This window comes from Cervus canadensis, chromosome 29 (genome assembly GCF_019320065.1).
Source record: "Cervus canadensis isolate Bull #8, Minnesota chromosome 29, ASM1932006v1, whole genome shotgun sequence".
Lineage (NCBI taxonomy): Eukaryota > Metazoa > Chordata > Mammalia > Artiodactyla > Cervidae > Cervus > Cervus canadensis.
This window is the reverse complement of record NC_057414.1, coordinates 1,663,209-1,807,387: the sequence shown is the minus strand read 5'-3', so window position 1 is coordinate 1,807,387 and position 144,179 is coordinate 1,663,209. Positions and strand designations below refer to the sequence as shown.

At 42.4% G+C, this 144,179-nt stretch overlaps 1 protein-coding gene and 1 long non-coding RNA gene across 2 annotated transcripts in view; both read right to left on the bottom strand.

Moving 5' to 3' along the window:
• Nucleotides 1–28,466: 28,466 nt before the first annotated feature.
• Nucleotides 28,467–89,727, bottom strand: RAB38 (RAB38, member RAS oncogene family). Its single transcript, XM_043452317.1, has 3 exons — nucleotides 89,210–89,727; nucleotides 65,592–65,872; nucleotides 28,467–29,356 (listed from the first exon to the last, which is right to left on the bottom strand). Exons 1-3 carry the CDS (start codon nucleotides 89,409–89,411, stop codon nucleotides 29,204–29,206), a joined length of 636 nt encoding a protein of 211 aa, XP_043308252.1. The 5' UTR covers nucleotides 89,412–89,727; the 3' UTR covers nucleotides 28,467–29,203.
• A 49,312-nt stretch (nucleotides 89,728–139,039) lies between these two features.
• LOC122431184 overlaps nucleotides 139,040–144,179 on the bottom strand; it is a 9,367-nt gene continuing 4,227 nt past the window's right edge. Inside the window, exons 2-3 of the long non-coding RNA XR_006266460.1 lie at nucleotides 139,414–139,505; nucleotides 139,040–139,145 (exon numbers count right to left, since the gene is read on the bottom strand). This is a non-coding gene — a long non-coding RNA (uncharacterized LOC122431184). The remainder of the gene's footprint in view (nucleotides 139,146–139,413; nucleotides 139,506–144,179) is intronic.

The following is a 144,179-nucleotide window of genomic DNA, read 5'->3' as shown; positions in this document are numbered from 1 at the left end:
CTGTTATTAATTCAAAAATAAATATGACAGTCTGTGCCGTATACAGAAGGCCCAAGCTGGGTGACCGCAGGTGGAAAGAGCAGCTAAGAGTTCAAGAGGAAAGATTGCTAAGGCCTGGTCTGCACCCTCAGAGGGGACCACTGTATAATGAAGAACCTGAGGATACGCATTAGAAATGCAGGAGAGTGGCTTCTTGTCCGAGCTGTGAGACCTTAGGAAAGACTGTTTTCTCTAGCCTTCAGTTTCATTCTGTGTAGAACAGGAGAGTGGCCCAAATATCTATGTCTGAGATTCCTTCCAGTTCTGAGATTTAAAGCAAGCTGAGCCAGTCAGACAACCTTCAGAAACCTCCAGATTAAGCATAGGAGAGTCTATTCATGGCTTTCCTAAAGATGTTATAAAATCAGGTTTCTTGAGGTATAACTTAAATAAAACACATTTCATCCATTTTAAGTGTAATGTTTCATACTTCTTGACAAATATACATATAGTTATGTAACTGCGACTGCAGTCGAGATATAGAACATCTCCCAACAACCCCAGAAGTCTTTGTAGGCAATGTCAGCCTCCGGTAACCACTGATCTGATTCATGTCAGTGTGGTTTCACATTTTCTTAAATATCATATAAATGGAATCATTACAGTGTGGAGTCCTTTGTGCCTGGATCCCTCCCTTCAACATAATGATTTTCAAATATATTCATGTTGATGCATTTATCAACATGTCAGGAAGCATTTAACAGAAGGCTTCCTGTGTGCTGTTTTGGATCTGTCAGGAATCCTCTGGTCCTTATTAACTCCTGAATACTCAGGAATTAAGAGGAGAGGCATGCCTTTCCCTTCCCCAGGGCTGAGGAATCCAGGCATTTCTCTTTACGGTGATAAGTACCCTCTTCCTTTTTATGAACCATATGGTAAAAAGTGATTGTTTGCAACTCTCTCTTTGATAGGGATCATCTTATGTTTTCTAAGTCTGGAATTTTAATCTTTATCTTTGCTGAGAATAACCACCTTGTAAGACAGTATATATGCCCACGCCCTGTTGATTAAAACACCTTTGCTCGGTCAGAGCTTGGGTCCCCGTGTCTGTCTTTCCTTCTCTCTCTCTTTCTGGCTAATTCCTTGGAGCGCGGAGGCCCGCTGAGCTCACTTTCTTGCCCGGGCTTCTAAGACCCTCTCGAGAAGGCGCCCTGTGCCTTCACCCACTCGAGAGGGTGCCTGGTGCCTACGTGCAGCAGCGCGGGCCCTAAGAACAGGGCTTTATTGGCTCTCCGCGTAAACCAGGGGATATCAGCCTCTTTCTCTCTCTTGCTTCTTATCGTCGACTCTTTCCTTCTTTCACTCTCTCATCGTTGACTCTGGGCCACCAGGTTCTGGTCCATTAAAGGACCAACATCAACAGTCCACTCATTTTGTACATTGCTGAGTAGTATTTCATTCTGTTAACGTACTATGCTTTGCTTATCACTTTGTCAGTAGACAGATAATTGTGTTCCCAATCCTTAATGGAGTTATCATGCATAAAGTGACTCTGGCCATTAATGCACAATTTTTTTAACCTAGACATGTTGTTTTCAATTGAGGTAAATACACTCCAGTACTCTTGCCTGGAAAATCCCATGGACGGAGGAACCTGGTAGGCTGCAGTCCATGGGGTCGCAAAGAGTCGGACACGACTGAGCAACTTCACTTCACTTCACCCTGATGCAAGATATCTGGTTCACATAACAGCTGTAATTTTTGCTTTATGAAAAATCTACTAAACTGCTTTCCAAACTAGCTGTACCATCTGGCATCTCAACCAGCACCAAAGGAGAGTTTCTGTTGCTGCATAGCCTCTCCAGCACGTTCATGGGGTTTTAATTAGCATTTTCTTAATTGCTACTGATGGTCACTATCTGTTCATGTCCTTACATGCCATGTGAAACCTTTGGTGAGATAAATGACTGTTAAAATCCTTTTGTTCAGTTTTCTAATTTTTAATTGGAATTTGTACTGAGATCTTTATAGATTCACATAGAGCTGTAAGAGATCATGTAGAGTGATCCCTTGTACAAGAGTAACTTGCAAAGCTAAAGTGAATATTACAACCAGCATATTGACATTGATATATCCACCAATATTTCCAGATTTCCCATGTTTTAGTGTGTGTGTGTGTGTGTGTGTGTGTGTGTGTGTGTGCATTTGTGTGAAATTCTATACAGTCCCATCACTGGTGTAGGTTTGTGTGTCTGTCACTCATGTTAAGGTACTCAACAGCTCCAACACCACAAGGATCTCTCCCGATGCCCTTTCATAATCCTGCCTGCCTCTCCCACCTCCTCCTTTCCCATGCCTGTACTTGGCAATCCCTAATCTGTCCTCCATTTCTAAAATAACTTTCTAAAAGCTATATGATTGGAATCACATCATGGGTAACCTTTTGTGATTGACTTTTTCACCTCGCATGTTCCCTGAAGATTCATGCAAGCTGTTGTGTGTTTCAACGGTTTGCTCTTTTTTATTGCTGAATAGTTTTCCACAGTATGGCTAACCCACAGATTGGTTAAATGCTCACCTAAATGGCATCTGGCTTGATTCTAGATTTTGACTATTGCAAATACGGCTGCTGTGAACATTCATGTATTTAGGAGCACAGGGAGAAGAATCCCACTCCACTCTCCCATCAGGAGACACCAGGTGACCTTGCCTGATGAAATCCTTCCACCTCCACCGGCAGCATCATCAAGGTTTCTGTCATCTATGTACAGCACTACATCTTATGGAATGGTTGCTTTTAATTGTCTATTGTAGCAAAGACATTTTTTAAAATCACAAACTCGCCCTGCTTCCTCTCCACTCTTGCTTCACAGCCTTGGCAAAAAATTACCTTGAAACAGAACATGGTCTAAAAGTAAAAGCTAAAACTCTAAGTAAACATAGAAAAGCATCTTTATGAACTTGGGTTATGCAAACATTACTTAGGCTACAAAACACATGAAACATAAAAGAAAAAATTATAAATTGGTCTTCAAATAAAATGAAAACTTTTACTCTTCCCCAAACACTGAAAACAAGGTGAAAAGGCAAGCTCTGTATTAGGTGAAAATATTTGCAATTCATAAAAGTGATAAAAGACTTATGTTCAGAGTATTTCAAGCATTCTTACGACTCCAAAGTCAGAATACAATTAAATATTGGGCCAAGTTAGGGCTGGCAAGAGGAAGAAGTAAAAACAAATACTTACAGCAAGGACCCAATCCAGGAGGTCTCTTACCCTTGGCCCAGTGCTGTCCTTCCCTGCTCAGGGATAACATCTCTGTTTTGAAAGGGACAGGCAAGCATTGGAACTTGAGCTTGTTCCACTAATCCCACTGATGTATCCAAGTGACATATGGGCACCCCGGGGTCCATTTTCTCCCATATTCAGCTGTCTCCTGGGCTGGTGCTCTCTGCAACCCCCTAACCCAGAGGGAGGTGGGGAATATGGAGAGGTACTTACAAAGTGCTCCCTTTCCTAATCCATTAACTCCTTTCTTCTCTTCTTCCAACATTTCCCTGCAACAGCATCCCCTTAAGCCACAAGAGGGAGGTGGCCTCTGATGGCATGGAGTCTGGTTATGCAATGAGTACCAGCCCTAGGGGTCATCCTCACTGGGGGCTTAGGCTCTCAAGCTAAATCCAAGTGCTGGCATAGTCTTTTCAACAACTGATGCTTGAACAACTGAAATCCATATGCAATAGAATGAAGCTGGATGGCATCCTCATATAATACGCAAAAATTAACAAAATATATTATAGATCTAGACATAAGAGCTAAAAGTATAAACACTGTGGAAAAAATATAGGAATAAATCGTCAGGACCCTGCATTAGGCAAAGCCTTGTTAGTTATGAGATCAATCACACAGGAGAGAAAAGAAACAATGAACAAATCAGATATCATCAAAAGAAAAACCTTTTATACTTCAAAGGATGCCATCAAGAAAGTGAACAGATAACCCATAGGAGAAAATGTTTATAAATCTGATATGAGATTTTTATATAGAATTATATAAAGAACTCTTTTACAATTAAATAATAAAAGGACGGTGGCTCAGATGGTAAAGAATCTTCCTGCAATGTGGGAGACCTGTGTTTGATCCTGGGTCGGGAAGATCTCCTGGAGAAGGGAATAGCAACCCACTCCAGTATTTTTGCCTGGAGAATTCCATGGACAGAAGAGCCTGGTGGGCTACAGTACATGGGGTACAGAAGAGTCAGAAACGACTGAGCGACCAACACTTTCAATAAAAAACAAGGGGCCAAGTGAACATGGGCAGACAATCTGAATATTTATTTAAGGAAGATATACAAATTGCCAATAAAAAACATGAAAAGATACTTTTTATCCTTAGAAATCAGTTAAATGCAGACCAAAACCACAACAAGTTACCACTTCACACCCTCTAGGGAGCTATAATCAAAAAAGGGAGACAATAATAATTGTTGATAAGGATTTTGAGAAATTGGAAGCCTCCTGTATTCCTGGTGGAAATGTAAAGTGATACAGCCATGTTGGAAGAGAATTTGGCAGTACCTCAAAAAGTTAAACATAAAGTCAATGTATGAGCCAGAAATTCCACTCCTAGGGTATATATCCAAGAGAACTGGAAACATATGTCCACAGAAAAACTTGTACACAAAGTGAAGAAGCCAGTCGTGAAAGACTGCATATTCTATGATTCAATTTATTAAAAAATAAATGTCTAGAATAGGCAAATCCAAGAGATAGAAGGATTTTCCCATTGGCTCAGTAGTAAATTATTCCCTGAATCCCTCGGTTGGGAAGATTCCCTGCAGAAAGAAAATGGCAGCCCACTCCAATGTTCTTGCCTGGGAAATCCCATGGAGCAGGAGCCTGGTGGGCTACAGTCCTTGAGGTTGCAAAAGAGTCAGACACAACCTGAGCGACTCAACAACAATGGAGATAGAAAGTAGATTAGTGATTGCTAGCGAATGGGGAGGGAGTATCAGTTGAGAGTAACTGCTCATGGTTATGGGGTTTCTCTCAAGGTATAATGACAATGTTTTAAAGCTGATTGTAGTCATTGTCAAAAGACTTTGTGGATATACTGAAAAACATTTAAAGATATGATTTAAAAAATGTCAGCTGCAACCTTATACACTCACAGCCATTGTTCTTGCTGATTTAGACCCTTGCCAACTCTTACTTGGATTATTATAACAGCATCCTAATTTTTTTTCCACCTCCAGGGCTGATTTCAACCCATCCTCCAAACAACTATCAGAAGTTTTGCAAAATCTAGACCTGATGGTCACTCCTTTGTTTAAAACCAACGGTGACTCCAACCGTTTACAACATGAGGCATCCTTAGCATGGCTTCAGCTTGTGTTTCAGACCCAACTCAACAGCTTCTGTTAATATACTATTTACAGAGTAAGTAAGTGCCCTGCCGGTTAACTCTTCCCTCACAACTCACTTCATTTTTGTACACTTTCTGTCTCTGCCAGATGCCCTATCCACTTTATCTGTCTTGAAAGATGTATTTATCCTTCAAAGGACTCCCAGATACCTTATCTGAGACGGTTTCTCCAACTCCAACTCTCTGCACTCTTTCATTACTGTTGCCACGGCTGGTTGATCACACAGAACACAGCCTTAATGATCTGTTTTCTGGCTCTTCCACTGGTTAGGAGCCTGGGGAAGCAGACTCTTTCTTTCATACATGTTTGCATCTCCACTCCCTGAGACAGTATAGACTGGGTGTGTGAGTGAATGAATGAAGAGCCAGCTTGAGTGTTTATCCAACACTCTCCCCCATTCCTGGAGAGACACCAACTTCCAAAAACTACTCTCTTCCTTTGTATTTAAAGATTTTATCCTGTGACTCACCATGACTTTCTAATTCCACCTGTGTGGTAATACTTTTTGTGATTTAAATAGACACACGGGTAAATTTTCTAATAGCATGGACTTCATCTTCTTTAGGGGCTTCCCCGGGGGCTCAGTGGTTAAGAATCTGCTTGTAATGCAGGAGATGCAGGTTCAATCGCTGGGTCAGGAAGTTCCCCTGGAGAAGGAAATCGCAATCCGCTCCAGTATTCTTGCCTGGAAAATCCTATGGACAGAGGAGCCTGGCAGGCTACAGTCCACGGGGTTGCAAAAAGCCAGATAGGACGGAGTGCACACACAGGCGGGCATACCTTTAATACTTCTTCTTACTGTGCCTCAACTCCTCATGTCTTCCCTTTCCCCCTTACCCACTGAAACTCCACTGCTAATTACTGTATGAACTCTCACATGCACTCTGATTTCCATTGTCCCTCTTTTCCTAAGTTTACTTTTGCATTAAATTACAATGCAGGTTGGATCCAAGTCACTTCCTACTCTCACTGAACCTGCGTGGGATGTGCGTCTGGGAAAAAGAAGCACAACAATATGAGCTGACTGACCTCATTTTAAACTCACAACCATCAGCTTCAAATGAGTTCTTTGTGCTGGCAGGCTATTATATTTTTTTAAGCAAGTCATCCTCCTCCCTTCTTTGATTATTTCACACCTTTTCATTTCTTCTCAAACCTTCCTTCACTGCCACCCTGATTGAAGCCAGCATCATCCCTCCCTTGGATTATCACCACAGTGATCTCCTATCTGGTCTCTCTGCTATTGCCTCTGATTCTATAACCTCTTCTCCATTCAGACCTCAGAGAGCTCTTCTTAAGACCTAACTAGATCATGCCACTCCTCTTCTCAATATTGTCTAATCACTCCCTATCTTATTCCAATCAAAAGTCAAGGTAAAAAGCACTGTATCACCTTCTCCCTTCCCACTTCTTTCTTATCTCCTATGCTACTCTTATCCTTTTGCTCAATATCTTCAATTCACACTGGCCTTTTTGAGGGTTTTTTTTTTGACACTCCAAATATGTACAAATTTCAGTGCTTCTGCATTTCCTATTCTTTCCATCTGGAATTTTCTTCTCTCAGACATTTTCATGGTTTAGTTTTGCTTTGAAACTCTGCTTAAGTCTCTGCTCAATGGTTGCTGCATCATAGAAGACTTCTTTGACTATTTTATGCAAACAGGACCCCAAGAAAACATTCTTTCTCCCTTTTATGTGTCCTTATTTTTCTCTGTGAAACTCATTAACATTGAACATCCCATATATTTATTTGCACATTGTTCACTATTAACCATTAGGGTACAACCTCTAGAGAACAAAAGAAAAAAAATGATCCACAGCAACTCAAAACTGCTGGCAACATGTTGAATAAATAAATTGTGCTTGAAGAAAGAATTCTATTACAATAACAATAATGAAATAAAGAAAGAAAGTGAGGATAAAGTGAAGGAAGGAAGCAAGATTTTCTTTTAAATCTGTTTTTTTTTTTAAATAGGTTCTGTACAGAGAATAAATTATCTTATTTAGGGTAACATTCTGTAAATAACTTGATTGATACCACATTTTAAAAGAACTGCCATATGACCCAGCAATCCCACTGCTGGGCATACACACCAAGGAAACCAGATCTGAAAGAGACACATGTACCCCAGTGTTCATGCAGCACTGTTTATAATAGCCAGGACATGGAAGCAACCTAGATGTCCATCAGCAGACGAATGGATAAGAAAGCTGTGGTACATATACACAATGGAATATTACTCAGCCATTAAAAAGAATTCATTTGAATCAGTTATAATGAGATGGATGAAACAGGAGCCTATTATACAGAGTGAAGTAAGCCGGAAAGAAAAACACCAATACAGTATACTAACGCATATATATGGAATTTAGAAAGATGGTAACGATAACCCTATATGCAAGACAGCAAAAGAGACACAGATGTATAGAAAAGACTTTTGGACTCTGTGGGAGAAGGCGAGGGTGGGATGTTCAGAGAGAACAGCATTGAAACATGTATATTATCAATTGTGAAACAGATCGCCAGTCCAGGTTCGATGCATGATACAGGGTGCTTGGGGCTGGTGCACAGGGATGACCCAGAGGGATGGGATGAGTAGGGAGGTGGGAGGGGGTTTCTGGATGGGGAACACATGTAAATCCATGGCTGATTCATATCAATGTATGGCAAAAACCACTACAATATTGTAAAGTAATTAGCCTCCAACTAACATAAATAAATGAAAAAAAAAAAAAGAAAAAATATTTTTAAAGAAAAGAAAACATGTATACATAGAAAATAGTTTAGAAATATATATATCCTAAAATATCACCAGAGTGTATCTTTCAGCAGTATGAATGTGGTGAAAATGGTTTTTTATTTCGCTTGTTGGAGAGGGGTCTATTCTTTTGTCTGTTATTCTGTCTTTTTAAAAGAAAAAGCCGAATTTATACCTGTGAAAAATTTTAAACAGAAAAAATTCTTAAGAATAAAATACAAGAAAGAAAAAGGAAATCGGGATCCCCGTATTATAGAAATTCATTGTCTACACAGAAACCTCAAATCCTGGACAATCTAAGTCAAGATGGACTTGGTTTTACACATAAAGCAGACTTTTCTTTCCATCCCTTTTCCCATGGGCTCCCAGTTTGCCCTTCAATACCCTCCATGAAGTGGCTGTCATTCTGGAGGGGTCAGAGTGTTTCCGGTCCAGTTCGAGCGCACAGCTTCTGCAGACTCAATCAGACAGCGCACCTTCAACACCTCTCTGGCTGTGAGCTGGGAACGGAAGAAACACACCACTCCATCTGTGCCCCAGAGAGTTTGTCAGCTTTGGGGGGGAAAACACTGAGTCTGAATTTGCAAAGAAAAGCAATCTTTTATTGTGAGTAACGTATGTGCCTTGTTCTGCGGGAACACAGGGAGACGAGTGACCAGGGGTGGAGATGCAGCCCTCCGCAGGCGCAGCCGGGATGCGCTGGGGCTGCTGCGACCTCGCAGGGCTGCGGGCGGTAGGGCAGCCTCGGCTCTGTCTCTCAAAGGGTGTGGCGGGGAGGTGATGAACACACCAGGACCGAATGTGTTAAATCCTACACACGGCATCGGAGTTCCTTCATGCTTTCATCCCTCTGTTGGCTCTGCATTCTCATAGCCAACCTCCATGTCCAAACTAAGAGAAGCCTGGGTAGTTAGAAAAGGACTGATGAGGTTTCTGAAGGTGGAGGGTAAGTTCTGATTATGTTTCTGAATAGCTGATATCTTAATTATATTCAAATATCAGAGCCTCAGTTTTCTTATCAGTAAAATAAGTGGTTGTCATACGATTCAGCAATTCCACTTCCTAGAATACAGCCTAAGGAAATGAAACACTAACTGGAAAAACTATCTGCACTTTCATTTCAATAGCAACATTATTCATAATAGCCAAGACATGGACACAGTCTAAGTGTCCACTGATGGATGAATGAATGAAGAAGTTGTGGCATATATGTATATATGTGTGTGTGTGTGTATATATATATAATATATATTATTACTATATAATAATAATTATTGGAGGAAGGAAGTCAAAAGTACAAACTTCCAGATATAAGACAAACAAGTACTAGAGATACAATGTACAGTGTAGATGACTATAGTTAATACTGTAATGTGATGTAAAGGAAAGCTGTTAAGAGGGTAGATCCTAACTTTTCTCATCACAGGGCAAGTTTTTCTCTTTTATTGTATCTATATAAGATGCTGGATGTTAATTAAACTCTTGTGGTCATCATTTCACAACATATTAAATCAAACTGTTATGCTGTACCCCTTAAACTTATTCAACGATATATGTCAATTCAGTGATATATGTCAATGTCTCAATAAGACTGGCAAAAAAACAAACAAGCAAAAATATTTTAAATATGTTAAAACATTATTAAGCCTTCTAAATGATAATACGTAAGATTGTTAACTTTAAGATGTTAAGATGCTGGTATTTTGAATACTATTGTGCTGAAATTGATTCTGTTGTTATTTATGTAAATAGAAGAATAATGAATTATTTATGTAAAAAAAGAAATATTTGTTTGTGGACATTGACTACAGTAAAGATCCAAAACACATTGAACAAACACAGTGTCACTTTATCAATACTCCACTGCTCAGGACTCTTTTGCAAAGTCAGCCCCCCTACATAGCCATCAACTTGCCTTTCTTTCGCTGTATCAAGGAGAACAGCTAAGCACCTTTGGCATTTGCCCAGAGCCCGCTCTGAGCCAGTACAGACCAGCAATGTTAGAGATGCAGACAATACACATTACTCTATAATATACGTTTTTTATGTATGTATTTTTTAAATATATAGGTATCACATATACTCATATTTGCAGGGCCTGCCTGACTTCTTATCAGAAATTTGGTATAAACCAGGCAGAAGCACAATGAAAGATGCTTCAGCAGCTAGAGAGAGCAGGATGGAATAAAGAGGCTGTTGTGAAGGAGATAGGGCAGTGTACCAGAAAGACACCCCTCGAGTCAGAACTGGATTTGAACCCATTTTTACTTTTGTGTGACCTTACGCAATGTATCACCCTCTCTAAGCCTTGTTTCCTGTATTTGTCAAACATAAATTTAAATCTACATTGCAAATTTGTGATGACAATTAAGTAAACTAATGTGAGTGGAATGGCCTGTACCCAATAGACACTCAGTGGCAGGAAATATTACTAGAGAAATGGTGGAGATGTAATTTTTAGCCATTATTCTGTATCTTACCTTGTTGCATGACCTCATGTATGTCTCTGACCTCCCTGAACTTCAATTTCATTTGTAAAATTAATGGCTTGGGTAAAACCCTAAAGACATCGCCACTCTATGTTTTTAAAGCAACTTAGCTTTGGGGGAAGATATAGAAAGAAAGTTATAGTTTGTGCTTTTGCTAATGTCTTATAAAAGCACCTCTGGGATGCAACGGAAGAGTCAAACCCAACGCCAGTGCTATTAGCGTATATTTCAGCTGACCTCAGTAGGCTGCTCCTATTAGAAGTCTGATTTAACAGTTAATGACTAAGGACATCTTATGCATTATATTTATTCCTGACATCCCCATAATGTCCTAAAGAGAAGAACAGACCCTTACATTGTGTATAAACAGTCCATCTTCAATTTGTGTCTTCTTAACAGGCATGAAACTTAAAAAAAAAAATGTAATAAAATAGATTCTTTGTTGAGACGCTAGTTCTATCCTGAATATTTTCGTTGTTTTTGTTTTTAACTGAGCATAGAATGGAACAATAGAAATGAAAATCCTTCCCTACTTGTTTGTTTCAAATAAAGCTCTTTAATCATTTTTATTTGTTTTAATGATTATTAAAAGCCAAATAGAATTATAGCTGATCTAAAAAATCAAATGCAATCTCAGTAGAATAAGAAATTTGTCTATGTAATTTTCTCCTATGCAAACTGATTATGTGTAATATATTAAAAGGCTATAAAATGAAAAATAGACTGGGATTAAAACAAAATCTGGTTTGTTATTAACTATTCAGTGACTTTTACGCTCCAGAGTTCAAGGAAACCCTCTTCCTTGTTATATCATTTTGCTTTTCAGTTTTCACAGAATTCACTCCCTCCTCTTGAGTCTCTCAAGTGGTTGTGTGTGTGTGTGTGTGTGTAACATTTCAGAAATCACATGAAGGGATAGAGAACTTCAAATTGACACAGGAAATTCTGTTTAAATCATATTAACATTCCATTGCCTTCAGTGGGAATTGTCTAAGGAGAGGAAATAAGCCAAAGTGCAAGCATAGCTAAATTAAAACACAGTACAGGGGCCCATGGGCATGTACACACACACACATACACACACACACCCCTCACAAACTCGGAGCTGCCAGCTAGGAGGTTAACCAACGGGATCACGTGGAAAGGTATGCCAGGTGAGTCTCCCCCAGCATTTGCAGTGCTTGACATCCTCTTAGAATAGGAGTGTTGGGCTCTAATCTCTCTAAATCTAAATACATGTTTGCCACAGGAGACCCTTGAACATAGTATCCAGTTATGACTTTTGCCTCATGACCACTTGAATTTTAATTCGTATCAGAATAATAATAGCTAACATGTCCTTAGTTTAAGATTTCAGACACTCTGCTTCAAGTCTGTGTATGCTCAGTTGCTTAGTAATGTCCAACTCTTTGCAACCCTAGGGACTGTAGCCCTCCAGGCTCCTCTGTCCATGAGGATATTCCAAGCAAGAATACTAGAATGGGGTTGCCATGCCCTCCTCCAGGGGATCTTCTCAACCCAGAGATGGAACCCAGGTCTCCCACATTGCGGGAAGATTCTTTACCATCTGAGCCACCACGGAAGCCCCTGCTTCAAGTAAATCCTCTCCTTTAATCCAGTCAGAAACTCCGTGATTAGGAATTTTATTCTTGCTGTTTTATTAGAAAGTATTTAATCCTGGCAATTTAATCCTGATGGCCTCCCTTAACAATAAATCACACACGCCCCCTCCTCCTCACACACAGACACAAATAAAAGAACTTACCCCATCCTCTATCCCAAATCCTCAAGAATGAGGATAGCATAGTCTCACAGATGTCGCAAACTCTGAATTAAGGGCAAAGTAAATTGAGAAGCATTTGCGGAATGACTGTTTTCTAGGAGGCTAACGTTCTTCTGAGGTTTCTGTGGTGGCTCAGTAAAGAATCTGCCTGCCAATTCAGGAGACTCAGGTTCAGTCCTTGAGTTGGAAAGATCCCCTGGAAAAGGAAATGGCAACCCACTCCTGTATTCTTGCCTGGGAAATCCCATGGACAGAGGAGACTGGCGGGCTACATTCCAAGGGGTTGCAAAAAGGTTGGACATGACTTAGCAACTAAATACAACACAAGCATTCTTTTGAGGGAACAAAAGAAATGAAAGGGGATGGTGAGATGATGCATAACCTGGAAAAAAAACCAAGAGATAAAAAAAAAACAAACCAAGAGATAGCATAAGAAAATACTTTAAAATGGCATGTTAAAATTATAATGCATATCCCACTAACCCGTGATGTTTCATATTTTATGTCCCACTAATCTATCAAAGAACCTGGTTCCCTTTTTAATCAAAATAGAAGACTGAATATACTGAGGGGAAAACTGTCATGTCTGTATATACCCTGTTTTTAGAATTCTAGTTTATGCCAAGTGAATGTATGAACAACCTCAGTAGTTTCAGTTCAGTTCAGTTCAGTCGCTCAGTCGTGTCCAGTTCTTTGAGACCCCATGGACTGCAGTACACCAGGCCTCCCTGTCCATCACCAACTCCCAGAGTCTACCCAAACTCATGTCCATTGGGTCGGTGATGCCATCCAACCCTCTCATCCTCTGTCGTCCCCTTCTCCTCCTGCCCTCAATCTTTCCCAGCATCAGGGCCTTTTCCAATGAGTCAGCTCTTCGCATCAGGTGGCCAAAGTACTGGAGTTTCAGCTTCAGCATCAGTTCTTCCAATGAATATTCAGGACTGATTTCCTTTAGGATGGAATGGTTGGATCTCCTTGCAGTCCAAGGGACTCTCAAGAGTCTTCTCCAACACCACAGTTCAAAAGCATCGTTGGCACTCAGCTTTCTTTATAGTCCAACTCTTACACCCATAACATGACTACTGGAAAAACCATAGCCTTGACTAGATGGACCTTTGTTGACAAAGTAATGTCTCTCCTTTTCAATATGCTATCTAGGTTGGTCATAACTTTCCTTCCAAGGAGTAAGCTTCTTATAATTTCATGGCTGCAATCACCATCTGCAGTGATTTTGGAGCCCCCACAATAAAGTCAGCCACTGTTTCCACTGTCTCCCCATCTATTTGCCATGAAGTGATGGGACTGGATGCCATGATCTTAGTTTTCTGAATGTTGAGCTTTAAGCCAACTCTTTCACTCTCCTCTTTCACTTTCATCAAGAGGCTCTTGAGTTCTTCACTTTCTGCCATTAGTTTGGGGAAGTATATTCTATGGCCATGGATTTAGAACAAACTAAAATAATTCAGCAGTCCAAATTGTAATGGCACTTTTAGTAGCATAGATGTGCTATAATACTGACTATAAAACACAATGACAACTTATTAATTTTAGTAATATTATGGGCAAGCAGGTTTTGCAAGAGCCTGCAGGTTTCAGCTATTAAGTAGACAAAATACTTCTTAGTAAACCCTGTTTTCTCTTAAATTTATTTTTATTTACTGCCATAATACTTTGACTGTTAGAGAGCAAACTGATCTTTCTCAAGGGTATTGCAGGAGAGGGGGAGAGAAGAGACTCACATTTGAATTTAATCTGATCTCCAATGGAAAGTGACATTGCTGTAATCTGACATCATGTTTTTAGTGTCAGCAAAGCCTTCTCTTCTATTCATGTATTTACTACCCTTCCCCCAAACACATTGGAAGACCTTCTGCAGGGGATCTGCTATGCTTGTGAGTATAAATAGGAGCTATAATCACATCTTATTGTGCTCTTTGGATATTTCAAAATATCACTGACGAGAGTAGAAATTGGTACACACTTTCCAAAAGCAATTATAAGATTGCTTTAAAATTTTGCTTAACTTTTGATTCAGCAATTTCACTACTAGGAATTTATTCTAAGGAATTGATCATGGGTATGCATGAAAATTTGTCTTTGTAGCACTATTTAAAGACATCAATCAGTTCAGTCACTCAGCCCTGTCCAACTCTTTGTGACCCCCATGGACTGCAGCACGTCGGGCTTCCCTGTCTATCACCAACTCCTGGAGTTTGCTTAAACTCATGTCCATCTAGCCAGTGATGTCATCCAAGCATCTCATCCTCTGTCGTCCCCTTCTACTCCCGCCTTCAATCTTTCGCGTCATCAGGGTCCTTTTCAATGAGTCAGTTCTTCGCATCAGGTGGCCAAAGTATTGGATCTTCAGCTTCAACATCAGTTCTTTCAATGAATATTCAGGGTTGATTTCTTTTAGGATGGACTTGTTGGATCTCCTTGCAGTCTGAGGGACTCTCAAGAGTCTTCTCCAACACCACAGTTCAAAAGCATCAATTCTTTAGTGTGCAGCTTTCTTTATGGTCCAACTCTCACATCCATACATGACCACTGGAAAAGCCATAGCTTTGACTAGACAGACCTTTGTTGGCAAAGTAATGTCTCTGCTTTGTACTGTGCTGTCTCCATTGGTCATAGCTTTTCTTTCAAGGAGCAAGCAACTTTTAATTTCACAACTGCAGTCACCATATGCAGTGATTTTGGGGCCCAAGAAAGTAAAGTCTGTGACTGTTTCCATTGTTTCCACATCTATTTGCCATGAAGTGATGGACCAGATGCCATGATCTTAGTTTTTTGAATGTTGAGTTTTAAGCCAGGCTTTTCACTCTCTTCTTTGACTTTCATCAAGAGACTCTTGAGTTCCTCTTCACTTTCTGCCGTAAGGGTGGTGTCACTTTCATATCTGAGGTTATTAATATTTCTCCTGGCAAGCTTGTGCAAACTGAATATGAATATTCAGTTCAGTTCAGTCACTCAGTCGTATCCAACTCTTTGTGACCCCATGGACTGCAGCCCGCCAGGCCTCCCTGTCCATCACCAACTCCCAGACTCATGTCCATTGAGTTGGTGATGGACACAGACATTCAGACAATAGCAGGTGGCAACTAGCAGTCTCTGCCACAGAGATGTTAAGTAGATTCTTCAAGGGCACGTGAATATTGAGTCATAAGGCTGGAATCTGAATGTAGGTAATATCATTTCAGTGAGAAGGGGAAGAAGGAGAAGGGGACAACAGAGGATGAGTTGGTTGGATGGCATCACTGACTCAGTGGACATGAATTTGAGCAAACTCTGGGACATAATGAAGGACAGGGAAGCCTGGCATGCTGCAATTCATTGGATCGCAAGAGTCAAACATGACTGAGTGACCGAACAACAAATATCATTTCGGAACGAAAGCACTCAAACTTCATGCTCTTGAACTTCAAGTGTACCAGTTAAGCCAAATGGGTGTGATGATGCTCCTTAGGTAGGCACCTGATGAGCATTTAGGGCACTATTTCTCCACCTTCCTGAGCTCATGACTGCTCAATCATGTTACATTATCCCTCTCTTCTCTTTCCTTCTTTTAGTCTCACAAACACACATCAGATTCTGATACGTCCTTCTCCCAGTACCCTCTCTACCTTCTAGGTATCACTCCCATCTTCCAGTCCTTACCATTGCAAGTCTATGAGGATTTTTAAATCTTCTGAGATGCCTATCATAAAAATATTAGATATTTTATTTTTCCAAATATAAAACTATTAGATGAAGTATTTTTCCCATTATCACCATCTTTTTGAGGTTTCAATGCTTTACCCATTCTCTCTTCTACCCTTGATGATGACTGATTTAGAGAATCTAATATTTACTGAATATCTAAGTATGTATTGAATACTAAACAGCAGGATCTAAGTTGTATTGATCGTGCTGTTTAGTGCTGTATATAATATTTCTTTAAATCTCATCACATTATTATCAGATAAATATCATTATCTTATATGATACATAAGTTCATTAAGACTCTGAGAGGCGTAGCAACTTACACAAGGTTACCGCTAATAAGACAGAGCAAGCATTTGTCATCTCATTTGGCAGAGACAAGCCAAATGTTCACTCTCCATTGTTTTTTTCTCTAGTTCATTCCCAGCTGCTCTTACAGATAGATGGCGTCTTCTAAGTTACAGTCAGTCCACTGTAGGCAAATGTGATATAACAATGTACAGGATTGGCTTGAAAGCATGGTCCTCAGCCTCCTATGTTTTCTTCTTCCCATTTGCAGAAACAAAAGACGTCCAGGAGATGGAGCTCCAGAAGGGAAGAAGTTGAACTAGCTGAATTTCTGCTTATAGAAGAGTAACCTTGTAGAGTCTCTTGATCATGATTTCAATGTCATGATCATTATTATTGTGAAATTGACTTTTTAGAGTTCTTTGGTCTCACAGTTATCATGACTGACCCTAATTAATACACTGTGCCCATTATCAATATATTGCCTTGGTCCTCCAAATCCACCCTGTTTCCCAAGTTTTTTGATTCTAGATCTGGATGTTGTAAACATTTCCCCTTTTCACAGGCAGCACAGTATATGACTTTGTCAGTGGAGGGTGCTAGAGGAATACTGGAGGAAGAATGGGATTCTGTGCCTGGAATCAGCGCTTTTATTCTTGCTTGTATGGTGCACTGTCAGAGGGCAACTTCCTTACCAGCAGACAGGGGTGTTTTTTTTTTGTTTGTTTGTTTGCCAGAAAGCATTGGCAGTGATGGAGAGCAGGTAGTAGATGCCCTCTGTGAGTTTCAGTGGTACCCCAGCAGACAAGTTCCCGGGGATCCGATTCTTGTTCACCAGCTCGGGCATGAGGCACCTCAGTGAACATAACCATCCTATAGGTCTCAGCAGTACCTTCTCCATCAAGGTCTGGATCACAGCCAGAGTCAAGAGGCGGGGAGTGGGGAGAAGGCCAAGTGTTTTCCTTCTTTGGATGCTCTTCCTAAGCCACAGAAGTGATAGCTTTACCCTGCCCCTTTGACTTCAGTATTCTGGTGGGTTCTTTTAAATTTTTTTTTAATTAACCTCTTTCACTAATAATTCCTTATATTAGATATTCTTTGTTCAGTTACTGTATTAGTCGCTCAGTCATGTCTGACTCTTTTCAACCTCATGGATTATAGCTTCTGTCCATGGAATTCTCATCTCTTTGCTGAACGTTAACTGATACATTCACAAAATAAATATACAACTTAAAAATTGGTGCCATCTAAACTATGGTGGTATGAAAATATGGTCACATCAGCCAGTCTTAAGCTTGACAGTTGGCTCTGTCACTTGCTAGCTGTGTGACTTGGGGAGAGTTTTTAAATATGTCTAACCTCTAAAGTTGGGTTGACTCTCATTTGTAAAATTGGGTTAATAATGATGATCTTGTGGCATTATTATGAAGATAAAGTAGCATATATACACTAGTGGGCACAATGTAGTTACTAAATAAGCAGCATTTTAAATAATAATTTACTATGGTAGCTTTTTTACTTATTTATTTTTGGGGGGCTCCAAAATCACTGCACATGGTGACTGCAGCCATGAAATTGAAAGATGCTTGCTCCTTGGAAGAAAAGTTATGACCAACCTGGATAGCATATTAAAAAGCAGAGACATTACTTTACCAACAAAGGTCTGTCTAGTCAAAGCTATGGTTTTGCCAGTACTCATATATGGATGTGAGAGTTGGACTATAAAGAAAGCTGAGCACTGAAGAATTGATGCTTTTGAACTGTGGTGTTGGAGAAGACTCTTGAGAGTCCCTTGGACGGCAAGGAGATCCAACCAGTCAGTCCTGAAGGAAATCAGTCTTGATTATGTACTGGAAGAACTGATGCTGAAGCTGAAACTCCAATACTTTGGCCACCTGATATGAAGAACCAACTCATTTCAAAAGTTCCTGACGCTGGAAAAGATTGAAGGTGGGAGGAGAAGGGGACGACAGAGGATGAGATAGTTGGATGGCATCACCGACTCAATGGGCATGAATTTGAGTAGGCTCTGGGATGGACAGGGTGTTGGTGATGGACAGGGAATCCTGGCGTGCTGCAGTCCATGGGGTCGCAAAGAGGCAGACATGACTGAGCGACTGGACTGGTGGTAGTTTTTCAGTTCCTGTGATTTAGCATTAATTTATTTGTCATAGTCAAGTGATTGTGTTCCCCCATAAACTCCCTGTGGTTCTTTGTGTGCTATGTCCAAACAAAGCATTTCTGAATGTAACTTAATCTTTGTCCTCTCATTTTTTTCCTTTGCTAAAGGGGATAACTGAATATCACTTTTATTGAAGTTAACCAGAATTTGAGTCATTTATCAAATTCCTTCTCATGCTTCTTTGGGGAGGGTCCATGATCCCACACTATTTTGCACTTTCACAACATTTTTATTTTCCATGTTTTTTGGACTCCTCTCAGTGATCTCTTTCTCTGTCTCTCTGTAAAATAGAGATTCCCAGAACTTATTTTATGGAATTTCAGTAATAACTGTCTCCTGATTCTTGATTTGCAAACACCATCTGGTTAAAGCATTTTTTAATTTAATGTTTTATTGAAGTGAACATAGTTGATTTACAGTGTTTCAGGTATACAGCAAAGTGATTCAGTTATGTGTATACATACATAATAAATATATAATATATATTCATTCTTAGGTTATATATCTCATTCATTTTAGGTTATTTCAAGATATTGAATATGGTTCACTGTGTTATATAGTAAGTCCTTGTTAGTGTCCTTGTTAGTACCATGTATCTGTTAATCCCAAATTCCAATTTAAATTAGAATTTTTTAAAAAGCATTTTTATATTACTTTCAAAATATTAATTTAAATACTACAAGTGGTATATTATGCCCATTAGAACTTCATCTACAGTAATTTCACAATGGCATCTATTCCCAAAAAGCATTTGTATGCTTTATTTTTAATCTATAAGCCCCTTGTCACTATTTACCTATTTACTTTGGGGATACTGACTATTTAGTTACTATTAACATAAAACATTGTTCTTCCATCAGTCATGACTCTACCTATTTCCCTACTAGTAGAATATTTGAAGTAAAGCCTCCAATGCTTATAAAAATCTCCTATTTAAGTGAGAGCTATTATTTTAAGAAAACTTTAGACACCTGGAGGAATCCTCATCTAATTTTGCTGGGAATGTAAATTGATGCAGCTAGTATGGAAAACAGTAAGGAGATTCCTCAAAAAATTAAGAGTAGAACTGCTATGTGATTCTGGGTATTTATCCAGAGAATGTGAGAACACTAATTTAAAAAGTTATCTTCTCCCCTCTGCTCATCATTGCATTATTTACTGTGACTAAGATATAGAAACTGCCTAAGTGCCCATCAATGGGTGAATGAATAAAGATGTGGTATGCATATATATATGTATAAAATATAATACAAATCATCCACAAAAAAGAAGAAATCTTGCCGTTTGCAACAGTATGGATAGACCTTGAGGTTATTGCACTAAGCGAAATAAATCAGGTGGAGAAATAAGAATACAGTATGAGTTCACTCATTTGTGAAACTTAAAATAATTAAAGAAACACAACAAACACATAGATACAGAGAACAGAATAGTGATTATCAGAGGAGAAGGGGGATAGCGGGATGGCGTGGGTAAGGGGATCAGCTGTTTGATGACAAATGGAATCTAAACTTTTGGTAATGAACATGGTATAGTGTTGGAGAAGGCAATGGCAGCCCACTCCAGTACTCTTGCCTGGAAAATCCTGTGTATGGAGGAGCCTGGTGGGCTGCAGTCCATGGGGTCGCTAGGGGTCGGACAAGACTGAGCGACTTCACTTTCACTTTTCACTTTCATGCATTGGAGAAGGAAATGGCAACCCACTCCAGTGTTCTTGCCTGGAGAATCCCAGGGACGGGGGAGCCTGGTGGGCTGCCGTCTGTGGGGTCGCATGGAGTCGGACACGACTGAAGCGATTTAGCAGCAGCAGCAGCATGCTATAGTGTAGAAGTAAAACTATAATGCTATATTCATAAAACTTATATAATGTCATAAACCAATAAAATTAGTTAAAAAAAAAAACATGGACCAGTACACAAATACGTGCGTACAAAACCAGTTTTAATTGTGTGGTTGTATTTTCAGCAGAGTCTGAGTTTCAAGTGGCAAAAGAGCAATTCAAAATGTCTGAAACAGATGAACAAAGAAACCAAAGAGGATTTTACTGCTTCGTGTGAACTGGCAAGTTAAAGTTTAAATCAGGGGTCATACACAGCTGGACCAAGTGCTATCACTTCTGCCTGCCCTCCTCTCTCAAGCTGGCCTCCACATCTCTCTGCGTATTGGAATGAAAGAAAGTGTGAGTCGCTCAGTCGGGTCCGACTCTTGTGGCCCCATGATCTGTAGCCCGCCAGGCTCCTCTGTCCACGGGATTCTCCAGGCAAGAACACTAGAATACTGAAGTGGGTATCCATGCCCTTCTCCAGGGCATCTTCCCGACCCAGAGATTGAACCCATGTCTCCTGCACTGCAGGTGGATTCTCTACCATCTGAGCCACTGAGGCTCATCCAACTGTCATCTGTCACATGTCACATGGCGTGAGAAAATGACGGCAATTTCCTGTGGCCCCCTTTCCTAAAGCACTGATGGGAAGTGGCGGGAGGCACAGCAGAGGACTCTGCGGGTCGGTTGGATCACAGGCTCATCTCTAGATCTGCCACTTTAGCCAGGAGGGATGAGGGCCTTTGCTTTGGAGGACATAAAGGAAGATGTGTTGACTGGAAATCCTGCCAGAATCACGTAATATATGTGGATATTATTTTTTATCATTCTCTTTTCTTATCCATAAAGTGTGAAATCACTCTCCCCCAATAAGGTGGTAGTGATGATGAAATGACATTATGTTTGAAAGTTACAGTATAGAACTGAGCAATAGATAATAACTATTAATAATTATTATAATAGTGAAATAAAAATGAGGACTCTTTATGTAATGGAAACAGAAACCGTCTTCATTTCTTGATCTGTAATGGTATCTTCTGCCTGTCCCATTACTCTCCCCAAGGAAAGAGCAAATTTAAAGAGCAGGGACCCATGACTTTTATTCCTCATGTTTCCATGACAACAGCTATCACAGAAAAAGGAAAGAAACTAGCATATATTAAGCACTCTGCATTTTAGTAGAGACCTTAACATGTGATCTACTTAAATGCACAGCAACTTCCTCAAGCAGTCATATAATGGTTCAATGAATGCAAATTGATTGATGTTACACATCTGGCATAAGGTAGCTTCTTAAAAGTTCAGTTGAGGATGAAACATACACATTGTATTGTATTAGAAGTAATAGCAACTCTTTGATATTTCACATTAAAATAAAACTTTCATCAGGTTTCTCTAAGCTCTTTTGAAACAAAATTTTGTCCTAATAGAAAGCATAATCTGGGCCAGCTGGAGTTATGAATTTCAGAATTTTATGTCTACCATTACAGTCTCAGTGAGCATATCACACTTGCATGCCATGTGCTCATTCGTATCTGACTCTTTGCTCCTCCTCTGTCCGTGGAATTTCCCAGGCAATAATACTAGAGTGGGTTGCCATTTTCTCCTCCAGGGGATCTTCCTGGCCCAGGGGTAGAACCAGCATTTCCTGTGTCTCCTGAATTGCAGGTGGATTCTTTACCCACTGAGCCACTGGGGAAGTAGGTATATACTAAAGCCTGTGCCTGAATATTAACATTCCGAGAAGCTATCAGTCAGTTAGTTCAGTCACTCAGTCGTGTCTGACTCTTTGCGACCCCTGGACTGCAGCACGCCAGGCTTCCCTGTGCATCACCAATGCTCGGAGTTTACTCAAACTCATGTCTGTTGAGTCAGTGATGCCATCCAACCATCTCATCCTCTGTCGTCCCCTTTTTCTCCTGCCTTCACTTTTTCCCAGCATCAGGGTCTTTTCAAATGAGTCAGTTCTTCACATCAGGTGGCCAAAGTATTGGAGCTTCAGCTTCAGCATCAGTCCTTCCAATGAATATTCAGGACTGATTTCCTTTAGGATGGGTTGGTTGGATCTCCTTGCAGTCTGAGGGACTCTCAAGAGTCTTCTCCAACACCACAGTTTAAAAGCATCAATTCTTCGGTGCTCAGCTTTCTTTATAGTCCAACTCTTACATCCATACATGACCACTGGAAAAACCATAACCTTGACCAGATGGACCTTTGTTGGCAAAGTAATGTCTCTGTTTTTTTAATATGCTGTCTAGGTTTGTCGTAACATTTCTTCCAAGGAGTAAACGTCTTTTAATTTGAGAAACTATCAGATTGAACAAAATAAGTGGGTTTGTTGAAACGGAAAATTTCACTTGTCAATGCAGTGAAATACTGTTCGTTTGCTCCTCAGAGGCATTTGCCTTCGTCTTTGACAGTTACTGTGACCAGTCCGTCAGCACTTCAGACCTGTTTATTGGGATTTCTCGTGCTCTCTTCTCTTACAGTACTGGGGAGTTGTGTGGTGCTTGGGGATCCCAGAAAGCCAAGAATATTTTCAGACAGAAAAAACTGAGAGGCATCCAAGTTTAAACCCACGTATAATGCTAGTTCCAACATCTGAACGTGAGTCATGGATGGAGAAGTGATGAAAAAATAGGTAGATGACAATAGTGGTATAAAGGATTCCTGGGATTTCTTCCTGCAGAAAAACACCAGGACTACGCTCCGTGGTGCCACTAATATATTGCAGTGGGGGAAACAATAATCTCATACTGCTTTCTCCCATGGTCCTAATTTTTTTCTTGTCACAGTTTTATTCCTGTGTATGTGCACACTACACGTTTCGCCCATTTAAAGTATGCTGGAATTAGGCTGCTGGTTCGGAGTCCTTGCGTTGCCAGTTGGTTTCTGTGTGAGTTTTGGCAAATTGTTCAACATCTGTGTACTTCAATTTCTTCATATATAAAATGAGGAGATGAATACTTTTGTGTAGCGTTGCTATGGGAATTGAATGGCATAATAAAGTTGCACATCAGTGATTGTCCTATAGTATGTGTTCTATAAATAACAGTTGACACAGCACTATAATGCAGTATATGAGTGTTTGATGATAGCATCAATCAAGAGCGGTGCAAATTGTAAGAAAATTGGCCTCATTTACAGAGACAGACAGGCTTCCCGGGTGGCGCTAGTGGTAAAGAACCCACCTGCCAATGCAGGAGACATAAAAGACCCAGGTTCAATCCTTGGGTAGGGAATGACAGGAGGGCATGGCAACCCACTCCAGTATTCACGCCTGAAGAATCCCTTGGACAGAGGAGCCTGGTGGGCTATGGTCCATTGGGTCACAAAGTGTTGGACACAACTGACTCGACTTAACATGCACCCACAGAGATAGACGAGACTAAAAGGTTGTGTTACAGTGCTCATCTTTAAGGAATGGGCAGGATTTCCAGGCAAAGAAAGGAAAAGAATATTGCAGGCAGCAGGAAAGCTAACTGAACAAAGCAGTCTAAAGTGGCTAGATTCCAGTGTCCCAGGAAGAATGTATGTAGGCACATATATTCTGTTTCCTTAAATACATTTGGAGCTGCAGCCTCTGTATTTAGAAACAAATCATGTTTTCAGAAGAGATATCTTGGTTTGGACATCTGACTTCTTTCTTGATTCATGGTGAATTATTTACATGTTTGTGTCTCCTAGGTGATCATAACACTTTAAGATCTGAGACCACGACTTAGTTATTCACATGTCCACAACAGTATCCTGCCAAGTGTGGGAATACAGTTACTGTTCAATGAATATTCGTCAAGGGAGAGAAGGAATCCATGAATATTCATTTTGCAAACAGTATACGTAACAATTTTCTGTGATGAATGAGGGTTATTATACTTGGTTCTGCTCTTACCATACATATCTTAGACATCACATTTCAGTGCATGTTTAGCTGCAAAAGCGGTGGACTAGCGATTGCATGGTAATAAGGACTATTGTCTCGATGTTCAGACATGTTAAGAGCCACCAGCAACTGTAACTCAATCAAACATGAAAATCTCTGAACTGGGAGGTGATCTTTGGGAGCACTGATAGAAGAGCAGTGAGACTGGGAAGGAAAGGAAAAAAAGGGGTGTGATAATGCTCAGGTTGCCCCTGAGTAAAACTTGACTCAGCTACCCTGAGGGTCTCTGAGTGAATACAGCGAGGCTCAGGTGCATCCCGCCTGAGAGGTGAGGAAGCTGAAGTACTTATCTACCCGTTTACATTAGTCTCAGATGAGGCTGCTCCTGAAGGCATTAACTCTGTAGCACTAGCATCTGTCCAGCGTGCGAGACAAATATGCTTCATGCACCTAAAAGAACATGTTAAGGTAGAATCGCGGGGGATGTCAGGGGATTGCAATGGATTGTTCACTTCCTCTGCTATTGCTGTTGTTGTTATTCTGCCGCTCAGTCCTGTCTGACTCTCTGCGACCCCATGGACTGCAGCACACAGGCTTCCCTGTCCTTCATCACCTCCCGGAGTTTGCTCAAACTCAAGTCCTTTGGATCCATGAGGCCATTCAGTCATCTCATCCTCTGTCGCCCCCTTCACCTCCTGCCCTCAGTCTTTCCTCTGCTATGGTCTACCATAGCCCCACTGCACGCATTACCCAGATTCACTCATGTTGCAGGTCAAGTTCATTCTGTCTTCTCACTGATTTTTTTTTTTTTTTTAAGATCACTTGTTATAGTTCCAAAAGAGAGACCAAGAAAGAGAGAACTTAAAACAGGAGGCCTGTAGTCTCCTGCTGTGGCTAATCTTGAAGCCATAACTGATATTCATCATTTCCCTCCTTTATTACTTCCACGCCCTAGACCAGGCTGCTTCTCGTCTGGGTTCATCATGTGGTACAGTAACTCAGTCTTCGAGCCCTTAGAGGATGAGTCCCTGGTTGCTTGTCCTCATCAAGATGTTGTAGCGGCAATTGCCCTCTCGTTTCTCACCAGGGACACATCAAGACGCAGGCCAGTGAGTCCCATGATTTCCAGACATACTCCTTCCTGCTCCATTATTTAGCAACAACTCTACGGCCTCGTCCCGATCAGGATGAATTACCCTTGTCCACACAGTAACTGCCTTCTCTGACTGCTGGCCCCGGGGCATAAGAGCCAAGAATGATCAGGCTGCAGCCGAAGTTGTAGATTTACTGTGTCCCCTGGTAGAAGTATCAAGAGTTCTAACCCAGCAGAACCTGAAGTTATAAAAAGGGGAAGGACACTTTTCCTTTTCTTTTTCAATTTATTATTTTATTGGAGCATAGTTGATTTCCAATGTTGTGTTAATTTCTGCTATACAGCACCGTGATTCAGTTATAAACATATATATATATTATTTTTCATATTCTTTTCCATTATGGCTAATCACAGGATATTGAATATAGTTCCCTGGGCTACACAGTAGGACAGGAAGCCCACTTTCTTAGGTGGATTATTTAAAGGGATAGTGGAAGGCTTTGTGCTCCCTTTGATGCTAGCTATCTAGGACTCAGCACTACATATACCATATCACTTAGTAGTAACCACATTTTGAACCATGCAGGGTATCATTCCTAGCAAACCACAAGAGCACATTTACAGTCTCAAGTCTGGTCTATGGGGAACAGGCACCACTGCCCCTCTCTCTGAAGTTGGCATCCCTCTTTAGGGGATTGTTGGTTTTTTGGGACTTCCCTGGTGGCTCAGTGGTAAAGAACCCACCTGCAGTGCAGGAGATGTGGGTTCGATCCCTGGGTGGGGGAGATCCCCTGGAGAAGGAAATGGCAACCCACTCCAGTCTTCTTGCTGGGAAATCCTATGGACAAAGGAGCCTGGCGGGCTACAGTCCATGGGGTCACAAAAGAATTGGGCGTGACTTTAGTGACTAAACAACCCTATTGTTCTAGTGAAGCGAATGTCGTCTTGGCTCTCCCAGGGAACATAATCAGCTGGTAGTTTCTTTGACATTACAAAATAAACACATTATAACATGCCCACCTCTCTGAGACCTTGGAACTCTTCTCCAATGCTTTGCCAAGGTGGTTCTGGCATAACCACATCATTTATTTTAGGCCAACCTCGTTTCCAAGCTTTTAAGGGCTATTCCAGTAGCACATCGGGACCAGCTCCAAGTGTACTTGCCAGAATGTTAAAAATTAACTCACATAAGAGTGCTCTCCAACAAAGAGATTGTTATGCGACCTTAAGTTCTGTCCTCTCTGATCCAGTGTCTCAAGACCAGTTCCTCAGAATATCCTCCTGATTCCTAGTAGCAATCATGAGCCAGGTTCAATAGTTCATTTCATTAATAATCCGTCTCATCTTGAAACATGGATCATACTTTCCCACTCAAGTCATACTGAGATTTGATCCTAAGTATTTGTCTAGAAGCAATGAAGGGAGATGGGAGCAGAGCTTGAGAAGGGAAACATCACCTTATAAAACGTCCTGCTGAGGTGGGGTTTTAACGTGGTCACCAGCCATTCTCCACAGGAAGGGGTAAGGGCCTCTTTATCTGGAGCAGAATTTCAGAAGACTCTCTGGGTTCAAGACTCTTAAGAGCATCTACCCGAATGTTTCCTCCCATGCTTCGTGTCTCTTTCCCTACAAAGACCCTGATTTTAGTGGAAAAGCCTTGCTAGCCCTGTGAACTTGGCCTCCTTTGTATTTTTCCTTCTCCTAAAATCACGTCTTAGGCCTGATTTTCAGCACAGTCTATCCTGTAGCTGAAGGAAGTGAGGGTCACTTTGATTGCTGGTTGGAAGTCTTTAAACTTTTACACCAAATCTCGAGTCAAGTGTTGACTGACACAAGCCTGTAATTTTTTTTTCCCTATAGAGTTTCATGAAAGTTAATGAACTCTGCTATTGCATGTCTTTCCAACACAAGAGCAGTGTAAGATTTTACTTCTGACTGTATTCTATTTCAATCCACCTGATGAGAGTCTTAGTAATTATGGTACTATAGCTGGCCAGGGATTGGCTCCCCCATATTATCCACCAGTAAGGGGGTCCTTGCTACCACCTAGGTAGTGAGTCATTCAATTCAAAAGCTGGTGTCAAGCCCCAGCTTCCTAAATCACTTCTGTCCCAAGTAACTTGGGCAGGTTTTGGTTTCTACCATAAGACCCTGAAACAAGGATTTGAGTGAAAGTAGCTTATCTAGAAAGTGACCCAGGAAGCCCTTATAGAAGAGTGAGGCGGTGAGGAAAGGAGAAAATGAAGCTCATAAGTATGAAAGCCAGTAAGGGTGAAATGAAGACCATAAAGGATGAGGCATGTGGGAAGGTCTCCCCTATGGGAACCAAGGGCTATTAACCCCACTGGGGGTGTCTAAGAGACTGCAGAGGGCATGCTCAGAACTGGTCTTCCTGAAAGAAAAAGAACCTAAGGTATTTATCCCCCAATCTCTGCTGTCATTGGTTGAGGGATGCTCTGGAGATATTAACTCACTGGCCTGCCTGCCTCATGGGTCAAGAGTTCCAGGGACCAGAGAATGCCCTTAGGGAAAGGATCACAAACACGAATAATAGGAAGCGATGTGGTTGGTATTTATGGAGACAATGAATGCCAAGATAATATGGGTAGGACACCCAAAAAAACATCTGTTACCAAGTTCCGATCTATTATCAACATCAATGAAAACTAATGCCCTTCAAAAGCAGTGGCTACCTGCAGCATACCTGCACCACAGCCAGCGTGTAAAGCAAGATATCAACATGCATGTTTTAGTTGTTTCTCTGTGTGTTGGCTGGTTTGGCAGCTTTCCTGACCAGAATATATGAAAATACATTCCTCTGCTTAACCAGAAATTGTGTAGATACACTGCTTATACTCCTGGCCTACATGCCGATATGAACTGTAGGTACAGATGAGATGCATGACTCATCTCAGTTTTAACAGTATCCTTCATTTAACTGCGTCTCTCACATCTCTTTTTTGAAATCAAATTTTAGAAATGGGTCGAGAGAACAATGGACACCTGGTCCAAAAAAAAAAAAAGTTCAGAATACTAAGAAACTTGAAGCACTTGCAGAAATAAGGAAACAGCATCTTTTCATGTTTTATTTTTCACTTGTGAAAATATGTATAATATATATTACACATACAGAAGAGTCCCACAGCTTGGGTCAGAGAAAGCTAACAGAAAGGCACATACCAGGGGAGGTCTTTTCATAAAGTTTTCAGTGAAACCAACATTCAGGGCACGGCAATTGACAATAAAAGCAAGAAAAGCACAGGAAGCCTGTATCCATGACTCTGAAGAGCTAAATCAGAGACAACTCCAGGTCTGTTGAGAATGGAGGTCATCTCTGGAGAAAGGACGGCTTCTACTTAATAGGCCTGTCAGAGCAGCAGAGGATGTACTGACGTCTGGACAAAGACTCCAGGGGCAAAGTGAAAGCCAGCGCTTAACTTGACAGCTACTCTGTTCTTGTCCCCTTTCTCTTTCAGACCTGAGGCCCTGGCTGACCCAAAGATGCAAATAATAGGGCCAACTCTGTTTGTGCAGAATTACAGTCAGCTACAAGACAGAATGTTGTAACAGACTAAATATTTTAAAAGCTTGTAAACACTGTGCTGATGCTGTGGGGGGAAAAAAAACATAAAAAGGAACATTTGCTATTTCTCTTGGAGGAAAGAAAGACACAGGCATAGGTCTTTGGCTTGCCCCAGCTGTATCCCCATCCTGACATTTATCCAAGATGGTAGGATTTGAGACGCAATTCATGAGATGATTGGATTCCTCCCACCATATTCCAGCACAGGAGCCCACTAGGATTTGGAGCAGCTGGAGCAGCTGACAACCTTGGTCGATGTGAGATGTGGCTTCACGATGTCAGGCTGAATGGACTCCATCAAGTCACACTCATTGGCAAGTATATGTTTCACCAGGCATCTGGAGGCTTCATCGATGTTGATATTTTCCTAAGGGGAGAAAACAGCTTTTAGTATTCAGTATTCTAGAATAACGTTAGAGCAGAGATTTAAACGAGACAAAGGGCAGTATTTAAATCTCTCTTTCTAAACCCTATCCCATGCATCCTCTTTCTATTCCCCTCGCTCTTGTTTATTCCTTCTAAGAACTTACACTTTAGTCTTTTATAAAAGTAAGTATATGGATTTGTTCTGTAAATATTCATTAGCATGTTTTCGATCATTCAAGCTCAACCCTCAGTTCCCTTGCTATGAAAGCTTACGGTAACTTTTTGAGTTCCACAAACAACAAAACCCTCCCATTTAACAGAGCCTTAATAAAAATTCCTCTGAGGGTTTCTAAATCTCAAACAAGGTGAAGTTCTGGTTGTTTTTTTTGTTTGTTTGTGATGTTGTTGTTACTGGTTTTTATACCAGAATTCATTCACACCCCCAAATCAGTGGCTTAAAGCAACAAAGTCATAAGTGTCACTCATCCTACATGCATCACAGGATACCTGGCTTTTCAGCCATCAACCTAGGCCAAGAGAAGTTCTATCTCTGTGCTTGTCATGCTTGCAGAAGCAGGGAGGAAAGAACATGGTGAATCGCGCATTGGCTCTTATTGCTTCTGGAGACAAGTGAAAGGGAGACACAGCATTTATCCTCCCATTTCATTGTCCCATGAAAGTCATGTGATCACGCCTAACTTCAGAGTGGCCGGAGCATTGCAGTCCTGCCATTGGACTGGAAGGCGGAGAGCCAGAATTCATGTCTCTGGGCTTCCCTTTCCTCATCTATGTGACAGTCTTGATGATAAAGCACGTGCTGTGTGCTTAGTCACAAATATCAAATGTCGGATATCATATCCGTTCACAGGTAAGACAACTTAAATTTAGAGAGATTAAGAGACTCTGCCCAGAGCCAAGATCATACAGCACAAGGGTTTGAGGGCCAGAATTCACAACCAGATGTTGCTGACATCAAAGCCTGGCTCTTACCAAGTGTTATTCCTTTTCAAGTTTTCAAAATCAAGAGCAATAACACAAGTTCTTACTACAATGTTAGGACCAGTGGGTGCAAAATAAATCTTAGATCCTTTCTCTTTCATAAAGCAAGTTTTAAGCATTAAAAAGGGCCCTCCTGGATAAGCAATATAAGTTAGATTTGACAGTAGTATTTTTTAAACCTCCACTCCTACATTAACTTGCCAGTAAAATAGAGTTCTTTCATTTTAATGTGTAAATTGGCAAAATCTACTAATGAAGAGAGTGAAGTGTGGACAAATGATGAAAATCCATCATCCTCATGAGAAAAACAACTAAAACTTAAGCCCAATTAGTGGCAGCCTTGTAGAAAAAGACAAGATGATGCCAGTGAAATGGTGACCTTTAACACATTAGCTGGTGTCAGGACTAGGATGTGAGATTACAGAGGATGGGGCTGTCAACTAAGGAAATCATTCAGAGCCAAGGAGTGACTGTGCCTACTTTTATTTATTTATTTATTTTTTCAGGTTTTATTTTTTTCATTTATTAGTTGGAGGCTAATTACAATATTGTAGTGGGTTTTTTCATACATTGACATGAATCAGCCATGGATTTACATGTATTCCCCATCCCGATCCCCCCTCCCACCTCCCTCTCTACCCAATCCCTCTGAGTCGGAACAGGGTAGCAGTTCATGATGACTCACAGTCATTCAATCTATGTTCTTTAGATTCCTCCTAAGTAAGAGGCATACAAAGACAACAGTAAAGTCTGTCCTTGTAAGAACTTACACTAGCAAGGTAAATAGCAGAGGTATAATAAGGTTGAAAAGGGCATCTGGGACCAGACTACTATGAGCCTTGAATGAGAACTTGGCCAGACAGAGCCACTGAGATTACTTTTCAAGTGAAGTGTCGAAAAACACAATCCAATACAAATCCATTACTAGACAAAACTATATAGACCCATGGGTGGTGGTGGTTAGTCATCCAGTCATGTCCAACTCTTGCAGCCCTATTAACTGTAGCCCACCGGGCTTCTGTGTCCATGGCATTCTCCAGGCAAGAATAACAAAGTGGGTTGCCATTTCCTTTTCCAGAGTATCTTCCTGACCAAGAGATCGAACCTGAGTCTCCTGAATTGACAGGTGGATTCTTTACCACTAAGCGAACAGGGAAGCCCTGGACCCTTAGTACTCTTTTTAATTCCTTAATTTATCAGCGAGCACTTGGGAAATACTTACTATGTGTATCATGGTTGCCATGGCATGTCTATTTCAGATTGGAACCTCTCAGAGGAATCCAGGAAGCACTATAATGACCACATGCATTCTACAAACAAGCACAGTATATAGTACTCAGAGCACAAGCCTGAAGCCAACCTCTTATCTCAGCTCCCACTTTCTGGTGGTGTGACCTTGGGAAAACTGGTCACCACTCCTCACCTTAGTTTCCTCATCTGTAAAGGGAATCTACTTTACAGATGATAGTAAGTTAATACATGCTAATACTTACAACATGCAAGACACTTAGAACAGAGAAGAGGATATAGCATACATTTAATAAATGTTATCTACATCTCAGCTCAGTCACTCAGTCATGTCCAACTCTTTACAACCCCATGGACTGCAGCACACCAGGCTTCCCTGTCCATCACAAACTCCAGAGCTTACTCAGACTCATGTCCATTGAGTCAGTGATGGACTTCAGTTTGGCATCAGTCCTTCCAATGAATATTCAGGACTGATTTCCTTTAGAAATGACTAGTACGATCTCCCTGCAGTCCAAGGGACTCTCAAGAGTCTTCTCCAACACCACAGTTCAAAAGCATTGATTCTTTGGCACTCAGCTTTCTTCATAGTCCAACTCTCACATCCATACTTGACTACTGGCTTTGATGAGTCAGACCTCTGTTGGCAAAGTAATGTCTCTGCTTTTTAATATGCTGTCTAGGTTGGTCATAGCTTTTCTTCTAAGAAGCAGTTCAGTTCAGTTGCTCAGTCGTGTCTGACTCTTTGCGATGCCATGGACTGCAGCATGCCAGGCTTCCTTGTCCATCACCAACTCCCAGAGCCTACTCAAATTCATGTCCATCAGGTCAGTGATGCCATCCAACCATCTCATTCTCTGTCGCCCCCTTCTCCTCCTGCCTTCAATTTTTCCCAGCATCAGGGTCTTTTCAAATGAGTCGGTTCTTTGCATCAGGTGGCTGAAATATTGGAGTTTCAGCTTCAGCATCAGTCCTTCCAATGAATATTCAGGACTGATTTCATTTAGGATTGACTGGTTGGATCTCCTTGCAGTCCAAGGGACTCTCAAGAGTCTTCTCCAACACCACAGTTCCAAAGGATCAATTCTTCAGCACCCAGCTTTCTTTATAGTCCAAATCTCACATCCATACATGACTATTGGAAAAACCATAGCTTTGAGTAGATGGACCTTTGTTGGCAAAGTAATGTTTCTGCTTTTCAATATGTTATCTTGGTTAGTCATAACTTTTCTTCCAAGGAGCAAGCATCTTTTAAATTCATGGCTGCAGTCATCATCTGCAGTGATTGTGGTACCAAAAAAAAAAATAAAGTCTGTCACTGTTTCCACTGTTTCCCCATCTATTTGCCATGAAGTGATGGGACTGGATGCCATGATCTTAGTTTTCTGAATGTTGAGTTTTAAACCAACTTTTTCACTGTCCTCTTTCACTTTCATTAAGAGGCTCTTTAATTCCTCTTGACTTTCTGCCATAAGGGTGATGTCATCTGCATATCTGAGGACTGATATTTCTCCCAGAAATCTTGATTCCAGCTTGTGCTTCATCCAGCCCAGCATTTCTCATGATGTACTCTGCATATAAGTTAAACAGGCAGGGTGACAATATACAGTCTTGACATACTCCTTTCCCAATGTGGAACTAGTCTGTTGTTCCATGTCTAGTCCTAACTATTGCTTCTTGACCTGCATACATATTTCTCAGGAGGCAGATAAGTTGGTCTGATATTCCCATCTCTTGAAGAATTTTCCACAGTTTGTTGTGGTCCACACAGTCAAAGGCTTTGGCATAATTGATAAAGCAGAAGTAGATGTTTTTCTGGAATTCTCTTGCTTTTTCGATGATCCAGTGGATGTTGGCAATTTGATCTCTGGTTCCTCTGCCTTTTCTAAAACCAGCTTGAACATCTGGAAGTTCATGGTTCACATACTGTTGAAGCATGGCTTGGAGACTTTTGAGCATTACTTTGCTAGCATGTGAGATAAGTTCAATTGTGTGATAGTTTGGGTAGTCTGAACATCCTTTGGCATTGCCCTTCTCTGGGATTGGAATGAAAACTGACCTTTTCTACTTCTGTGGCCACTGCTGAGTTTTCGAAATTTGTTGGCATATTGAGTGCAGCACTTTCACAGCATCAACTTTTAGGATTTGAAATAGTTCAACTGGAATTCCATCACCTCCACTGGCTTTATTTGTAGTGATGCTTCCTAAGGCCCACTTGACTTCTCTTTGCAGTATGTCTGGCTCTAGGTGGGTGATCACACCGTCGTGGTTATCTGGGTCATGAAAATCTTTTTTGTATAGTTCTGTGTATTCTTGCAACCTCCTCATAATATCTTCTGCTTCTGTTAGGTCCATCCCATTTCTGTCCTTTATTGAGCCCATCTTTGCATGAAATGTTCCCTTGGTATCTCAAATTTTTTGACGAGATCTCTAGTCTTTCCTGTTCTATTGTTTTCCTTCATTTCTTGGCATTGATCACTGAGGAAGGCTTCCTTATCTCTCCTTGCTATTCTTTGGGACTCTGCATTCAAATGGGTGAAAGTAAAATTGCTCAGTCATGTCCAACTCTTTGCGACCCCATAAACTATACAGTCCATGGAATTCTCCAGGCCAGGATACTGAAGTGGGTAGCCTTTCCCTTCTCCAGGGGATCTTTCCAACCCAGGGATCGAACCCAGGTCTCCCGCATTGCAGGCAAATTCACAAGGGTATATCTTTCCTTTTCTCCTTTGCCTTTAGCTTCTCTTCTTTTCTCAGCTATTTATCTACATATTCTCCTCATTTAATCATCAGGAAAGCATGATAATGTGTATGTTCTATTCCTTTACTTTGTAGCCGAGGAAACTGTGATTAAGAAGGGGTAGGTGGCTGGCCCAGAGCCAGATGTCAGTCTAAGGAGAATAGTAAAGACTAATATTTGCCATGATCTTTACAATATACTAACTGCAAAAAGGCAAGATGTATAGGATTTAGGGCACAGCCTTTTCTCAAGTCCCCCTAAGTATTTTCCCCAAACAAATAAAGGAGCACAGTATAAACAGGGCATGCATTTCCAGCCTTAAAAGGGCAAGAAGTTGTAGTCAGGTCTCAGGCAAGTCTGCTCTGCACTGGCCATCCTTCTGTCTTTCTGAACACTCTAAAAGTCACAGCCAAAGTCTAAACTAGCAGAAGGGAGAGCAAAACAGAACTAACCTCCCTCCCCCTTTTCTGTGAAACATGGGCATCAATAATCAAACCCTGCCTGATAAAACTAAGGGTTTGGACCTTTGGGGCAATTATATTGCGATATAACTGACTGTGCTTCTTGGCAGCCAAGAAGACACAGCCAGGCCCACATTTACTAGGTGGTTGTTAAGAAGCAACTGTTGGTTTAAGTGCAAAATACTACCTGGGAATTTTTATTGACATTTATTCCAGAGAGTTTTAACAATACTTCCTGGAGCATCTTTCGCGGTAAAGGTAACTTATCCATACTATGACTTCCAAGACACATACCCTGAGAGTGAATCTGGCTGTGGTTTCCTTACGTGTTTGCAGTATGACAAAGTGGTCTATCGTGCTGACTACTTTAGGCTGACGTGTGCTCATCTTCACATCTCTGCTCAGCATCTTTTCATTTATACCAATAAGCATGCCCCGAGAAGTAGGCTTAAAATGCCCAACAAAGCATTTTAGTAAAAATAAATGGTAGTAACTACCATGGTATTATTGAATGTCTACTCCATGCTGGGCATATAGCAGGTGCTTTACTCATGGACACATTGTTCACATTCAATCCTCACAAAAATCTGTTAAAGAACTAATAGCCATATTTTAAAGGTAAGGAAACTTTAGCCTTTACCAAGGTTAAGTAACTTAACTAGAACAGAGTAAGAGCTTGGTCAATCTGTCATTCCAACCAAATAGGCCTAATTCCACTTTCTATCATGCTCCCATATATGACATGACCATATCTCCAAGATTTGAACAGATATTAAAGTAGTTTTATTTCTAAAGCAGAAGTACATAATCCTGGCTGCATATTCATTCAGCGAGTTCAAGAAAATTTGTTGCCAGGGCCTTCCTTCCAGATATTGGTCTGGGATGAGGCCCAGCATGGGTATTTTTTTTTTGTTTTTAAGATTTTCCACTTCTTTGAAATTGCCTTCAGATTTGAGACACACTCATATCATTAAGAGACACATATCATATCATTAAGAATGTCTTTAAAGATGCTCCTTTCATTTCAATCATGAACTCTCTGGAAATAACATTTAGTGCAGCGATTTTAAGCTGCAGTGATTTTGATCTTCCCAGAGAGAAAGGCATATAAATCTAACTATCTGAGGTCTTGGGTACGTGTCAGTTTTTTTAATTAGCTCTTTAGAACATCTGTCTGGTGGCAAATTATTTAATCTCTGACCCCCTGGTGCCAGAGAGCAAAAACATCCTAGCAGAAAGCCTTCACTTCTGCCTCGTTAGAAGCTGGCAGAGAATTCATCCTCCTCTAATCTTTCCAAATACATCACCCTCCAACAAAACACCAAGTGTACCAGGCGCTCTGAGGTTAGGGTACTAAATTCCCCAGCTCCGTGAAATTTTAATTAGAGCAGATGGCCCACCAGATAATAACGCCAGTGCAAGAAGTCTTACGCAGAACAAGTGCTTTGAAAATACTTTCTCTAAGGAGATCCAGCGCTTGTTTATGGAGCACATAAGTGCCAAACCTTCTGGAGCTCCCACTGACTGTAGGTCCAGTCTAATGTGGGGCAAGCACAGTGGACACCTCTATTTCTGTCTGTACAGCGCATTTTCTTCCCTCACCCCCACATCACTCCTCCTTCCTTTGGGCAACGACTTCCTCCCACTGGCAGTCATGAGCTTCTCCTGAGACTCCTCTAAACTGAGCCCTACATCTCAGACCTTGTTCTCAGAAGCTGGAATTTCATGTAATCTTCACAACAAAGCCGAGATGGGGGGTATTGACCTTACTTGATAGAACAGGAAAGTGAAGTTCAGAGTGGCTAAAATGACATTGTCAAGGTCTCAGAGACAGTAAGGGGCAAAATCTGGCTTCCAATCCGATCCTCAAAGGTTCTATATCGTCTCTTCTTCTCCTCATTGAAGTCTTATAGTTCCTGGCCAACAGTTTGTAAGGGCCCAAGCGAGGGTCTACCTCAATCCAGGGCCCATGGTTTTGCATTTTGCCACATGTTCTTCATGAAAGGAAGACAGATCTGAAAGTTACCAGACTTTAGTCTATCTAATGGGCACTGGGAAGGGTGGGTGGAGACATATTGTCACTGATTTCAACACAGGAGAGAGTCCCATTGTCAGCAGGGACATGTGGGGGAGGAAGAGAAAGTTCACAGATAAGATCAGCTCCAAAGACGGTGTCCCTCTGACAATAACTCTCCTATCCCCACCGTCACCCAAGTTCAGCCCCTGTCCTTCACACACGAGATGTCAAAGTCCATCTCACACCCTCTTTCTCCCCACTTTCCTACAGTCCCAGGGCCTCCTCCCTTATAGCCCTTTCTCCTTATCTCCCTCCCATCCCTCTCCCAGCACCTAGAGCCCCACTCCAGCCATGGCACATCTCCAAGCTTACAGAGAAATACCCAGTGTTAAAGAGAAAGGGAAATTAGACATCACTAATTCAGCCTGACTTTGATGCATTAGGAAATTAAGGCAACAGAGGAGGGAAGTGACTTGGCTGGCATCACACAGGCTACCTCTTAGTTCTCCAAGCAGTGCCACTGGTAAAAAATCCACCTGCCAATGCAAGAGACTTAAGAGACACAGGTTTGATCCCTGGATTGGGAAGATTTCCTGGAAATGGCACCCCACTCCTGTATTCTTATCTGGAAAATTCCCTGGGCTGAGGAGCCTGGTGGGCCAGCTACAGTCCATTGGGTTGCAAAGAGTTGGACAGGATTGAGAGACCAAGCTCTTAGCTTGACAATAGTAAAGAATTTGCCTGCCATGCAGGAAACACGCGTTCAATCCCTAGGGCAGGAAGATGCCCTGGAGAAGGAAATGACAACCCACTCCGGTATTCTTGCCTGGAGAATCCCATGGACAGAGGAGCCTGGCAGGCCACAGTCCATGGACTCACAAAGAGTCAGACATTTCTACCATGATTAAAGTTTTCCACCCTGACATCTCTATGTGCCAAGTCAGAGAACTGAAACTAGAACATTGTTGTGCGGGGAAGTAATGGAAAGAGAATGAGGCTTGGAGTCAAACTTGGCAACTTGGTTGCCATTTATTGCAGGGCCAGGGAAAGTCCAAATCATGAGCCTCCCTTGCTTAGTGTGAAAAATGCGGCCAACGACAACTGCAGTTCATAAGGTACTGTTAGGATTAAATGATGGAAAAGGCAATGGCAACCCACTCCCGTACTCTTGCCTGGAAAATCCCATGGACAGAGGAGCCTGGCAGGCTGCAGTCCATGGGGTCGCTAAGAGTCAGACATGACTGAAGTGACTTAGCAGCAGCAGCAGCAGCAGGATTAAATGATACACACACAGATGAAGCACCCAGACATCACATACATGCCCTCGGATGAATACATGTTCCATTTTTGTATCTGCCTCTCTTCACCTTCTCCCTTTAAGTCATTCTCCAGTGATCACTTTTCATAAGAAGTTGCCTCTAACTCCCCTAGGCTGAGATAGTACCCCTCTCTTTGGGCACCTATCGTGAGTCACTATGATGGCTGGTTTGTCTATATTTTCACCACACAGGAGGCTCCTGGGGGCTTACCGCTATAGCCTAATGTGCCCACAAGTAGTAGGCACCTGGAGGATATTGGGTAAGTGAATGAACGAATGAATTCATGGACCAATCAAGGGGGCCCTCAGAAGAGCAACAAGTTCAGGTTTCAACCTGGAAATAATTTCAGATGTGAGTTATTTCTGCAGGGGGTAAAAAGGAAAACATATGTATAACAGAACTTACTTCACAAGTCAAACTGCCTGTTCTTACCTTGCGTTCCAGCTACGATTTGACATGATTATTTTTAGGTAAAATGAAGGAAGACTGACTGAACTGCTAAAGGCTTTGTAGTAGAGTGGACCTATGTCAGAGTACTGACTTTTCTCTCTTAAAAATAACTCTTCATATCTCGTTGCTTCAAAAACTGTTTCAGGTGACCTATGCTATTTAATAAGTAGGTGAACTTAGACAACTACTTAATTTTTCTGGACCTTACCTACAATTTAGAGAGAATAACACCCACTTGACAGAATTAGCATGATTAGAAATATCTTATTTGGGGCAAAAGTAGAAGGTGGGTAACATTATGTATTTTAATGACTCTATATTATACACAATTATTTTAATATTATCTTCTCCTCTTAAGAACTTTTATGAAACTGAATGGAAGGTCAATTCTAGCTTAAAAATTTATTTAGTTTATCTTTCTTTAAATATGCTCCTTTTGTCCAGCCCTTAACTCACTTTTTATTAGAGAGTTTGAAATCCTTGATTTTTCATCAAGTATTGTTAGAATGAAATGTTCAGAGTTGAGAAAACTGAAAAATTGTAAAGTTGAGAATTTTGTTGTGTTTGCAGGCCAAGCTGAGGACTTAAACCCAGGACATTGCTGGGTTTAAACTCTTGACAGCTCTGATAGCTCCGAAGACAAAAGGGAGGAGCCTGGATACATAGGAGGTTTTGCAACAATAATCAGGTAGTCAGAACATCAAAAAAGTACTGTTAACTAAGGAAAACCAGATATCTCAAGTGGAGGAATTTAGCGTTTTTCTATGTATGGGAAAATGCAAGGGTCTGGGCTCAGTGAAATTATTCCTTTGATATGCACATCAGCTGTCTAGGGCCAATATCCTGGGCTTTTTCACTCTGAGTCTCCTCAAGGGAGGCTGCAGCAGCTGACTGCTAAATGGAGGGCATCTTATTTCTACCTTGATATCCCTCAGGGCTCACGGTGCAGGTGGCTGTAATGTGGCAGTTTGATGGCTGCAACATCCTTTGTTTAAAAAAATGTTCTTTTATAGAAAACATAAAGAAACAAGTGAAAACATACAGAAACAAGTGTATGCATGCTAAGTCGCTTCAGTCACGTCCGACTCTTTGTGACCCTACGGACTGTAGCCCGCCAGGCTCCTTTGTCCATGAGATTCTCCAGGCAAGAATACAGGAGTGGGTTGCCATGCCTTCCTCCAGGAGGGCACGGAGGAGCTTTTAAACATCCTCTGTTTAGAATAATACTCTCCTGGGAGAAAACATACAGAGAAAAGAACTATGAGTAAAAGTGAATGAGTAAAAACTGAATCCATCTATCCATCACCTTTTTATATCAGGAAAGTCATGATACTAGCTAGCTACCAGAACTGTGGCCCCAACCCTAGAATCTATGTCTACTCTTTGCCACTAATCCCTGATGTTTAACTCCTAAATTCCTCAGTCAGATATCAAGTCATTCTTAGCCTGGGCAACCACGCTGAGGCAGTACTTTGCATGTGCTATATAACTTTTTCTCTTCTTGATGTGGAATTACATTATCCTTTTCTTCCTTCTACACACTTGTAATAGGGAAAAAAAAAAAAAAAAAGTGATACATCAATTTGAAGTTCCTATCACGCAATATTGAAAGATCATGTAACTAAATGAAATAACTCATTTTCCAGCAAATAATCATTGAGCATTCTCCAGGGACCGGGCACTATTCATCAAAGTCTTTACACTCTGTGCTTTCTTACACTACAGAGTCAGCCAGGCCGTGACTGTCTCGTTAGCCCAGGCCTCTTCCGCCCCTGCTTTGAGATGAGGACGGTGATATGCTCCTTTCTCACCCTCCGACTCTGGCATTTAGACCTGAGTCAGCCCTGTGTAATCGCCTCTCTCCTCTGATCACAGGCCTTCGTTTTCTTCCCAAGGCAAGCGTCCTCCATGTTCCTGGCAGATTGTCTCCTGACCACTCTCATTAAAGTGCAGTGATGGTCATGCCTCAACCCCATTCCCAGCTCAAAAACTCTGGGTTGGCTCCCATCGCCTGCTCAGAGTCAGCGCAGACCTTGACAGTGAGAGCCAGCCAGCTCGGCCACCACTCGACTGCTGTCTCCTCGCCTCTGGTTCTCCTCACTTGGCTAAGTTCCAGCTGAGCTAAGCCATAGGCCATTCGCTCCGTGTGTTTTGCTTGGATTATTCTTACTCCATCTCTATCTGCCAAACACAATTCATTTGGAAGAATATAGCTGCTGCTGTCTACTTGATTCACAAGGATTCCATTGGGTTCTGCTTTGAATTTTTGGATGAAATTCAAGTACGCTACCCAGTTTTAGAATCTTTTAGTTATTTTCGATGTTTATTACTTGTGCATGTATTTACTGAAGAGGAACAGTGCGGTAGACAGACTCACGGTATACTAGTTATGTCAATGCTAGCTGGATAACCTCAGAGCAGTCACCATAAGCTCACTCTCCTCATTCTGAGCCTCAATTACTTTACCTATAATCTGTGATTAAAATAATGCCAATTTCGCAAGGTTGTTGTGACTATGTATAAGATGAGATGAGATGTTTGAAAGAACTCAGGAATAGTTTAGGCATGCAAGAGCCCCTGAGAAGAAAATACAAGGCTTTGGAAACAATCCAACATGGCATAGTAAGTTTTATATGAGAATGTTTGAAGGGGCAAACATACTTCTTTGTCAGAGGAAGATATCTTAAAGCAGGCTCTGCAGTTTTGTAAGGTGGTACAGGCAGGAAAAAAGCATCTATGGTTAAATAATTTTAGGCATGTTAAGTTAAAAATAATTCAAAATATTTATCACAGTATTCCTCAGGCAGATTCAGGTTGGGAGGGGAGGCTTGGAAAGAAGCAAGCTGTTCCGTTTCCCTCCTCCTATCTCCAAGCAGAGAATGAGTGTGCAGGATTTTGTGAACTTATCTGATCACAGAACACTGATCTCAAGCTCTGTCTCACAGGGCTGGTGTTCCTCTTTGCACAGTTTGGCAACTTTTGATTGAGAGCAGTGATAGAATAAATGGGAGTGGCTGTGGCCGGCTGCTGTAGGGCTGGGTAGATAGAGACACTTATTAACTGATTTTGTGTTATACTGGTGGCTTTTTTTTAACCCTTTCCTAGGTAGTGTTACCTCTATTTTTGCCTTTTTCCATTTTTCTGAGCCTCACCTGAAAAGAAGTACATGCTTTTGTTTGTCTGTTTTTATTTGACTGGGCCAGTTCTTAGTTGCAACACTCCAGTATCTTTAAATGTGGCACACAAACTCTTAGCTGCAGCAAGCAGGATCTAGTTCCCTGACCGGGAATTGAACTCAGGCCCCTTGCATTGGAGTGTGGAGTCTTAGCCAGTGGACCACTATGGAAATTCTGATGTGTTTTCTTTTGTTTGTTTGTTTTTTGCTTTTTGTTTTAACATGACTTTAACAGAGGAGGGTGACTTCACACTCGTAAAAAATTGTAAGCCATGGGCCTGGTTTGGAATGACAAAGTCCTCAGATTATTCCCTCTGGTAAGTCTTCTCTGACCAACACCTCACCCCACCCTGAGCAAGGTAGGGCTGGGTAGTTCTCTTAGGTGCATCCATAGCAGTTCCCTATTGCAATTCTAATCATGCACAATTGCACTGACTTCTAGAAATTTACCTTCTCACCAGATAGTAAAATTCTTAAGAGAGAAAGTGGCCCTTTATGCACTTGGGAGTGTTACCAGCACCTAACAGAGGGCCTGTTGGCACGTATGTGCTCAACAAGTATCTTAAGAATGGACTGGCCAGGGAAAGGGAAAGAAAAATGGACTGATACCAATTAAAAATCACAAAAAATACTGTGAGCTGCTCTATGTTGAAATCTATTATAGTAAAGTTCCCCTTAAACTCAGGATAGCTTTAGACAAGAGAATTAAGGGCCCAGGGTCCTCACCTTGATGCTGCTACAAATTAGCTCTGTCATTATAAACAGATCAAGCCTCCTCTCTGATGTCAGTTTCATCAGGCACAGGAGGAGGGTATTTATACTCTGCCCTTTTTATGGCAACCCACTCCAGTACCCTTGCCTGAAAAATCCCATGGGCGGAGGAGCCTGGTAGGCTACAGTCCATGGGGTCGTCAAGAGTCAGACACGACTGAGCAACTTCACTTTCCTTTTCTTCTCTTTTTTCCGAAAGGACTGAAGATGACTCTTGAGACCATCTCCAGCGCTTGACTGGTGTAGTTAAACTCATGCGAGTCCTAAGAATAATGTTCCCTTAATGGGAAAGATTTCTCAAATTGAAACTCTGAGACGTTCATTTACCCAGTCATTACCAGCATGAGTGTGCTCCATTTACATGATTAGCCAGAAGTTTTTGGTTGCAAAAATCAGAAAGTCACTGAATTGCCTAGGTCCTCTGGAGGCTAGCTCCCAGGGGAAACAGAATTGCTGAAAGAATCGGTCCACACCAAGACCCTTAGAAAATGACCTTATGCTCTCAAACACTGTCAGGCTGGCTTCTTTTTCTCTGTCCAGCTGTTTTTTTTCCCATATAAAGAGGGAGAGAGATTGGAGTTCCCTGGAGGTCCTGTGATTAAGAACCCGTCTTCAATGCAGATACAGGGGAAAGGGTGTGATCCCTTGTCAGGAACCACAGCCCACAAGCCTTAGGGCAATTAACCTCCCCCTAACCCTTCCCAGCGGGAGAAGCCTGCATACCTTAACAAAGACCCAGCACCGCCACCAAAAAAAAAAAAGAGGGAGACAGCTGCCCGCAGCCTCTGGGTTTCTATCCATGTAGCTTTGCCACTAAAGAGAAAGAGCCTCCTTCCCTCAAACTCAGTTGGAGGAATCTTGGGGGAGAACACTGATGAGTTTGGCTTCAGTCTCGTGTTCACACTTGAGACTAAAGCACCTCTGAGTCCAGGAGAGAAGGGGTCCTAGGAGTGACCCTGATTTAGGTCATGTGGACACTTCGGGCTAATGACTGTTATTTCAGAGACGGAATACATAGGAGATGGAAACCTACATGTGGACAACCTGTAGGGAGAGCTGAAAGGGAATGCCTGGGGTAAAAGCGCAAAACACGACTGAAGAGACTTAGCATGCATGCATGCATTGGAGAAGGAAATGGCGACCCGCTCCAGTGTTCTTGCTTGGAGAATCCCAGGGATGGAGCAGCCTGGTGGGCTGCCGTCTGTGGGGTCACACAGAGTCGGACATGACTGAAGCGACGCAGCAGCAGCAGCAGCATAGACAATGGAATATTACTCAGCCATAAAAAGGAAGACATTTGAGTCAGTTCTGATGAAGTGGATGAACCTAGAACCTATTATACAGAGTGAAGTAAGTCAGAAAGAGAAAGATAATCATTGTAGTCTAATGCATATATACAGAATCTAGAAAAATGGTACTGAAGTATTTATTTAAGAAAGAAGAAAGTGAAGTCACTCAGTCGTGTCTGACTCTTTGTGACCCCGTGGACTATAGCCCATCAGGCTCTTCTGTCCATGGGATTCTCCAGGCAAGAATTCTGGAGCGGGTTACCATTTCCTTCTCCAGGGGATCTTCCCAACCCAGGGATCAAACCCGGGTCTCCCGCATTGGAGGCAGATGCTTTAACGTCTGAGCCACCAGGGAAGCCAGAAGTATTTATTTACAGGGCAGGAATGGAGAAACAGACTTAGAGAACAGACTTATGGACATGGGGAGAGGGGAGGAGAGGGTGAGATGTATGGAAAGAGTAACATGGAAACCTACATCACCATGTGTAAAATAGATGCCAATGGGAATTTGCTGTGTGTCTCAGGAAACTCAAACAGGGGCTCTGTATCAACCTAGAGGGGTGGGGTGGGGAGGGAGATGGGAGGGAGGGTCAAAAGGGAGGGAGTATATGTATACCTATGGCTGATTCATGATGAGGTTTGACAGAAAACAGCAAAATTCTGTAAAGCATTTATCCTTTAATAAAAAATAAATAATTTTTTTTTAAAAAAGCACAAAACTGGCCACAAAAGAATCACTGCAAAAGTCAGGAAACCTTCAGTGGTATTTATTAATACTATATTGTCTTATGGACATTTGCAATCATCTATAGCAATGCAGATATATGCATCGATTTTTTAAACAGATACAAGCAATGTACAATTTGTAAAAGAAATAGAAAATTATTTTTCCACAAAGTTGTCCATTGTCAGATACATATTTAGTGGCATCTGATAACTTCAAAATAGGCAGAATAAGTGGGAAATTGAGGCTCCCATATTGGACATACAAAAAGAGAAAAACAAAGTTGAAGCATAAATGACCTGACAAGAAGTACCTCTTCAGAAAGGCATAAGTAGTTACTGAGTAATTTTTTCTGGAACCAAAAAAAAAAGAGAAAGAGAACAAAAGAGGCTACTTGGAGCTTAAAACAACCTCAGTTCTGATTTTCTGTTTCTTTTTCTAATAGAAATCTACTTAATTAAATAGATTCAAAAGGACAATAACTTTTCCATATACAGGATGCTTCTGCTTCAAATGTAAACTTTAAATTATTGACTTTTTCCCTGAGAACCACTTAAGATGTATTACATGCTTTCTTACATCTTAAAATATTGTTCAGAAAACAATTTAACTTTTTTTTTACTGATCCTGGGTACCTTCTTTTTTTCTTCCTCCTCCTGCTGGTATTGTACATATGTAACTATAAGTCTGTAGCTAAGTAGCCAATTCTATGGATTGACACTTTATGGATAAATATTACTTAAAGAGATAGGATGGAATTCTTTTTAATATATACAAATTTCTGACTAGAAAGGAGACAGACCAAATCTTAACACTGAAATCTATTGGTACTTTGATTACAAATCATTTTAATCTTCTATTTTATAACTCTAGCTGTTTTCTAAGTTCTTCAAAAGGGGATATATTTTTAAATACTCACATCCAAAGGTGTAGCACAAAGAAAATAAGAGTGATTAATTTTGAACCATGAATAGTGTAGGAAGGCCTAATATCTTTATTCCACCCCTGAATCCCATACAGCGGGGAGGAAAGAGTACATCTATAAATATTTCATGAACTTTAAAATAGAAAAAGATGAGAATGAACAGAAAATTATGTAGGTTTTCCTCACAGATGGAAAACTATCCATAGGATTGAGTCTAGAAAAAAATAAGATCAGGATGCTGAGAAACATGAATTCCAAGTATATGATCACAGGTGACCCAGTGAAGAAGAGAAAGGAGAGAGGTCTCTAAAAGGACCAGCTGACTGCAGGAATATCTCAGGGAAGATCAGGTTTAAAAATACCACCTACGAAAGATAGAAGGGAAGTGAACTCAGAACAGATCCAAGGGTGGTCTGAACTCATCCAAACGGGGTCAGGAAGCTCAAACTGAGTCTAAGAACACGCCTGGAGGAAGTGCTAAAGGCAGAAAAAGACAGTATTGGGGTTTATTCAGAGCAAAGTAGTATCACAAAGGGGCAGGCTAAGGCTTGAAGAATATGGCATGAGGCAAATAGATGACACAGAGAAGGCAGAGCTAACACACAAAAAAATTAATTTTGTTTTTTTTTCTGTAATAAAGATTTCGGATTGAATGATCAGAAGACTGCCTTCTGCATTATGTTTAGTATAACACCCACCATAATGTCCTAAGGACGAGGTGGCTGTAGGTTGGAGGCAAAGTGAACTGGGTAAATTTAATTGTCTCAAATGGTGCCTGAGGACTACTAATTATTTAATTACACTAAACAAGAATAGTTTTTCAGGTAATGACACAAAGCTCAAACCTCTGATCTCATAAAGAATTAACCTCATTTTTTTATTAGAAGTTTTGAAGAAGTCATAAAAGACATACTTAGCAATTTTTTTTTTTTTAGATACAAAGGTAAAAAGCATACTGACATGATGATGAGATTGGGATTTTAGAGTGTTCTCATAGAAATACGAAAACGTCTATCCATTGTTGGTAAGTATAAATTAGCTTAACATTTTGGAAAGTAGGTATGAAATTATGTAATAAGATCCATAAAAAGTCCATTTCCTTTGACTCAATAATTCTACTAAATTCTACTTTGCTGACAAAGGTCCATATAGTCAAAAGTTATGGTTTTTCCCATACTCATGTACAGATGTGAGAGTTGTACCATAAAAACAGCTGAGCACCGAAGAATTGATGCTCTTGAACTGTGGTGCTGGAGAAGACTCTTGAGAGTCCCTTGGACTGCAAGGAGATCCAACCAGTCCATCCTAAAAGAAATCAACCTTGAATATTTATTGTAAGGACTGATGCTGAAGCTGGAGCTCCAATACTGTGCCCATCTAATGCAAACAGCTGACTCATTGGAAAAGATCCAGATGCTGGGAAAGATTGAGGGCAGGAGGAGAAGGGGACGACAGAGGGTGAGATGGTTGGATGACATCACCGACACAACAGACTTGAGTTTGAGTAGGCTCCAGGAGATGGTGATGGACAGGGAGGCCTGGCGTGCTGCAGTTCATGGGTCACAAAGAGTTGTACATGACTTAGTGACTGAACAAGACTAAAAGTCTAATAAAATAATCTTAAATGTATAAAATATTTTACATAAAAAGTACTGATCATGACATTATTTATAATAGTGAAAGCTACCCAAATGTAGGGTTTTTCCAATAGTCATGTACAGATGTAATAGTTATAATGTAAAGAAAGCTGAGCACCAAAGAACTGATGAGGATTAATTATGAGCTATTACAGTGTATCCTTATGGTGGAACATTATTCAGTTATTAAATTATATTTGCAAAGAGTTTATCACAAAAAAGTTCATAATTTAAGTTGCATATAATACGATGTAGTTTAACAAATATGATAATGTTAACAGTGATTAATCCTGTGTGGGAGCTTTTTTGTGAGGTTATTTTCATTATTAGCTTCCACTTTTCCTAAACTAGACAAGATTTGTTTTCTCCATTTGGCATTTCCATTCATGCCCTGGCTATTGTATTTATGCAATATGCAACATCTCCTCTTCCTTTCTGATAGAATCCTAATTACAAGTAGATAGAAAAACTTGATTTCCCTGGTTTCCTTGTGCTAAGGGTAGTTGTGGGTAATGACATATAAGCAGAAGTCAACTGGGTGAAGCTTCCAGTAGAACTTGTTTTTTTAACATCAAAAAAGATGGAGAGGGCACTCAGTTTTACATGCCGTTTGCTCTTAAATTTTCCAGAAAACTTGTGTCTGCCTGGAAACCACTATGACAGGCAGAAAATCGAAGAGAATCATGAGAGTTCTACCTCCTGGGACACAAGACCACTGAGTGTAGACTGGACCTGTAAATATGGTGGAATAGTCAGCCCCTTGGTTATGTTGCTTTATATAAGCCTCTGTCACAGCCAACTGGAAAGAGATTCTTCTGCCGTATTGTGAGAAGGCTGTGGCTAGGAACTCCAGTCAGTCTCTAGAACCTAAGAGCAACCACGGCCAACTGCCAACTGTCATTGATTTTAGAGTCTCTTCCAAAGGTAGAAGGACATGACCCTAAGGGAAACTGACATTTGACTTTGATAAGCAAAGTAGTAGATTAAAAATGAAACTGGAATCATAGATTGAAGCCTCAGAATAAGATCTAGTAGACATTAATATAAAATATTACCAGGTGTGTGTGTTAGTCACTTAGTCACGTCCGAGGCTTTGTGACCCCGTGGACTGTAGCTGGCCAGACTCCTCTGTCCATGGGATTCTCCAGGACTGGATTGCCATTTCCTTCTCCAGGGCATCTTCCTTACCCAGGTATTGAGCCCGGGTCTCCTGCATTGCAGGCAGATTCTTTACCATCTGAGCTATAGGGAAGTCCTATGGCTAGAATGCTACACTTTGGTTCAAATTATCAATAGCTTAAATGCATAAGACCTTATTTGACAGTCTATTATTTTCAGAAAAAAAGGGCAGGGATGTTTAGATGACCGTGAGTGCAACATGTGTCGACTGTTTGATCCAGCTGTTAAAAGAAATTAGCACAGGACGATACTATCTAAAATAGAAATGTGACTTAGGCAAGGTAAGTTAAAGTTTCATTATCCTATGCTTCTACGTCTGATATGTTGATAACAGATCTGGTCACTACATTAATAAAGGGAAAAAGGCATATGGACAGATTAGAGAATATCCAGGTAGGAAAAGCAGAATGGTAAGGGTTCTTAAAGCCATTTCACATCGACTATAGGCAGGAGTTTAACAAAGAGAAGTCTTACAAAAGAGTGAAAAAATCTTTTTGTGCTGGGTATTTGTAGCCAGCCAAATACATAAATAGATGCTGGAAGCATTCTAAATTTTAACAATACAAATGTTAAATATCATTATTTTGAACTTTCTTGGCAAATAACAAAAGCAGACTTTTGATCTACATAATGAACGTAATTTACAAGGTTTCTGAATATTTTGGCCCTTTCAAGACCTGAAACAAATTTGAATAAGTACTCTTAAAGTTAGATTTAAATATCTCCAGCCAGCCAAAAACCTAGCAGAAGGCATGCTTCAATCATATCCTAGACACCTCTGACCTATGTTATTAGAACTACTGGCAGCTTAAAAGAAAGTGCATGGTTGTTGGCAGAGAGGGAGACCATCGCTTAGTCATCTTACTTGTCTGCTTTGATTTTCAGACCCACTACCTAGCAGAGACACAGTGAATAAGTCTAATTTTTGGTGATTTAGAAAGAGCGGGAGAGCACCAATGCTGTGCAATCTGCTTTGTGTTTTGTTTTTCTCTCGTCCAACATCTTCCCACTGCAGTACTAAGAGGAGCCGCACAGAAAAGAAGATGAAAGCCCAGGCTACCTAAATGTGATCTTATTAGGACTGTGCCCTGAGAAATCCACTGTTTTCCAATCTTAGCTCTTCTGCGAAACACACAGTTCCTCTACCCCTTCCTCTCTCTGCGGCCTCATTTTCTTGTCAAAATGTTGGGAGTACCCAGAGATCAGCCCTTGGCCCTCTTATCTGCAGCCTAGATGTTCCTCTTGAACTCCAGAATCATACACAACTGCCTACTTGACAGGTGCTCTTAGATGTCTCCTAGATTTTCACACACACAAAACCGATTCCTTATAGGTCTCCCTACGGCCCATCCACACCTCAGGACCTCCGGCTCAGACAGTGGCAGCTAGACTTCTCCAGCTGCTCAGAACAAAAACTGGGGAGCCATCCCCAAATGTCCTCTTTCTCTCATAGCCTTCATCCAACTCATCAGTTAATCCTGTCTGCTCTATATTAAGAAATGCATGTAGGCCCTTGCTTGGTGATCTGGTGGTTAAGACTTCAGAGCTCCACTGCAGGGGGGCATGGGTTTGATCCCTGGTTAGGGAACTAAGTTCCTGCACATGTGGCCAAAAAGTTAAAAATAAAATATATTTTTTAAAGCATGTAGAGTTTGACTATTCTTCAGAATTTTTCTTCCCTAGATACGCAATAGAGTCCTAGCTGACTTCCTGCTTCCAACCTTTCCTACTATAATCCAAGCTCAACGTAACCACCAGAACAATGGTCTAAATCAAAATCATAGCACTGATCAAAGCAGATGTCTTCTCATCTCACTCAGAGCAAAACCCAAAGTTGTCACAAAGCTTTAAAGACTGGCCACATCACCTCTTACCTCATTTCTGTCAGCCTAGCAAAGCCCAGTTACCGGGTCCTGCCGTAGTGGCTCTACCCATGCTAAACCCTCTTCCATGACCATTCCCCTCCCAGAAATCTAAACGATTCAATGCTGGCCTTCTTCTAAAAATGCCTAGTGAAATCTTCCCTAGTCACCTGTCTAAAACTGCTTTCCTCTCTGAATCCCCATGCATACATGTGACTCCAGGCTCCTTTTCTGTACAAAGGAACCCCCTAGCACTTAGCTCTACCAGACAAACTTATTTATCTTTTATCTTTTAATTACACTGCAATGCAGGCTCTCAGAAGACAAGGATTTGATCTGTTTTGCCCAGGCCTAATCCTACAGCCTAAAACAGTGTCCATCACGTGGAGGAGAGGTACTCAGATTCTCTAAAGAATGAATAAAGGAAACTACAAAATGAGTTAGATGACAAGATGACTTTGAAGTACTCTCCAAATCTAATTTTTCCTGGGTTTCCATGCAATGGTAGAAGACACAATGATGTGATAATGGGGGTCTGAGTATGGGTTTCTATTACCGTGGTAACACAAGACCCCTTGAGACTTTGATAATTTAAATTTACTGCCCATGTCTGGCCTTCTTTACAAAAATCTGAAACATGGAACTATACTTATAACCACAGGAAACAATGATACTTCTCTTTCCCAAGAAACCCTTCCTTTTCAAAGGGACTCACCAGGGAGACCTGCCACGTGAGCCTGCTGATGCAGCACATAAAACCGGGATTTTATACAATGTTTCAGAAACATACTATGCAAGCGCTGCTAGGCACCCACTGCGGCCACCCCTCTCTTTCATTTCGGGAGAGAACATGAAAGCTAAATGACTTGCCTCACGATTCACAAAGATCATGCTTACATTAGAGAATTCAAAGTGACCCAAGAATTAGAAAAGGTCTCAATAGAATTTCCTTCCCTTGAAGCAACCTGTGACAGGCAAATTTATTCTCAAAAGATGGCTCCACTTCATTTAGTTCAAGGACGTGGATTTACAGCTCTCGATCTTTCTGTCCATGGCTTTGCTATATTATTCCAGGAACAATCTCATCCCTTGAGATCACCCTTGGACACCCCAGGCTAACCTCATCTTTGAACAGCACTCTGCACGTTAGGTCAGTGAGCAGGCTGACTAAGAAGCAGCCGCTGTTGCTTCCCGCTTCTGTCTAATGGACTATTGATCTCCCCCTCCATCCCCTGTCCCAGCAGGTTCTCCCAAGAAATCAATACCTCACTAGTCAGCGAAGCAGAGATGGAACAAGGCCGTGGGAGGGCAACGCTGCCGCTCACGGATCTAAGGGTCCTTCAAGGATGGCAAAGGACCACAAAACGGGAACAGGCCAAATCAACACAAAAAAGCAGGGAACACATGGAGGAAGAATGCAGACATGTCTCCGCCACAAACCCGCTCGTGAAACAAGGAAGCAACCCCTTCCAGAGGTTTCTGACAATGGTTTAGAGAGAGGAGACAGAGCCTTGCCCACGCTTCTAAGAGTAGAAAGGTGGGAAGGAAGGCACCAGGTAGATCCAGAATCAACCAGACCAAGTTTAAATCCTAGCTCTGATGCTCCTTTGGGCGAGAGTCTTAAATCCTGCTGGACTTTAGTTTCCACGTGTCTCTATTATTCTTTAGCTTTTTATTTTCTCCCAGAGTGTAGCTGATTAATAATGTTGTGACAGTTTCGAGTGTATAGCAGTGATTCAGTTATACGTGTATACATGCATCTACTCTTTCTTAAATTCTTTACCCACTTAGCTTGTTACATAGTATCGAGCAGAGTTCCCTGAGCTATATAGTAAGATCTTGTTGGTTATCCATTTTTTATTATAAAAGTTTATTTTTAATCCGGAAGAGTAGAAATAGGAAGTTTTAAACCCTTCCCAAAGCCTGCCATTTGTAGAAGTTTAATGTGCAGTATAACTTTCCAGATTTTCTAAGTATATATAGATTTCTATTTTTACATAGGGAACATACTAATTTTGAAACTCCTTTTTTTTTTACTTGACAATATATTGAGGATATAGCAGTGTGCACATGTAAACCCCAAACTCCCTAGCCACCCCTCCCCTGCCCTGCTTCTCCTCTGGCAAGCATAAGTTCATTCTCTAAGTCTATGAGTACATTTTGTAAATAAGTTCATCGGTATCATTTCTTTTTAGATTCTGCATATAGGGGATGTCATACTACTATTTTTAATAGTAAGTCTCCATGGTATTGTACTGACAATTTTCTGATAGCTGATAAAGCTAGGTAACTGCAGTAGTGACACATTCTTACTTAGATATTTGAGGATAAAGATAATATTTGTTTTTCTCTGTCTTGACTTACTTAGCATGATGATGTCTAGGTCTATCTGTGTTGCTGCAAATGGCATTATTTCATTATTTTTATGACTAATATTTCATTGTGTATATAAATACCACATCTTCTTTATCCATTCATCTGTCAATGGACACTTTAGGTTGCTTCCATGTCTTGGCTATTGTAAATAGTGCAACAATGTAAATCAAGTATATTTCAACAGCAAATTTTTTTTTTAAAGATGAGAAACTCTCCTTGCTTTTTAAAACACCCAGGGATTCCTAAAATCGGTTTCCTTATGCCCCTCTGCACAGACCTGTTAAAAAGATGCTCCTCCCAGCAGTCTCCTTGGATCTTCCTTTGGGGACTCTCTTATCCTTGCTGCTGCTGCTAAGTCGCTTCAGTCGTGTCCGACTCTGTGCGACCCCATAGACGGCAGCCCACCAGGCTCCCCCGTCCCTGGGATTCTCCAGGCAAGAACACTGGGGTGGGTTGCCATTTCTTTCTCCAATGCATGAAAGTGAAAAGTGAAAGTGAAGTCACTCAGTCGTGTCCGACTCTGTGCGACCCCGTGGACTGCAGCCTACCAGGCTCCCCCGTCCATGGGATTCTCCAGGCAAGAGCACTGGAGTGGGCTGCCATTGCCTTCTCCCTTATCCTTGCTAACTCAGAACAAATACCAAGTAAGCTGCCTCATTCTCAGGCAGCGGTAACACCTTCTCCTTCAAGCGCTCTCACAGCCCCGCAGAGTCCACTGGTATTTCTGGAACTTCCTACTATATTGTAATTATTCATGAGTTTTCTTCCAGGAGATTGAGAACGTCTTAATGGGAAGAAACTGTGCCCTTCATCATCAGGGCCTCAGTGTTTAGTGCTTGATATACAACAGGTCTTCAAGGAATATATCAGGAATGAATGAAGGAGTGCAAGGGCAAGTATAAAACAGCATGTGCATATCAAAATCACCAAAGGACTGTTTTCCAAAAACACACATCCTCTGCCCCTCCGGGTATTTCTGAGATTAGGGCCAAGGCACCTGCAGTGTATTTCAACAAGCTCCTCGGGTGTTCCTAATGTACGACTCTATTCAGGAATCACATCACTGGAGAGAGTTCTAGCCTAGATCTGAAGTCTAGGCCTCATTTCTTCAATGAAAATTGCTAAAAATCCTCTCTGCAACTCTGTTTATTAGTTAAAAAATAAAAGACAAATACAATTGTGTGTGTGGCTCAAATGACAATAGCTGAAACCAGTGAGAGGTACATGAGAATTTCAATGAGGACGAAACTTCTCGATGCTGGTTCTGGGGTATGAAGGAGGAATATGCTGGCTAATAAAATCCACAGGCTGATGGTAGATTCTTGGGCAACGCTAGTGGAATCACCAAGTGAAAAACTCTACAGTTGCTAGTTTGGGCCCAAGGCACTGGGGGGGACGGCCTCCCTCGACTTCGGTTTTCGCCTCTATCCCCTCTTCACGCTGTGGGGCCCTGCAATCTCCCTGCCATACAAAGTGTCCAGGGAACTTTCTGGATGAAAGGAGTTACATAATGTGGTATGCTCCTGGGAAATACAGCAGCAAATTAATTTTTCTGCTTCTTCTTCACAGTGCTCTATGGACAGAAATACCCCCACAACAGGCTGGAGAAAGAATAATACAGAAAAAAAAAAAAAAAAGAATCTTCTGAATAAGTGCTTGAAAAGCACTGCAGCAAAAAAAATTCTGTTCCAGCCAATAAACACTGACCAAGTGATCAGTGTTCACTTGGATGGGTAACTAGGAGGATTTCACAGTGCAGCGTGGGAGACAGGTCCATAGAGAAAGAAGTTCAACATAATGGTAAGAGATAGGAGAGACTATCTGAGAGTCAGTAGCAGATGATGCTTGAGCTGAGTCCTGCAGGAAGAGTGGAGGACAGGTCAGTTAACTGTAGGAAGCATGTTCCAGGAAGAAGGAATTCCAAAATGTGAACAGGGGACTTGATGCAGCTCAGTATCACTAGGGGATAAACAGAGGTAGGAAGTAGCCAGGGAGAGACTCAGAGAGGCAGAGAAGAGCATCACTATGGGTTTTGGGGGGTTTTTTTGCTCAGGAATTTGGGCTTTCTGAAGGATAAGTAACCTGGTTCTATGGGTGTATGGATCAAATATCTGGGTGAATGTGAGGTCTCCCATGAAGATGATCTAATTTGCAGAAGAGCTAATAAATTTCATTTCCAACACGTTGGATTTGAAGAGTTGTCGAGGTAAGATCCAAGCAGAGATCCAGAGGGACCTGGAAGTCTGAGGTTTGGAAAGAAGCCATGTTGGAGGTAGACATCCAGGAAGAAAGCTGATTTCAGAAGCAGAGTCTGGTTGTATTTAATCATTCTTTGAGTCAGGGAATGGCAGCCATGGTTTACTAGTGAAAATCAGAGACCAAATAGGACATATCTGTCATGGTCTGCACCCAGGCAATATTTTCAACCCCAAAGGTACTGGATTCTACTTGCTTTTCCCATCCTGCTTCACCTACACTTTTCCATACCTCTCACCTCTGCTGCAGATCAAGCTCCAGAGAGGGTAGAACCTTAGGAGTATCCTTCCTCCTGGAAATCCTGAAAGACAGGCCTTTTTCCTTTAAAAGATTTTTACAGAAATCATTATGATGGACAGATAGGATAGGGTTTTTAAAGGTGAAAACGTGGAAATCTGACAAAGATTTCAGATTCTCCCTGCCTTGAATTTTGGCGCCCTGTCCTGGCACCAGGAAACCCATCAAGTCCTTCTGAACTCTTCTACTGTCCTTTAGAACAGAGCTGACACGTCCTTCCTTCAGCCTCCACTCTTCCTCGAATCAAGCCCATCATTTGCCAGCTTCCAGGTCCTGCCTCCACACCATGAAGAAGCGCAACACACTCCCAGGGGCAACACCTCTCAATACAAGCAGAGATCCTCAAAGGGGTGGGTGGACAGTAACATACTGTCGACAGAGGGGTTGTGCAAAAATCCAAGGGGAGAGTTTCGTTTGACAAAGCTCCCTGTTCCCTTTCTGGGTCTGATACTCTATCCCAACATAAAATTCCTGCCCCAGCTGAATAGAACTTTTTCTCCAGAAGTCCTCTGATCCTAACACATTTTTCTAAAGATATCATTAGAAAGGAATTAAGCAATTGAAGGTGCCATAGGCTGCTTCTAGAACAAGCATCCTGAAGAAGCCTCTGAAACTGGGAGTGATTTTTGCACACATGTGTATTTTTTTTTTAAGAGAGAGACCAGCCATTTGTTGCATACTAATCTTCCAGGCATTTTGCACTTACTGTCATTGATTGACAACTCCATTTTTCATATGAGAAACAGAGGCTCGGCGTGATTAAGTGCTTGGCCCAAAACCACACACCTCTGGGTCCAAGGCGAGAGCCTGACCCCTACCTACATGGCATCCATGCCCACACTCACCATACTCTGCCCAAATGCCCCTCTGTGCCTCTCAGAGTCCTTTCTCAGGTTCAGAAATCCACGGTGATCCTACAGCCTGGATCCAGCTGAGGAAAAGGTGGTTTTTCTGGGCTCCGAGAGACACGGCCTCTCAGAGACTCGTAGCCTGCCTCAGGTCTGTAGGCAACACCCATCGTCCGGAGGGAGGGCTGAGCCACACGGTGTGAGCTGGCCCAGCAGAGGGCCACCTCCCAGCGGCAGACACGTAGGTGGCAGAGATGGGGTCCCTTAAGGAAACATCTGTAGAGGCTGTACAGTGTGGGTAGGAAGGGAACAAAGACGTGGAATGTCTGGAACTACCTAAGACAAAGACCAGAGAAGGACATCTGAAGCAGAAGGAATTGCATGAAAAAGCAGAGAGATGAATACTGGGAATACTAAAATTCAGATATTAAAGTAGTAGGTGGGTGGGAAACAGAGAAGGCAAAACTCCACCATGTGTCAGACCATGTCCCTTAGCATCAACCCCTCAGGCAGAGAATCCTTAAAAGGCTACAGAAGCCTCAATAGTTTCTTTTTTAAAATTTGATTATATTGTTATTTATAAATTTATCTTTGTCATTGTAAAAGCAACATAATCACACAAAAAGATGAAAACCAGAAACATGAAAACAAGATCACCCACAATCCCACAACTGTTCTCATTTGGAAAGAATCATCTCCTAAATTTTTTCATACCACTGCCTACCTGGTAAACACACAAAACTCAAAAGTCCACCTACTTGATTTTCCTTAAGAGAAAACTGCCAACCAACAGTAACTTGTGTTCAATTAGTGCCTTTTTCTTAGAGAATTTAGAAAATTCTAATATAAAGCATGGTATGTGGGGTTTCTCAGGCTCAGGGCTATTGAAATTTGGGGCCAAATCATTCTTTTGGGGAGTGTGTTTGAGGGTGTGAACTGTGCACTGTAGGATGTCTATAAGACATTACGGAAAAACCCGAACGAACTTTTTGGCCAACCCAATACTCATCTATGTGTCCCAGTCTCTAGTCAACCATGTATCAGTTGCTCCATAAACAGTTATTATATAATAAGGCTAGATTGGAAAAGACTATAAGATAGTGCAGGGTGGTGGCTGGCTGTACCGTTAGCAGATCTGGTTTGAAATCCCAACTTTACAACCTATCAACTGTGAGGTCTTTAGCAAGTCATTTATGTTCTCCAATTTAAACTTGAATCCCTTCATCCATAAAACAAGAATAATAAAGGGACTTACAAGACTCTTTTAAGGATGAGCTATTGCATGTAAAGCCACAAGCACAAAGAGAAGCAGCTGCTGTTGTGAGACATGAGGAGTGGAGGGTCAGATCAGATGATAAATAGTTCAGGCTTTGAAAGCCACAGGCTGCTGTTGCAATTACTCAAGTCTGCAGGTGTAGGAGGAAAGTGGCCACAGGTGACAAGGGCACCGGTGAGCAAGGCTGGGCTCTGATACCCCTGCATTTACTATGGAGGGGCAGCCACATCTGGCCCGCAGGTGATCGCTGGCTGACCCTGGCTTTCAGGTGTCCAAGTGTGAATCAAGAAGTACAGCCTATGGAAGATTCTTGAACTGGACTATGAAAAAATCAAAGTGATTCCTTGGGTAGGTTGAATTTTTAGCATCATGCTGTATAGCCTACCTCAAGCGAGGTCTGGAGTCTATAGCACTTGTCTAAGCATGAGGCAGGCAGGGCCTGTACTCTAGGTAATACAAATGGGAACCCTGCAGGAGAGGGTGACAGATGCAACTCCTCGCCTCCCACACACCCAGCTGTGGTCATAAGCTCTGAGGGTCTGTCTTTATTTTCCTACAGTGTCTTAGTCTTAGTTGGATTTCATATTACCTAGCAAATGGTTAGCATAGACATAGAAAACCTCAGGAGAACTAATTAGCTACAGTTAAAAATTAAAATGTTATTCTTAATTTATACTGACTCCTAAACAGACGAGTTGCTTGAATTTGAGACTCATACTTAAGCTACTCTGAGTTTCAAGCAATGATTCCATTTTTCATGCACGGCATTAAGAATCTGTCAGAAATGATGATTCAAACAGTTGTGCTCCAGACTAGTGGTCACTGTATGAAATGATCATGACTCTTAACCATTGCCATCATTTCCTGTAAATGATACCTTCTAACTTTGCTCTGGTTTTGGATTTTCAGATTGGGCCCTTCCTTTTATGCTCATAAGTACAACCAGCTTTAAGAAGATTGGCTAAAAATGCTGGGTTAAACATGCTGTACCCCAACCAACTCAGGGGAGGCACAGCCTACAACTCCAAATAGTCTTTGGAGACTGATACCTAAAATGTGGCTTATCTACTTCCCATAGGAAATTCTGACAGCTTAAGAACAGGCACCTAAAAGCATGCTCTGAGCCCAGAAAAGGTTTAATACACATTGTTCACAGCACAGACTTGAACAGTCATTCATTCGATACAAATTGTGTCGAATCAATGAATGCACCAGTGACTATCAAGAATTTTTTCATGGATTGACATTTAAAAATTTCGACTAAGCCAGAGATGGCTTGCTTACTACTCAATTGAAAAATAAAAGGATTTTAAAAAAATAATGTCCTATACTCAATTCATTAAAAAATGAATTAGACTAACCATCTACCCATACCCAAGCTCAACGATGCATTTCTGGTTTGTATAAATGCATTGTATTTCTAATTACATATTTTCTAAAAGCCTATAAAAATAAATGATGTGTGATCCTACTCTTTAAGCAGTTTCTAGAAAATGAGCCACTTAACTGCTGCTTATTTCAGCTTTCAGAGCAATTAAACAATAATAATGATAATAAAAGCTTACTAAACAATGAAATACAGGGATGTCCCTGGCAGTCCAGTGGTTATGACTTGGCCTTCCAATGCAGGAGGTGAGGTCTTGATCCCTGGTCAGGGAGCTAAGATTCCACATGACTCAAGGCCAAAAAACCAAAAGGTAAAACAGAAGCAATATTGTAACAAATTCAAAAAAGTTTTAAAAAAATACAACAATGAAATACAGAAAACTTTCCCTTTACAAGACAATTCTAGGCCAGCATTTCCTTACTGCTGTTGCTCAGTCGTGTCTGACTCTGCGACCGCACGGACGACAGCACGTTAGGCTCCTCCATCCTCCACTATCTCCCGGAGTCTGCTCAAATCCATGTCCATTGAGTCGGTGATGCTGTCCAACCACCTCATTCTCTGCTGCCCTCTTCTCCTTTTGCCTTCCGTCTCTCCCTTTCACAGCATTTCCTTTACGTGTTCTATTAGTTTGCGAAGTGTTCTATATGACCAAAAATCATTCATAGACTGATGCCTGAGACAGTCCCCTTTTGGAGGAGATAATATAAAAAAAAAAAAAAATGCCACTACACGTGTGACACGCCATCATTTTAGAAATCCACACTGACTAGAGACATATCTTGGTTTTGAAATCCTAATATACAGAGTAACAAAAAGTGTCTGTTAGAATCAAAGAAATAAGGTAATAACTATATAGCTTTAGAGAAATCGCCTAGGTCTCATCTCAATGTTTTTTTTATAATTGTAGTTACATTAATACTTACTCTGTAGGATCATGCCAGGATTGAATGAGTCCATACACATAAAAAATTCTACACAAAGTTAACACACAGCAGACAGGAAGAACCTAGACATTGTTATTACTAGAGATTCAGAATGCACATAAGATATCAAAGGCCTGAGAAATCCAACAGCAAAGGGGACAGTGAAGTTGGTTTTCTCAAATCCATTTGATCATGTTCATTAATTTGAATTTTCAAGACTCAGAAGTCAATGCTAGCTAAACATGAAATCATTTATTCAAGGCTTGTTGGGTTGCTTGCAGAATTATTCCATATGCTACAGAAACAGTAGTCTAGAAAAACCAGATTGAGCCTAAACTTCCAGAAACTCAGATCCCATTCAGAACAAGTGTGATGAGAGCACTGCTACCAGCCACCACTGAACACCAGGTCCTGGAATCTGCAAAGCTCTGAGGAACTCAACTTGAATGCAATTGTTCCTGGGACCGGATCTTGATTCTGCATCCAGCATAGGACTCAGCAAACCACACTCTCCCCCAAGAATGGAAGTCTGTTCTGCCACCACCCTCCCCAGAGTGGGGAAAAACGGGTTCCACATTGCACCTCCATCCTCTAGTTGCTCACTCATGAATCAGTCTGTAGATGGAATCTAGGTCATATGTCTGTTTTCTAGCTGCAAAGAAAGCAGAAGAAGAAAGTTTTATGGGCTCTCTCTGGGGAGGTGAGCCTTCTCTAGCGAGAAACTCCCCAAAGATAACAAATGTGTTTTCAGCAGTTACTGGAAAATGCAGGAAACGCAGCAGTTTCCAAAACGCAGGGAAAATAGGTGTTTCGCTGCACCATGAAACCACTATTTGTTGTTCAGTTGCTAAGTTGTGTCTGACTCTTTGTGACCCCATGAACCGCAGCATGCCAGGCTTCCCTGTCCTTCACCATTACCTGAAGTTTGTTCAAACTCATGTCTGTTGGGCTTGTGATGCCATCCAACCATCTCATCCTCTGTCATCCCCTTCTCCTCCTGCCCTCAGTCTTTCCCAGCATCAGGGTCTTTTCCATTAAGTCGGCTCTTTGCACCAGGTGGCCCGAGTATTGGAGTTCCAGCTTCAGCATCAGTCCTTCCAGTGAGCATTCCTTGAATACTCAATTTTCTTTAGGGTTGATTTCCTTTAGGATTGACTGGTTTGATGTCCTTGTTGGCCAATGAACTCTCGAGAGTCTTCTCTTCCCTCTAAACACTACTAATGTCTTACAGATAATAGTAATGGGTATATTCCTTCCCTTAGCAGGCCACACATCAACATTTCGATTTTTAGTTTTAGGGAAGAGACTAACATTCAATAGAGTTTAATGTTAGAAAGTTTCTTCTAGGGTACCCATTGATCTTAGAATATTCTGAGATCGAGGGTGGGCCTGATGGTCACTATACATAGGATAGAAACAGACAAGGAAATCTGCCAGAACTAGAGCATGCCGTGGAGGCTGCATGAACAGAAGACACTGCAGTTCCTCCTGAGGTTGTTCTTGTCACCACTCGGGTAGGTCCCACCAGCCCCATTATTTCCCATCTACGTGGCATTTTCCTGGTGTCCTGTTTCTGAACACAACTTCATGGGAACCACCATGGCATAAGAGCAAGATGGAACAGCCTGGGAGGACTCAGATGTAGAAACAGACCCTCCTTCTGAGTGCAGCTTTTGTGAGCATCAGAGCCAGCAACAGATGATGACACCACGTGGGCAGGTGGGCTGTGGGGACAAGTGATTGGGACAAGGCGGGGTATGTGTGTGGTGGGATCAGACACAAAACATCCAGGGACCCCTGGGTCACTTAATCTCACGGGAACTCTAAAAGGTAATTGGATCTGGCCATAGAGTGAAGCCAAAGGAAGTAGCTTTGGGGATTCAGGCAAAAAGCATCAAGAAGGCTCCAGGTAATCAGCCATTGATATGGGCCCAGAAGATAGGATTCTCAATCCTGGGAATGCTCTAGCAAGAGCAGGCCATAGCCCTCATTCTAAACAGACAAATCTACCAAAGCATATTATAAACACCGGGCTTGGACACAAAAATGCGTAAGAGCCATTATTAGAAATAAGGTATGATGTGGACAGTGAGATGCATCAGAGCTCCTGACCTGCAGGTTGACCAGGTAAATTAAATTACAGACCAGAAACAGAGGTGTTAAAAATAATTGTGCTAGGACCCCAGGCATAAATCAGGAATGTTCCAGAAAATGGGACATATGATCACCCCAGTTATATGTTACCTGGCCATGGTGAATTCCCAGGCAGAATTCAATTAAACATGGCTAAGAAAAGAAGAGAATGCAAAGGTTGTATACTAAAGAAAACCTGACTTAGGAGACAGCTTTTCTTTCTTTTCTTTGCTTTTGGTATTTGGAGAGATGGTGTGAAAAACCAAAGATGCTAGCATACATTTATTTTTTTTTTCCCTCTCTTAATTCACAGCCAGAGGGTACGATGCTTATTCCAGCAATAGCACACGACATGAAAATTCTTGCAGAAAGTTTCTTGAGAAGATTGAAGAGCAAGAGGGCAAATTTACTTTGGCAGTGGGGTCAGCAGCAGTAAGCAGACTTGTCTAAAGAACAAGCTCCTCTAACATCCTGCCAGTTTCAGCTTTGGGCATGGTCAAACTGCTGGTGATGCCCACAGGATTTGTGCAAGAGGCGGGCAGGAGAACAAAGCCAGAGGCTGTGGACGTTAGCTCATTAGAAGTTTTGGAATCATTAAAAAAATGAAAATCAGATGTTTATCACCAGACTGATAATGATGTCACCCAAGAGGACTCACGTTGTTAGGAGAGACACTTTTCTAAGACAAAGATCTTTATGGGAAATGTTCCCGGATCCCAAAGGTAATCAAAGAATGGATTGGTGGCTGCCTCCAAATGCTGCCATCTTAGCTTCAGGCAGACGGTCTGAGCTGGGCCTCTGTTTTGTAAACGCTGAAATACTAAGCTCAGAAAGGAAGCAGAGCTTTATGAGAGATCTTAAAAATGAAAAGACTTTGGGGAACAATTTGACTAATCAAGGCTGCAGTACTGTTTCTACTGCAGGATTGTTTCCGCACATCTCGGTGTCAACTCTGAAAACTAGCCTGGCTCTGGGAAGCCATCGTCATTATTAAGACATTTGGAAGGACGGTTTCAACAGCAGTATGCTTGGAGGGGAGAGAAGTGTAGGCTCCACCTTCTACAGTGAGGCCTTGTATCCTCTTGGTCATATTAGCAGTTTAGTGCCCTTTAGCCTTGGGAAACTCCCTCCGCCCTCTCTCTGCACAAAGCTTCTCTTCAAAGTTTACACTTTCAGGGATTTGGAGGATTAGAAATACAGCATTGAAGTGTATGGTGGGTCAGCCAGGCCTTAAGTTAATTAACATCATGCCCTTAAGTAGTTTGACACTGCAATCATTGTGCAAGGAATGTCAGCGTGAAGTGAAAGAAACTCCTTGTCCCACAGGACATTTCAGCCCTCCCCACAAATTCATAGGCCTCTTCCTTCCTTTTCTCTTATTTTTCTGTTGGTACTTATTGGCTACCCAATATATATTGGATATATCCATATATTTTTACTTAGGTTTTGTTGTTATTGTTGTACATGAAGCCAGGATCCTGTTTCATAAATTTCTCTGTTCCCAGTATATGACAGGTGTTCCATAACATTTGCTGAATGAAAGAATGATGGATCTAAATATATCCTTATATAATATGAGTCATTCAATATAGATTGCCCTCCAGGTGTAAGGTAATTAATTGAGAAAACGGGTTCTTCAAAATTCTGGTCTTTTACCCCTGTACCTGGAGGCTTCTGGGCTAGAGACTCTTAGGAAAGAAAGGAATTTGAAGGAATATTCAAGGATCTGTGGAATGAAGTTGAGTATGGGGCTAAGGAATTGGTAAATGGATGCATTCACCCACATTTTGGAATTTTTTAAAAAGTCAGACTAACACCCAATGACCAGGCTATTAAAAATGTACGATTTCTGGGACTTCCCTGGAGGTCCAGCAGTTAAAACTCTGCTTTTAAGACTCTGCTTCCAATGCAGGCGGCACAGGTTCAATCCCTGGTCAGGGAACTGAGATTCCACGTGCCACTTGGTGTGGGAGATGGTGGGGGGCGGGGCGGGAGATAGTGTTTCTTAGATATCCATCACTTAATCATATCCACGAGTATTACTTGGCTGACCTCTCTTTACAACAATAAATTCTTGAAACAAACAAACCAACAAGGTTCAATAAGAGCCAGGAAATAGAAAACAGTTACTGAGTCCCAAATCTAAGGAAAAAAATCCTAGAAAAAATAAGGAAAGCAAAGGGTTTTAAAAGGAAAGAAGGGGGAAGCACATACAAGCACTCTGAGGCCTGAAGAAGGAAAACAAGGAACCAAGAAGAAAAACTTTCTCAACATAAGGCCAAGTTAGAGACAGCACTGGGAGAAGGCGGGCACTGAGACCCTCCACCAAAGACTGAAACAAGAGGTCAGACAAGAGGCATCACCGCCTCGACCTCCCGCTCCAGCGCCTCCCACCCCAAGCAGTTGTTTAGTCTTCCTGCTCATGTTTTCACTGTAGTGATAGCCTCACATCAGGTTTTTCTCAGTAATCTCTACAGCCATGCCCTTAGCTCAAGCCTTTGTCGTTTTCCCATAAGAATGCAATAACTACCAAGTCAATCTGTCTTTCCGAGTCCCCAAGGGCAAACCTGACCACTCTTCCCTCTGGTGTAAAATCCTGCAGAGGCTCCTCCTCAGCCTATTTCCTAGTGGCTCAGACGGTAAAGTGTCTGCCTACCACGCGGGAGACCTGGGTTCAATCCCTGGGTCAGAAAGATTTCCTGGAGAAGGAAATGGCAACCCACTCCAGCATTCTTGCCTGGAAAATCCCATGGATGGAGGAACCTGGTAGGCTACAGTCCATGGGGTCGCAAAGAGTCGGACACGACTGAGCGACTTCACTTTCTTTCTTTCAGCCTATTTAAATGATGTCCATTCAAGCTCTATTTCCAAACCATGTGTTCAAAGGTTCACAGCAAGGCCTAAGTGTTAATTTCCCTCAGCGCAGAGACGATGCCTATCTTACTCAAAGATGAATACCAAACAATTAGCAAAGTGCCTGTACTCCACAAATATACAGTATGTGTATTCCACAAATAAATAAGTGGAAAAATTGTGATTTCCAGCTATGCAGAATGCAACCTTAGTAATGTAAAACATATATATATATATATATTTATATATATCTGCACATAGGACATATCAGAAAAAATATATTGAACCATTTACTTTTAATTTAAGATTTTTAAAATTTTTTCCAAAATGTATGATGAAACTATTTTCTCTCTGAAACTGAGACGCAGAGACGAAGGGAGCAGATTAAAAGTTGTGCCCCTGACACATCAGATAACAGCGTGGGGTGCAGAGGGGAGGGTCAGCCTCTCACCAGCTCACGCTGGATTCTGCGTCTTCCGGCCCTGGCTCGGCCCACACTTCCTGCTACTCGCTGCCATCAGGAGTGTGAGCAGCGCCAAGCCACAATATGTTCCTTACAGGCGTATTTGCCACCCACTCTCTCACCCCACTACTCCAATATTCCCAATGTGCTAGTTCTGTGTTTTGGCCATCTTTTCATTTCTAGGGCAAAGCACAGTTCCTGATACACAGTGAAACATATTAAGTGTTGATGGAGTCAACTAGTACTTGAATAAAGCACTGACACTGAAGCTGAAGCCTGTTTCTTTCATTGACTAAAATCATTCTTACCTACCAGGGCTGCTGCGAGGCCTAAATGAGAAAACACACAAAAATCCCACTGACATGGCATACGCACTCCATACACGAACACAGCTGTTGAATACTGTCAGTGTGATCATCCACAGGTTGCTTTGCTGGCCACAAACACCTTAAATCGTGGGTCACAGTTGTACCCATCCCCTTGAAATAAGAAAGAGCTTAAGGCAGTTTGAGAACTACGAATCGCTAAACAAACATACACTATTATTATGATAATAATGATGGTGATTATATGCCATTTTCTTTGTGAATCCTGCCTACAATAAGTTTACCCTTTAAGGTCACATTACCTTTGCTGATGTTTCAAACCATCCCACGAAACCATGCTCCTTGCAGAACTGGTCCATCTTGAGGCCATTGTTCAGTAGCACATCCTTCCCCTGGTCACATTTGTTGGCCAACAAAACCACTGACACTGGTTTGCCGTTAGGGAGACTTAACTTTGAGTCCAAGTCATTCTTCCATTTTGTCACTGCTTCAAAGGTAGCTGGTCTGGTGACATCGAAGACGATAAATGCACCCATAGCTTCTCGGTAATAGACCCGTGTCATGTTTCCAAATCTTTCTTGACCTATCACCAAAAAGAAATAGAAATAAAAAATTCATTTCTGTTGTAAACTGAATCATATATTGGACCCTAATAAGGCTTCCAGAATGAGCAGATCACTCCGTAAAGTGTTTCATTGCTTATCTATAAAAAATGCACTAAATATACAACCAGGAAGCTCCTGTTTTTTGGTTGTTTTTTTTTAATCCCAAGGGGATTCATTGATGTAATAAGTAATTATTGAAGTATCCTTGAACCATGCAACATTCCAGAACTGTGCTAATACAGTATACCCCTAGCACATATGCCTACTTTGGTTTAATTAAAATGAAACAAAATTTAAAATTCAGTTCCTCAGTCACATTTCAAGTATTTGATAACCACATGTGGTTGTGGCTACAGTATTAAACACCCCGATAGAGAACATTTTCATTATCATAGAATGCTCTACTGGACAGTACTGTTCTAAATATTTGGAATACAATGATTAAAACATGAAAATACCTCCCATCATGGAGTTTACATTTTAGTGGGACAATTAGTACTAATTAGATGATTATGTTACAGAGGCATCCACAGTTAACTCCTGTTAAGGATAATAGTAATAGCTAGCATTTATTGTCCATTCACTAACCATCAGAAATGTGATTTCCATAAATAATCATGAAGGTACGATTATTATTCCCATTTTAAAGTGAGACCAAGAGAGGCTAAGTAACTTCTTCAAATTATACAGATGCAAGCTTAAGAAGTTACAATCCAAAGTTGAGCTTTTTGAATCCAAAGCTCATAGTTATTTACCAACAATGAATACCCTCAGTTAATAAACCATGGTCTTGTACTGTCTCTCCCCTGGGTTTATGTACCAGGAGTGTCCCATTCAACTCAGCTGAACAGAACACATGTTCATCCATTGATGCCAGTTTCTGAGTTACCTGCTAGGAATATGACAGTGAACTAGATGACCTATACCCTTAACTAGTCTGCAATCTATTGGATAAGGAAAGCCTTCTGACGTATAAATATGTAAATAAATAAATGGATTGGTCTTATTTAGACCAATCAGCTAGAATCAGTTTTGCTCTGATTCTTAATTTTCTAAATGAAATATTAGCAAGTTTCTTAAACACAATAAGTTTAGCCTTCCTCATCTGCAAAACAGAAGTAATAATATGCACTTCACAGGGCTGTTATGTGGATGAAATGAATTGATGTATGTAAAGCACCCAGCACTGTCCCTTGCAACTAGCTGGAACTTGAGTTTTTCCTCCCTTTCTCCAGCATGTTAAAAATTATAACAGACAACATGACAAAGGTAGTGAAATCAGAGTTCTAGACCAGAGTTTGTGAAAGCCTATCACAGGAATTTGAGCTGATCAACAAATATGAAAAAAATCCTATTGCTTATACCTCTGTCCACAGGTAATTGCTGAAGACGGGAGATACTGAAGGCTGGGTTTATGTTTTCTGAACCCCAAATTCCAGAAGTGTATGACCAGGCAGAGTTATTTTATTGTGATTTGGGAATTTGTTCATGTTCAGAGTTTTATGAAGTTTCAGAAATTAAAACAAAGTCAAGTGTGTATAGAATAAGCCAACTTTTCTTTAAAAAAAATGCTGACCCTGGCATGTATCTGTAGGTCAACATACCTCTAAGGACACTTAGCATTTGAGTTCAAGGTTTTGTGACGGTGAGTTTTAATTCAAGTTACCAAATTCTTTCATAGGTCATGTTCACACTGGCATTAGCACTGCAGATTGTAAGAGGAACTGACCCATAAGCACTTAATGAAAACACATGAAGGTCAAGGCTTCCTCACCTAGCGTGTGAGCCTGTGTCCTCAAGCACGTTATCACTGGAAAGAAGAGCACTTTGCCAGGGCCACCACATGACCGTCCTAAAATATTCCTTACTTGGGTTATACCAGCACTCTAAAAAATTCCCCACAATCATCTAGTCAATGAAACAGAGTGGTATAATACTCCTCATATGACCCAAAGCCCACAGATGAACTTTCATTTTCCCCAAATGAGTTCTAAATTTCTTTTATTTCCTTTTTCTGTTGTTTTAGATCCTCATGCATACAGTGATTTCCTTTGATACTGATCAGGGAGGCCATGACATTTCAGGAAGACAGGGGAAAAAGGCCCTCTGTGATCGCTCGGAACTCTGAAGGCCTCTGGGCTTTTTCAGGATGTCTTATGATCCCTTTCAGAGAAATAATCAGATGAAGGGCAAAGTCATGGGTTATTCAATAATCTGCTTGTCCAGGGTTTTCATAGTACAGTAAGGCAGCCTTTAAGAAGAAAGATTTTACATTTCAAATATATGGCAAAGGGTCCATACAAAAAAAAAGAAAAGGAAGCACACACTGCATAGACTTATACCTGCGTAGGGATTGTGTGTATGTGTATGTTTGAGTTTGTGAGGGTATGTGTGTCAGATCAGAAACCAGAAGAAAAAGGCTTGTTTCTAGAAAGAAAAGACCTTTGTATATGGAGGTCACTGGGCCAGGAGACTTGGCAAGTTTGTATTTTTGGCATTCCAGCAAGAGGTCACATTCAGACCAAGGGCTTTCCAGCACTCATTTTATCGTGCCTTTGTCAGCTGACAGCCCTCTCCGCTGTTTCTTAAGAAAAGAATGAGAACCATGTGATGCTTAGTGAGTGCCTACATGTGGACCGAGTAGAGACCTGATGAATCCATCACAGGTGATTTACTTTTTAAACAAAAAATATAGTTCAAAAAAAAAAAAAATGCCACTGGGGTCAAATCACTCATTTGACACACATTTATTGAATAGATGATATGGTCCAGGTTCTGTGATTTGTGCTGCAGATACAGAATTTTTGTCCTCAAGGAACTTCTAAGCCAAGAAGTGTCATACTGGAGGCCCAGATTGAAAATGAGTTGGTTCTCCACGTAGGTCCCCATTTCTTGTCGAACATAAACACACACTCCATAGCCATGTAGGCGTGGCTCATGATTCAGTTTTCAGCTGAAAGGGATATTAAATGATGAAGCAATCAGCCAAATCACAAAGGTTAGTACAATGGATGTGGTAAGAGTCTGGATACCCTCCCACATAAATCACTAAGTCGAAGGGTCAGAAGATGGCAGGCGGGAGTGGGGCGGGTGGGGGGAGGCTTCATTTTAATCCCCTGTTACCTGTGCAGCCTTATACAACTATATTTCTCTCCAAAACTCAGTTCTCTCATCTGTAAAATGAAGTTGTTCTGGCCAATCTCTAAGTCTGCTTTCTGTTTTCATGCCTGCTAGCCCTATGTTGGGCTTCCCAGGTGGTGCTAGTGGTAAAGAGCCCGCCTGCCAATGCAGGAGACGTAAGAGATGCGCGTTCGATCCCTGGGTTGGGAAGACCCCCTGGAAGAGGGCATGGCAACTCACTCCAGTATTCTTGCCTGGAGACTCCCATGGACAGAGGAGCCTGGCGGGCTACAGTCCATGGGGTCACAGAGTCAGACACGACTGAAGAGGCTTAGCACACATGCACAAAGCCCCATGATAACACCATGAAATCAAGGCCTGGTTCTCTCTTCCAACAGCCTGCAATGGCCCGTTTGCTGTCATGGATCCAGATAAAAACATACACCAGCAACACTGCTATAGTGTGTATTTAATAACATTTTTCACCTGGTGACTATTTAATAGTAGTATTTAGATGCTCTCAGCATAACCAAGCAGTGAATCTTCTAGACAGGTATAAAAATAACAAGAGGATTTTCTAATACCCAACTAGCTGTGTGACCTCAAATTAGTCACTTCATCATTCAGAGTCTCAGTTACCTCACGGGTAAAACAAGGAACTGAATTAAACACCCAAATTAAGTTCATTATCGCCTCTGGCCAACCCCGTTTGATCAGCCTCCCCGACATGAAGACATCCAGTTACCTGCCTCCCACTTTCCCTGTGTTCCCTGTGCTGGTTCCCAGAAACATCATCCACACCGCCACCAGAGTGGTCCCTAAAGTCACCTTCCAGCTGCTTCCTCAAGCCCACATCCCACCCGCACTTCTAGTTCAAGAGGGGCTCTTGGCTTTGCCCCTCTGCTCCACCAGCACTCTCACTGCTCCAGGTCAAGCCCTCATCTGGACCCCTGAAAGCTCCTGAGGTTCTCGGCATCTCATTATCACCCCCGTTTCCCCTTAAAATAAATATAAATATAACTAACACAGGTCTTCAGACAGTTGCTGTTCTGGCAGCACAAGAAATCACCTGATGGGTATATATAAAGGAGATGAAATCACTACCTTGAACAGGCACACTCATGTCCATTGACAGAACAATGGACAAAGAAAATGTGGTTCCATGCTTTAAAAAAGACACTCAAATGAAGACTACATATTTGGAGACTGTCTCCAACTACCATTCCAAGCTCTTCTCCCATCCCTTCCTTCCAAGCTCCACAGCCAAGCCACGCCGGATGACCTGTCCTTCCCAGAACACATCCTTCATTACTCTCTGGCTTTCCTGGCCTTTTTTCATTGCAGCTCTGTTCCCAAAGTCTGAATTCCTTCCACAAATCCCCTCTCACCTTCAATCACAGCCTGTGTGTCCTATCGGTGTGCCCTGAAACCTCACACAACCCGCCGGCTGGAACCCTGGCTCCCTTTTTCACGACCCCACGGCATTTTCTTTATCCTGGTCCATTCACACTTACCGTGATGTATCTTCATGCTTCTGTCTCCAACTTGGCATTTCCAAAACCTGGAGAGCAGGCTGGTCACATTTTATGCTGTGAATTTGAAGTTTATTTCTCCACTGTTTGGATATAGTAAGAGCTCCAAGTATGGTGGTAGAAATAAACTGAAATTAAAATTCTTCCTGCCTCTAAAATACAGCATTATCTCATATTCATGAGCCAGTGCCACCTACTAATATACTTATATTCTACTCTTGTTTTCACTAAATAATCAATAGATGTTCATCGATGGAGAAAATTAACATTATTCCAACTGGGTTATGTGCGTATCTTTGCAATGAATTTCAGACTGGAATGTTGCGCTTTCACAGTAATTCTCATCTTAAGAAATAATCTCATCTTAGGAAATAATCTCATCTTAAGAAATAATCCCTTGGAATCAATTTATTCCAAATATATATTTTGCGGGTCATGGCAAAATCAGAAGGGTTAAAAGTATACCATACCAAGGTACACTCTTTATTTCTAGAGAGAAATGGTATGAAAAGCAGGTAGATAAAACCAAAAGTAAACATGAACTTTGAAGAAGGATCTGGAGAAAAGAAAAAAAAAAAAAAAAAAGCCTATCCAGTTGCTACGCAGATTAAATGGCCACTGAATTGACCGTGGTATAAGCAGGTTTTGAAGGTGCAGGGAAGCCCACCGACAAGGACCAGAGTCAGACTATTGCTGGAGAGCATGGTTTCATCATCTTTCAAGAGCCCATCTGACCCCCTGGCAGCGGTTCTGAAACTTTTTCATCATCTCTCCTCATTTCTTTGCTCCACCAAACCAGTGACAGAAAAGTGTCAATCAATCACCATTTTCCCAAGTCACTTAGGCTTCTATTCTAGAATTAACCTTGGGTAATTATCCCCTACAAAAGTGCCAACCTCTTTCCCTGGCCAGAGCCAAGTTTCTGCAGCCCCCTGACACACACTGACCCGTGCACCTAGTAGGTGGTCAGCAAGATCTTCTTACTGAGTAAAGAAATAACCCCTGACTCTTCACTCCCTCCCAGTGATTACTTTCAGGCTTACCAAGTCTTTAACAATCATCCTCTGTCATGTCATTGGCAATTATCACTTTCTTTCCACTCCCACTGAAATCACTTTATTTAAGTTGTGTCCTACCACTTTACTATTTTCATTCATCTAACAAAAATTTCTGAATGCCAATGAATTTCCAGGCACTAGAAACATGCAATGAAAAAAATCAGCAACTAAGGGGAAAAAAAACCATTAAAACTTGTTGCCTTCCTGGCAGGCAGGTTCTTTACCACTGAGCCACCAGGGAAGCCCTTATGAAGTTTACATTCTAGTAAAAAGAGATCCACAGTAAACAAAAACAGTAAGATACACATAATATTACATTGTCTGGTGAAAAGAACTGTGGAGAAAAGCAGGGACTTCCTGGTGGTCCGTGGTTAAGAATCCACCTTGCAATGCAGAGGACATATGTGGGTTCCATCCCCGGTCAGGGAACTAAGATCCCACATGCCGCAGGTCACCTAAGCCCACGTGCCCCAACTACTGAGCCTGCACTCTGAAGCTAAGACCAATGCAGTCAAATAAATAATAAATAAAGCAGCAAAGGAGAATTGAGTATGCTAGTGAAAGTTGCTCCATCGTGTCCAACTCTTTGCAACCCCATGGACTATACTGTCCATGGAATTCTCCAGGCCAGAATACTGGAGTGGGAAGCCTTTCCCTTCTCCAGGTGATCTTCCCAACCCAGGGATCAAACCCAGGTCTCCCGCATTGCAGGCGGATTCTTTACCAGCTGAGCCACAAGAGGCCAGGGTAAAGCAAAGCAAGATGGAAAAGGAAGGCTCAGTGAGAAGGTATCATTTGAGTAAAGACCAAAAAAAAGTAAAGGAGCAAGCCGTTAGGATGTTGAGGAGAAGAGGGCTTCAGGCAGGAGGAGCGGCAAGTACAAAGATGCTGAGGCTCAGAAGGGTCTGGCAAGCGTGTGGAGAACATGAGGAGACGGTTGGCTGGAGAGAGCTGAGAAAGGAGAAGAAGAATGTGTGACGAGGCAGGCGGATCACAGGATCCAAACTGTTGACAGTTTCAGGCCATTATCCTGAGGCTACCTGCTCCGGATGAGAGAGGAAAGTTCTGAAAGACTGCACAGATGGGAACCGTGAACCGATAGAAGTAAATGGATACCTATGGATGCTGCATTGAGGGATGACACACAGGAGTCAAGGCTGGAAGTGGGGAAGCCACAGTCCAGGCAAGAGATAGTGATGCTGACCACAGGGGCAGCGGTGAAGATGGTCTAGACTGGCCATTTTCCAGATAAGTTTGGAGGTAGAGAAGATAGGTGAACTATAACTTATGAGATGACCCAGGCAGGACTACCAAGATTTTGACCTGAATTACTGAAAGTGTGGAGCTGCCATTAGCTGAAATGGAGCAGGTTTTGGGAGGCACAGGTTTTACGGACGTCGACTGGGACTTTGACATGTTAGGTTTGAGATGTCTGCTATGCAGATGTGGTGAGTAGGCAGCTGGATACGTGAATCTGAAGTTGCAGGGCCGAGGTGGTCAGGATTGTAGATTTACTTGTATTTTAATTTCTGTACACCTCCGCCAGAGTTACCATCCAAAGCCCTGTTGTCACTCTATGATTTGCTTAATTAAATCTACTGCTACCCAAAACAGGTGCCAAAATGGGAGACTGGGCTGCTCACATGTTATGTGACCCACACAAGATTTAAAGCAATTTGAACAATTTCCCAACAGTTACAAATTGGAAGATAAATACAAATATTGGAATGTCTTGAAAACTCAGAATATGCAGAAATCTGTGGTCAATATTTTATGAATTACTATGTTGAGTTCATTTGAGCTGATCAGTACCAAGCACTCAGTCTTCTTTACCTGTTTATTTTTTATCATTACTGAGACTTAAATTTTTGAAAACAGTTTTAGGGTCACAGCAAAATTGAGTGAAAGGTATAGAGATTTCCCATATACTCTCTGCCCCGATATATGTATAGCTTCCCTTGTTATCAATATCACCCACCAGAGCGATACACTAACAGTTATAATTGGTGAACTGACATATCATAATCCCTCAAATTCAATGGTTTACTTTAGGGTGAATTTTTAGTGTTGTATATTCTATGTCACTGGACAAATGTTTAATGACATGTATTCATCATTACGGTACCATCCAGCGTACTTTCATCGCCCTGAACATCCTCTGTGCTCCATTATTTCACCCCTCTCCCCACCCCACCTCTGGCGGCCACTATTCTTTTTGCTGTCTCCATAGTGTTGCCTTTCTCAGAATGTGATGGAGTTGGAATCACATACTGTACGGCCTTTTCAAATTGGCTTCTTTCACTTAGTAGTATACATTCCGGTTCCCTCCATGTCTTCTCATGGCTTCATAGCTCACTTCTTTTTAGTGCTGAATCACATTCCATTATCCGGATATATCAGTTGAACCATTCACCTGTGTGTGCGTTCAGTCGCATCTGACTCTTCTGTGACCCTGTGGACTGTAGCCCACCAGGCTCCTCTGTCCATGGGATTTACCAGGCAAGAACACTGGAGTGAGTTGCCATTTCCTTCTCCAGGGGATCTTCCTGACTCAGAGATCGAACCCGAGTCTCCTGCGTTGGCTGGCAGATTCTTTACAGCTCAGCCACTGGGGGGGCTCCGACCATTCACCTTCTGAAGGACATCTCTGTGGCTCCCACCTTTTGGCAGTTAGGAATACAGCTGCTATAAACATCTGTGTGTAGTTTTTGTGTGGACATAATTTTTCAACTCCTTTGGGTAAATACCAAGGAGCACAATTGCTGGATTATATGGTTAGCATATATTTAGTTTTGTAAGTAACTGCCAATCTGTCTTCCATAGCCAAGCACTCAATCTTAACGTTAAAAAAAAAAAAAAAAAAAAAGGTGGCTAAGATACTATTCCTTTCACATTGTTAGATAAAACTGCCTTAAATTTATATGTATCTATATCCATTTTATTCAAATAATTATAACAAACTATTTGGAATTCAATGAAATTTATATAATTTTATTTTAAAGTAAATCATTGCTATTGATCCACTTTTTTTAAGTCTCTTATACATGCTTACATAGGATCCCATGATTGTTTCTTTGCCTCAAAATACTCTTCAACACACAGCCTCATTTCTATACAACCATCCAGCTGTACGTGAAATTTTGCAGAGAAACAAAATGGGAGCCAGGATTCAGGGGAATTTTTATGCCCATTTCCTAGGGAAACAGGGAGCAGAAGCATGAGTGGTCCAGAAGTGAGAACCAGTTTTTTCAGAGATGACCTTAGGAAAGATGAACATGTGATTGCCAGGCAGAGAAAAGAGTCCATTTACTTTCCCCCTTGGGCTCCTGTGGGATTTTTAAGGTTGCACAGCTTGATCTACAAGTCAAAGGCTAATCCTCAGACCACGGCCTGGGTCCTGCCCCAAACTATGCCTTGCTGGGCTCACTAAGTTCTGCCTCTTCCTTTCATTCACCATTCCACGGCCTTCCCATCCTCACTGGAACATACACCATCTCTGACTCTCTGCCTAACTAAATCCTACCTGTTCTTCAAGGTTGTACCAAACCCTACCTCCTTGGAGCTTTTTCTGACTACTTGGCCCCAGGCTCAGCTCTTTCCTCCGCAATATCAGACAGCGCTGACAATGCACCACTGGCTTGCCCGTCCAATCAGGCGTGCCGCAAACTCTGCAGACTGTGTCCCCAGTTACACTGTAGTCTCCTCAAGCCCGCTGTAGAATTCCTCTAATACTGATACCTACTGATGCTTTAGAATCATGGTGCTGGGGAAGACTCCTGAGAGTCCCTTGGACAGCAAGGACATCAAACCAGTCAATCTTAAAGGAAATCAACCCTTAATATTAATTGGAAGAACTGAGGCTGAAGCTGAAACTCCAATACTTTGGCCACCTGATGTGACAAGCTAACTTACACTAAAAGACTCTGATGCTGGGAAAGATTGAGGGCAGGAGGAGAAGCGGATGACAGAGGATGAAATGGTTGGATGGCATCACTGGCTCAATGGACATGAGTTTGAGCAAACTCTGGGAGATAGTGAAGGCCATGCAAGCCTGGCACGCTGCAGTCCATGGGGTTGCAGAGTTGGACATGGCAACTTAACAACAACCATCTCTCCCTCGCACGTGTACTCTGAGAAACTCTTGGTCTGTGCTCACAATGGACTTGCGAAACAGAATGGAGTTGGTAACACAAGTATTCTTTACACAATAAAGTAAGGATTAATAATGATTTCTTATTTGAGAGAGGGAGCCCCATCAGAGAGAGGAGTGGGCTGAATAAAGCAAGATCTCTAATCCAATTCATTGACTTTCCATGACTACTAAACTCCTGCTCACTCTCAAAATCCACTCTGAAAAAAAATCTGTCCCCAGTTCAGAACCGCCTCTCCACAGTTTCTTTAAAGATGCTTTTATAAATAACTCACAAGGGACCCTGGACTCTAAGGGTTTCACTCTTAAATAATTCACAGATTCCTTCCTAGGTAAAATTCCCAAATGTGTGCCAAGGTGCTCCGGGGGGCCTCAGTGAACTCACAGGGGTGCAACTGGAAAATTTTAAATTTCAAGGCAAGCAGTGGTGCTCAAGATCAATCAGACACCTCAGGAACTACTAGCTAGAGGCAGTTCACAATTTCAACATTAGATTGTGCTACATTCCCTTTGATGTGCTCATATCTTTTTGAAGCGGGCATTTTTGCAGTTTGTGTGATAAAAAGCAAGATCATGTGAAAATCAATAAGAAGCAGGAAATAAGGGTGGTGGTGACCACTCTGACTCAGTTTTGAGATGCTCTTCTATGGCCCAAAGCAACACATGTCCCTATGGTAAATAATTATAGCTACTAAAAATGAAACAAAAATCATTTTCTTTTCACTGTGTCCTCCATTTTTCCCAAAGGACTATTATATTATTAGGCTATAATACTTATTAAACTGTTTGGTGCTAATTACTTAACAAACTATAGTCAATATCTTATAAGTTTAATGGAAAATAATTTATAAAATAACATATGTGTATATGTATAATTGAGTCACTTTACTATGCACCTGAAACCTTGTAAGTCAACTAGACTTCAATAAAATATATATTACAAAAATAATAAAAAATAAAAATTGATGAATATATATAAAAAATCTTTTAAAAAAAACAGAGCTTTTAAGTATTTCTGTTGGCCTAAAAACATCATGAAAAAATTATTTGTACTTTGATACTAAAGGTTCTATGAGCTGAGGAGTTTGAGAAACTCTGTTGTAGCTTCTTAAGTCTAGTCTAGAGGATTCTTTTATTAAGTTCAAAATGCACAGACACACACACACACCCTTCTACCACCATCAAGACTTAATTTTTGTTCCAATACCATCAAGCATCATAGTTACTCTTATCTTTAATTTTCAAACTAGAGTCTATGTCCCTTAAGCACTGTGGTTTTCCTGTCTAAATATAGCATATTTAGATATTTCTTATTAAGTCAAACCGACCCCATGATCTAAGCAATGATGTATGCAAAGAGTTCAGCTCATTCAATTCTTAGCTCTATCCAAAGTAGAAAGGTCAAAAATAATAATAAATATTCCTTTAAAATAAATACTATGCATTTTCAAAATGCAACTTAATCCTTGATATGTGAAAACTATCACACTGTCATGTTACCCCACAGGAAATTGTAGAGCAGAGCAGTTAGAAAATAGCTGCTACTTCATAACCAGGAAAATCTCAGTTCATATCCCAGCACTACCTCTTACCTTCTACGTACCTTTTGAAGACTTTTGTGTGCTTTTCTGTTTTTTAGCCCTTGTAAGCCTAGATCTCTATGATTAGGTTAGTGACAGAACCTATAAGATCAGTTCCTTGTGAGCAGTAAATAAAATAATGCATAAAAAATGCACAGCACCATGCCTGACACCCAATAAATGGTGGTATTAATAATACCTTATATTACAAGGGGAAAACAGTCCTGTCAACAAGTAATTTAAATCATTTGTTGTCAAACTTCACCCTATAAATTAGGTTGAAATGTGTTTGAATCCCTCACACAATAGATAATTTCTTGATCTCCAATAGGCGGAGGTAGTATACAAGAAGCTAAGTTGTCCATTGTCCTTCCTGAGAGAGCACATTTACACAAGGCTGATGAGGAAGAAAGATTAAATAATGAATCAGGATAACACAAGACTACAAAACATAATAGTTCAGAGCAAAAAGTAATAATCCCGATTTCTCCCAGACATTTGAAATGATTGACTATCCTCTTCCTGAACTCGCTTGCCTTGGCATCCAAAACCTGCTTCTGCTTTATTCTCCTCCACGGTACTTTCTCTTTCTCCACATCTTGGCTAACTCCACAGTGATTTCATTAAGTCATGAGACAAATCATTGCAGCAAGCTCTTCTGAAAACCAGAATGGATATCTGGAGAGGTACAATAGAACTCTAATAAGTTGCTAAAAAGAGACAAGACAGGAGGGAGTGGAGCTGTGTTGATTCAAGGAAGGACGAGTGACCACTGGAAGGAGAATTAGGGAAGTGTTTGCACAGGTCCCTTTCAGGCGGGTGTTAAATATCAGATAGGGTTTGGGTATGTGGAGATAAAGGGAAGGGCACATGAATTAGTAAGAAGAACAGGAGGAGAGGTACGGAGGCAATAAATACGGAGTGTGATAAGGAAGAGGAAGGAGTCCATAAACATATTGAGCCTATAATGGAGCACTGGGGAAATTAAATCAGGCATGTCTTTCGAATCCAAACTGTGGGTGCGTTTGGTTTATCTCAACGCCATACCACCATCTTCTCTTCTTTATCGCTTTATTGTGAACTCTCAAAGCTGAGCACCTACTAAATTCATTTATTCATGTGCCCCAGGACTAAGACAATGCCAAAACATCCGGTGTTTAAAAAGAATTTTTTAATTCCTCACATCTCATCCCTAACAAACCAGAGAAGCCATCATTCTTGTTCCAGTTCTACCTCTGGCTAGCTCTCTGAGCCTGAGAAATCAATAGGAACCCCCTTTCAGAGCACAGCTTCCTCAACTGTAAAATGCAGGACTTGTTTTGATGACCCACAGGTTTTAACTCTGTGAAAATTACCTTTATTACTTCAATTAATCTATCCAAAAATCATAAAGGGAAAATACAGCTTTGTCATTTGACCTCCAAATGAATGACGTTTCACTTTGAGTCAGGAAGGTTTTGTTGAATGAAGAAGCACAGTTCTTAGGAAAGCTCTTTAAGGTCTCTCCCTAGTTTTTATGGTGAAAAATAAAGTGGAATGCCACCTTAAGAAAAATGATTGCTGTACTTATCAATTCTAGAAGGCAAGCATTTTTCTGTTAGTGTTCAGAAAATTAAAGTCTTTGAAGCATGAAAAACTTTTGTTTGTAAACAAAAAGTTTCTTTTGTTTATTGAAGAAATGTTTACAGCAATGATGAAATAGTGACTGAAACTTTTTATTGAATAAAACTCACTAAACACAGACTAGAACCAAGCTCTAGGGTTACAATTGGGAAGAAAAAGCATCTCAATGCAGTGTTAGAGGACTTCTAATCTGGGGTAAGCATGGGATATTATGGGAGCAGATAAACAGTATTTTCCTCAGTCACCTGGACTCAAAAGAGACTTCCTGAAGGAAGTGAGACGGGTGAATGACAAGAGGCCTATAGGAGCTCTTTAAGAAAAGAAAGGGGAAAGTGTAGTTAGCCAGAGATGACTGTACGGGCCACAGTATAAGGGGAACGGTGGTTGAGCTGAAGCCACAGTAAGATATCCAGAATGGTCAAGAATCACAGGGACAGGAGATGGGACTAGGATGGGTAACAGTGACCAGATCAAGAAAGGCCTTGAACTTCATGCGAAAATGCTTAGTCTCTCGTTCGGAAAGTGATGAGGACCCACTGAAGGATGCCACACTGGAGAACCCCTCACTGGAGCCAGAAACCGGGTTAAGAAGCTTCACCTCGTGGACTGCAAGCTGATGGGTGGGAAAGCTGGAGGAAGGCATGAGCTTTAGTGCAACGCTGCAGTGGTTCAGACGAGTTGTGAGGAAGACATGGCTACTGAAAGGAGGGGTAAGAGAGAGCTATTTTCTAAGACAGAAAAGATAGGACAGGATTAATACCTGAGAATAGAGAACTAAAGGGAGCGGGGAATGGTGAAGTTTAAACCCTGAGGTATTTTCAGAGAGTAATTTAAGATCATATAACTGCTCAAGCAAGCTCTCAAACAACTGGAAAAAGTTAGTGGAATTCAATAATTTGGACTTCCAGGCTAGAGTCTCAGACTTGACCTTGTCAAGTTGATGGAGACTACTCTAGTATCCCCACCTAGAAGATGAGGATCTTCCCTTCACAGAATAAACCTATTTCCACCCAAGGAGCAGTAGGGCCACCATATCCATCTGGGAAGGTCCATCCCAGAATCAAAGAGAATGCAATGTTAAAAAGATTATCAATGGGTTGAAAGCTTTGCAGGGTTTTCCAAAGTTAATTCTCAAGAAGAGGGAGCAACCAAGTCTAAACATACCACAAGACAACTCTCCTCAAAATTTTTCAGTTGAGCAATGACTGTAGTATCAACCCCACTGGCCATTTAACACCAAACCCACTTTTACTGAGCACCTACAGCATACCAGGCACATGTTCTACCTACCCTTGGCCCAGGCTCCTCACCTATAAAACTGGAAATGAAATTACCTATTTGCCAGAATCATGGTTCTGTTTAAACTGCAAAGATTTACTCTGATAAATTGATAAATGTACAGAATGATCACTCTTAACCACTGGCAGAGCAAATGCACCCTTTCATAATTTGTCTGCTGTTGCCTCTCACCACCTCCCTCCTACCCACAGCCCTCTCCTCCAACCATGGCAATGGCAGGGGCCATGATTTGACTTTCTTTAGCACCTGACATTTCTCCTTCAGAGACTTATCAGAACAGTCAGTAACCATCTCCATGATTATATTTAAATAACTTTATGTCCCCTGTGGAATATCAGATTCCATACCAATGCCTATTTCATTCCCTCCTAAAAACCCTGTGCTTATCAAATGAATGAACAAATTTTCCCAGGCAGGATCTTATACTTCTCAAATTCTCATATTGTAAAATGACTTTTAAAGTAAACACATTAAAATAAAACAAAATACTTAAGTATCATTTTGACCCTCACAGAGGGTAATTGTGTTCTGACAAGTCCACAGTGAGACAGATCCCGGGTTTCCTTTTGATCAGGTCAGGCCTCAAGGACTCCACTCACTTCTGACCCCATTAACTTCTCCCTCAACAGCTCTAAATTTAGAATCTGTCCTCTTTCTAGTCATCATCTTTCCAATCATCTCATCCCAAGGACTTTAGTTCCTTTCACCATGATGTTTATAATCTGCAGGCAATGAAGACCCACAAAGCGATATTCTGGGAAGATAAACTTGACCTTAGTCCACACAAGAGCCGGAGGAAGGGGAGGCTAGAACTAGCCAGGCGGTTATAATAGCAGGACAGGCAGTAACAGCGCTGGCCCCGGAGAGGCATAATCACCATCTGACCTGGAGAGGGAGAGCATGTAAAGCTCAGAAGAGAAGGAGAAAAGATGGCAGGGGCCTCAGGTCTTAGTGACTGAGTGAAAAGCAGTATAGTTCAGTACACTAAGAAGATCAGTACGTGGAGAGATATATCTGGCTAAGATTTACAAAGACATCATTTACTACTTTCATTAAGAGGGGTGACATCTATATTCTTTGCTGTTGTATTGTTTTTTCTTTTATACTTTCCATATTTGCTACACTGAGCATATATTACTTTATTACTAGAGAAAACAAGCCATCTTGCCTTTTTATGCAACTTGGCTATGACATATTGATCTTGCAATATATATGAGATATCATAAAGGCAATGTCCAGTAGGAAGATGAAACTGTAGGTCTGAAGCTCATGAGAAGGCAAGGTTATAAGCACAGTTTGGGAGTCATCAGCACAGAGTTTAAAGCCACAGGAATGCATGAGTTCCTCAGGAGACAGAATTAAAAAGGGCCAGAGGATGAACTTTTGTCTCAAGGTGTGTGGCCTTGAAGTCCCTCCCAGGGAGTCACTGGTGCTTGGAAAGAGCTCAGGAAATCACCCTCGCCAGAGGCTTTGTTTAGTCTGATCAGGCTTAATCTCAGAGCAAGGAAGGAAGTGGCGAGGACAGGACCCCTTCTGTATCACCAGAGAATGGAGTCATGTTTACCAACACAATTTACCCACCATTACAGTGTATTTGCTCTCACGCTATTGTGCCCACTAAACCATGAACTTGTTAAGGTCTTGTTCAAGTCTTTATTCTTGTTTCCCCACCCAGCACAGTGCCTAACACACACACGTGTGTGTGTGTGCATGTGTGTGTGTATTATTCTGACTCTTTTTGACCCCATGTGCTAGAGCCCGCCAGGCTCCTCTGTCCATGGGATTCTCCAGGCAAGAATACTGGAGTGGCTTGCCATGCCCTCCTCCAGGGGGTCTTCCTGACCCAGGGATGGAACTCGGATCTCCTGCATTGCAGGCAGATTCTTCACTGTCTGTGCCACCAGGGAAGCACCAGGCATTTAGTAGACACGTTCGCAGAAGAAATCAAACACACACATAGGAGCTGCTCCCCACATTCCCTCCTCTCAAGCATTTTAGCTCTCCTCAGTCAGGCTGCTCTGTGCCCACTGTCAGAACCAGTCCTCTAAAGCCTAGATTAGAGAACGTGTCCCACAGGCCTAACGCCCATGTGTCTGTGATGCCCAGAGAGTCTGACGACCTCCTTGTAAGAAGCCCTGAGGTGTGTTCCCCACCCAGCCCTCACCTCATGTCGAAAGTTCACTGTTCTGTTCAATGTACATATTATTTACTTGTAAGCACATACCACGTGAACCCACATGGTATTTAGAAACTCTGTAATTAGCCAGGCTAGAAACAAGACAATAATTGCCCACTAGAACATGGCCCAGACTTGCCATGCATTTTTATTTTTTTGCCTGACACGGTGGTTGCCAAATTTAGCACTCTCTACATTTTCAGATCCATCGCATTAATATTTAAGACACTTCTTCTAAAACTTCCTGGAGAATTTGTCTTTTAGAAAGAGATATACAAGGGCTTCCCTGGTGGCTCAGTAGTAAAGAATCCACTTGCCAATGTAGGAGCCATGGGTTCAATCCCTGATCCGGGAAGATCCCACATGCCGCAGGACCACTAGGCCCGGGGGCCACAGCTATCGAGGCTGAGCTCCAGGCCCCGGGGCCACAACCACTAAAGCCCTCTGCCCTGGAACCTGGCCCCCCAAGAGAGGCCACCACGGTGGCCCATGCCCCGCAAGCAGAGCGTAGCCTCTGCTCACCACAGCTAGTGAAGAGCCTGCACAGCAGCCAATAAATAATTTAAAAAAAAAAGATATTGAAGAGAAAGTGAAGTCACTCAGTCGCGTCTAACTCTTTGTGACCCCATAGACTGTAGCCCACCAGGCTCCTCTGTCCATGGGATTCTCCAGGCAAGAATACTGGAGTGGGTTGCCATTTCCTTCTCCAGGAGATCTTCCCAACCCAGGAATTGAACCCAGATCTTCCCAACCCAGGGATTGAACCGGGATTTCCCGCATTGCTGGCAGACGCTTTACCGTCTGAGCCACCAGGGAAGTCTCAGTTGAAGTCTCTGTTGAAGAGATGTCAAGTCCCAAACCCTTCCCTCAGTTGAATTTTACAATGTGGAAGCACTTTGCAGACACTGAAATGAGAGGGCACGGTGACCCAGATGACTCTCAGGGCTACCGGGGCTCTGGGCTCTGGCCTCTAGACCGGGGCTACCTCCCACTGCTCCTCTGCCTGTCGGACAATTTGTGTCCTCCAGGGCTCCGTCACATGGCTTAGGTGGACAGATATGCCCTGCGGGGAAATATTTTTCCTACGTGTTGGATTTTAACTATTTAGGGGAATGTATTACTTAGGAGAGTCTTGCCTTGAAACTTTCACATGGGAGAGAAGGATTCTCTACATCACCTGCCAACTTTATTTTCTACTGTATTTGTTAAATCTGGAATAGAGTTTTCCGATGACCCACAGATCTGGTCATTTTTCTCAAATATATGCATCAAAGATGGAGTTAAACAGACCTGCTGTTCCTGCTCTCCTCTGCTACATGAGAGCTCTTGTGATCTTGGGTGTCTGACTCTTGATCTAATATAAAATAGGTTTGATACCACCTGCTCTGTCTATACCCTCCTGCTGAGAACAAGCAGGAAAATGTATGTGAAAGAAGTTTGCAATAACAGTTAAAAAAACGAGAGTAATAGCTAACATTCAGGCACAGCTTTATACGAATTAACCCATCTCATTCTTTTAATTCTAAGATGCAAGGTTTGCCGTTGTCCCCAAGTTTTAGACAGGAAACCAAGGCACAGAAATTAAGTAACTTGCACAAGTCACAAAGCTAGTAAGTAAAGTTGGAATAAGCTGTTACATACTAACTGGGCATGTTAATACTGGAGTGGGTTGCCATGCCCTCCTCCAAGAAATCTTCCCAACCCAGGGATCAAACCCAGGTCTCACACTTTGCAGGTGGATTCTTCACCATCTGAGCCACCAAGAAAGCCCATGAATACTGGAGTAGGTAACCTATGCCTGCTCCGGGGGATCTTCCTGACTCAGGAATTGAACCAGGGTCTCCTGCATTGCAGGCAGATTCTTTACCAGCTGAGCTACCAGGGAAGCAGCTGGGCACAGTGAGACCATATCAGAGCTGAAAGAACAAGAGACGCTGCATGCAGGAGACATCACAGGAAAACAGTTGTCATTTTAAACATGGGGACTGAGATCCAGCAAGGTTTCATGATTTGCCCAATGTCAAGTATTACAGTTTTAGAATATCTATAATTTATATTTACTAGACTACATCTGAAGTATTATATTTCTGAATTGCAGGAAGTAGAGCAAAACTATTAGGAACCTAGGTGCTAGATTCAATGACCAAGTTTTAAGTTCCAGCACTACCACTTAACCAGATATTTTACTGGGAAATTAAAAATGATGGATGCACAGATAATTGTAAGAATAAGTGTCTAAAAGATGTTAGCTACTATTACTATCACTGTCCTAAGTCCAGTACCTGGTTCCCAAAGCACAGCAAGACTTGTAGACAAAATTGTGTTGTTCTCGTTGAAAGTGCTAATGGAGTCATCAAAGTGATCAATACAATACCTCAGATGTGTTCTAACAAATATATCATTAATTATGGACTGTAAATTATGGATATTCTAAAGGTGTAATTCTTGACATTGGGCAAATCGTGAAGCTTTGCTGGATCTCAGCTGCTCGTCTTTCCACTGGCAATTGTTTGCTTTTCCTGTGATACCACATGTTCACACGATGGTGCCTCTTGCAGCCTCTATCTGCTCTAACACGGTCTCTCTGTGCCCACTCAGTACCGAGCAGCTTATTCCCACTTTGCTTACTAGCTTTGAGACTTGTGCAAGTTACTTAATGGAATAGTCAAAGCATCAGGTTTTGGAGAGGAGTAGCAAAGGAGAGTCTCAAGGGTGAATGTTTTCTTTTTTTTGATTATAAAATGAGAACACCCTGTAACTAAGAATCAAATTTTCAGAAATAGATTTTCTTTCATTTTTTGAAACTAGTGCTTTTGTAACTGGGTGGAAATTCTGACTCTGAGTGTGTGTGTGTTTTTATTAATTTGTACTTATTTATTTATTTATGACTGTGGTCTTTGTTCCCGCTTGGGCTTCCCTCTAGCTTTCATGAGCGAGGGCTTCTCACTATGGCGTCTTCTCTTGTTGCAGAGCCTGGGCTCCAGGGAGCGTGGGCTTCAGTATCTGGGGCACGAGGCCTCAGCAGCTGTGGCTCCGGGCTCCAGAGCACAGGCTCAGTCATCCAGCACACAGGCTTGAGCTCCACCACATGTGGGATCTTCTCAGATCAGGGATCGAATCCATGTCTCGGGAGGATTGCAGGCTGATTCTTTACCACTGAGCCATAAGGGAAGCCCAGAAATAGATTTCTGTTCCATTTCTTTCCATTCTCTGCACTGTGGTACCATCCAAAAACATATTAGCAATACAGGAAAGAAGGCAAGGATAATCTATCTACTAAATAAGCCATGCCCTTAAAGAGGAATTGGGTATAACCCCAGTGGGTCAACTGTGCACCAGGCCCTCACAGGACTATGGTTATAAAGAGCGTGGCTTGATTCTAAATCAAACAGATCTGAGTCAAATTCAGCTCTTCCACTTATTAGCTAGGTGGCCTTGGGCAAAATTACTTAATTTCCCTGACTCTATCAAGAGTTTCCAAACCCAGAGCTAACTCAGATGCTCTTCTATGGTGGAATCACTGGGATTCAGAGTCCTCTATGGGGTTTGTGGGATTCATCTCAGTGATTTCAAGGTCTACTTCGCAAATTCCTAAAAGGTACTTTCTGCAGTCTTTTTCAGAAGCAGACTGGCCAGTCTAAGTGACCACAAGACAAAGATCACGGGAATTAGTTGAACAAATAGGACCCGACTTGGCCCTGAACCAAATGGATATTAAAAGTCTAATTGAGCAAAAGATTCCTTTGATAGCAGATTCCTCTGATATCCTGTCAGGACAGGGCATGTTTCCTCTATCTCATCAACACCTGTAGCAAGCTCAAAGTGAGTATCACTACCCGTGCCTATAAGACACACGCCAGAAGTGAGCAGCAAGGAGACAGCATTCCCCACGGTTGGACCGACAGGCAGATCTAAAGACGCTCTAAGATACACTTAGCTGATGGGGTCTGACTGGGCCGCTGCGGCTGGGTTCCATACGCACTCACTCTTCACAGGACTAGCTATGGAGCTTGAAACATGTCCATTCTACACTCCAATCATCCTCCCCCACAAGGGCCCAGCTCCCCCCCAACCAGCTTTGCCTGCTGCTCAACTTCAAAGCCGGCTTCCTGGGTAGCTCAGTTGGTTAAAGAGTCTGCCTGCAATGTACGGGGCCCCAGTTTGATCATTGGGTCAGGAAAATCCCATGCAGAAGGAAATGGCTACCTACTCCAGTATTCTTGCCTGGTCCCATGGACAGATGAGCCTGCTGGGCTGTGGTCCGTGGCATTGCAAAGATTCGGACACGACTGAGTGACTAAACCACCACCACCAAGAACTTCAAACCCAGCCCACAGGGCTCTTTGGGCTGGAGGCTGACAATGACAGGTTAGCATTAAACATCAAAGCTCTGGGAAAAATAAACTTCCCTACAGAGATGGTGCACACCACCATATCTACAGAACTGACTTTCCGAGGCTCCTTGCATTTCTTATATACACAGACTTCTGTGACTATAACCTCCATGGCAACTTCAGAACTGAAGGAGGTATTTCTAAGCTTGGGAATGGAATTGCTCAAGACAGCATGTTGTAATATGGATAAAGCTGGGAAATGGTGCTGGGTGTTTTAGAACAGGTTATATTCGTTTATCAGGAATTATCATTTAATAAGATCTAATTAGTACATTTATATCATGTCCTTCTTGCCTAGCATTTACATGTATTCAAAAAACAAAAAGTAGCTACTATAGCAACAATTCCTGCAGTTCTCCTAGGGAGTAAGTACTAATGGGTTCAGTCAGCATTTGTTGGTTTTCATCTCGTTTTCTCCTTTGTTGGGAGACAGCATTCTATTTACAGATAAGGAACGGAGACTAGGAAGTTAGGAAACTTACTTAAAATTGCTCAAGACATACGGGGTGAAACAAGGATTCAGATGGAAGCATTTGGACTGGAATTTAGGCTCTTCATCTCTATACCCTAGCATACTCAGGACACTGAGACTCACAGACATTATGTAACACGTCTGAGGTCATATCCTTATTTGCTTTTCACATTAAAAATTAAATTACAGCTACACCCCTGTTCAAAGAGTAAGCTAATTCTAAACCTGGGTCCTAGAGATGTCAATGCAACACCAGAGCTCCTGGACACTGAACGCAGCAGAGCAAAGTGCCCAGACTCAGATGATTTTCTAGGTATAGAGCCCAATCAGATGGCGGCCAATGGCATCTTCTGGTCTCTGTTAATCCCTGAGCTACCAGAGCAGTTAACAAGGACACTGAAGGCATGAAGCTGTTCACCTGCGAAGACTTTTATCATCAGGCCTGACAGCTCCTGATTAAAGAGGCACTGGAATCCCCAGAATGAGAAATGCCCTTCACAAAACTTCCCACATGTGTTGTCGCTTCAAGCCATGATAAAGCTTCCAGTCAAAAGCACCTGCTAAAATGAACCTATTTTCTGAAAGAGAAGTGGCTGGTTTGGGTCCAGCACTTGTAAAGGTTCCTAGTGCCACAGACTATGAAATAGACCGAGGTGAAGTGCTTTGATTGTTTGAAGGGGTTCACAAGGAATCCCTGGGGCCTGAAAATTTCTGAGCAGGAGGGTCCCCAAGTTGTCATGGTCTGACTGCTTGCCAACTTAACGGGGAAGTGGCTGAGCTGAAGGGGCTTGTGGGGAGCAAGTTGGTGAGCAGCAAGCCGGATCCGCAGTGAGGGGTTGGACACGCCACAGTCTGGGTCCAGGGACTCTTTGCACCTCCACCTTAGACTAACGCCCCAACTCCTGGTACAAACCCTGGGAATCAAATTCTGATTTCAAACATTGTAAGAGGCTCCTCGTTTCCCAGACCTCTCAGTGAAAACTTTAGGAACAGATCAAGAACTCTGTGGCGAATGTCATAGAAAGGGGCTGCCCTGGTGCCTCACACGGTAAGAAATCCGCCCGCAATACAAGAGACCTGCCTTCCATCCCTGTGTTGGGAAGATCCCCTGGAGAAGGGAATGGTTACCCGCCCCTATATTCTTGCCTGGAGAATTCCATGGACAGAAGAGCCTGGCGGGCTGGAGTCCATGGGGTCGCAAAGAATAGACCCTTAGACAAAAGTGACCCTAACAGGAATATATATACTCCATCTCCTTTTCATAGACGAGAGAGACAGACGGACAAGCAGAAACAGTGAGAGATTCACCCGCAATGCAGACACAGAAAGGTCCTTGGCTTTCTCAAAGCAGAGAACCTCCAGCTTTCTTGACTGAATGGTAGAAAAGGGGGTGTCGAAAGTTGGAATAAAGGGAGCAGTTAGGAACAGGAATTGGGAAACGCCTCTAGTCCGGAACTCTCCAGGTTCCCGCTGTGAGCCGGTCTAGGGGCTTCCCCTCGGGGGTCCCGGCACCGGGCTGGGAAGGGCGGGACGCTTCGGGCGGCATCACCCGCAGGACTGCCGGTGCCCGGAAAGTGAGCTGGGGACCCAGAACCGAGTGCAATTCCGGAGGGTCTCCCTCTGGGTCCCGGGGAGGCCCGCGCTGAGCCCAGAGATCCCAGGGGACGCTGTGGGAGGGAGAGAAAGCAGCCGCCGCAAAGCGCCAGGGAACGCACGTGAAGTTGCCGCGCGCTAGAAAGAAACTTTTTTTGTTTCTTCTGAAACGCAAGTTTGCAGTCCACCCCGAAAAGTCTCTCGCGGCGCAGCGCCGGGGAGGTAGACCCGGGTCTCCGCGGGGCCGCGAGCCGCTGCCCTGGCCCGGGAGATGGTCTGCGAGGTGCCCCCGCCCCAGTTCCCGGCCCCGGGGCTCACCGGCGATGTCCCAGAGCTGCAGGCGCACCACGGTCTCCGGGTCCCAGTGGAGCACCTTGAGCGCGAAGTCCACGCCGATGGTGGCCCGGTAGTGCGAGGAGAAGTTCTGGTGCACGTAGCGCTTGATGATGCTGGTCTTGCCCACGCCCAGGTCGCCGATCACCAGCAGCTTGTAGAGGTGCTCCTTGTGCGGGACCTGCATGGTGGCGGCCCGCCCGCCGCGCGGTGCCTGCTGCGGACCCGGGAAGCGCCGCCGGGGGCCGGGCCGGAGAGACTCCCGGAGCGCAAGTGCTGGCGCGAGGCGGCGGCGGGGCGGGACGCGGGCGAGGGCGGAACTCCTCCCCGGCCGCTGCAGAAACGCCCAGACGCGAGCCCCGCGGGCTGACCTCCCTGCCCACCCCGCCCGCGCGGCTCGGGGGGAGACCCGAGCGATTCCTGGGCCAGGGAGACTGGGGAGGCTTACGCGCAGATGCCCTTTTGCAGAGGTTATTCGTTACAGCCCCTGACAGTTTCCGAAGTACTTTCTCGCCTGTGATCTTGGCCACAAAAGCTGGAGGTGTGGGTTTCAGTTTTCAGGTTTGGCAAGTCAGAGTGTCTAAAAAGTTAAGTGAATTGCGGGGAGACGGTCGGTAACCGGTCTGGCTGAACACAGGACTCTTGAGGTCGTGGGCTGCGCCACGGCCCCGCAGGGTAGAGAGAGTTTGGAGGCGAGGCAACGAGTAAAACAGTTTCAGGAGGCCCGCCAGCTGGGTTTGGGTCCGGCACTCCTGATTTTCCAGGTGAGTGACCTCACACTAGTCATCTGAGCTGCCCCAGCCTCTTCCTCCGTGACCTGGTAATGGTAATCCTTTGATGCACCAGCTTGGGAGTGTGAATGCTGAGCGCCTTCACACCTATTCAACTATTAATGGTCTGAAATGAAGTGAAAGTCGCTTAGTCGTGTCCAGCTCTGTGCAACCCCATGGCCAGAATGCTGGAGTGGGTAGCCTTTCCCTTCTCCAGGGGATCTTCCCAACCCAGGGATTGAACCCAGGTCTACCACATTGCAGGCAGATTCGTCACCAGCTGAGCCACAGGGGAAGCCCAATTAATGGTCTAACCAGGAGGATAGTTGGGCTGTAAGTGCTGAGGGCATCCATGGCTTAGTTTCCTCCTCTCCTCTACTAAAAGCTCTGAGCAGCATTGAAAGACAATTTAGACAACTGGTCAGATTATGTTACATGATAATAAGAGCAAGCATTGATCCAGCACTTGCTATGTGCCAGGTTTTATACACATGTCATTTAATCATCCCAGCAGTCCTAAAAATAGATATGATTATTCTTCCCATTTTACAAATGAGGAAAACAAGACCTAGACATTTTGGGTGTGTACTCACAGTCCTATAGACTAGCTCACATATCCTGAAATGTTCAGGTCAAGTCTCAGTGTCTTGTGATACCTTCCAAAAATAATATCAGCTACAGTGATTACTCTTCTTTTTTCTTATCTCATGGCACATTAACTAAATAATAAAGAACATATTATAGTACCCTAACCTCTAATATATATATATATTTCTATTCCAGTAAAGGGCCTAGGCATTTTAAGTAACGTACGTAGGGGCAAACAGCTTGTGATGAAAAAGCCAAATTCAAACTTAAGTCTTCCAGTACTAATTTGAGAATAGACATTAAAAAAAAAAGTGAATGAAAATATATCATGAACAGATCTATGTGAATAAATTAAAAAATTTAAGCAACATGGGCAAATTCCTTGAAAAACACAATTAACAAAATTGACGCTCCCCCCCCCCCCAAACTGGAAAAGCTAAATCATTCACTCTATGTGGATTAGAGATTGGGTCTGCATTTAAAAATTAATTTAAAACAGTAAAGCTTTCATATGTTAAACTTTAAGAAAAGAAGTAGGAGCTAATGGTGGAAGAAGCAAGGAGGGGGTGGCAGTCTGAGCCATCACGTGGGCCAGCCTGATCCAGCATCACAGGCCCCAGCGTGTTCTCCCAGCCGGGTCTGGCTGAATCATCCTCACCTGGTCTCCTTTGCTCACCCGGGCCTGTCGGAGCATCAGATTTACTGTGTGTAGCAGGCTGACCAAGATTCAGGTTCTGGAGTTTATACACTTGAGGGGAAGAGGGCTGTTTACATCAGAGAATGCAAAATTGAGGACTAGGTCCTGAGGTTTCGACTTTGCTTCGCTGCCTCTCTGAGGACAGTGGCCAGTCACGGTGAGCAAGCTCCTTGGCTAGGCAGGAAGTATTGCAGCTTGTTTCCAGAGTCACTGAGTTAGGTCTCATGACGGTTCTTCACAGCAGGAAGAAATGACTCTCAGTTTACAATTATTAAATCTTTCAGGCTTTAGTGGCTTGAAGGGCTTCCCTGATAGTTCAGTTGGTAAAGAATCCACCTGCAATGCAGGAGACCTGGGTTCGATCCCTGGATTGGGAAGATCCCCTGGAGACGGGAAAGGCTACCCACTCCAGTATTCTGGCCTGGAGAATTCCCTGGACTGTATAGTCCAGGGGGGTCGCAAAGAGTCAGACACGACTGAGCGACTTTCACTTTTCCCTTTCACAGTGGCTTGATGAGCACTACAGTTTAGCAGTTCACAGGCTAGAATTCTGAGAGACCCTGTGTCAAATGACCGAGTTGGGTTGCAAGATCTCTGCAGAGTACCTCTGACTCTAAAATAGTATTCTGGGTCTTCTGGATGTATTCCGGCAAGTGACAGCCCAGGTTTCTCACCACCCCCAGCGCAGCACCCGAGAGGTGGAGAAAGGCTGTGCAAAGGCCTTTTCAAACCAAACCTTGTGCCGTAGTTCTCTCCTAGTTTTGGGGCTGTGGCTCTGTAAGCTGCTCAGCTGCTGTATATTTCTCCCCCAAGACAAGCACTCTCCAAGCACATTTTTTGGAGGGCAAATGTGTCTGTGCTCCCTTGCTTTCCTTTGAACTTATTTCCTTTGCTTAGAAGTAGGTTGCAAACAGGGACCCAGGTAAGTGCGGATAGAATACTAACTAGTCAGGCTAGAGCTTCTTTAGATTGCAAGGGCCTAAGCAAACAGGCAGACCACCCTTGTCTCCCATCCTCCCTCTCCCCGCAGACCACCAGACTTCCTGAGACCCCCGTCTGCCTCAGACTGTCCACAAGATGCCCAGCCTTACCCTGACGAGCCATTCTCCCTCCAGAAAGAAGGCTCTGCCGCTGTGCCACGCGTAGCCTCCTCCCAGCAGCCGCCGGGCACCGTGGAAACCCGCTTTCCACAGTAAATCTCAGAGCATCTTTGGGGATGTTTTCACACTCTGACTACCCTCAGATTGCTAAACCACAGCTTACCCTCTCCTGAAAAACAGAAAAGCAGGTGACTCAAGTCTGTAGAAGGTGTAGGAAACCACAATGGGCTTGGAATTCAAGGATGAATGGTGTCGAACACGGCACAGAGTCAGATTTCTCTAAGACGCTGCTCCCTTGCTGTCCAGTGTGGGAACAAATTATTGCACATATTAATTGGAAAAACTAATTTAACCAATCGGAAATGGCTTTGCAAACACAAACTTGAAACCTTCATGCTTCCCTCCCAGGCCTGCCGTATTAGGTGAGCCCCTATGAAGTTACTTTATTTGCTTTGAACAGTAAGAGAGCCATAGGAGTTATTCATTAGCTTATGTGGTTTTTAATTGCTGCTCTGAAGAAATATGTAAATGATTGTAAGGCAGGATGCCAAATATTCTGTTGTAGGACAGATAAAGTGATTTTTCTTAGATTAACACAATCTTCAAAGACATGGACTTTATTCCAAAAGGCCTGTTAGAGGAGACCATAAATTTTTATCAAACAAACTGGGACTCTTGAGAGTGAAAGGGGTCACTATTAAGAATTACACCAAACCACAGGAACAAGCCAGGGCTGTCCTAAAGAAAGTCCATTCCTGATGCAGAGGGTTAGAGTTCTCAAATGAGATATACAACTGAGAGTGGCATTTGAAAAAAATTTCCTAAGTCACTATTTTAATAAATAGTTTTGCCAACTTAAAGCTGCAGTTCATTTCTCTATTGTTTTCAAAGAATTTGCTTTTAATCTACTAGGCTGGTCTAAAACCTGTGTTAACTTGCAATGGGAGTTATGTCCCGTATTGATTCAGGGGTGCAGCAGTTATCTAGAAGTATGCAACACTATTTGGGCTTCCCAGGTGGCACTAGTGGTAAAGAACCCATCTGCAAAGTAGGAGACACAAGAGATGTGGGTCCGATCTCTGGGTGGGGAAGATTCCATGGAGAAGGAAATGACAACCCACTCCAGTATTTCTTCCTGGAAAGATCCATGGACAGAGGAATCTTGCAGGCTACAGTCCATGGGGTTATAAAGAGTCAGATACAACTATGCACGCACACCCTATTCCGATTGCAAAGAAAGGGGGCTGACTGTATACTTTACAAAGTCCTAAGTATGCAGGGAAATATCTAATAGAAGAGGGGGAAAGTGCCTGCTTCAAAGGTAAAAGGATATTATCTCATACTCATTCAACAACTCGAGCAAAGAGGCAACACAAGTGAAAACGGCATGCTACGTGTTTGTGGGAGTGATCCTACCCAGCATGTGTAGCGAGGATAAACCTAGCAGTGTACCTCTGTTCCTCCTAGAGACGTGAAGAGCTCATCCTCCTATGAATGAGCCCCTCGTTCATAACAAGGGACTGGGAGGGTCTGACTCAGAGGGTAACTCAAGAAAGTTGCTGACACAGCATCAGGGTCAAACCAAGGTATATTTTTGTGTAAAACACTGTGACAGAATTTTTGAGAGTCAGGTTGAGGAGTCGGGTCTCACATATCTAGGAGAATATTTAGAACATGAGCCCCTGTCATCAAACTGTGAGCATCTTGGTTGCAGTGTCAGTTGCACACACACACGGCCCTCTGCTTCCTTCTCAGACCCCTTGGCTGGCTTCTCCCCTTCTCTGCTGCCCACCACTCCAGAGGGCAATTCTCCACCCTCAGGACCCAGACTTTGCTTGCTTGAGGACACTCCCGTGATAAAAGAGCAAAACTGGCTAGAGATTAAACTCAGCCATCAGACTGTCTTCTTTCATTTTCCAGCCAAGGTCTAGTACCAACCAGGTGTAGTACCTGAGTAAAGTCATCTAACTTCTGTAGGCTTGTCCCCTCGTGTATAACATGAGAAGAGGGACTTCCCTGGTGATTGAGTGGTTAATAATCTGCCTTCCAAAGCAGGGGACATGGGTTCAATCCCTGGTGAGGGAACTAAGATCCCACACACCCAAGGGGCAACTAAGCCCAAGGGCCACAGAGAGAGTAGCCCTTGGGCTACAACTGAAGACCTGCACAGTTAAAAATTAAATAAATATTTACTTAAGAAATAAACTAATTAAATAAAATGAGGATAATAATTTCTCCCTCCTACAGGAAGAAGCCTAAAGGAAATAATACAGTAAAATGCTCAGCACATTGTTTGACCCAGGAGATGCGCTGAAAATGCTGCTCAACTATCAAGTGCCTGCTGATGGTCTCTGTGTTTGTGCTAAAATCCCCAACCCCACTCCTGCCTTCTGCACCCTTGTTCCAACTGCATTTTGGGCGTTTCTGCCAGGCTTTCTGGAAGACATCTCAAATGCAACATGTGCAGGGCTGCAGTCATTATCTACCCCAACAGACTTGTTCCTTTTCCTGTATTCCTGGTTTTAGTCATTGGTTCCACCCTCCCCAAAGCCTACCAAGCCTGGACACAGCCACACTCGACTCCTTCCTCTTTATTGCCACACATCCTAGCACCTGAGTCCTCCGATTCTATCTCAGGTTCATAGAGGTGCTGTTGGAACATAGAGGTGAAGACCTATTCAATATTATTGCGGTCAAAGGATTATGCAAAAGGAAGAAATCAAGAGGAAAAACATTTTGCAAATGCAAAACAGGGAAGATTTTTGCCTGCCTTAAATGTCTGACATTAAGGCAGGCAAAAAGGGAATACACTTTATACTTTATATATAAAGAGCTCTTGTAAATTGTTTTAAAATAGCCAAATAGATAAAGAACAGGAATATAAATAAACAACTGAAGACAACTGACCACACAAAAAGTCAATAATAATGTAAATAATAATGTAAAAAATTATTTTCACAGTAATAGGAATAGAAAAACAATAACAAGAAACCATTTTTCACTTTTCACACTGACATATATTCTTTAATACTAAAAATATCTAATACCAGTGAGGATGCAAAGAATGGACATTAGCATGATCCTGGTGGGATTATAATTTTAAAAAAAGCTATTAGAGAAAAATTGGGTTATATGTATCAAAAACATTAAAAATGCATGTGCCTCTTTACCTAAAAATTCTATTTATAAGAATTTATGAAAATCTATCATTAGAGAAGTTTATAAAAATTTAACTCCGTTGGATACATATTACGATGTTGTTTATCATAGAAAACAACTGGCATTCTCTAAATGTGCATCAGGTGAAATATTACAATGTTATAAATATGTGATGATATATTATACAACATTTATAAATGATGTTTAAGAAAAATAATTATCTGGAAAGATATTCACAATATTTTTCACAGCATTTTAAAATTGGAAGAAAATTACAAAATATATACCCAGTTTGTTCAACTATCAAGTGTCTGCTGATAATCTCTATATTTGTACTATATTTGTACTAAACCCAGTTTGGCATAAAATATATAATTTCCATTATACATACACACAAACACACATAAAGATATAGAAAATCATACACTGATATGTTATCAGAGATGATGTCTAGATGACAAAATTACTGCTTTGCTTTATTATGTATTTTTCTACTTTTCTATATTTCTGTTCTCACAGGAATCATTATTGTTTTCAAAAGAAGAAAACAACATTAAGAAAAAGAAATGAATGTGCCCTGAATGGATCTTAGAGGAGGCTTCCCAGCAATCATCACAATGACTTTTTCTAGGTCTCTCCAGGAAGTAGAGTATCAGCGGTTTAGGTTTCGGTAATTTTCCAGCCAACCTTTTCTCATCTTGATTCCAGTTATCTTATCAGTGCTGAGAGGCGTGCCTTCCCCAGAGAACCAAAGCTCCATTTCCGGGGCAGCGAGGTCCCCACGCCGGGCTGGAGGCCAGACGGCGTCGGGAGCCTCCCCGCAAGGTGCGTGGCGCGGAAGGAGACTGAGTCTCCCCCAGGGGCGGCCTCCCAAACTTTGTCGTTTTTCTGCCCCCTTCCTGTTTGTGCCCCCGCTTTTCCACTCTGGGGCTTCCCTGGTGGTCAAGAATCGGCAGTGCGGGAGACCTGGATTCGATCCCTGGGTGGGGGAGATCCCCTGGGAACGGCGACCCACTCCAGTATTCTGACCTGGAGAATCGCAAAGAGTCGGACACGACTGAGCGACTTCTCCTTTCCACTCTGACGCCGATTCTCAGATGCTCCCCTCCAGACTCGCTCCCATTCACCCTGTCCTTCAGCCCTTCTTGACGTCTCATCAAGGAGCAGTTTCCTAAGGCTGTCTCCCTGACTGCATTTTGCCTGCATGGACCTGCCACTATTCCCAGATCAATCCTTTTTGTAAAGCACAAGAAGCTCAACCTGGTGCTCTGTGATGACCTGGGGGGTGGGAGAGAGCGCCAAGAGGGAGGGGATATACGTATACCCAGAGCTGATTCACTTTGCTGGAGAGCAGAAATGAACGACACTGTTAGGCAATTATCCTCCAGAGAAAATATATATGTAAGTAAACAAATAGATTCCTTCAGTGGGGCATTCTTCCACTCACAATCTCTGAACTTATTTTATGTGTGAGAGGCAAACATTCTATCTTATTTAACCCTTTGTTGAGTTGTGTTTTCTGTCCTACGCAGCCAAAGAAAATTGCAAATGATAAGCCTCCTCGAGTAAGACAGGACAAGGTCGTCTCCCTCCCAAGCACGCTTATAAAACAGCAGTTTATGTATATGCCGTCTCGGCATGTCCCATCCGCATTCTTTTTGTAGATTTCTTCCCACTCTATAGCCTACCAGTTCTGTACCCTACCAGCCCCTGGCACAGCCCCTGCCTCCCTCCAACTGTGGGCTCAAGACATCTGTCAATCGGGCTATGGTGGGACATTAAATGTCCTGATTGGCTCAGACAGTAAATGTTTTAATGATGATGGAAAACATGAACGATGTGAAACCATGTCTTATGTTACTGCCAATCACTTTGGCCACTTTGGCCACCTGATGTGAAGAACTGACTCACTGGAAAAGACCCTGATGCTGGGAAAGATTGAAGGTGGGAGAAGAAGGGGATGACAGAGGATGAGATGGTTGGATGGCATCACCGACTCGATGGACATGAGTTTGAGTAAGATCCGGGAGTTAGTGATGGACAGGGAGGCCTGGCGTGCTGCAGTTCATGGGTCGCAAAGAGTCGGACACGACTGAGCGACTGAACTGAACTGAATCACTTAGAGTCCTGGGTGCTGTACACTCCCTGTTTTTTTCTACAAGGAACTTAAACATTGCTACCAGCTTCTGCAGAAAGCAATGCAAAGGGGACAGGGGCAGGGTGTCCAAAGACTGCTGCTCTGCAATTTTTAAGAACTATGTTCCATTTGTTACTCTGCCACTAACTCCCAAGTTAGTCTGGTCACTTCATCTCATACCCCTGGAACCTGCTTTGAACGGCTTCACCAAATCTTTCAGACTTTCTCAACAATAACTTTCTGGCCATGTCTGTTAAGATTCTTAAATATAGGCATAATTATCCAACAAAGAGTAAATGCCATTTAAACATTTATTCCACTTGTAAGAATCCATCCTAAGGAAATAATCAGACAGTCTTTCAAAGATTTTATGCACTAGCTATTTAATGCAGCACTATTTTTAGTAGCCATCTGAGTACCAATCAATAGAAAATTGATTAAAAAGACAATGTCATATCCATAAAATTTAATATTTACAGCCATTAAACATCATGTTTATGAAGACTATTTAGAGCCATGCAATGTTTAGGATACAATATTATTCTGGAAAAAGCAAGATATAAAATTATATATGAAACATAAATGTGTACACATTCATATATACATATGTATACTTAACCCTATTTTGCAAACATATGTGTGTGATTATACATATAGCTGGAAGGAAACTTAAAATATGAATGATAGACTTATTGGTGATTTTTCATCTTTGTGCTTTTCTAAACTTTCTATAATATACATATATTGACTTTAAAATTGGTGAAAATGAATATATGATTATCTTGGAACACTCTTAGGATTTACTATTTATTTTTGTTTACTTTTGGCATTTTGAGATTTTACATAATATACCTTTTTTTAAGTCCCTAAGTAATTTCTGACACCCAGATACTCATGTACTTGATTTTCCAGAAGCATTGTTGCATTATTTCTTAGACAATTTTTTTCTACCTTTTTCTAACTAAACTAACTCTAGACCAGCATTATTAAGACTTTTTAAAATTGCTGTTTTGTTCTTTTTGTCTCATTATTTTACTTTCTGGAAGATTTCCTCAACTTACGTTTCCAAGTCTTCCACTGAGAGTGTTTTATTAGTTGATTATTTTCTTAGCAGTTACTTGATTTCCAAGAAATGTTTAGATCTATTTATCTACTTTTTAAAGACATGTAACAGCTTCCTGAAACATAACTATACAGCTTGATCAATTAAGTTGATTTTTTTAATAACAACCTCATAGCAGCTTCCTAAAAATCATTGGAAAATTTACTGCCTGCCCAGCACTTCTCAACCCCTAGTGCACCACACTGGAAGTGTTTAAATACCACTGGAATTGTAAGTTGCCTATAGATTTGCAAGTCCTAACGTGCCCAAGCCCTAACCGTAACCCAGGTGTTTTGTGAAACAGATAATAGATGGTCGTGGGAAACAGGAATTCTTAAATTGCATTACTGAATGAAGACCCTTTCACTGAGCTGAACTCAATTAGGGGCAAACTGGGAGACAGGATAAAATGACTTGTTTCTGTTGTCCCCCAGTAATCCCTGCCCCTACACCCCCTCTGCATCTAATGACCATCTTTATTTCAGAAAGTTGGTTTAGGTAGAACCAAAAGGAAAGACAGACAGTGTCTCAGTGAGGAGAGAGGGGAGTTTACTTTTGTCATTGTTCTTTCCAAAGGAAAAAACAAAACCAAACTCTTAGCTCTGGTCTGTATAGACGAAGTCTACCCACTAAAGGTGTTGGAATACCTTTCTGTCGATCAGGGTTTCAATCCCAGACCTGTGTCAGCAGCAGAGTTCCTGAGTCCACACTGAGTGGTGTGCGCCTCCAAGTCAATGCTCCTTGGAGAAGAGATGCTCCTTCTGACAGCTGGGATCGTCTTCCCCAGGGAAGGCGTACTATTGCACAAAGCAGCCTGTGCTGCAAGGAACAGAGACACGAGGAGGGTCGGATGCCCCCCGGACTTGTCCATTAGACTTCCTGAAGCTGATAATCCCATAATAAATTCCCAAAGAAATGGTACCAGGACCTCCAGAAGTCCCAGGAAGATCAGGATCGTGTGACTCTAAAGCTCCAGGCCCCGATAGACAAGTGTTTACAGCAGTGGCAGCTGTCTTGCTGCTACTTCCTCCATCTGATGAAACAATTCTTCAGCCAAGCCTTTACCACTGACTCATTAAAGCCGAGTTCCTCCAAGGTGATTCAATCTGGGCATATGGTCTTGATGAACACACCTTCCAACATGCTCAGCTATTCTGGAATAAAGTTTGTGCGTCTTCAGTGAGCACACCTTGGCTTTGCTGACTTGAGGTCCTTTGGGAATGCAGTAATTCAATCAGCTGAATCCTCTGAACCAGTGACTCATGAGTCCCTGTTAGCACCTCAGTTTAGGGATCATTGTTGTTTTACAGTTTGTTAATTTTCTTCCAGGTAGGAGAATTTTACATAGCCAGGAACTTTTCATGCGTCATTTTTCAAGCAGCTCCCTTGGAAAATACCCATCAGACAAGCAAGGTCCTGAAGCTTCCCCATCTCCAGCCCCACTGGGGTCATGGCCTCTCTGCCCCATGGCCCAGTCTTCCAGCTCCTGGTATGCAAAGCTGGCATTCTTTCCTGCTAAAACAGACTCCTGAGGCTCAGCCTGGGAGATTAGACAGCCCCTTGCCCTCTGGAGAAAAGGGCCAAATAAATAATAATTGAAGATGAAAGGGATTTTCACAGTTTCAACTAAGGCTAAGAAGATTACATGTATTCTAACCCTAATCACAGTGGTGGCTTTATTGCATCTGGGTTCACGGTGAGGTCACAAGTCACTGGCAGCAAATAGGGGCTTTGGAAGAGTAAGAGTTATGCATCAGTGTGCATTGTCTGCTGTTTGCTAATTATCTAGTGCTGCCTGGTATTTATTATACAAGAAGTTAGCAGAACTAGGAAAAACAAGATTTGCAACACTGGGCTGACAAGCATTATTAAAACGGTTATAATTACAGGTCCTAGCAAAGGAAGGAGTGGTCATTTCGGCTGAGAGAAGGAGACATACATAACAGATCCTTGCTATTGTTGTTCAATCACTAAGTGTTGTCTGACTCTTTGCAACCCCACGGACTGATCCTTGGGGCATGCTAAATCTGGAGGCCAACAATAACTCCTAATTTTGCATACATGATTCTTCAAATTCCACCAAAAGGATAAATTACTGGGTCAAGTCTCAGCTCTAAAACTCACTTGGAGTATGACCTTGAACTGTCATTGAATCTCTCTGAGCCTCAGATTCTTTAGCAGTAAAATGTGATGAATATTATCACCCTCCCTGGTTGTAAAAATCAAATCAGAAAAATGACTAAGCAACTGTTTAGGAAATTGAAGAGATCACTATACAAAAGTCGGTTATGACTTCTTCCTATTGCCCATACTATAAGAGGAAAAGAGCTCTGCTATAAGACTAAATACTATAAGACTAGCTATGAGGTTTATCCTGTAGGGCTAAAAGAACTCTAGAGCTCATATATAAATCTAAAAGACAAAAAGAACTCAACTTCCCCCAAGAAAGCATCACAGAGCCCTGCCAACTAAAAGTGATCCCCCAGCCCCTCTGAAAGTCTAAAACACATGCTGCTTTTGCATCACAAAGACCTGAGTTTGAACTGTGGCTCTATCACTCTCTACCTGATAATCATGGGGAATCACTGGCGCCAAACTGCCTGCGTTCATTCTGCTGTTGTCGTTTGTTAGCTGTGTGACCGTGGGCCAGATACTCAACCTCTCTGTCCTTCGGTGTATTCCCTGTAAAATGGACATAAAACTAGTACTCCCTAGTAGGGTTGTTCTGAGTACTAAATAGGAGAATGTAAAGTATGTAGAGTAGGTGCTCAAAAATTTAAACTATTATTCCTTAATAAGCAATAGTTTTCTGAACTTCCCTTCACCAATCTGTAACATACTACTGTCCATCTTATGAAGGAACATAATATAATTACCAAGAAGAAAATTTATTTTTGGAGAGTTACTAGTAAGTCATAAATGCTTCTGCTAATACATATATTGAATGTTGAATTTTCATTCACCACTCTGAGACAAATAGTAGTTACATTCCTAAAGGTTCATTTTCAGGAAGTTTGGCAAGTATCAAAAGTAGAGAAAATAAACCAGCCATAATTTCATCATCTAACATAATTACTGCCAACATTATATTGTGTGTCATTTTATTATTTAATGTTATTCTTAAAATGTATATTTAATATGTAGGTATATAAATATAGTTATAACAAATTATATATGTACCTTGATTTCTTAATTCTACTTTTTACATAATGAGGATTTCCCTCATTTCAAACATTACGGAAATAAATTTTTTTCCCAATCATAGATTGTTGTCCTTTAAAAGTGTATCTAAGATGAGGCTTAGCAAATTATCACTTTTCAACCCAAATAGAGCTTGTTAAGTATAACATCACTAGAGTCTTAATCAGTTTTTTCTTGACTTTTATCATATTGTGTAGGAAGTGATATATCACAGGAAATGGCATGTTAGGAAAATATCATTTCCTTTTCAAGAGATAATAAAACATCTGGCTTTTTAAAAAAAATTAAATAAGTAGTAATAAAAATAGTTTTCTTGGGCTTTATAAAATTACCTTTCATATATTTTGGGAATTCATTCAAAATGTGAATTTCACAAAAAAAATCAATGAGGCCTTTGAACATAATTTTTAGCATGTGCAAATTTTCTACATCTAATTATACTTAGTACTTGGCACTCTTTATCTTGAGTGCATCAAAGCATTTCACACATTTTAATAAAGACAAAGCTTTTTTAAATTAAAGATTTAATTTGGGAGATAGACAACAAATAAATTCTACAAAAATATCCTTTTTAAGATGCTACCTATAATATATGATAATATATGATATAATCAAATTCTAGAGCACTACAATGAATACTCTATTTCAAGATGAAGATATAGCAAATGGAATCAAACAAGCCTATTTATTTTTATTGTTCACCTATTATAATTATTTATTAAAATGAAATAGATCCAAATAATAATTTTTTATCAAGTATGGTCAATTAGATAAATAAGTAGCTTTAAAAACTCTACTAAATTCTCATGCTTTTCTGTCTTCCATTAAAGTATTTTGTTCTGTCATTATTTTAGCTTTTGATTATTATTTTGGATGTCTAGTTGCTCTCTACAGTAACACCTCTGTGACATGACTGGGAAGTAGCACTAGATATCAACCCAGCTGGACAGTGATGTGTTACTGTCCAACTTTTGGAGTCAGAATTAAAAAAAAAACAACTATGCAGTATGTAGGAAGGAAAGAAAGTACATATCTCATAAGTGATATTTTTATTTATAGTCTTGACGAGATACTTAAAGGGCATATAATCTGCGCTGTTTGTGCTGACGAGTATTTGTTGGAATTTCAGTTTAAACTCAGAGGATGGAAATTTAGCCATTAGCATGTTTAACTGAAAAAGACAGTTAGAAAATTAGGGTGTTGGAAAAGAAGGAGGGAAAACAGAAAATGAGAAAGAGAAGAAGAGAAGGTGAAAGTAGAGGGAAGGTGAGAGAGAGAAAAGAAAGAAGAAAGAGGGAGCATTTATCAAGCCCCTATTCTGTGCCAAGCATTTTCACTAACACTGTATCATTTAGCTATTAATCTAACCTTGAAATAATGGTATTATCCACACTTTTACAACAAAGAAATTGAAGCATAGATAGGAGAGTTTAATTTCATAATTAACACAATTTGTAAGTAATTAAGTTGGAGGTTAAACTCAATAGTATCTAACTTCAACACCTTATTTTCCCCCTGTAATATCACAGCACCATTCTAGAAATTGCCTAAATGCTCTGTGAGCTTTTCTCCTTTCTGATCTATGGAAGTTGCTCAGTCTAGCTTTTTATCTAGCACAGTGCAGACTGACTGATATGCAGTGGACATTCAGTAAATATTTGTTGGCTGAATTGATGAATGAATGAATGATTCCCAAAAGCAGAAAAAGGAAATGGGAAAATGAGTTTCTCTTCTTAATAAGGAAATAAAGGGAGGCAGACATCAGTGAGCTTCTCTGCTGACAAAGGAAACGAAAGGAAGCAGACACCACAAAGAGAGAACTATGCTCAGTTTTATTTTGGCCTTGAGAAGTAAGATTGTTTGAATTTAGTTTAAGACCTGAGTTCAGATTGGGTTATTACCAAGAAGTGCGGCTAAGACTCAACTGATCTCTCAGCCGGGAAAAGCAAACAAACAAAAACCTGAAGTCAAGTTTGAACCAGTGACTAAGCTGTGGTTTTTCTTCTGCTCTTGAGAAGTTCAAAGATGTGGGCGTAGATTCTGAGCCCTTGAGACGTCGTATGGACTTCCAGGTGGCTGAGTGGTAAAGAATCTGCCTGGCAAGCAGGAGATGCAGGTTCAATTTCTGAGTCGGGAATTGAGGTCGGGGTTGCTATTTCCTTCTCCTGGAAATGGCAGCTCACTCAAATATTCTTGCTTGGGAAATTCTATGAACAGGGGAGCCTGGTGGGCTATGGTCCATGGGGTCACAAACAAGTTGGACATGACTTAGCAATTAAACCACCACCCATGGAGCATCACACATCATACTTCTAAAATGAGATCAACTCTCAAATAAACATGAATCCCAAGCATTTCTTCAAACCTGGAATTAGCCAGCCTCCAAACTCTCGTGTTATGTATTTTGAAGCCTCATCCCATGGACCACGTTGAATCTCCCAGGATGCAAGCCTGATACATCAGATGCTTCGATGGGAACCCAAACATTAGACATTCTAACTGTGCTTTACACAAACAGATAACAGGGAGGTATCACAGGGTGTTTGGTTTGTTAGTTGATGTTAATGGAAAATTCTTCTGGAAACTGTATTAATTACAATACTTGGCATAGCAAGTCGTTGAAAAGCCCGCTAAAACTCTTCAGCAGTAAAAAGAATGTTAGCTAACATCATTGAAAAACCCAATGCTATTAATACAATGAACTTGATTGAGTAGCTCAAGGATGTCAAGAAGGATTTCACTTTTCTGATCTTCCTACTCTACCTTCCATAGTTTTTGTTTACGTGCAGAAACTGGTTAGCTGCTCACCAGAGTTTTTTGCTCTTTCTCCTGATGAGGCAAGTGGACTGTATGATTTCCTAGCCTTCCTTACAGTTAGGTTTGGTCATGTGACTGTGTTGTGGCCAAGAAGTGGCATAAATCTAATAGCTTGTGGAAGGAGAAGGCATGCAGAAGCACAGGCTGTGCATGGTCATGAACTGATATTAAAGATATTAAAGATATCTTGACCACACATGCCTCAGACACAGACAGGCTCCAAAATTTCATGAACAGAAAAGAAGTATGAAATCTATGTTCCCCCTGAGAAAGGACTGCTCCTCAGGACAGAATTTCAGCTGTCACCATACCGTAAAAGTGAATAGCCCTGGAACATGTATATTACCATAAGTGAAATAGACTGTCAGTCTAGGTTGGATGCATGAGACAAGTGCTCAGGGCTGGTGCACTGGGATGACCCTGAGGGGTGGGATGGGGAGGGAGCTGGGAGGGGGGTTCAGGATGGGGACACATGTACACCCATGGCTGATTCATGTCAGTGTATGGCAAAACCCACTACAGTATTGTAAAGTAACTAGCCTCCAATTAAAATAAATAAATTTTTTAAAATATCAGGGATGATAAGTAACAAGGAAGCACCTCCCAGAGGAAGGAGCCAGGGCCTGCAGAAAGCAAAAGATGAGAATATTCTTTCCCGAAACTAGAATAAAAGTCTAGTCAAAGGACCTGCCCTATTTGTTAGGGGAGAGGGGCCTCCCCGTGCCTGCTGGCAGAGCATTTATCAATGCTGTGGGCCACAGTAGAATCCCACTCTTTTCCTTTGTCTGAACAGACTCTGCTCTAATACTTTATATTGGGTGAGCATGAGAGGCAAATAATGTATTTTTTTGTTTGTTTGTTTCATATGCTGCAAGATAATGAGAGGTACTATTCAGACTCAATGGAGAAGAGCAAGCATCACTTGAAGGTCATAAATACGTGGGTGACTGTCTTCCTTGACACAGAATAAATGTCTTCTATTGTGTGGAAGGAAGAGCAAAATAGGCATTTGGTGTCCATAAAAAATGCAACGTGGCAGAAACTGGCTAGACATTCACCAAAACCCATTTCCTTTTTCTGTTTGACTATAATGTCCCATTAGCCTTTCGGTCAGATGTGGCCATGTGATCCATATCTGGCCAGGGAGACGTCACAGACACCAGCAACCCCCCGTCAGACCTGACTCATAAAAATTACCCACATGTGATCCTTCGTGCGTTTTCTCTTTCTGCGGCTTGACGGAAAAGAGCAGAGATCCTGCAAGCTTTGTGTTGAGAGCCGAGTAGCCAGGGGCTGTGAGGAGCTGGGGTGCTTCCACTTCTAACTGAGATGGAGTTAAGAGACTAGATTTACCCTCCTTCCCGAAGCAGTCAATGAACAGGACAAGATATTTGAAACAATGGTTTTCAAGGCATTGGTCATAGACGTTAGGCAGTGAAGAACAGTGGTCATTGAGAAACTAAGCAAGATCAGCCCCATCCTTTCAACCCTGGAGAGAGAGGTGCTGGGACACGGCTCAGAGAGTGAGATTTCAGGCAGGGCCGAGCACACTGCCTGGAGGAGGAGGAGTCAGAGACGGGACTCTGGGGGTACCTAGGCAGCTAGAGTTCACAGGATAAAGCATCATAAAGGATAGAACAGACAGAGAGCCCCTGGGGAGTGTGCAGAGGGTACCCCTTGAGTGTTCAGCACAGTACTGATCGGCAAGTGTGAGGAAACTATTTGAGTCTGGAAAAAGAATGTTCTAGAAGGAACACTACCTGGAACTCACACAGGGCTGAAATTAGTGTCTCTTCTCACCAGCAAGGGCTTCCCTGGTGGCTCAGAGGTTAAAGAATCTGCCCACAATGCAGGAGATCTGGACTCACTCCCTGGGTTGGGAAGATCCCCTGGAGAGGAAAATAGCAACCCACTCCAGCACTCCTGCCTGGAAAACTCCATTGGCAGAAGAGCCTGGGGAGCTACAGTCCATGGGGTTGCAAAGAGTCAGACACAACCAAGCGACTAACACATACACTCAGCAGCCAGGCTCAAAACACTCATAATTCTTACGAGTATTAAGTAGAGTTTTCAGAGGAGTCTTGTCTCAGCAGTGGGACTAAATTAGCCGGAAACTACATGCTCTCTCATTGTTCCTAACAAATATGAAAAGTAAAACCTGAAAGAATAAAACTGTTTCTAACTAACATAAGACCATTCCAGAACAAAGCTCAACAATGTTTATTTGCATGCATGCTCAGTCATGTCTGACTCTTGGCGACCCCATGGACTTTAGCCCACCAGGCACCTCTGTCCTTGGAATTTTCCAGGCAAGAATACTGGAGCAGGTGGCCATTTCCTACTTCAAGGGATCTTTGTGACCCAGGGATTGAACCTGCCTCTCTTGCGTTTCCTGCATTGGCAGGTGGATTCTTTACCACCTGGGAAGCCCCAACAATGTTTATAGGAACACAAAAACCTTGTTGCATGCTGGCAATTTTTGATTAGATGTCAGCAATAAAAAACTTAAACGATGTAAGTTAGGAACAAACCTGTATTGTATTTGAGCCATTTCTGTGTGTTTGTATGTTATACCTAATAGAGCTTCCTATTGGGCCTGGTTGCAAGATCTCATGATCCTATGAGAGCAACCTGCATTAACTAAGGGTATCTCTTTCTTATTTACGTCCAATAAGACCGAGTGTCTTTCTCAGTAGCTTCCATAGAGAGAGAATTTTATTTCCCAAATCCTCCATTAACGGATCACGTTTTATTAGTCTAAGTTGACTCATGGTACAGTATCTAAGTGAATGATGGTCGATGCCACCATAGACAGCTGTGCATGTTACACCTTGAACGGGGGTACTCAACCAATGGAAAAAATGCAGGTTGAAACCAGCTTGTGCTGTTTACCAGGCCAGGCAATCTGGTGCTGGGCTGCATTCACCTAGAGAAGGGGCCACCTTTCTCTCGTTCGCACAAAGCTACCACACAGCCTTGTCTTGTAGACCCTGATCCTGGCGATCAAGCAGAGAGACTCTAGGAGGAAAAGGGAAGAAAGCTGCATGCTACCTAGGGATCAGGGGAACCAGAACACGAGACATGGTTGTCAGTATGACTATCATTCATTTATAGGTTTCAATATATCTTTTCAAATATCCTAAATGAAAGGAATCTCACTTCTCTGAAATCTTATACAATTTTGTCTTATAAAACTCTCTTGGAATGTTCAACATTTTCTACCTTTAATTATAATTAATTGCACACATGTAGGGCTTCCCAGGTGACTCAGTGGGTAAAGAATCCACCTGCAATGCAGGAGATGCAGGAGATGTGAGTTTGATCCCTGGGTCTGCAAGATCCCCTGGAGGAGGGCATGGCAACCCACATCAGTATTCTTGCCTGGAGAATCCCTGGACAAAGGAAAGCCCATATGGTCACAAAGAGTTGGACACAACAGAAGCGACTGAACACGCAGGCATGCACACATATACCAAGCCGTGGACAGAACAAAGAGAGCCAAGGATTGGAGGACTCTGTGTCAAACCTCTTGTAGGACCAAAGGAGACAAGGGATTCTTTTGGCCAACACAGGAAAAGCTGGTATAAGGAGAAAGAGTTTGAGCAAGTGTTACATTTTGAGTGGGAAATACTTAGGCGGCAAATGCTACTATGCCATCTTCCCTTTTCTCGAGACAAGAAATAAAAGTGATTTCTTCAGCATACAGTGTGTTGTACCCAACAATGACCAAGACTGAGAAAGTGCCTTGATGGATGCAGTACCCAAGCAGGCTCCATAGACACAGCAGTGACGTTTCATTACATCTGGGAGACCAAACACAGAATAAAATAGATCATCTAGCAGCTGGCCCAACCTTTTTTGGCAGGAGGGATTGTGCTACCATGCAAGACAATTTTTCCATGGATGGGGTGGGCGTGGGGGATGTTTTCGGAATGATTCCAGTGCATGACATTTATGATGCACTTTATTTCTGTTATTATTATATCAGCCCCACCTCAGATCATCAGACCTTAGATCCCGGGGGTTGGGGACCCCTGCAGAGAACCAAATTAAAAATTAATTCTGTTCCCTGGTTTGTTTTTGGATGTATAATCAGTTTGGTGCTGTGACAGCTGAACGTTGCCATAGCATCATGCTAACAGGTCCTGTTGAGCTCACACTCTTCTGTGCCTGAATAGTCAGTCCAAGTTGCAAGCAAACACATTGGGCAGGCCATTTGTGTCAACCCACCAATTTATACACGTTCATTGGCAGTATGTATGGTTGTAAATATGAAATGAAGAAATATTTAGAATGGTCCTTAAAATTTTCCAGTGTTGTATTCTATAATGCAACATTAATTTAATTGGCCCACTAAAATCATGTTTTGGTAGTTACAAAAATGTTCTATTAAAAGCTAAATTAAAATGAATGGGATAGTGAATAACAATCAAAAAATAATCTGAGCAGTTCAAAAGAACAAAATTAAATACACAGAAAGTAAAACAGACAAACAGCCAACAAGGACCTACTCTATAGAACAGCAAACTATACTCAATATTATGTAATAACCTATAAGGGAAAAATATGAAAATGAATAGATATATAAAACTGAATCATGTGCTGTACCCCTGAAACTAACATGACATTGTAAATCAACTATACTTCAAGAAAAAGTAAATAGAAAAAAAACACAGAAAGTAAAACAGCAAATGAGAAAGTGCATATTTGTACTATTAAATTAAATATTGGCCTTTACATTTAAAAGATGACATCACCTCTCCCATTCAATTAATATTTTAATTTTAATAAAATGTTATATTTATATATGCTCTGTTGCTCAACCTTGCTCCATTCTTTGTGACCCTATGGACTGTCGTTTGACAAGCTCTTCTGTCCATGGGATTCTCCAGGCAAGAGCAGGCTACCATTTCCTCCTCCAGGGGATCTTCCCGACCCAGGGATCAAACCTATATCTCTTGAGTCTCTTGCATTGCAGGTGGATTCTTTGCCACTGAGCCACCTGGGAAGCCCATATGTACATAACTAATCTATAAATGTGTTTTGATATTTTAGTTCTAAAAGAGCTAGTGAGTTTATACCTGTTCTTAAGCATATTTTATTAATGCTATAATAAAAATAATTTAAGACAACATTAGAAATCCATGAAAATATTTTCCTTTTAAGGGAGGTTTATAGTTTACTCAACCCACTCCAGTATTCTTGCCTGGAGAATTGCATGGACAGAGGAGCTTGGTGGGTTACAGTCCACGGGGTCACAAAGAGTTGGACACAACTGAAGCAACTTAGCATGTACGACACATTTCATTCAAGTTTGAGAAGCAATCTTACATGGAATTTTTCCTTAAGTAAACACGTTGCAAGAGGGCTTGCTTTACATTTCTGAAATTCTCAAGCCTGCTGGGAAAAGTACCAGAAGAAAGGGAATTCAGGAGAAAGAGGTAGAAGAGAGTTATGAAATGGAAATATACCACCCAGAAATTCCTCACCCCTCAGGCAATTAATAAGAAACCCTCTGTTAATGAAGACAACTCAGAGGCGTCATTATGACTTTCATTCTACCCTAGACTTTAGGTGCTTTAAGGAAGCTTTCATATCTGATTCTTCACTACCTTGCATTCTCTTCTATTTCAAAAATCTGTGCTAATTTAAGTAAATTTCAAAATTAGTCAAAATTAAGGAAGTGGCAGATTAGTTTCTAAACCAAACATACTTCAGTTTAACAAAGTTTCTTAATTGTGTACTGAGAGCAGTTACAATGCTAGGTGTTGTGAAAATGAAATAATAAATCCTCATGAGTAAATAATCACTAATGGAAATAGACATAAATAAATAGTAAAATAGCACGAAAAATTTAAATATGTATGTATACATGTATATGGGATTCCCTGGTGGCTCAGAGGGTACAGAATCCACCTGCAATGCAGGAGACCTGGGTTCGATCCCTGGGTCAGGAAGACACCCTGGAGAAGGGCATGGAAACCCACTCTGGAGCTCTTGCCTGGAGAATCCCATGGACGGAGGAGCCTGGTGGGCTACAGTCCCTGGGGTCACAGAGTCGGACATGACTGACTAGCACTTTCACATACATGTATGTGTTTTAGGTGTACACACACACACATATATCAGGGGACAGAAAGCTTAACTTCCGAATGGTAGCAAGAGTGTGTGAGAACAACAGGACCTAGGTTGGAATTTCAAGGAAAGGAGTGCTCTGGGAAAACGAGCTGATGATCTCCACTCATTTTCCCCGCCAGGGGCATCTGTGCGCTGTGACAGCAAGCTGAGGCCTGGGGTTAGCCCAAACCTATGCCTCTGCTGGGGAAAGAAACCAGAAAGCTTTCAGCAATCACGCAGGGCTGGTGTAAAGCAAACTGGGGATATGAGGGCCCTCAGAGGCTGCAGGGATCTTGCCCTCCATCTCCAGTGTGCTGGGAGAATTGCACACAGCACCAGTCCTCCGACACCAGCTGGGTGCCCTATTGCTTGCTTGCTAAGTCACTTCAGTCCTGTCTGACTCTTTGCGACCCCATGGGCTGCAGCCCGCCAAGCCCCTCTGTCTGTGGGATTCTCCACGCAAGAATACTGCAGTGGGTTGCCATGCTCTCCTCCAGGGAGTCCCATAGTTCAACTCAGGCCTGACCTTGTCTACTGGGAGATAGCATCGGATTCCACTCAATCCCCAACCACCTTAATATCAAACAAATGACCTGATTAAAAAAAAGTCAGAGGGCCTGGACAGACATTTCCAGAGAAGACATACAGATAGTCAACAGGCAGATGGAAAAATGCTTAACATCGTTAATCATCAGGGACACGCAAATCAAAATCACAATTCATTATCATCTGACCCCTATCAGAATGGCTATTATCAAAAAGACAAGAAATAACAAGCGTTGATGAGGATGTGGAGAAAAGAGAACACTCATACACTGTTGGTTGGTACATTGGTACAATCGCTATGGAAAAGAGTATGGTGTTTCCTTAATAAAACTAAAAACAGAACTACCTTATGATCCAGGAATTCCACTTCTGGGTATTTACCTGAAGAAAATGAAACATCAATTTAAAAAGATGTATATACCCCTATTCAGCGCAGCACTATTTACAATAACCAAGATGGAACAACCTAAGTGTCTGTCCATAGATAAACGGGTAAAGAAGATGCGCTGTATACACATACAATAGACTATTACTCAACCATAAAAAAGAATGACATCTTGCCATTTGCAGCAACAGGAATGGACCTGGAGGGTATTGTGCTAAGTGAACTAAATCAGAAAGAGGAAACCTAATAGAGTATGATCGCACTTACACGTGGAATCTAAAAAACAACACAAACACACAGAACAAATAGGAACAGACGCCTAGAGAACAAGCTAATGGTTGCCAGAGGGAAGGGGGCTGGGGAGCTGGAAGAAATAGGTGAACGGGATTAAGAGGTACAAACTAATAGCTGTAAAATAAGTAAGACACAGGGATACATACACACACATATATATTATAATTGACTACATAGGGAATACAGTCAATAATATTGTCAGAATTGTGTATGGTGACAGATGGCAACTGGTCTTACTGAGATGATCATTTCATAAGGTTTAAAAATCTTGAAACACTATTCTATACACTGGAAACTAATATAATATGGTATGTTAATTATAAATCGATTAAAAATGGGAAACATAGGTTTATTTATAAATAGCGTTGTAAAAAATCTGAAGATGATGCCTAATGCACTAAGGTCTAATTCTTCCTCTTTCTTTCCCAGTCAGAACGCAAATGAGTGAGCCATGACTTTCAGACAATCCACTCTGATTTATATCTTAAAAGCAAATCATTCCTCAGATATTTTGCTTATTATTAAGCCAACAATACGTTAAGCTGATGATTTTCTCAGCAGAGAAACAATGCAATATATGTCAACACTCACTCCCCTAAAATTTCAAAGGAATTCAAACTACGTATGCAGATCTTGCAAACAATGTGACTAAAAGCCACGACCTCCTGAGATGAGGTTGAAGGACGAGAGCAATGTTGAAGGAAAACAGTTGAGAATGTTATATTTTTTCCTCACCACTTGCTCTTCAATAAGGGAAAAGATGTGCTTCTCTTTATTACAGGCAGGTTGTGAAAGGTTTCAAGAAACCACTTAAAGGGACTTCCCTGGTGGTCCAGTGGTTAGGAATCCTCCTTGCAATGCAAGGGACGCAGGTTCCATCGCTGGTTGAGGAACTAAGATCCCACACGCCGCAGAGCCACAACTGCTGAGCCCATAACCAGAGAGTCCACATGCCGCGGTCATCCCACACGATGCAAGGAATTGCCCCGACCAAGACCCAACGCAGTCAAAGAAATAATTAAAAAAACAAAAACACTTACACAGCTTGGTCTGCATCCCTTTGGGCTTCCCTTGTGGCTCAGCTGGTAAAGAACCCGCCTGCAACGTGGGAGACCTGGGTTTGATCCCTGGATGAGGAAGATCCCCTGGAGAAGGGATAGGCTACTCACTCCAGGGTTCTTGGCCTTCCCTGGCGGCTCAGCTGGTAAAGAATCCACCTGCAAGGGAGGAGACCTGGGTTCGATCCCTGGGTTGGGAAGATCTGGAGAAAGGAAAGGCTACCCACTCCAGTATTCTGGCCTGGAGAATTCCATGGACTGTATAGTCCATGGGGTCACAAAGAGTCAGACACGACTGAGTGACTTTCACTTTTATGTTCATGCATCCCTTTGAATAGGAACAAGACCCTATGCTCCCTGTCCTTCATGTTCTCTGCCTGCCTTTGTTTGTGGAAAAACGTTAATCAAAGAATAAGTTGAATCAGAGAAATGAGAACATTCAGAAACAAAAGAAAACAGTCAAAGGAGACCAAATAATAGTAGTTTAGTCATCAAGCAAAGTCAAGAACCTCTAGTTCCTTCTCAAAGGCTATAGATAATATTCTGAGCCATATTCTGTGAGCTTTCTTGTAGATACTGGAACATCCATCAGGCAAAAAAAACTAACTACATGATGATCAGGCTATAGCCACGACATACGCTGCCACAATTTTGAGAAATGGCCTCAAGAAAAGGAAACAAACTGATCTTGGGCCTGAAGATTAACTGTACCTAATCAAGATAATGTTGATCAGACAACTGCATGACTAATTTCAGGATGACTATCAGAGCTGACTGTGCTGTTTCTGCATGGAGCCCCCTCCCTCAGACTATAAAAGCTCTTGCCCACTGATGGTCAGTGGAGGGGGTCAGACTTTGGACAGGAGTCCACCCTTCCTCAGGCTGCCAGCATGCAAAATAAAGCCAACTTTCCTTTCTACCAGTTTTGCCTCATTCTTGAGCAGCAAGCAGCCGGACCCCACTTTGTGTTACACCTTGGAGTTTGCAAAGAAATGCCTGAGAAATCTAAAATGAACAGGCTGTGGCTATTGTCCTAGTGTCAGAATGAAATGTGTTATCTAGAATGGGAAGAAGCCTAGTGTCCACTGGTGTCAGAAGATTTGTCAGGAACCCAAGGAAGACTGGAAAATAGGGAGCCAGTCTGAAGGGTTCTTTTTTAAAAAAATAAACTGTCCAAGAGTCAGCCTCGTTATGAACATGTTTATTAGAGGCATAAACATAAGGGTAAGGTCAGACCTCCCTGGGGGTCCAGAGTTTAAGACTCTCCTTGCCAGTGCAGGGCACACAGGTTCTATCCCTGGTCCAGGAGGATTCTGTATGCCAGGGAGCAACCAAGTCCGTGCATCACAGCTACTAAGCCCAAGCACCCTAGAGCCTGTGCTCTGCAACCAGAGACGCCGCCACAACGAGAAGCCCACACACTGACCGCTGCAACTAGAGAAGGCCCGTGTGCAGCAAGGGAGGCCCAGCGCAGCCAAAAATGAGTAAATAAAGTTAAAAGCAAAACAAAACAGAGATGGGGATCATTCAGACAGCCAAGATGGAGATGTTACCAACACCAAGGGTGTGGATATCAAATGTCCTTAACTGGGAAATCTCCAAGGAACTCATAAATGTACTACATGAAGGGGGAAAAAAGATTATTAACATCTACCACGCCCAGAGAGCACTAGCTCCAGACTACGAGCATACAGTTAAAACCTGATGTTCCTTGAGTGTATCCTCTTGGTTCTCTCTCTGTGCTGATCCTCGTCTCGGGAATCACCACTAGTGAAGAGAAGCCCATCGTGTTTCCTGCCCCATACCTGGCTCCTCACCATGATGGAGATGCAGGATGGAAAGAGGAATACTTTAGTTTCAAATGGATTTCAGAGTCAGGCTGGACATTTCAACTACTAGACTGAGATTGTTCTTGGAACTAAAGTGATGCTTTATTATCTGGGAGTGACTGAAATAGTCAAGACATGATCTAGTTTTCAGGTGGAGCAGGTAAGAAATAGCTTCATAGAAGTCTTGTGGATTGATACCAGTCAAAGGGAGACTGTTGACGGGTCACAGACAAGCTAGAAGCTGATCAATTCCATTTCCTCTTCCAGGGAACACAAAAAAAGTAATCCCCAGCTTCTGTTGTTGAGTTGAGGTCATGTGACTGGCATCTGGCGAATAAAAATGTGAATGGAGATATACTATTAAGTCATTGTTGTTATTTACTCCCTACGTGTATTTGTCGCTCTGTTGTTCCCGATTCCTTTGTGACCCCATGCACTGTAGCCCACCAGGCTCCTCTGTCCATGGGATTTCCCAGCCAAGAATACTGGAGTGGGTAGCCGTTCCCTTCTCCAAGTCATCTTCCTAACCCAGGGATCAAACCCGGGTCTTCTGCATGGCAGGAAGACTATTTACCATCTGAGCCACCAGGTTTAGTTGCTAAGTGGTATCCAGCTCTTTGCAACCCCATGGACTGCAGTACGCTAGCTTCTTTGTCCTTCACTGTCTCCTGGAGTTTGCTCAAATGCAGATCCATTGAGTCAGTGATGCTATCCACTCACCATCCTTTGTCACCCCTTCTCCTCTTGCCCTCCGTCTTTCCCAGCATCAAGGTCTTTTCAAATGAGTCAGCTCTTTGCATCAGGTGGCCAGAGTATTGGGCTTCAGCATCAGTCCTTCCAGTGAATATTCAGAGTTGATTTCCTTTAGGACTGATTAGTTTGATCACCTTGCAGTCCAAGGAACTCTCAAGAGTCTTCTCCAGTGCCACAGTTCAAAAGCACCAACTTTTCAGTGCTCGTTCAGCCTTCTTATGGTCCAGCTCTCACATCCATACATGACTACATAGCTTTGACTATAGGGGTCTTTGTCTGAAACATGCTGCCTCTGCTTTTTACTACACTGTCCAGGTTTGCCTTAGCTTTCCTTCCAAGCAGCAAGCGTCTCTGTACTCCAGGGCTGCAGTGACCTTGCATGTTTGCTCAGATGCTTCAGTCCTGTCTGATTCTTTGCGACCTCATGGACTGTAGCCCGCCAGTGTCCTCTGTCCAAGGGATTCTCCAGGCAAGAACACTGGAGTGGGTTGCCATGCCCTCCTGTAGGGGATCTTCCCTACCCAGGGGTTGAGCACATGTCTCCTGCATCTCTTGTATTGCAGGTGGATTCTTTACCCACTGAGCCACCTGGGAAGCCCCTGCAGTCACCGTCTGCAGTGACTATTATGTAACCCTGGCTGTAAACCACTCCAGTGATTGATTCGCGGTCTAATGCACCCATGAGCGTGTGCCAGGCGGGGAATCATGCTTCGTGACGGGAAACCAGTTAACACTGAGTCACTGCTTGGAAGCCAGCACTTCCTCAAGATCTCCAGCAGATCGCCTGACCCTAGGCAGACGGCAACATGAGCAAAAAACAAACCTTATTTTTTTTTTTTTAAACCACTGTGATTTGAGTTTGTTTTCCTCAGCAGCTAGAATTAATTACCCTGATGAATACACAGCACAACTATCTTTCCACAAAATTTTGATAATGTCAGTAATTACATGCAGTGTATTCACAACAGATCGTGATTAATCAGTGAATGGTTAACAGTAAGGAGAAAACGATATTTCCTCGGAGAACCAAGTATCCAAGAGTCTCTTTCCCTAAAGCCAGATGCGACTCACAAAATCTGTGCTTTGCTGGACAAGGCTAGGACTATGGCACCAGGCTGTCCTGTGCAGAGAGGAGTGTGTGTGTGCTAAGTCCATTCTGTCGAGTCTGACTCTTTGTGACCCCCCTGAACTATAGCCCACCGGGCTCCTCTGTCCGGGGGATTCTCCAGGCAAGAACACTGGAGCGGGTAACCGTGCCCTCCTCCGAGGGTCTGCCCAACCCAAGGATCGAGCCCAGGTCTCCTCTGTCTCCTGCACTGGCAGATGGGTTCTTCACCACCGGCCACCTGGGAAGCCCCGGAGAGAGGAGTAGTGTGTACCAATCCGAGGTCCACAGGAGTAGGTAAGACCACCTGAGAAAGTTAAACTCTAATGTCAAAGCTTAGTTATGCTTGGAAAGAACTTAAAGAGCAGCTGGGTGAGCATACTGATTCCAAAGTGAGGGGAACGGCCCTTTTCACAGGAAAGCAGGGTGCTTGCCTGGATAGCCCCGCTGCAGCAGGAACGGAAGCACCGGGAAAGGGCGCGACTCCCGGCGCTCGCAGCTCTCGGTGGCCGCGGAGCAACCAGAGCCGGAAGGATGGAAGGATGTCGCAGCTTCCAAGGGCAGCGGGAGGGAAAGCGAGGCTGCGGGGGACAGTGGGAGGGAAAACCGAGGCTGCGGGGGACAGCGGGAGGGAAAGCGAGGCTGCAGGGACACGGGAAAGAAGTGGAAGTTTGCAAGGACAGCGATCGGGAGGCAGCAACAAAACTAACAGATTCCAGAACAAAGGCCAGAGGCGGCGTTTCAATTAAGCATTCGCACAGTAATTTGAAGTGGAGGATTTATTTGGCAAAAACAGAACTATGTTCAGCAACATGGAACTGAACATTATTTTTCACCCAAAGTTAAATGCACATTGTATTTCCTTCCTGACCACTTTCCCAGTCCCCATCTCTTCCAGACAGATAAGCTTCATCTAAATTATTTCCTCGGATTGATGATTGTCCTTTATAACTTTATTGCTACTTCTGTCTCAGGTATTCCTTGAGAAAGGTGTATGGATTCGTGACATATTCTAATGTATTGTCTATAGATTATAAGATAGAGTCAAGCAGGTATCTGCTGATACTTTTTAACTGCTACTGTAATTGTTGACCTGTTTTTATACTTAATAATGTCTCTTAATAGTAGGCTTACCTGGTGGCTCAGATAGTAAAGAATCTGCCTGCAATGCAGGAGAACCGTGTTTGATCCCTGGGTCAGGAAGATCCCCTGGAGGAAGGCATGACAACCCACTCCAGTATTCTTGCATGGAGAATTCCATGGACAGAGGAGCCTGGCGGGCTACAGTCCATGGGGTCGCAGAGTAGGACACAACTGAGGGACTATCACTCACAGGCTATCATAAAACAAGATCAACTCCTGGTTTCCCAGTGGGAAGAAGAAAGTAGTAATTGAGAAAAATTTGGTTAAGCACAAATGTCAGCTGAGCCTGGAGAGGTGAGTAGGATCTGATGACACAAAGAAGAATAGAGAGTGTATTCCTGGAAAGAAGTGCAGCCCAAAAATGACTGCAGACACAGGATGAGTGTGCTGCTAGGATAGAAAATGGACTAGTCATTAAACAAGATAGATTCTTATATTTGGACCATGGATATTAAGATCAAAAAAAGATGAAAAGGTGTACAGGAGAATTTTTAATAATAGATTAATAAGATAGCATAACTATTGGATGATTCCCAGGAAAGTATATTGAGAGCTTACTCTGTGCCAGTTACTGTATTAGGTTTATATTTCATCTAATTCTTATAATCCAGTGAGGTATGGCCTTTTATTAGTTTCATTTGATAGATGAGAAAACTGAGGCAGAGGAAAACAAAGTAATTTGACCTCAAATCATAAGCATAGTAAATATAACATCCAGTAATATTCAGACTCAAGTAGGCTGACTCTTGTAAATGCACTTAACCACTATAGTATATTTTTTAAATGAGATAGAATGTTAGAGGCAGTGAGTAGTAGAAAGAACTAACTTTGAAATCATAAAAATTGTGACTTGAATCTTTTCTCTGTTATATGAAATCTTGGGCACATAAAACGTTCTGAGTCTAAATGTTTTTTAATCAAGATAATATCATCTACCTTTACTTTTTAATTAAAGAGATCTGTATACAGGGTAATATGTACAGTACATAGAGCACAATTAGATGGTTCAATACACAGTAGCTCTCATAATGCAATGTTATATAGGGTGGAAAGAAGACTATGTATTTAAATTCAAGGTACTTTTTATTTTGCAGTTAGAGAACAGAGATAAGCATGCCTAGAAATTGCCCAACAGATACTTGGTATTTAAAGTCAGCTTAATAAATAACAAGGCCCTAGTGTATCACACAGGGAACTATATTCAATATCCTGTGATAAACTATTATGGGAAAGAGTATGAAAAATAATATATTTGTGTGTGAGGGAATCACTGCTGTAAAGCAGAAATTAACACAATATTGTAAATCAACTATGTTTCAGTAAAGCTTTAAAAAATTAAAAAGCCAGTACAATCTGAATCTGATTTGGGATACTAGTAGGGCATTCAAGGGGCACTGCCTGATGACATTTACAGAAAAATGACGGGAGCTTGGGATAAAGGCGGGTGTTGAACCAACAGCCCCTCGTATAACGTGCTAACTGAGTTTCTTAACAGTGGGTGAGCTTTGTGAGAAAGAGGTGTAAAGTGAGAACACTAGTGGCTGTTAGGTTGTGAGAGATGAAATGAATCTAGGAAACAATGATTAGAGAAATAGTAACTGTGTTTTGTTACACACAAATAAATTAAAGTGTTTGAACTTCCTAAAGAGAAATGGGCTCTAACAAGGATTGCCTCTTATGGAATACCAAGTGTCAATATAAAAAGACTACTGAAGATGAAATATTTGTCACACACAATGCACCATGTGAGTTCACATGTGGGTAATATTTTTTAATGGTATTTTTAAATAAAAAGTTGTCTTTCTCTTTCCTTGAAAATAACTGGTAAATTAGAAATGTGGTTATTCATTCCTACTTGTTATCATGCAGACTTTTTAAAGAGCTTCTTGTGTTTCTATTGGACTTTTTTTCAGAATAGCAAAATGAAAAATAATTCTTTTCATGAAGAATTTAGCTTCCCAGTGGTAAAAAATCCACTTGCCAATTCAGGAGACACAGGTTCGAACCCTGCATTGCAAAGATCCTCTGGAGAAGGCAACCGACTCAGAATTCTTGCCTGGGAAATCCCATGGACAGAGAAGACTGGTGGGCTACAGTCCCTGGGGTCACAGAGTCAAACATGATTTAGTGACTCAACAACAACCCACTCAAAAGGCAGGAAGAGATTCCTTTACTGCAAACCCAATGGCCACAAGAATCTAACTCATTCAAGATGGAAGAACTAATTCAGTTCCTAGCTGTTTATTTATAAGACTTTCCAAATTGTGATTTATGAAATAAATTAAGGTTTTATCCAATGATTAATACAGCACAGGGATAAACTGATTCTTGGCGTTTGGAGCAAATCTTTCTTCTCTTTGAAGAGTATCACAGATTTTTAAGAGTTTGTTACCAAGAGAATACAATAGAGGGAAAGTATGTGTGTGCCCAATAAGTCGCTTTAGTCGTGTCTGATTCTTTGCAGCCCTGTGGACTGTAGCCCACCAGGCTCCTCTGTCCATGGGATTCTCCAGGCAAGAACACTGGAGTGGGTTGTCATGCCCTCCTCCAGGGGATCTTCCTGACGCGGGAATTGAACTCGCATCTCATTATGCTTCCTGCATTGGCAGGTAGGTTCTTTACCACTAGCACCACCTGGGAAGTCCAGCCCACAGTACACGTTTTGTTGAATCCTAGCTGTCTTCACTTACTGTCAGTTCTTGAGAGAAAAGCTTAGAGAAATCTTTGTCATGTTTTGTATTATCATTCCTATAGTTTTTCACAATGCATACCACCAAGAAGCTATCAATTATTGGATAAGAGATTCAGACTCTAATTCATTTTTTTAAAAAGATTCCTTAGGAGACTCAGTCATATTTTAATAACAATGAAATAAGAATAGAACTTACTGAATTCTAATGATGTATCAGATACTGAACTAAAGGGTTTATCACACACCTCAAGTTTGTAGGCATCATGGTGTAATGAAAAGAGCTCAAGTTGTAGGGTTAGGGTCAGGTAAGTCTGAGTTCAAAACTGACTTTTGACTCAACTATCTGGATGCGTTGAGCAAGTTGCATATACTGTATGATTCTCAGTCCCTTATCTCTAAGAAAAGTACCAAAATATCTGACAGGTATTATATGTGTAAAATCTCTTCTAGAGCACTTGACACATAGTCAATAAATTTACAAGCCTAACCACAGACACACAAAATTTATCCATGCTTTGAATAACACTGTCCTAAGATTCCTCACCGCGAGGGCTTAGTTTCACAGAGGACAGACTATAAATGATTTTTAGTACACTAAAAGTTAGATTTGTGTGCACATTAATGTTGAATCAAAAGATGGAAGTTACTGCTAATACTGTGCCTTGGTTATAGTTAAAACCTAAGTCAGGTGACCTGCTGCTCACCTTTGGACCCCCAGGGCAGCTACACATGCATAAATTCATCTGTTCTACCTGCCCTCTCCATTTTCTTCACCACCCCCATCAGCTGCACTTTGAAGATCACTATCAACATTATCTTCCTTAGCTCCTCTGATGTTCGAGACACTCATAAGACATATCACAACCTTTCCTGCCAGACACGAACAAAGCCTTGAAATCAATGACCATTTTTTCACAAAACTTTTTGGAAAACCATCCTCTGATAAGCAATCAATAGGTTGTCTCCTGATTGGGGCTTGCATGCAATTAGGACCAATATTTCATGAGCATTTTTTAATGTTTTTGCTTTCAATCTGGATCTATCTAGTATATTTAGAATCTCTCAATAATGTTTCAAAGTGTTCTGTGTATAGACAGGCCTTGTACATCATTCATTAGTTATGTAGTTTTAATTGTTTTTCTAATCACTTTTTTGCTGGTATTTAAAGTGCAAATTGATATTTGTATGCTGAATTTACTAAATTCACTTGCTAATTCTTACAAATGGTCTGGAGATCCTTTTGGATTTTCCACATCTATAATCATGTTATCCACAAATAATGACCATATTTCTTCCTTTCCAGTACTCACGCCACCTGTCCAGACTGGAACTCCAGTATATTGTTAAGCAGAAGAGATGACAGTGGGCATCTTGATCTTGCTCCTGATCTCACGGTGCAAACTTCAAAGATTTTACCGTTAATTGTAAAGTATACAGTGAGGTTTGATAGGTGCTCTTTAGCATATTAAAGAAGTTTCTTTCTAGTTCCAGCAGGCTAAGAGTTTATAATATGAATGAGTGAGGAGAGGTATCAATGCTTTTCTCTGAAACTATTGAGATTATCACATGATTTTCTCCTTTATTTTCTAACTATAGTGAATATTTTTTGAATATTGAAATAATCTAAAACAAACATACCTTAATCTCACTTGATTCAGTTACCAGCTAATATAGTTTAGGATTTTTGAATCTATGTTCATGAGAGATATTAACCTGAAATATTTCTTTATTATAATGTTTGCATCAGATTTTGTTATCAAGATTATACTGGCATTGTAAAATTGGAAGTATTCCCTCTTTTTTTATTCTCATAAAGTTTAGCAGAAGTTGGTGTTATTTTTTCCTTGAATGTTTGGAATAATTTACCACTAAACATATCTGTGCCTGGAGTTTCCTTTGTGGGAACGTTTTTATTTTCAGACACATTTCTTTACTAGTATAGGACTATTCAATTTTTATAATACATTTGTGTATGTTACAATAAATTGAATTTTAAAGTAACTTACTCATTTTATCAAAATTTCACTATTTTTTAGCAAACAACTTCCATTATTTTTATCATTTTAATCTCTCATAGCAAATAAAGATGTCAGCAATTTTGTTTCTGATATGTGTGCTCACATTTAATCTTCATAACAATGCTAGGTAACGAGTATTATTATTTCTCACTTTTACAAAGGAGTAGCAGTAAAGGAATCCTGAAGACCTAAAACGCTGTCAGTGTTTAGTTACCTGGAAAGCACAGAGCTAGGACTCAAGGCAAGATCTGCAGCCTCAAAAGCCCATATTCTTTACAAACACATCATACCCCCTTCAAACATACATGGTAGTCATGGTTATACTGACTTCAGTCCTTTTAGAAAAAGAAAAGGCACATAAGGGCAGGGCTTTTGGTGAAGCAAATGAGACAGGGACAAGATAAATTTACTTTCCTCTGTCTGAACACTCAAACATTTGACATCAGTGCTGTGAATCACTTTCCACTTAACATGTGCAGTTACATGCTCTTCCATTTCTCTGAAGAGCTCCTCCCATCCTGTTAGAAAACGCTGAATTGTCCTTTAAGCACCAGCCTCTATTCTGTGAAGGATTTTTTCCTACTCTATTCTCCTACAGGATTCTGTAGACATAAAATATATGTCTCTGTTATATTACAACTGTAGTTACTGGGAAAAAAAGCCTTTATTATAAATCTTATATTTATATTATATATATTTATAATATATATAATATCATGAATATGTTTATAAACATCTGCCTCTCCTCCTGACTTACCAGTCTCTTGAGGGTAATAAGAACCGTGTCTCCTGGATCTTTCTATGTCCCTTGGTCAACAAAGGAGATACATGGTGAAAACATCTGCATTATTTTATAGGACTAAGTATTTTGACGTGCTTCTCTTACCTCCCCTGTGAACTTTTCTCTCAAGGATTCTACCACAGCAGAACTCTGCTTGGAATGTGCTAACTGTGGTCTCTATGTATGAAATCTCTCCAAAGTAAGAACAGTTTACTCCAACATTTGAGGCTGCCATTCTATACTGATGTGCGTGTTGTGTGGTAAGTCACTTCAGCCGTGCCTGACTTTGCCACCCTGTAGGGTGTAGCCTGCCAGGCTCCTCTGTCCATGGGGTTCTCCAGGCGAGATTACGGGAGTGGGTTGTCATACCCTCTCCCAGGGGATCTTCCCAACCCAGGGATCGAACCCTCATCTCTTATGTTTCCTGCATTGCATGTGGGTTCTTTACCACTAGCGCCACCTGGGAAGCATGGGTACAAAAACTGAATCACAGTTTAGGTAAACACATTTTAAGTCTTTACATTTAATTAATTAATGTGTGAACACAGACACTCACAGACTCAATAGATGGCTGACCTGTGTTGTGCTTAGCCGCGTCCGACTCTTTGCCTCCCTATGGACTGTCGCCCACCAGAGTCCTCTGTCCGTGGATTCTCCAGGCAAGAACACTGGAGGGGGTTGCCAAGGCCTCCTCCAAGGGATCTTCCCAACCCAGGGATGGAACCCGGGTCTCCTGCATTGCAGGCAGATTCTTTCTCAAATATTTTCCTTCTCCCCTCCTTCCTACCACTCCTGCCCATTCTCCCCTGTTTTACTAATTACGAACCTACTGTGTGATGGGCAACCCAAAGCTATCTGACGCACCTCACCAAAGGCCTAAGAAAACCGGACAGAACTTAGAAGCGCAATATGGGGCAAAGCCACTAGGTGGAGCCCCATAAAACACATGGTCGTCTCGGTTCAGTTCAGTCGCTCAGTCGCATCCAGCTCTTTGCAACCCCATGGACTGCAGCACGCCAGGCCTCCCTGGCCATCACCAACTCCCGGAGCTGGTCATCTCGGGCTCCCATTAATCACTTTATCGCATGCTCATGCAGGAAAAGACCAAGGAAAGTGACAAGCCAACCCCTTCATTTTCACAGAGGGGCATCTGGGGGCCAATCAGGAAAAGAACTAAACTAGGTCACACATTCACCTTAGCGAAACCAGGCAGAACCCTGTGAGGCCCCGCCAGATACAGAGGCCCTTCCATGTACCCTGGCTCGTCTGTAGAAAATCCGTAGCCTCCAGACCTCCCCTGAATCACAAAAGAGGAGGTTCCAGCAGTTAATGATTAGGACAACAGAGTCACAGAATCTCTAGTTCCTACTGAAGGACACAGATAACAGTGTCCGATGCACATGCCTGAGTTGCTTTGCAGATACTAGAGCCACCACCAAAGGGAAAACGCTAACTACACGGCGACTAGACTATAAACGTGACATCAGCTTCTCCATCTTGAGCAGTACTGGATCTATGGCTTGCACAATCCCAGGAACCGGCCTGAAGGAAAAGGGAACAAACGGACCCTAGAGTTGAAGGCTGCGTGTGCAAACTAAGTCGCTTCAGTCGTGTCCGACTCTTTGTGACCCCGTGGACTGTAGCCCACCAGGCTCCTCTGCCCAGGGGATTCTCCAGGCAACAGTACTGGAGTGGGTTGCCATGCGCTCCTCCAGGGGATCTTCCCAGCCCAGGGACTAAACCAGCGCCTCCTGAGTCTCCTGCATTGGCAGGCAGGTTCTTTACCACTAGCACCATGTAGGGGATACACAGAGTTGAAGGCTAACTGTGCTTAAAACAGTCAAGATGATGCTGACCAGACCACAGCACAACCTGTTTTGAGAAGATTATTGGAGCTGACTGCTGTTCTGCCCATGGCCCCCGCCTGCACAGCCCTGAGACTTCCTGCCTTTTGCCTATGAAACCCTCTTCCCTCTAACTGGTAAGAGGGAGCTATTCTAGAGGACAACAGTCCACCATTATCCCAGGTTGCCAGCTTCCTGAATAATGCATCTTGCTTTTTCCATCAACCCTTGTCTCTCAAACGCTGACTTTTGAGTGATGAGCTGGGTTCTGACTCTGGCTGGTAACAGTAGCAGAAACCCCAAATTAGCACCCCGAGTCTGCATCATTGTGGGTCTTTGCATTTGCCACTGTAATCGTCTTATCACGAGAGTTATGGATGGAAAAGATGTTGCTGTTATTCAGTCGCTAAGTCATGTCTGGCTCTTTGTGATCCCATGGACTGCATCATGCCAGGCTTCCCTGTTCTTCACTATCTCCTGGATTTTGATCAAACTCATGTCCATTGAATCAGTGATGCTATCCTACTCGGAGAAGGCAATGGCACCCCACTCCAGTACTCTTGCCTGGAGAATCCCAGGGACAGGGGAGCCTGGTGGGCTGCCATCTATGGGGTCGCACAGAGTCGGACACGACTGAAGCGACTTAGCAGCAGCAGCAGCACCAGCTATCCTACTATCTTATCCTCTGTTGCCCCCTTCTCCTCCTGCCCTCAATCTTTCCCAGCATCAAAATATTTTCCAGTGGGTCAGCTGTTCTCATCAGGTGGCCAAAGTACTGGAGCTTCAGCTTCAGCATCAGTCCTTCCAATGAGTATTCAGGGGTGACTTCCTTTATGATTGACTCAGTCTTCTCCAGCACCACAGTTCAAAAGCATCAGTTTTTCAGTGCTCAGCCTTCTTTACAGTCCAACTGTCACATCCATACATGACTACTGGAAAAACCAAAGCTTTGACTGTATGGATCTTTGTTGGCAAAGTGATGTCTCTGCTTTTTACAGCTTAAATAAAAACATGATGCACACAATCAATCTCCTCAGTGGCAAGGCAAAACAGTATTGGCATAACATTAATTAGCTTGTGTTCTGCAGTCATATTCTTTTAGCCAAAGGAAGAGGGCTTCATGGTCAGTGCCTGCAATAGTGTGCCTTAGAATGAAGGCATCTAGGCGTCTCTCCACTGGATAATCAACGGGACCTGATTTCACCATTCTGCTTCAGCTGTGGAAAGGGGTTTGGGCCGTGTGTGGAAGGGACTGCCTGGAGCCCTTCCACTGACAAACATGTGTGTTCTCAGAGAAAAGTTTCCTGCCCTCTGCTTCCACGCGGGAAGATGGCGCAGACTGCTTTGCCTAATGGGCACAATCCAGACAAGAAGGTATGGAGATTTGGGATAAGAAGATCATCTGGGGTTATCACCAGTAGCTTCTCTGCCCTTCCAGTCCCGTCAGCTCCCTTTCCCCATGGCTGTCCTCATTCTACCAAGCCTCTGTCCGAGAAAAGAACGGGACAGACAAGCCACAGTTATGCACAGCGATCTGAGGAATGGAAATAACACGACAGATAGGGTTGATCGTGACATTAAGGGAAAATGTGATTCAAACGTCTAGCAAAATCTCTTGCAGACACAGAAGTGTTAAAAGAATACCAGCTGCTCTTTTATGTTGCCTCATTCCTCTCAGACGTGCTTACATTTAAAGAAAAACTAAAGTGAGACTATCTTTTTATCTCTGTAACAGAAGAGATCTGTCTTCTGACAGAGAGCTTTTGTGTAAGCTAAATATTTGTACATAGCGTGTAATAACTACTCTAATTAGAGATGTTCCATACCTCCACGCATAAGGATTAATTAGACACTGGCATCTTCATTTTTAAAATTTGTAAATTGCAAGTAAAAAGTAAATTGGAAACTTCCTGTAACATTCACAGAGGATAATGTGCAAAGCAGGTTGGCGCACCCATATTTTGTGTCATTCCATATTACAAAGAACATCTAAGAAACATTTTTATAATCTAGTAAAATTAAAATGTAAATCTAGTAATCTAGTAAAACTGAAATAACAAAGCACTTAACTTATTCCAGGCCCTGTTTCCATTACGATATATAAGGATTATTTTACCTATCCATTACAACTAAATTTGTTAGTTAGGTAGAATTACCCCAATATTTCAAAAGAAAATGCCAAGACAACAACAAAAATAAATTGTGTCACCGGTAAATGTCAGAGTTGGAATTTGATATTTCGTCTGTTTGGCTCCCAGACCTGTGCTCCTAAGTACTACATATTTAGGCTCATTATTTGTTTCCTTAGACTCAAAGCTAAGAAAATTAACTATGGAAAAAGCTACTTGCATATAAAGGTTTATTTATAACAGTGAAAAGTTAAAAGCAAGAGCATTAACTAGATTGGAGAACAGTTAATGTAGAAGGATCTAAGAATCTTGAAGAAGTCAACAACTTATCTTTCTACTCTAGATAAGAATGAGACCCCTTTATCTTCTCTTCACTTCCATTCTCAGAGTCTAGGGCTCTGACACCACACACACACACATACACACACACACACACATACACACAGAGAGAAATATTCCCACAGTTCCTACGTTGTAAGATCAGCTCTCCTCCTCTTGGATTCCCTCTTGCTATGATATCTACCCTGGCAGTGAACCATCTCTCCCCGACCCCTCCCCCCCTTGACTTCTACACTTCTTTCCTCATACTTTATACTCCAGTAATTTGAAAGCATATGCATTTCTCCAAATACACCAGAACGTTTAGTAACTCTGTGCCTCCCTGCAAGCCTCACCTTTAAAAACCCTTTCTTCTTCCTTATCTCAAACTACATATTCTTCAGGTGACCTCTCCCCCTTCAGGCCTTCCCTACATCACACTCTCTCTCCCTACTAGAGAGAGCCTGCCCCATAGGGCTAAAAAAAAGAAGGGAAAAAACCCAACCTAGTACTGAACACAAATTCTTGAGCTTGTCTTAGAGGAGGGCAGAGAAAGAACTTGCTGAAATCCTCTCTGCTTCTAACAATAAAACTGGCTGGAACCAGATGGACTACAGTGCGCTGTGCTGTGGTCAGTCACTCTGCCATGTCCAACTCTTTGCAAGCCCACGGGCTGTAGCCCACCAGGCTCCTATGCCCGTGGGATTCTCTGGGCGAGGATATTAGAGTGGGTTGTCATGCTCTCCTCCAGGTGGAGCCAAGATAACTAACTGGTTAAAATTTGAGCAGAATAAACCTGCTTGTCCAATGGGTGACCTGTTGAAATTGAGACAGGATGGGACCTGGAGCCTGGGATGCTTTCCCGCAGTGCCCGCACCTGGGCAAATGTCTCCTCAAGTAACAAAATACAAACTATAAGGGACTAAAAATAGCCATCTGTATGGGCAGTTGGGGCAAATTACAGACAAGATGCAAAGAGACCAAAAGGCCCAGCTCCCACTCCTGAACATCTGGGAGCAAAAGCGGGGTACTGAGTGTGCCCCCTGCACCTCCACCCCCTAAGGGGAGCGCAAATCACCCAGGACGTCCTTCCTGCCCATCCCTGGACACACCCCTCCCCTAACCCCAGGTAAGTCTTGTGGTCCATGCACAGGATGGAAAATCATTTCCAGACACAGAGTATTTCAGAACATAGTGAAATTGATCAGAGGCTGACAGAGCCACTGTTGAATTAATGCCATTTTCAGCAACATGGATGGACCTAGGGATTATCATATTGAGTGCAGTAAGTCAGACAGAGAAAGAAAAATATTCTATGATATCACTTACATGTAGAATCTTTTAAAAAATGATAGAAATGAACTTATGTACAAAATAGAAACAGACTCAGACTTAGAGAACAGAGATGAGGGGGGAAGGGATAGTTAGGGACCCTGGGATGGACGTGTGCACACTTCTATGTTTAAAATGAATGACCAACAAGGACCTACTGCGGAGCTCAGCAAACTCAGTATTGTGTAACAACCTAAGTGAGAAAAGAATTTGAAAAACAATAGATACGTGTGTATTTATAACTGAATCACTTTACCGTTTACTGAAACTAACGCAACATTGTTAATGAACAATACTCCAATACAAAATAAAAAGTTAAACAACAACAACAAAAGAAAAACTTACCACTTCCTTAACCTTTATAACCACCACTCCCTCCCTTTTTCTTCACAGCCCTAGAACTCAGTCCTTAAATACTCACCTCATCTTGCCATCTGGGAGACAGATTTGGGAGTTCTTGCTTCCTGTCTCCTTGCTTGACCCCCCTGTAATAAAACCTTTCTCTCCCTACAAAAGACAGATATCTCCAGTTGTGGGGTGGGGCGGGGGCGGGGGGAGCAACCAAACTCTGCTCAGTTGGGTAACACTAGTTGCATGTTCCATCCGTAAAATACTCTCAGAATCCCAGTGTAAAACCCCATTTTATAATGCAGTTATTTGTTTATATACCCATCTCTTCCCTTGGACTGGGAGCTCCTTAAAAGCAGAGACTCTTGTTTGACTTTATAGCTTTATATCCCAGCATGCAAAATAGATGTTCAATATCAGTAGCCGTGATGATATTGACAGCGATGACGCTGGATGGATGCATAGATGGAGAACAGAAAGGGCATGCAGCGACAACAGCTAAGACGTTCGAAATGTCACCAACCAGAAATCTACTCTGGAGCCCGGCATGGCGCATGTGCAAACCCCCGGTCCTGCTTTCCTTGGCTGTGAAGCTGTGTGTATCGGGCTGCTCCGATGGGGTCCGCGGCCGGACCACACAGAGGGACCGGAAGACCAGAGGCTGCTCCAGACATAGGAAAGCCACGCAGTGTCAGAAATCAGCGATCTTGGATTCTGCTTCTCCGAAGAACCCTGCCTTAAATTCTTAGGCAAGATTCTGTCTTAAATTAGCCTGTGATCTTGAGCAAGTCTGTAATTTTCCTGAGAAAATTGTGCCTTCATCTACAAGGAGAATAGTTAAGGCCAGCCTGTATTTATTTCCAAGTGATGTGGTTAAGAAGCTGCTGGAGCCCGACGCCGGCCTGGTGCTGCCCTAACTGGAAACACAGTGGGTGGGAGCCGGCGCGGGGGGCGGCCGTGGAGGGACGCAGAGCCCGGCCCGGGATGCGGGGACGGGGGCTCCTCAGGGACAGGCCGTGCCCCCTCCTGCGCCCCTCCTGCAGGCCCTGCGGCCCTGGGCTGCCCCACGAGAGCTGACAGTCGGTCCCACTGCCACCATCAGCAGGCGTCTGTCGAGAAAGAAGGCTGCTTCCAGGAGCGCGGTGAATCCACCAAGACCCGTAGGCGCCGGACATCCTGCCTAAGAGTGAGGGCTCCTCACTGGATGGAAGGAGCGCCTGGGGTCCCGCCGGACCCTGTCTCCTCTCAACAACTTCTCCATCGAAGAACGTCCCTGATGAGGACCGGGAGACGGTGCCCAACTCCTGTGCCACAGCCGCCTGCCGCGGACGGCAGGCACCGCGTGGACCTGCCACGCGAACTCTGCGTGGGAAGGTGAGTCTGGGCCTCCGCCAGGCCGCGCTCTGAGGGCTGCCAGGCGCGGCGTGAGAAGGGGCGCAGACGGACACATTCCGCTTCTGCGAGCTGAGAAGGGCAGCACTCCAGGGCCGCTGGATCCAGCTGTGTGCGCAGACCCGAGGATGCAGGATGCGTGGGAACTCTGGGCGGAGCTCGGCCACAGCGTGGAGGGGCGGGGCCTCTGCTCCACGGGAACTCCGCAGAGAGTCCGCGGTCCTTCCTTGATGGGCATCCTCATTGATCTGGAGGCCCAATCACCAAAGCAGAATCCGTTTTTTGTTTTTTTTTTAAAGATCAATGTAGTAATCATAAGAGATGATACAGAATCACCCAGTTCAAAAACGAAACAGTCCAAGTTGGTGTCTGGCGAAAGCTTCGCTCTCATTCTGCTCCCAGCACATCAGTGCCGTTCTTATGAGCTTTCTTCGCGCGTGGACAAGCTCATCCAGAACCTTCCGGGCTCTAATCTCCTTGTTTTTCCTTTTTTTACAGAAAAGGTGGCATTGTATGCAAACTGTTCTGAATTTGCTTTTTTCACTTATCTAAGGGAATCTTTCTGCTTCAATATATAGAGAACTGTGCAGCATATTTTTAAATAGCTACACATATATGTCACCAACTTACCGTTTAGCAGTTCTTTATTAATGGTGACGGGTGGGGAGTTGTTTCCGAACAATGCCACAATGTGCCTCTCTCATTTCGCATATGTGCAGTTAAATCTCTAAGATGAATTCTTAGAGGTAGGATTTCTGGGTCACAGAGAACATGCCCTTGTCATTTTGAGAAACGTTTTTATTAGGCCATGTCTAAGAGCATTCTCAGGCTTCCCAGGCAGCTCAGTGGTTAAGAATCCACCTACCAATGTAGGACATGCAGGAAATGCAGGTTTGATCCCTGGGTGGGGAAGATACCCTGGAGGAGGACATGGCAACCCTCTCCTGTATTTGCCTGGAAAATTCCATGGGGTCTGTCTGGCAAGCTACAGCCCACGACGTCGCAAAGAGTTGGACGCAGCTGAACAAGTGAGCACACATGCACAAGAGCATTCTTACAGCCTTGTTTTCAAATGTTGGGTTTTTTTTTAATCTGTGGAAAATAGCACCACAGGGAAGTTTCAGCTGACTTTCTCTTTCTTTGGGTGAATTTGAGTGTCCTTTCGTATATTTAAAGGCCGTGTCAGTTTCTGTATTGTCTGGTCACATCCTTTGTCTGTTTTTCTATTGGATGGTTGGTCTTTTTAATTTTTGCATGCACGCTGCATGCTAAGTTGCTTTAATCATCTCTGACTCTTTGCGACCCTATGGACTGTAGCCCTCTGTCCATGGGGTTCTCTAGGCAAGAATACTGGGGTGGGTTACCATTTCCTCCTCCAGGGACAGAACCTGCGTCTCTTACATCTCCTGCACTGGCAAGCAGGTTCTTTACCACTAGCGCCACCCGGGAAGACATTATTTTTGAAAGTTCCTTATATATTAGGGAGCTTAACCCTTAGTAATAAGTGGTGAATAATTTTTCCCCACTTTGTCCTTTTGGACCTGACTTTGAGATATACTCCTTTAGCTTGTCTATGAGATGAGGATTCAGCTCGCCCTCTGGACAACCTGAAAACAATGTCATCCAAGAGAACTTTCTGTCATGATAGTAATGTTTAATACGTGTGGTGTCCAAGAAGGTTGCCACTGGTCACATGTGGCTGTGGAGCATTTGAAATATGACTAGAACAACTGAGAAACGGAATTTTTATTTAATTAACTTATATTTAAATAGCCACTTATAGCTAATGGCTGCCCTTTTGAACAGTGCATTTCTAGAATGTATACAAAACAATATCCCAAAATGTGTTGCCACAGTCTGTACTGTAATAATTGTTACATACCTTCCCAGAGTTAAAAATATATTCTCCTACCCAAAGAGAACAGAATTACCATCTCAAGTCACCTAGGTGTGACTCAGCTGAAAACTCGGATCAAATCACAGACTGCCAGTGAAAGCAAATTGAGATTGTAGGGCTGCTCAGTGGTCAAAACTCCCCATGCCGACGCAGGAGACACCGATTCAATCCCTGGGTCGGGGAGATACCCGTGGAGGAGGACTCGGCAACCCTCTCCTGTGTTCTTGCCTGGAAAATTCCTTGGACAGGGGAGCCTGGCCGGGTTCAGTCCATGGAGCTGTAAAGAGCTGGACACAACTGAGGGGCTGAGCAGGCTCCCCAGGTACACAGGCCTAGTTTGGGCTGAGTTTTGAAGGATGGGTAGGAATTGAGCCCAGAGATAGGAAGGAGAGAGTGACTCCAGGAAAAGAGACCCGTATATGAGACAGCTTATTTTCCAGGAACCACAGGGGATTCTGTATCACCAGAAAATCAAAGGGCCAGGGGTCCTAGAAGTGCAAGCCTTGAAGCTGGAGAGCTCAACCAAGGCCTGGACTCCAGATGGAGACCTCCGCAGGGTCTGGCAGGCCGTGAGTCAACCTGAGTTTGTCACAGGATTGCTGAAAGCTTCAAGGGGGTGATAAACAGGAAATCCTTGATGCAGCAATACCTGGCACACAGTTTGCAAGCCCGAAAAAGGAGCAGCAGGGAGCAGGCAAAGCTTTTTAGTAGGCAAGAGAGCTGCCCTGGTTTCCAGTATAGTAAGATACCATGCCCTTCAGCATGGAGAATAGTCCCTTTCCTGAGACCTGGTGGGCTGGAAGAAGGGCTGAAGTCCCTACTTTCTTGTTTTTTTTCTTAGCAACTCTTGCTGCCACTGGAGAGAAATCTGCTGGGTCTGATCTGAGACCAAGCCTCAGATTTCTGACCTTAACTCAAGGGGAGACGTGAATAGAAACCAGCAAGAGGCAGGGGAGCACCGCTCTCTAGAGCTCTGTCCTCCCGACTGTCCTCTCTGCCTTGCTCCAGTGGCCCGAGGCACCAGGCTGCTCCTAGGGGGTGCTGGACAGTGGGGACGGGGCAGAGGACAGACAGGGGTCACACTGCTGGTGAGTCCTGGCCTGAAGACTGCAGCGGCCTCCCACTGGGCTCCCAGTGGCCACTTGTGTCTCCCCCAGAGGGCATTATTATTGATCCCCAAGGGATACATAAGAGTCCCTTGGCTAGCAAAATGAAACTATTCCATCCATCCTAAAGAAAATCAACCTGAAGATTCATTGGAAGGATTGATGCTGAAGCTGAAGCTCCAGTACTTTGACCACCTGATGCAAAAAGCTGACTCACTGGAAAAGACTCTGATGCTGGGAAAGACTCAGGTCAGGAGGAGAAGGAGGCGACAGAGGATGAGATGGTTGGATGGTATCACCGACTCAAGGGACATGAGTTTGATCAAACTCCAGGAGATCAGGAGATGGTGATGGACAGGGGAGCCTGGCGTGCTGCAGTTCATGGGGTTGCAGAGAGTCAGACCCAACTTGGCGACGGAACAACCAAGAGCAAAGGGATGTGACCCCTCAATGGGTCCTTTGCCAGAAGTCGCAAATGCCAATCAAACAAAACAGGACTCCATGTGGCAGAGCAGAAAGGTAATCATTGAACTAGGATTGGAGAAGGGAGAGCTCTGCCCTAAAAACACCTTGTTCCCAAAGGGAGGGGAGATAGGAAATTTTAAAGGTGTAGGAGGCAGGGCTCAAGCAAAGGGGCAGAGATTTTCAGGGGCAGCCTGGGGCAGCTGGGGCACGCACAGTCTTCCAGGCTTCTTTGCACACAGCATGGATTGTGCCAAAAGAATACAAAAATCCCACCTTGGGAGATCCTAGCATGGTAGTCAGCAGAAGTAACTTGCAGACACCTCCAGGCCTTACGTATGCAGACAGTTCTGTGGTCAAGTCAGAGCTGGGTCACGGATCACTGCATGTCTCTTTAAGAACAGCTGCAAAACATATCTGTCAAATAACAGGTGGTTTTGAAACAAACACAGAGGTACATCAAGGCAAAGATCCTCTAGCTCAAAGAGGCTGATACAGGTGACAGCATCTACACTGATATTCTTCTTAAAAGAAAAAAAAAAACCTTTATTTTGTAGGTTAACAATGTTATGATAGTTTCAGATGAACAGCAAAGGGACTGAACTATACATACACATGTATCCATTCTCCCCCAAACTCCCCTCCCATCCAGGCTGCCACATAACATTGAGCAGAGTTCCCTGTGCTATACAGTAGGTCCTAGTTGGTTACCCATTTTAAATGTAGCATACACTGATATTCTTTAAAACAAACAAACCAAAATATTTTATGTTACATAGAAACACACACACACTCAAAAGGGAAAGACACATTAAATGGTTAGCTGTAGTCATTTCTAAATAGTAAAAATGGATATTTTTTACTTTCCATATTTTTATAACTTCAGAAATGTTCTTTGATGATCATCTATTTAGTTTCATAATAGGAAAATAAATGTTTTTTAAAAGAAGGAAAAATGGGAGAGAGGGAGGAAGCAAGGAAGTAGAAAAAGGCAGATATCGCAGCACTGCACAATTTCAGAATGCTAAGTAAGTTATCCATCAGTTTACAGAGCTTGCCTTTTTTCTCGTGTAATAAAAGTCACCCACATGTCTCCCATTTATAGCCAAACTCAGTTAATTACAGCATTGTTTGTGGTTGCTTCTGGGCAGGGTCAATATGGGTAATTAGATCTTTTACAATCTTTAGAAAGTTATTCTCATTCCTCGTGAAACATGGATGTCAGATACAAATGTGCATTAAGAAGGAAACACAGTGAGTAATGTGGACGAATAACGTGATCCCAAGGTCAGTGGAATGAATAACTTAGGCACTTAGAAAGATAACTCAGTCACAGTTTATCATCCCTGAATAACCAGGAACAATAACTTTTCAAGAATTATTTAGAAAAAAGTCTCAATTCGTAGGTCTAACAAAGCCAGGTGCAGTAAAGAATCATACACTCTTAGAGATAGATGGACCCTTGTTGTTGTTGTTTAATTGCTATGTCATGCCCGAGACTCTTTTGCAATCCCATGGACTCATCAGGCTCCTCTATCCATGGGATTTCCCAGGCAAGATCACTGGGTTGCCATTTCTTTCTCCAGGGGATCTTCCCAACCCAGGGATCAAACCCTCATATTCTGCATTGCAGGCAGATTGTTTATCACTGAGCCATCACGGAAACCCAGATGGACCCTTAGGAGTTGTCAGACTTTGCTCTAGCGCGGAAAGCTTTTCTTAAGTCAACTCTTAAATGAAAGCTCAATACGGTAACCTTTGGGTAGAATGCAGAAAAAGTAGGGGTTAGAAAACAAACCTGGGCTTGAATTCCAGTTCCATCATTGGGACGAGTAACTTGACCTGAACATCTGCTTGCTTATGAATAAAATAAGGATGATTAATACTGACTTCAAAGACTGGTTGTGAGAACAAATGAAATCACAGCCTCGATATGGCAGGTGATATTAGCAAGGGGGGAGGTGGTGTAGTTTGTTAGTCCTCTCAAGACCAAATACTATGGAAATGAATTTGCCCCTTGGAAATTAAAATTGGGGCTGACATATGCAAAATCACTGAACAAGTCTGAATAATTTACAGTCCAGCAGAATTGTTCCTGTCTGATTGAATTTATTAACATTTAAAGGAAGAATGTGAAGCTCAGAAGGAGGTGTTGAGTATCTTAGAGGCATTCCACTTGTAAACATTTTTCAGAGGAGCTTTGCATTTAGCCAATAATCTCCTCTTTGGAAAAGACTGCGATGCTGGGAAAGGTTGAGGGCAAGAGGAAAAGATGGTGGCAGAGGATGAGATGGTTGGATGGCATCATGGACTCAATGGACATGAGCTTGAGCAAACTCTGGGAGATAGTGAAGGACAGGGAAGCCTGGCGTGCTGCGGTTCATGAGATTGCAAAGAGTCCGACACGAGTTAGCGACTGAATAATGCACAACTCCATGTCCTACACATAAGGAGATCCCCAGTGTGGAAAGGTTGGAGGGGTTTTCTGCCAAGGAGTTTGAGATTCTGTTTTCACAGGCACTGTCGCCCTTACTTGCAGATGTGGGTATCAGGGTGTCTGAGACTAATGCCTTTAGACCTTGGGTGCCTCTGGCTCCCTTTGTCCTGATTCCATGCCATTCACGCAACCTCTGCTGCTTATTTGGAATCTCATGTGGGTCAGCCTCTGGCAACAGTATGCAGTGGTCACTTGGAGGTTGAGTATTCCAGTCCCTGTGGCCATTATTTCTAACAGTAAATTCATGAGTTGGTATTTAAGTTTTATCCATCTGTTCTATGAATGTACTAGATATGACCCTGCCCAAGAGATGAATCTGCTCTTTTTGCTGATAAGATCACCAAGGTCTTAGATTGGGAGAAATGCACCAGGGCAGTAAGTGGCCTCTAATGAGAGGGACCTTAGAGCCTAGCTGACAACCTCCTTTGGTGGGACAACTCAACATCACTGTGTGGCTACATTAAATATTCTTCAGTTTTATTAATAGTTTCCGTATTAGTCACTCATGAAGTGTTCATTACCTCCCTTTTCTATCCCAAGGAGTTGTCTGTGGTTGGATACTCCCTGAAGTAGTCTCTGAGACAAATACTTGTGTGCAAATAATATATTTGCTAGGTGGTTCTGGGAAACCCCAGTAGCAAAGTGGGGGCAGGAGACAGGAAATGGAAGGAAGCCAGTGAAGTTTACGATAATAAGCAGATCAATGTTGAGGGCAGCTGGGACTCTCTCAGTCCCAGTGGGAACTCAGAGAGTCAGTGGAGGGCGTGGAACAAGGTTCCTCACGCCCTGGTTCCTGGGGGCACGGGAGAGGTGACTTTATCCTCTCATTCCCCTCTCTCTTTGCCTGACGTTGTTTCCTGATGCATCAGCCCATGGCACTTCTGGTTGTTAGGGGCTGGAACCTAGAGAGTGCTTTCAAGTGGGAATCACAAAGGTTTCCAGTAGAACTGTGTAGGCATGTGCTAGACGGGGGGAGCGCCCAAAGGAGTGAGGGTGATGGATGGGGCAACCACTGGCATCTGCTACCGGAGGTGGGCCATGGAAGAATAAAGCACAACTGCTCACTCGCACATGCTGATCCTGACTAGTAGTAGAAGTTTGCGTGCTCAGTCATATCTCAGACTTTGCCACCCCAAGGGCCAAAGCCTGCCAGGCTTCCCTGTCCCTGGGATTTTTCCAGGCAGTAATACTGGAGTGGGTTGCCATTTCCTTCTCCAGGGGGTCTTCCTGACCCAGGAATGGAACCCACATCTCCTGCATTAGTAGGTGGATGCGGTACCACGAAGCCCCCAGGGAATTACAATAATGACTAGATGTCATTCTAAATGATAATACAGTTCACTCAGAGCGGTAAAAGTCACGCAAGACTCTTCTCTGTTGATTAGGATATGGCTCCCCAAAAGACACCAGAAGGAAGGAAGGAAGGAAGAGCAAATCTGCTACTGATTTCCATTTCTCCGCATTCTCTGTGATTTGTTTCTTTGCACCTAACGATGAAAAGCTATTCTATCTCCTTCAAGGTATCCAGAAAGTGAAGCTGCATTTGGGGCACATTATACATGAGGAATGATCTGTATGCAATGAGTACAAAAATTAGCTGCAGACTTATTCCCCAAGTCCTTACCAGGTACTCCATTAGCAGTTCCTAATTGAGAGTAAAACGTGGTTTGCCACACTAAAAGGCTAAAGGTGAAGTACGACAGAATTTAAACCAGCAGATATAAACGCAGCACCTAACTGTAACAAACAAATAAAAGAAAACGAAGACTGGAAAAATCAAATACTGAGGAAGAGCTGCCTCAAGCACATCTCACCTGAAGTGATGAGTGAAATGATGACTGTAGCAAGTTACTCCCCCAAGCAATGCTAAATCACCATAGTACAGCCTCGTGTTCCACTAGCATCCCGTTTCTGTGTCGGCAGAAATCAAAGCATGGGGGTCTGCCAGCTGACCCCAGTACCACGCAGGCAAGTTGATGGGTTTAGCACACACATCCAAACTTCTCAGTATTCAAAGGGCAAGTAGCATCGCATTTGTTTAAATGTTTCTGTTTTATTTAAGATCCACTAAAGACTTCCCCACCTACCCCAAGTCATAAGAAATCCAATGCCAGTTATTTGTTGACGTGGGTCCCTTTCTCTCTTCTCGTGTGTGATACAGAACACCCGCAGAGCAGGAGGGAGGGAGGCCGGGCTCATGGAGATCTGAAACGGTGTCTACCAGACGTCACAGTCTTGAGCCGGGGAAAGCGAGAGCGTTGTGGACCCGTCTCGGCTGTCCTTGCTCCTTCAGCTGTGTGACGCCTTGAAGGAGTAGAGGAGCCCCTTCCCATTCTGACCCAAACGATAGCGGAGTGTCCTTGTCCAGCTCTGGGCCCAGGAGGGCAGCTCTCTGGGGACTCCAGGACCTCAAAGCTAAACCGAGCCCTGATGCTTCACACAGCGGTCTCAGGTCACAATGCCCAGCCCTGCCCTGCTTTCCCTCCAACCTTTTCTCCCAGATCCTACTGGCTATGGGTTTCCCACCCCCACCCCACTCTCAGACTCAAAGTCAGGACTTCTCTTCACTCACCTGTTTTGGACAAGGCATCATTAAGACTCATTAGCCTCTTCTTTGGTTATTTCCACCTTCTCTCTCTCTCTCTCTTTTTTTTTTTTTTTGGCCTGTAAATATGCATATATATAAACATAAACTCAGGATGAGAGGAGAAGTAGAGAAAGTGACTTGGTGATTAGGTGGTTGGAAGGGTCACACATTTCCAAAGTTACTCACCACAACTAAAAAGCACAGCAGGTTTCAAAGGCATCTGAATTATTAAAAGCAACAGAAATAAAATTTCCAGCCCAGAATCCCACCAGAAAGCTTCAGGAGTTTTTTCTGTGTATGCACAGGGGCCTCCGAGAAAATCGTCCTTGCCTTGATCTCCTTGGCTGTCAGTCTCATTTCATAGGCCTCTGATTTCAGTCAGTCTTTAAGTCCCAGACTGCCCCCCCAACCCTGATTCTCATCAGCAAAGATTACTTCAGTCAGACTATACCATTCATGTGATACTTAAAGACACAAAGAATTCACAGGGATTTTTCTTTTAGATGTCACGGCTTTGAAGTGTGTATTGTAGTCCCCCAAATCCACTCATTTTGGTTTATATACAGTTGAGCTCATTTTGATTTATCTACAGTGCAGAGAGTGATAATTCTGTTGGTTCTAAGATCATTTGAAGATTCTCATTGGAGGCTTTTCTGGTTCTCTGAGATAATATATATGTATATATATATATGTCAGCAATATTTAACATTTGTCTAGTACAATTATTTTCAAATGTCAGGGAAGAATTGCTAGAAGAGTGTGTTAAAAATCACAACCTAAGATTCTAATTCAGTAGGTCTGGTATGGGCCTCAGGAATCTATATTTGTAAAAGTGACTTTCAGATGCAGAGAGTTATAAAAAGATATACTTCCTGTAAAACACTTATTTGATACCATCTATGTGTCAGACAATTTGCTAAAAGCTTTACTAGCCTTATTTTGTCAAACCATTACATCAATGCTGTGACAAAATATATTACTAGCCTCATTTTATAGATGAGTAAACAGGGGCTGAAAAAGAGAAATTGAAGCTCAAGATTATTAAACAAGTATCGGTTAGATCAGAGATTCAAATTAAATTATACATCGACATGGTTACAAAACCCAAACTCTTTCAATTATATTATGTTATAAAGTAAATTCTAGTGTTAAAAGGATATTTCAATTCTAGCAAAAATGGCAGTTCCCTACTAATCTAATACTTTTTTGGGGGGAGAGGGAGCCCGCTGTACAGTTTGGGACCTTTTAGTTCTCCAACCAGGGATCGGACTCGGGCCCATAGCAGTGAAAGTACTGAGTCCTAACCACTAGACCACGAGGGGATTCCTCCTACTAATACTCTTAAGTTAAAAATTAATCTGTTCCTTAGCCATAATTTATGAATTAATCAAGTAAGTTGCATGTATGCATGCTAAGTCGCTCCAGTCGTGTCTGACTCTTTGCCACCCCATGGACTGTAGCCCGCCAGGCTCCTCTGTCCTTGGGATTCTCCAGGCAAGAATACTGGAGTGGCTTGCCATTCCCTCCTGCAGAGGATCTTTCCAACCCAGGGACAGAACCCTCATCTCTTACGTCTCTGCATTGGCAGGCAGGTTCTTTACCACTAGCGCCATCTGGAAAGCCCCACATAAGGTTAGGCCATGATAACAACCAACCCCTGGAGAGCAATGACCTAATGAGGATTCCTTTTCACTTACAATCCACGCTCATCTTGAGTTGTGCTGGGGGCTCTTTTCCATGCTGTCCTTACACAGGGGCACAAGGTGGCAGAGCCACAAACATCTGGAAGGTCACTGCTTCCCGTGGCAGGAGGGGGCAGGAAGGCAGGAAGGAGCCAGCTCTTCTGAATCCATTCCATTAGCCAAAGCAAGTGACATGGCCATGCTTAACATTCGGTGGGTAGGAAAGTCTGTTCTGCTTTGTGTTCAGAAGGCAGAGAGCTGGAAACATGTGTAAACAGCATAAAGCATCACAGATGGACTGGAAACTACCAGACTTGGAGAAAGAAGAATTGAGTTCAAATTGTGACTTCATGATTTACCAACACTATGACTTTAACCAAGTGAGTAGATTTCAGTTCTTCATTTCTTAAACAGGTAGAATAAGACTTAGAATAATACTTAGACCCTGTGGTGGTTGTGAGAATCAAACTAAATATGTACATTCAAACAATTTAGTGCCTGAGCCATAATAAATAATGCTTTCACTAAAACAACTGAGCTATCAAGAGCTTCCCTTGTGGCTCAGCTGGTAAGAATCTGCCTGTAATGTGGGAGACCTGGGTTTGATCCCTGGGTTGGGAAGATCCTCTGGAGAAAGGAAAGGCTACCCACTCCAGTATTCTGGCCTGGAAAATTCCAGGGACTGTGTAGTCCATGGGATTGCAAAGAGGCAGACACAACTAAGTGATTTTCACTCACTCACTCACTAAAACTAGTTGAATTAGAAAAGATCACTTTTCTGCCTACAGTTACATATCCACATACCAATGATGTTTGTGATTCAGAGTTGTTACTTTGTTTGCATGTTTAAATTCAGAGATGGTGTCTAATGAAACTTGGGAAATTGTTGCATAGGGCGAATTGAAGGCAGTTAGCTTGCTAGTGGGAGAAGCTATCCTTAGCTGGGTTCCTCAGTACACAGAGTCTGGGGTGAAGACTTGTTTGTAGGAATGGCACCCGAAAAGGGGTGAGAGAAGTTGGGTTGGGTAAGAGGAAGGCTGACTTGTGATGCAGGAATTAGTGTCTGCCCAGCAGCTGGGGAGTTGAGATGGTCCTTCAGGGGCCTTCTGGATCGTGGCAAGGAAGCCAGGCCTGACTTTGGCCCAGGTGGGCCCTTAGAGGGACATTTCTGGAGAGGGCTTAAGTAAGAGCTCTCACAGGGGATGCTCACAGCAGCTGGGAAAACTGGAGAACTCAGGGCTTCAGACCTGAATTGAGGGCCCTAAGTAACATGCCGTGGGATCGACCTTTAAACGCCAGCCTGGAAATGGAACAGGCAGTAAAACTAGAAGACCCCCGACTATGACTTATTATTTCTCATTAAATTGTGCTTACATTTGAATAGTGAGGTTTTTAATGCTTAGTATTCTAATATATAAACAATGAACTTTATAGAAAAAATATGTCATTGGCATAGAACCTGAATCATTTTTCTCTGGCCTTTCTGTTGTCCTCATCCAGGAATAACTGGCCTCCCAGGGACCATCCCACCTAACATCAGAATGTTAGGTCTAATGTCAGAAAGGAGCTTATTCTCATGCCAATCACCTCAGAAACAGCTCAAAGAAGGCAAAAATTCTTACCTGGTCTATTTCTATCTTGGCTGAAATACTTTTCAAACTTGTACTTCCTAGACTGAATATCAGATTTCCCCCAAAACCTCTTAGAGATGTTTCCATGAAGCATAGACATAAGGTAAATATGATACACCTTTTGGAGCATGGACATGGCTGGATGACTTGAAAAGGTGATAGGTAGGGGAGTAGACTTAATAATCTAATGCTTTTTCAAATAAAACAGCATGTATACTAAGGGTTACAAAACTGCACATCTTAAAGATAAAATAATATTCTTTAAATAAGATGTAAAGGAATGTTTATACTAGAGAATTCAAACCACATAGATATATAAGTTCATTCTGCCACACCTTTAAGGGGATGTCACTGGAAAAGCTTGAGAAGCCGACTCTAAATCTTTATTTACTGTTTTCCCATTATTGGCTGATCATGCTTTCAAAGTTCACAGTTTTTATCCTGAAGAGACATGTCGCCAGCAATTCTTTCCTTGTAAATAGAACAAATAAAGGAGGCTTGTTATTTCTGTAGAGGACTAAAGGTGAATGACATACTGTATCCTTCAAAGGGGCTTTCTGTTAGTAAACCCAATGACACTCCAAAGAGATAGGAAGAACTCTCCATCTCAAAGTGTCTTCCAAAATAGGATCACTGTGGAATGTAAGTGAGAATAAGATATGAAATAGTATTTGTCAAGCATTTTCCACAAGCTAAAAATTTTTTCACAGAAGTTATCCCCTGTCATCCAATTTTCAAGAAATATTTCTGACCCTGATCTGATGAATGAAACTGATGATCTGATGAAGAAACTGAGGCTTACAGAAGTTAAGAAAATGGGAAAGAGTTTAAACTTAACTTTGCTTGTTTTCAAAGCAACTTTGCTTGTCTTCAGCTCATGAATCCCTGTAAGCAAGCTGTTGGCAAAAAAGTTAAATTCTTTTGACTAACACAGAAGAGGTAGGGGAAGTTTTCTGGGCTCTGGGATTTGACAGATGTTTAGATCCTGGGTCTATTGTGTACTAACTCTATGACATTTGGAAAGGACTTAATATTTTTGAACGTCAGATTTTTTATCTAGAAAACGCAAAATAGCAGTGTTGAGTTGTTAGGATTAGAGTGATATATGTAAGTGCACAGCAGAAATCAAGTAAGTAATAGTAATTTTGTTATATATTATATTTGAGATACCTAAAACACTCTTCTAGGAGATTCCACCTGTAGTTTTATATAATTCTTTGCATGATGAATTCACTGAATGTGTCTAAATGAATGTGCTACTCCTCCTTACCACTCAACTTAGAAAGAAACCTACTGGAGCCTTGGCAGTCACTCGGGGACCCTGGGCAGGGGAGGGGAACATTCTGACTGAGAGACCCCGTGTCCATGTAATTCAACCTGCCCTGAAATGCCTACGCTTCTCTCAAGCAGTTGGGGAGAAACAGTTCATCAAGTATCC

Bases quoted from the DNA above. Each gene is read 5' to 3' on its own strand.
- RAB38 (XM_043452317.1), bottom strand. From the start codon at position 89,411: ATGCAGGTCCCGCACAAGGAGCACCTCTACAAGCTGCTGGTGATCGGC. The intron at 65,873-89,209 runs GTGAGCCCCGGG...TTTTGGTGATAG, and splicing joins GCAGCTCTGGGACATCGCCG to GTCAAGAAAGATTTGGAAAC. The intron at 29,357-65,591 runs GTAATGTGACCT...TTCTCCCCTTAG, and splicing joins GGTTTGAAACATCAGCAAAG to GAAAATATCAACATCGATGA.